The sequence below is a fragment of the Misgurnus anguillicaudatus genome, chromosome 14 (assembly GCF_027580225.2).
Source record: "Misgurnus anguillicaudatus chromosome 14, ASM2758022v2, whole genome shotgun sequence".
Taxonomy (NCBI): domain Eukaryota; kingdom Metazoa; phylum Chordata; class Actinopteri; order Cypriniformes; family Cobitidae; genus Misgurnus; species Misgurnus anguillicaudatus.
The window spans coordinates 22,033,512-22,136,658 of NC_073350.2; the positions used below are offsets into that span (position 1 = coordinate 22,033,512).

The 103,147-nt window shown below is 37.6% G+C and overlaps 9 protein-coding genes across 21 annotated transcripts; 7 read left to right on the forward strand and 2 right to left on the reverse strand.

The window, feature by feature from the left end:
• Nucleotides 1–696: 696 nt before the first annotated feature.
• On the reverse strand, nucleotides 697–16,155 carry hcfc1a (host cell factor C1a). Its single transcript, XM_073876086.1, has 28 exons — nucleotides 15,881–16,155; nucleotides 14,619–14,823; nucleotides 13,362–13,510; nucleotides 13,104–13,264; nucleotides 12,807–13,015; nucleotides 12,609–12,694; nucleotides 12,403–12,508; nucleotides 12,096–12,275; nucleotides 11,630–11,972; nucleotides 11,309–11,456; nucleotides 11,019–11,213; nucleotides 10,708–10,932; nucleotides 10,517–10,621; nucleotides 10,187–10,403; nucleotides 9,960–10,096; nucleotides 9,716–9,854; nucleotides 9,432–9,628; nucleotides 8,424–9,354; nucleotides 8,183–8,310; nucleotides 7,635–7,955; nucleotides 7,167–7,395; nucleotides 4,460–4,723; nucleotides 4,258–4,361; nucleotides 4,046–4,183; nucleotides 3,754–3,939; nucleotides 2,718–3,015; nucleotides 2,557–2,620; nucleotides 697–2,347 (listed from the first exon to the last, which is right to left on the reverse strand). The coding sequence occupies exons 2-28, from the start codon at nucleotides 14,812–14,814 to the stop codon at nucleotides 2,308–2,310; spliced, it is 5,496 nt and encodes a 1,831-aa protein (XP_073732187.1). The 5' UTR covers nucleotides 14,815–14,823; nucleotides 15,881–16,155; the 3' UTR covers nucleotides 697–2,307.
• A 3,860-nt stretch (nucleotides 16,156–20,015) lies between these two features.
• opn1sw2 (opsin 1 (cone pigments), short-wave-sensitive 2) lies at nucleotides 20,016–24,127 on the forward strand. The gene is made up of 5 exons (XM_055183284.2): nucleotides 20,016–20,421; nucleotides 20,568–20,736; nucleotides 20,904–21,069; nucleotides 23,382–23,621; nucleotides 23,921–24,127. The coding sequence occupies exons 1-5, from the start codon at nucleotides 20,046–20,048 to the stop codon at nucleotides 24,026–24,028; spliced, it is 1,059 nt and encodes a 352-aa protein (XP_055039259.1). The 5' UTR covers nucleotides 20,016–20,045; the 3' UTR covers nucleotides 24,029–24,127.
• Nucleotides 24,128–27,853: 3,726 nt separating this feature from the next.
• Nucleotides 27,854–32,166, forward strand: opn1lw2 (opsin 1 (cone pigments), long-wave-sensitive, 2). Its single transcript, XM_055184483.2, has 7 exons — nucleotides 27,854–28,004; nucleotides 28,098–28,202; nucleotides 28,293–28,589; nucleotides 28,722–28,890; nucleotides 31,066–31,231; nucleotides 31,324–31,563; nucleotides 31,661–32,166. Exons 2-7 carry the CDS (start codon nucleotides 28,106–28,108, stop codon nucleotides 31,757–31,759), a joined length of 1,068 nt encoding a protein of 355 aa, XP_055040458.1. The 5' UTR covers nucleotides 27,854–28,004; nucleotides 28,098–28,105; the 3' UTR covers nucleotides 31,760–32,166.
• A 1,951-nt stretch (nucleotides 32,167–34,117) lies between these two features.
• gnl3l (G protein nucleolar 3 like) lies at nucleotides 34,118–38,783 on the forward strand. The gene is made up of 15 exons (XM_073876087.1): nucleotides 34,118–34,221; nucleotides 34,325–34,365; nucleotides 34,539–34,646; nucleotides 34,851–34,967; nucleotides 35,088–35,171; nucleotides 35,275–35,410; nucleotides 35,492–35,595; nucleotides 35,707–35,851; nucleotides 37,120–37,207; nucleotides 37,301–37,478; nucleotides 37,570–37,712; nucleotides 37,862–37,998; nucleotides 38,088–38,248; nucleotides 38,369–38,539; nucleotides 38,635–38,783. Exons 1-15 carry the CDS (start codon nucleotides 34,209–34,211, stop codon nucleotides 38,701–38,703), a joined length of 1,695 nt encoding a protein of 564 aa, XP_073732188.1. The 5' UTR covers nucleotides 34,118–34,208; the 3' UTR covers nucleotides 38,704–38,783.
• Nucleotides 38,784–40,379: 1,596 nt separating this feature from the next.
• On the forward strand, nucleotides 40,380–54,217 carry LOC129428134 (uncharacterized). Its single transcript, XM_073876430.1, has 22 exons — nucleotides 40,380–40,899; nucleotides 41,358–41,600; nucleotides 41,815–41,922; nucleotides 42,127–42,243; nucleotides 42,376–42,459; nucleotides 42,564–42,699; nucleotides 42,789–42,892; nucleotides 43,002–43,146; nucleotides 44,027–44,114; nucleotides 44,208–44,385; nucleotides 44,479–44,621; nucleotides 44,772–44,908; nucleotides 44,998–45,158; nucleotides 45,279–45,464; nucleotides 47,220–47,447; nucleotides 47,912–48,136; nucleotides 49,099–49,194; nucleotides 49,889–50,000; nucleotides 50,640–50,696; nucleotides 50,792–50,867; nucleotides 50,969–51,134; nucleotides 51,917–54,217. Exons 1-22 carry the CDS (start codon nucleotides 40,708–40,710, stop codon nucleotides 52,364–52,366), a joined length of 3,432 nt encoding a protein of 1,143 aa, XP_073732531.1. The 5' UTR covers nucleotides 40,380–40,707; the 3' UTR covers nucleotides 52,367–54,217.
• Nucleotides 54,218–56,860: 2,643 nt separating this feature from the next.
• LOC129427978 (uncharacterized) lies at nucleotides 56,861–60,794 on the reverse strand. 3 transcript variants are annotated; one of them, XM_055184808.2, is made up of 5 exons: nucleotides 60,648–60,794; nucleotides 58,789–58,936; nucleotides 58,585–58,704; nucleotides 58,275–58,502; nucleotides 56,861–57,958 (listed from the first exon to the last, which is right to left on the reverse strand). In XM_055184808.2, exons 2-5 carry the CDS (start codon nucleotides 58,907–58,909, stop codon nucleotides 57,645–57,647), a joined length of 783 nt encoding a protein of 260 aa, XP_055040783.2. In that variant the 5' UTR covers nucleotides 58,910–58,936; nucleotides 60,648–60,794; the 3' UTR covers nucleotides 56,861–57,644. The 3 variants fall into 3 exon arrangements, with proteins under 3 accessions (XP_055040783.2, XP_055040782.2, XP_073732190.1); XM_055184807.2 differs by having other exon boundaries at nucleotides 58,585–58,722; XM_073876089.1 differs by having other exon boundaries at nucleotides 58,585–58,936.
• Nucleotides 60,795–61,027: 233 nt separating this feature from the next.
• Nucleotides 61,028–65,988, forward strand: cxxc1b (CXXC finger protein 1b). 3 transcript variants are annotated; one of them, XM_055184806.2, is made up of 15 exons: nucleotides 61,028–61,138; nucleotides 61,263–61,289; nucleotides 61,716–61,828; nucleotides 61,962–62,062; nucleotides 62,244–62,380; nucleotides 62,510–62,665; nucleotides 62,741–62,860; nucleotides 63,063–63,167; nucleotides 63,267–63,445; nucleotides 63,994–64,201; nucleotides 64,962–65,072; nucleotides 65,165–65,214; nucleotides 65,298–65,394; nucleotides 65,502–65,654; nucleotides 65,732–65,988. In XM_055184806.2, the coding sequence occupies exons 2-15, from the start codon at nucleotides 61,287–61,289 to the stop codon at nucleotides 65,876–65,878; spliced, it is 1,680 nt and encodes a 559-aa protein (XP_055040781.1). In that variant the 5' UTR covers nucleotides 61,028–61,138; nucleotides 61,263–61,286; the 3' UTR covers nucleotides 65,879–65,988. The 3 variants fall into 3 exon arrangements, with proteins under 3 accessions (XP_055040781.1, XP_055040780.1, XP_073732189.1); XM_073876088.1 differs by lacking the exon at nucleotides 61,028–61,138 and adding an exon at nucleotides 61,161–61,179; XM_055184805.2 differs by having other exon boundaries at nucleotides 61,089–61,289.
• Nucleotides 65,989–66,970: 982 nt separating this feature from the next.
• mbd1b (methyl-CpG binding domain protein 1b) lies at nucleotides 66,971–77,293 on the forward strand. Of its 5 annotated transcripts, none has more exons than XM_055184343.2 (17): nucleotides 66,971–67,126; nucleotides 68,201–68,830; nucleotides 68,939–69,073; nucleotides 69,183–69,309; nucleotides 69,848–70,080; nucleotides 70,632–70,714; nucleotides 70,818–70,849; nucleotides 70,935–71,093; nucleotides 72,274–72,345; nucleotides 72,430–72,459; nucleotides 72,544–72,621; nucleotides 72,746–72,910; nucleotides 73,750–73,959; nucleotides 74,051–74,125; nucleotides 75,416–75,508; nucleotides 75,845–76,000; nucleotides 76,111–77,293. In XM_055184343.2, the coding sequence occupies exons 2-17, from the start codon at nucleotides 68,223–68,225 to the stop codon at nucleotides 76,585–76,587; spliced, it is 2,733 nt and encodes a 910-aa protein (XP_055040318.2). In that variant the 5' UTR covers nucleotides 66,971–67,126; nucleotides 68,201–68,222; the 3' UTR covers nucleotides 76,588–77,293. The 5 variants fall into 5 exon arrangements, with proteins under 5 accessions (XP_055040318.2, XP_055040314.2, XP_055040313.2 ...); XM_055184339.2 differs by lacking the exon at nucleotides 66,971–67,126 and adding an exon at nucleotides 67,565–67,720; XM_055184338.2 differs by lacking the exon at nucleotides 66,971–67,126 and adding an exon at nucleotides 67,732–67,902.
• Nucleotides 77,294–77,665: 372 nt separating this feature from the next.
• ccdc120b (coiled-coil domain containing 120b) lies at nucleotides 77,666–100,578 on the forward strand. Of its 5 annotated transcripts, none has more exons than XM_055183791.2 (11): nucleotides 77,673–77,947; nucleotides 86,541–86,665; nucleotides 86,756–86,858; nucleotides 86,945–87,075; nucleotides 87,351–87,458; nucleotides 87,556–87,676; nucleotides 89,446–89,502; nucleotides 89,603–89,759; nucleotides 92,461–92,562; nucleotides 94,436–95,467; nucleotides 98,230–100,578. In XM_055183791.2, exons 3-11 carry the CDS (start codon nucleotides 86,810–86,812, stop codon nucleotides 98,327–98,329), a joined length of 1,857 nt encoding a protein of 618 aa, XP_055039766.2. In that variant the 5' UTR covers nucleotides 77,673–77,947; nucleotides 86,541–86,665; nucleotides 86,756–86,809; the 3' UTR covers nucleotides 98,330–100,578. The 5 variants fall into 5 exon arrangements, with proteins under 5 accessions (XP_055039771.2, XP_055039770.2, XP_055039766.2 ...); XM_055183794.2 differs by having other exon boundaries at nucleotides 86,544–86,665; XM_055183792.2 differs by lacking the exon at nucleotides 77,673–77,947 and adding an exon at nucleotides 84,464–84,975.
• Nucleotides 100,579–103,147: the final 2,569 nt, after the last annotated feature.

Consider the following 103,147-nt stretch of genomic DNA (forward strand, 5'->3'; position numbering starts at 1 on the left):
TGCAGCTATCAACACACCTGTCACACATATTTTTTATCATTTTTATTATAACAGGCATAGCTACCATAACCTGCCACAGTATTGAAAATATTTTTTCTTCTTCAAGAAAGTAAAGCATTTAAAGGGATAGTTCACCCAAAAATGAAACTTCTGTCATCATTTACCCTCATGTTGTTATAAACCTGTGTAAATTTCTTTGTTTTAATGAACACAAAGGAAGATATTTTGAGGAATGTTTGTAACTAAACCATTCATGAGCCTATGGAAGTGAATGATCGGTTTGGTTACAAACATACCTCAAAATACTTTACTTCATGTTCATCAGAAAAAAATAATTTATACAGGTTTCTAACAACATGACAAAGAAAATTATGACAAAATTTTTCCTTTTGGGTGAACTATCCCTTTAAGTGTTTTGGATTGAGGGTAAATTTATTTTAATTTTGGGTGAACTTTTCCTTTAATAGTGATTTTCACCACACAAGCAGTAGTATCAAGTTACTTCTTAACATTTCATTATGCTGCATTACCTACAACTCAGAAGTCATTCTGCTGAAAATGGACACAACATTCAGATTTTACGGTGTTGAAGTACAAATGACAAACACTAATGTGTGCACGGCTGTCTGTGCATGTGCATAAACTTACTTTAATGTAAAAATAAAACCTCACAAACTACTTCATATGACTACTACACTGGGTTATCATTCCTTTATTTCAAAAGAAATATCTCCATGTTAATGCAAATGAGCAGGCTTATCAGCTTTCAATGTTTGATTAAAAATAGCTACTCAAATTCAACCAAATTAATCAGGGACACAGCGCATATATATTTCTGTATCTTTTATAAGTCAAGACCAAAAAGGCAATCAGGAGATGACAACATGTAAAAACTTTTGTTACAGGTAAATATATAAAAAGGCCAAGATGTCATCTTTTACCTCTCGCGGTACGAATGAACTATATTACAGTCGAATTCATGCTTGGCTTTACCAAGAATGATAACCTCCATCCTCAACCACACACATGAGAGACAATAAAGGTATACATTTAACATTTAGCTTGCATACACCTCAGATAATCAAAAGAAAAAGGTCGAAATGATGTCATCTTCACATGGACAACTTCCTTCACAATCTAGGGCTGAAAAAATCTACATAGTTATGTTATGAAACATGAAAAAGTCAGGAAGGAAAGTCAGAGGAAGGGTTTACTAATCATGGCGATTTGGTGAACAGAAAAAAAACAGTGTTTTACGATTTTTACATCTCTAAGTTTGGCATACACAAAGTGGAAAACCAGTGTGGTTTACAATATGCAGTAAACACAGTAAGAAGCCCTTCAGATGGTTAAATCTGTTTCCGTTCTTTCGGCATATTAACACTTGGCTTCAGCACAAATACAATGTTTTTCCTCATTTACAACAAAGTCTTACTTTCCGCAAATCCTTGAAAACCAAATTGGGGATTGAACGTGAATTAAAAAAAGAGAAAAATAAAAAGTAGTGAGTTAAAAAAAAGCATACAGACATACACGCACACAGGAGAAAAACTTTTAAAATACAAAAATAAACTACACAAAAGATCTTCTCCGTCATCGCTCGCTAATTTTTTGGGAAGTTTTCCATTTTTGTGTTTTTTTTTTGTTTAGTTTTTTATTTTGTTTGTATGGAAAATCTCAGTTCTAGCAAAGTCTCTGCCCAGCCAGTAATAAACGTCCTTGTCCATTTCTTTATCCGCCGTTGTGACACAAAAAGTGCACAGTGATGACATCATCAGCAGACATGAGTCCAAAAAGCATCTTTGTGCAGCTCTTATTGTACTGGACCATGTACTTCCATCGAGTGAAAATCCTCTTGTCTGAGAACAAGTGCTTGGTTTGTTTTCCCATCTCTTCCCGAACATGACTCAATATGATCTAAAACTTTACCGCTTGCAAGTTCATCCCATAAACAAGAACAACTTCATATAAGCCCAGCTGATAGCAGAACAAATATCTTACAAAATAAAAGATAGATGCTTAGAAATAAATGGGGGGGGGGTCAGAAAGGAAGACTCTACAATGGAAAAAGCTAAATTTTCCACACACCATATAATGTTGCTTTAGTGGAAAATACTCAAAATGTAAATGTGCTTTTCTTTAATTGTTTATAAAAAAACAAAGAAAAAAGCTTTCCCTAAAAACAGTTCTGCCTAGTTTTTTTTTCAGACTGCGAGTTGTTTTAATGGATGGTTACACTTTAATCCGGTAATGATGGTGCACTGGGAGCCAGGATGAGTATTCCTTGTTTTGGATGATGAATGAGCATCACTGATCCATTCTTGCTTTCTTTAGACCAATCCCTTTCCTGTAATAAATTTCATATTTGGTCATTTAAAAAAAAAAAAATCAATCTCCTTGAGATTTTCCGGAATAAAGATCCGATTATGGTCTTGATTATGCTTTAATGTTAATATAATATTATACAATGTGGTATTATATTGCATGTTATGGTAATGACAAGTGTCATTTCAGGAAAAACTGCTAATTAACGTGATTTATGACAAGGACACTCACGCATCTGGTGAAGAAACGGCTCTTTTTGGGGCAGGTTTAGCAGAAATCCCGTCTTTGCTAGACTCTACGAAACAAAATAAAAATCGTAAAAACACTGATCATGTTGCTGCTTGTCCCAACTAGTCTGTATCAACCGAATTATGTTTTACATGGTACAGTACCCTGGAGCCATCGCACTTGCGTGGCAGGGCCGTAGCCTTTCTCGTTGCGTGCCGCGATGCGGAAGATGATGGCAGGTTTGGTGGTATAGTCTATGTGGGCATTGGATAGGCTGGAAGACTGGACCAGACACGAGGGGTTGGGCCCACAGTAAACGCGCATAAAAGCCAGCTGGGCTGGGGTAGAGGCTTTGGCCTCCGTGGTCTGGCTACTCTGGATGGCCAAATACACGGAGTACTCCGTGATCTTTCCTGATGTTACGGATGGAGGCTCCCATGTAAGGTGTGCACCATCTGTACTCTGATGGGTAAAAAGTAAAGAGAAGAGATTAATTTAGAGATTATTAATTGAAAGGGACAGTCCACTTTTTTTTAAAAATTACTAATTTTCCAGCTCCCCTAGAATTAAACATTTGATTTTTACTGTTTTGGAATTCAATCAGCTGATCTCCAGGTCTGGCGCTAGCACTTTTAGCATAGCTTAGCATAATCCATTAAATCTGATTAGACCCTAGCCATATCTGCCTAGAAAATCACAACTTTTAATTTTCTCTCAGTTTTTGTACACGATGCAACTACAAAAGGGTCCAGTTTTAAGTAGGAAAAATATCGAAACTCTTTGGTTATTTTTTAGCGCGATGCTAATGGTCTAATCAGATTCAATGGATTGTGCTAAGCTATTCTAAAAGTGGTACCGCCAGACCCGGAGATCAGCTGAATGGATTCCAAAACAGTAAAAATCAAATGTTTAACTCTAGGGGAGCTAGAAAATGAGCATATTTTCAAAAAAGTGAAATGTCCCCTTAAAATTAAAAAAAAAAAACTGTTCAAAAGTGCTACCTCATCCAAAACACTAGGTGCTAGTATAAGCCAACAACAATGCTGAATTAGTCAGAATTACTAAGTGCAAAAGATTTTATCAAGGATAATTATCTTTTTTTTTAAATAGCTTGACAAACTTGATCTTGGTTGTGAGATTTTTTTCCTTATAAAACACCATGTTTAGGTGTTAAACAAGTGCAATTCGAACCATACACACCTTGCTTATCTTTATGGCACATGGTGCCCCTGGGAATCCTGGTAAGCAGGTCTTGAAAGCCGATATTTCAGAAAAGGCTCCACGACCACAAGTGTTTATACCCGCCACACGAAATTTGTAGGCCGTCCCAGGCTGAAGCTCCACCTTTTTCATCTGACTGTAGTCTGGGATTGTTCCAGAATCATCCTAGAACACAAGCAGCTCTGTCAATGTACTTCCTTTTTCAAAACTGGGGCATGAAGCAGCCCCTTGTAATACTTTATAAAAAGTCAACGTTTTTCCAGTGACTTACATCAACATAACCGGTGTCATCTGTTGGCATGTAGAAATGGGTTGCAACCATGTTTGTCACTTTGACGATGCCGACGTCAAACCATTGGTTTTCTTTCTTTACTGGTGGTTTGATGGTAGCAGTGGGAGGATTTTGTTTCTATAAAACAGATATACGATTTAAAAAATGTATTTCTTAAATGTGTTTCACAAATCTTCATGTACATGACTTACCACAGCCTCAAGTCCATTGGCCACTTCAGTGAGAGCTGCAGCAGCTTGCATCCTTGCCGGACTGGCGACAACTGCAGGTGCTAAAGTGATGGATGGAGCTAAAGCTGCAAATCAAATAAAATAAAAATCAGAATATTCATTATAACTACAATAGTTCAAAACAAATAGTGGATAACATTACATAGTAAAGCTTGACACATACTCTCTGTGGAGGTACGTGGCAGCAATTCGGCAACTGCACTTGCTGCTGCCGCTGCCATCTCATTGTGTCCATTGCTCTCTGATGAAGGATCATTTAGGCTGTCAGCCGGAGCTAAGCCCTCTGTGGGTAAAGCAGCCTGGGCGGCGGCCTGTTGCTGGGCTGCCTGGAGCTGCTGCTGCTGTTGAACCAGAGCTGCCAGTTCCTGTGGAGTCAGAATTATCGGTATGGTGTGGGTCTGCTGTTCATCTCCAGCCTCACCAGAGTCTAAGAGAAGATTGAGGAAAAATAAATCCCTTAAAATGTCATAACATCGAAGCACAAGCCTGTAATTGTTTTGATGTTCAAAAACAAATGTGACAGAGTTAAAGGGATAGTTCACCCAAAAATGAAAATAATGTCATTGACGACTCACCCTCATGCCGTTCCAAACTCGTAAAACCATCTTCGGAACACAGTTTAAGATGTTTTATATTTAGTCCGAGAGCTTGTTGACCCTTCATTGAAAACCTATGCACGGTATACTGTCCATGTCCAGAAAGGTAATAAAAACATCATCAAAGTAGTCTATGTGACATCAGTGGGTCAGTTAAAATGTGTGGAAGCATCGAAAATAAATTTTGGTCCAAAAATTACGACTTTATTCAGCATTGTCTTCCCTTCCGCGTCTGTTGTAAAGCGCATGCGCGAGACTAAAGTCACGTGCCTGCAGTGACGCGGATGACGTGTTATCCCCACACGTTTGCAAAGTTTTTTTTTTCAAACTTACAGACTGTAAACGAAGCCCAGGCGCACAAAAAAACAAAAACAAAAAACAGCTGGGGCGCAGCAGATAACACGTCACCCGTGTCACTAGGGCTGGGCGGTATATCGGATTTAGGGGATATATCGATATGGGTTCCCGACGCGATGCGGAATTAGCCCATACCGTTCATATCGATATGGTTTAATACAACTCAAGCGCGCATACACGCGCTCTGCGCGAGCCCGCCCGTCCCAGCAAATACGCGACATGGAGAAGCACGCAAAAACTCTGTGACGCTTGGATGCGCATTAAGAATGTGGACATTCAAAAACTGCGGCTGCATGCACTCGGATGATTGTAATAACTGAGTTCAAGACTAAAATAAAATGTCTCCTCAACCCGCTTTTATAGAGAGAGCATTGGAATAAAGTTACCGCTGCATATGTGTGCTTTCATCCCAACAACATGTCTGACGCTCCATCACAACACCTATTTATCTAATACGCTAATAAAGTTATTCCTCATCACTATTATAGCAATAGCAGGTGAGTGATACTGCGTTTATATTTTAGTTCGACGGGACAAGTACGTAGATAAAACAGAAACTCCGAAGGAGTTTTATTTTGTGGTGAACTTTTTCCTCAGATTCAAAGCATAACAGCCACAAACAAGTCTCCGTTATTTCATTTTAAAACGTCACTTTAGAATTAGTAACGAATGATTGTGCTGCTTCAGTGAAGCTATTAGTGTGAATTAATGAGATTATTATTAAGAAATAATAAGGGAGGATGTGTGTGAATGAAACAAAGACACTTTAAATGTGCTGAATGTGTGCGCGTTATAGTTTCAGTTTGCACGTAGCCAATCAGATTCCAGAACCACATCTGTTCTATAAACTTAGTTATTTTGGATCTTATGTTTTTAAGTTTTGTCCATTTTTGTGACTGGAATACACTGTAAGGACAAAAGGACTGTGACACCCCCTTCTAATGAAGAGGACTGACTACTTTAGTAAATTCTGTGAACACAAATCTTAATGCTACAGACAGTTCAGTATATTAATGAGAATTGTGTGTTTCTAATTTTATGGATATAATTTCAATAGTATGGGCAGGACACTTTTCTTTAATTATATTATAGATTAAAGATCATATTACATGATAATGCCCATGTGCACAAAACAAAGTAAAAAAAAGAAATGATTAAGAACTTCCCTGGTTTGTATATAAAGTTAACTAAACCCAGCTAAACAACTTTGGTATGACAAACATTTACCACCCATCAAGGACATGAGCATACAATCATTTTGGGTAAGATAAAGGCTCTAACTAAGATGATTTTTTTATATGGTACTGCATGGTATATAATTTTTGTTTTGATTTGAAGTGGAATAGATAGTTTATTAGGGTGTATTTACAACTTTAAGGTACAACAACTTCAGCCACAAAGATTATAAAGGCTTTGACTTTCAAGTAACATTTTTATCCTTTTTGTAAAAAATACCGGATATATATCGGATACCGGCATTACTAAAAAAAATACTGGGATATGAATTTTTGCTCATACCGCCCAGCCCTACGTGTCACGTGACTTCAGTCTCGCGCATGCGCTTTACAACAGGCGTGGAAGAGAAGACAATGCTGAATAAAATCCTAATTTTTGGACCAAAATGTATCTTCAATGCTTCAACACATTCCAACCGACCCACTGATGTCACATGGACTACTTTGATGATGTTTTTATTACCTTTCTGCACATGGACAGTATACCGAATATATTTTCAATGAAGGGTCAACAAGATCTCGGACTAAATCTAAAACATCTTAAACTGTGTTCTGATGATGAACAGAGGTCTTACGAGTTTGGACATGAGAGTAAGTCATTAATTACATTTTTGGGTGAACTATCCCTTTAAGTTGACGAGGAGCCCCAATAACACAAAGTACACATAAAAGTAGCACTCACTCAAAACAGCCTGCTGTGCTGCTTGTAGCACGGCCTGTATGGCGAGGGCCTGGGCTTCCTCTGTGGCTGCAGCTTGGGCCGCTGCCTCTGCAGCTGCAGTGACAGCCAGCTCCTCTGGTGTCAGACCCGTCACCATCAGTGTAGTGGCCTGCCCCTCTGACATCAGCTCTGGGGGCAGGGCCAGCGCCTCCGCATCCTGGGACGCTGATGCCGCTTCTACGCCCTCCATCTACCACAGAACAGAACACAGACAAACTTCAGTTCATTACATTTATGCAATTGGTGCAATCAAGCTCCATATTTTTTTTCTGTATGCTTGCTCCCTGGGGTTTGAACCATTGACCTCATGATGCTAACAAAATGTCATGACCTCTGCTAACAAAAGCAACAGGAACTCCACTCACAACATTTTAAGACAGCTTGGTGAAAAAACAATAGCTTTGGCAGCATCAACGTTTTAAACTGTACCTCTGCTATTGGTAGCTGTTCTGCAGCTGCTTCTGCCTCTTCCATGCTAGCGGCATCCTGCTCCATTGGCACCGCTCCCATCTCCGCTTGGCTCTCTGCCTGCATGGCCTCTGGTTCTCCCTGCAAGTCACTCGCCAAAGTTGTAGCTTCAGCCTGGAAGTCACTCGGCATGGCCACTGCCACAGCCTGGAACTCTTCCTGCGTGGTGACCCCCTCTGCCTCAGCCTGGCCCTCCGCCTGCAAGGCTTCCGCCTCCGAGCTTTCCATAACAACTGGTTCAGCGCTCGCCTCCGAAGACGACTCTGTGATCGATGAGATAGACTGCATAACAAAAAACACAGAAGAAACGGATGAGTGCCATGACCTTGAACTTTAAAAGACTGCATGTGACCCTGTCTGCAAAATCCAAGTCTCATAGTCTATTATGAGATTCAGAGCATCAAAGTTTGATTTCAATCTTTGACATGGCATTACTAAACATATAGATATTACATTAGATATAAATACAAACACAAATTTATTGCCATATGCAGACTCAGGCCACTCACAGGAACAGCTGGTCCTGGTATAGGTGTTGCTTGTGTGACTGTGGTGATGGCTCGGCTCTGGGGCGCCGCAGTAGACGGCAAGCTCTCTGTGCTGGTGACGGTTTCTGATGCTTCTCCACTCTGTTGGGCTAAATAGGGAAAACAAACAGTCAAGTCAATAAGTACGGCCATTTTGACAATGTATCTTGTTGACCAAAAACTGCTTTTACACTCATAGCAGAATATGTATGTGTAAAAGTACCTGCTCCCTCATCCGTCTCCATACTGCAGGTGGCAGTGGTGGATGTGTTGGTGGTTCCCGTCTCGTGGGTTTCACAAGGTGGGTTGGAGCAGACCCTCTGGACCGTTTCTGTTTGATTGCCACCCATACTGGATGAAGCTGTGGTGGATGTGTTGGTGGTACCCGTCTCATGGGTTTCACAGGGTGGGTTTGAGCAGACCCTCTGGACCGCTTCAGTTTGGTTTGCACCCATATTAGATGAAGCTGTGGTGGATGTGTTGGTGGTACCCGTCTCGTGGGTCTCGCATGGTGGGTTGGAGCAGACCCTCTGAACTGTTCCACCCATATTAGAGGAAGCTGTGGTGGATGTGTTGGTGGTACCCGTCTCGTGGGTCTCGCATGGTGGGTTGGAGCAGACCCTCTGAACTGTTCCACCCATATTAGAGGAAGCTGTGGTGGATGTGTTGGTGGTACCAGTCTCGTGGGTCTCGCATGGTGGGTTGGAGCAGACCCTCTGAACTGTTCCACCCATACTAGATGAAGCTGTGGTGGATGTGTTGGTGGTACCAGTCTCATGGGTCTCACAAGGTGGGTTGGAGCAGACCCTCTGAACTGTTCCACCCATATTAGATGAAGCTGTGGTGGCCGTGTTTGTTGTACCCGTTTCGTGTGTTTCACAGGGTGGGTTTGAGCAAACCCTCTGCACTGTGCCAGTTGGAGCAGTTCCCATATTAGCAGTCGCTGTGGTGGCTGTGTTGGTGGTGCCCGTCTCGTGAGTCTCACACGGGGGGTTGGAGCATACTAAAGTAACAGTGCCAGAGGCGTCACCTGCCCCAGAATCACTTGAGGTGGGCTGCTCCGAGGTAGGAGAGGCCAGAAAAGAAACGGGCAGGTCTTGGCCAGGCTGAGCTTCCACACCACTGGGTGTGGTTATAAGAGTCACCTGGGTCGGCTAAAAAAAAAGAAGAGATTAGTGACAGGCCGTTAAAATGTTTGACATTTTCTAAAAAGTGAGAACATGGTTCTAACCTGCATGGAAGATGAGACCGTAGTAAGATTGCTCTGAGCAGCAGACACAGCGGTAGCATTGATGACCTGGCTGGAGAGGGTGGCAATCGTGCCCAGGGTGGTAACGGGGGTTGCCAATGTGGCATTGGCACTGGCTACGCTCCCTCCTGCTAAGCTGGAGGAAACTGTACCCGTGACTGTGCCAAGAGTTGTTACACCTTTGAACATGGTAAAGATGATGAGAATACATAATTTAATTATTTAATTTGAATCTTACCAATAACAAAGTTAACAGGTATACTTACCAGTTGTTCCTTTGACAACCAGTGTGGTTACAGTTGGCTTGACCCCAGACACAGATACTGGAGACACGAGACGCATTCCTCCCATTGGCACTGTGCGAAGAATGGTCCCAGGCTGACCTGGAGCACCCTTCAAAACAACCTACAAGTAAGAAAGAAATTGATAAAGTAAGATACTGGACATCCAAATGCTCTGCGAATCACGCAGACTGCAAGTGATTTTTGGACACTGATCATGCTGCAATACCTGTGTTAGGCCTTGCTGGCCTGCCGCTGTGCCTATCTTAGGCATCGCTGTAATGATTTTTCCAGGAGTTCCTGATGTCATCATCTTAGTGGTGATGAAATGGATGGGACTCTTCACCCCTGTGCTACTAGTTACACCTACAATGAAGAATGCACATCCTCATTGAGACTCAAAATGACTACACTCATTATTCAAAACAACATCTGCTTATCAAATGGATACTTTACCTGCCCCTCCCTGTTGTAAAGCAGACATGGGGATTGTTTTAATGATAGTGGTGGTCCCAGGCTTGTTTGTTGTACTAGGGGACATGCCACTGATGCCCAATATGGTGGGCTTATTTCCTGTGCCACCAGCTTGAGTGGTGGTAATTATGGTTGTTGGTTTTCCGTCAGCTGATGTTACCAGCTTTAAAATGGTGCCAGGAGGAAGAGGACCCTTTGTCTATAAAATAGAGAAAAAAAATAGTCTTAAACTGTCTTGAGTATGAGCATCAATAAGAAACAATTCAATACATGATGTCAAGATTGACATTTATGCACTCATGCTTAATTTACCTGTATAATCTGAGTCAATGGGTTGGAGGAGGCTTGCCCAGTCACAGCACCCGTCTGCACGGGTTTGGTCTGTACCACTGACATCACTTTTCCCAAGTTAGAGAACTAAACACCAAAAAAAAAACTATATCTTTAACATTTGCATGTTTTTTCCCCAATTGTGTTTATATCAAAATTTAAAATAACCATACCAAGGTGCCGGCTCCTCCCATTGAAAGTGGGCTCTTGACAAGAGTGATGGTCTTAGTGACTCCACCCACTACTGTGGTCATAACCTGAGCTTGCTGGGCTACGGTAACTGTGCCCGACTTGTGCACCGTGATGATGGGTCGAGCAGCTGTAGTGGGACTAGACACTGTTGGAGTGACCACCTGGGCAGCAGCGGTCTTCAGCATGCGAGTGGCAGGGTTGCTTACCTACGGCAATATAAGAAATTCCCTTTAAGAGACTGGGAAACTTAAAACAGGTACATCATCACATAGGGACAATCTAAAGAGTTTACCATGACAGGAGATGCCACTTTAACTGTGTTGGCTAGAGTGGTAGACCCAGGTGTCATAGCCATTGTTTTGACTATCGTGGCCCCAGCTGGCATATTAAGTACAGTAGCTCCAGCAGAAGGGGGGATTTTTTGTGTGGCTGCAGCAGCTGCCGCCAATGCTGCCATTCCACTCATTTGAGGGCTGCTGCCTATGGGCTAAAAAAAAAGAAGACAAAATGTTACAAAATCATGCAAATAAATAATATGAATCAATGCTTTACAACTCCCATCTTAATGTGTTAGCTTATTACCGTTCCTTGAGTTGTTTGTGATGGCACGACCATACGAACACCTGCAGGAAGTGATGTCACAGTGACTGGGGATTTTCCAGGCTGGGCTGCTTGTCGCACGGTGACGATTGATGTCCCGGTGCCTGACTGAGGGGCTGCAACTTTTAGTATAGCTTAAAAACAAAAAGAAAAAACATGCACATTTATGCAAGTCCAAATGACCACAGCCATGTTTTACCTACTGTACAACTAAGAAAAGGATTTTTTTTTAATCCTTATGCAAAAACACTTAATAGCTTGCATTATGTTTATTAGACACTAAAATGTAACAAAATAAAATCCATAGCTGGGCCACGAGCTACAGAGGCGGCCAGTGGACTTCCGGGTGTGTTGGGCAGGACTGAGGCTGTGGGAGAAGCAGCCTGGGGTACGAGAGTGATGCCACTCTGTGGCAGACTCTGAGCAGAGGGAGCAGCTGCTGCGGGCACTGGACTCTTTGGCGAGTTTCCAGGAACTGAGTTAGCTGCGCTGAGGGCTGGTGAGGTGGCAGCAGTGGCTGCTGGGATATCATATTTCTGAAGCTGAAGCAGGTACATATCCGCTGTGGACACTGCACCCCAGCTAACCTCTAAAGAATTTGTGTTGGCCCGGACAAGCTGTACCCTTGAAGGAGGATTAGGCCGTTCTGCAAAGAAAAACACAAAAGTAAAGTTTATCAAAAATGAATGCCACTACATTATTATAAATATTTGTGAGGCATTTAAACATTATTTGGGGCAAATGTATCCAACAAAGTTGTTGTTCTCACCTGTCTCCAGGTACCACAGGTCTTTGCAGCACACCTGATTGTTCCATGCTTTACGATACCCATCACGTCCACTCCACACATAAAGCCTGTTGTTGATGGCAACTGCACAATGTCCAGCTCGTGCACGGGGTATGTTGTCCTCCAAGGTATCCATCAAAACAGTCTCCCATGACATAGAGTCTATAAGAAAAGTTACATTTATTAGCTATAATCTGACTATGTGCACAGGAATCAATCAAAACATGCTTTTATATTGCAGATTACCTTTCAATAACACATTTACTTTGTATTCAGAGCAAAAACATACCTAAGTTCAGGCAGGCCAACGTGTTTGTACACTTCCATTCTTTCTCATGTGTGGCCACCTTTACATCATCCATTACCAAAGGAACCCAGCCACCAAATACATACATCTTATAGATCAAAGCATAAAAAAACATGATGTCATTATTCCTACAATGCAAGTATAAGGAACGCATGCATTAATGCAAATCTAGATTACGATATATCGTACTTATTTGTGATGGTGGTGGCCGAGTGGAGACTGCGAGGGAGAGGTGCAGCACCACAGATTGAAGGTTTATTCCAGGTCATTGTATCTGCAAAGCAAAGTGTGTCCCAATTATTGACTGCCCTAACTAATTGGTTCGATTATTGACCAACACGTGACTTACAACAGTTTGACTTATGAAAGCAGCAAAGATTTCATACCAATGTCTAATGTCCAAAGATCTCCCAAACGGCATCCGCTCATTCCTCCATATATGACAAGACGGGACTTCTTGGTAGTTTTTTCCGTATAAATTACAGCAGTGTGACTCTCTCGTGGAGGGGGCAGAACGCCATACGTGACTGGTATATCCCAGCCTGTAACGCTAGAGCCCGGACGCAGCTCGAGAGTATAAAGATCATTCAAATATCTGAAAACACAAATATGCAAGTCTATGAATCAAACTCTTTAAATATAAAATGCACGTTACCAACTGCATTAATATATGGCAGCTATACCTGGGAATGTTGTTCTTGGGGTCTTCACTGTCATTGGCAAGCCCTCCAAAAAGATAGCATTTGTTGCCCACAAGAGAAAAACTGTGGCCAAGACGAGGACATGGTGGCACCCCATTTTTAGGGGCCTTGGGTTTCAATTTTTTCCATTCCCACTTGCTTGCCTGTAACAACAACAACCAATGCAGAAAAATATAATTAGTTACTGACAAAACCAACAACAAAAAACTAAATCACACAAATGATAATAAAAACTGTTACCTGTAACTCAAAAAGATCATTGCTGTACTTTCCATATTCCACCATTCCACCGAACACCAACAGCCGCGTGCCATCGCATACGAAACCATACGCTGCACATCCTGGAGGAATATCTCCACGGACCGCTGGTATAAACCACTGGTTTGTTGCTAAGAAAGATAAATATTTGAGCATTGATCAGTGATATAGACAAACTGCATAAGTCTTTCACAGCTTTAAAAGCCGATTTGGAGATGCAACCCACGTCAATACAAAACACTTCATCCCTCACATTTACATGCATACATTTGGCTTATGCTTTAATCTTAACCGATTAACAGGACATTTATTTTATACATTTATTTTATCTGGGATCAAACCCATAACATAAGTTGCCGCTGCACTGCTTTACCAACTGAGCTACAGGAACAACTTGAATTTAAGACAAAAAATTGTTAATTTGTTAATAATTAATTATTTTAATATAATTGGTTAACATAATAAATATTTATACACATGCATACATACAAAAATGCAATAGGAGTTATTTCATAAAGCATTAATCTGATATCCTGTATCGAGTGCATGATCATTTTACGGGCTGTTCTTACTAAAAAATAAACTGCATTATTAAAATGTACATGTACAGCCGTTTTCACACCATTCTGTCTGATTCCTTAGATGTATATTTATTAAAATCCACATGGTGTAATTTCAAGACATAAAATGTCATTTTAATCTGTAAGTCTCAAATCTTAATTTGTAATAACTAGAATATTATTAATAGTATATTTACGTATTATTCTGTATTTTGTAAAATAATTGACACTGTTTAAGCAGCACCCTTACTTCCTTTTCTTCATTGTGCGCTAAAGTGTAACAAACAGTGTGACAGATAACAGGCGCAGTGGTGCACGTGCAGTAGGGGGGCGTGCGCATAGCACGGCAGCGCTCAACATCCTTCATTTTCTCGCGCCTTTTTTTCTTAAAACAGTCAACAGAGCAGATAAGAGCGCGGCTATAAAATATCACAAATGTTATTAAAAACGTCTAATATTGGTACGTTTTAAATATTTAATAACTTTATTTAGGTTCATGTTCAAAGCAAAACTGTACTGTGTGTTTCAACGTGTATCTAAACAAAAAATACGGACACGAACACATATAAAATACTCTCCAACGCAATAAACTACAAATTTGACCCTTTAACATATTTACAGACAGTTTATCACATACAAAGTTTTAGGCGGGAATGTTTTGAACATAAGATTTATTCACCAGTATTATAAACGTGCAACTCGTCGACGATTCCTTCGTTTCCTCCGCCAAAAACAACCATCAGCTCCTTGATGGCCACGGCCCTGTGTCCGTGTCTTGGCCGGGGTACCGGGCCGGACCAGCCCAGAACCCGCTTCCATCGTGGCTGCAGTGGAGCTCCGGTGGTTCCAGTCACAGTGGAACCTGGGGATGTCATGTCCTTTTACTGAAGAAAAGGGGAATGCATTTGAGAAACTCTTGCCCACAAAATATATGGTTACAGATTTTGCTTAAACAAAATGTACGACTGAAATCCTAATCAGTATGGATCGTCCAAAAATACCGCCATTTTGGCAAGGGGAATAAAAGCCGGTTAGCTGGGCTATTATCACGCGTACAAAATAAATGCTGCCAATTAAAAAGTCACAGTCATGTAATCTAAAAACTTGCTTCACCACAATCTAATTAAAGAAAAAAATAGCGTTGCATTATACATTTAAAAAGACCCTAACGCAGGAAAAGTATAAAACCATGGAAGTCGCCATCTTGAAACAAGCCTCCGCCAGCCTGAAAAAAAATGGCGGAACTGCAAATAAAAACAATTAATAGCACATAAGTGTCTAGCAGGAGTAATTACCAAACTTTCCACGCAGTACTATTCAAATGTTAAACTAAAATATCATCTCAGAAATCATTGAAAGGTAAACAAAAACAGAAATCTATCAAATAACACTCGAAACCTAGTACCCATTTACTGCAGAAGGCTATTTTCATGCCTCCCTGGGAGTCGCCATCTTGTCAGACGCTCAAAACAGTAACAATACTACATTTTAATCGTGCAATTTAACCCCAATGCAATGGAACCTAAAACTTTCGCTTACTCGCTGCAGTTTCCAAGCGGGCTGCAGATTCAATCGTTAGTTTTATGCATGCATAACATCTGTACAGCGAAATGCAGCTAACGTTAGCAACAGCGCAACTAAAACAGCTAACTAGCCTCCACAGCTAAATGATCCACAAATGATAATGCGAGCGACAAAAGGAACTCAAAACATACTATGAGCAGACACGTCTGTCCTCAGTTGTCTCACTCCAGCTAAACACAATAGATGAAATTTATATTTTTTAAATTTAATTCATGCCGCCCCGGTGTAAGCAGCCATCTTGTCGTCAAATCCGTCCACTAGCAGCTCCCACAAGAAAAATGGCGGCTACGTATACGATCACTATTCAAAATACGAATTTGAGCTCAATATATTTTGATCACAACGCGTCATACGTACGATATTCGTGTTGCAATATCCAGGGAGATGGTTTATGGTGTTGTTTTGAGAGGATAGCCCGGGTTCATCCAAATTTGTTAAGAAGTATCCACTCTCATGCCTGCCTGGAAGCCGCCATGTTCTTGACAATGTACAGCCGCTCCAACCACCCGTAACAAATATGGCTGCATTACCACGTCCCTCTCTAGAGCTCTTACCAAAATACACATTTACAGCCAAAAACTGCTCAACTACGATGTGTTTGGCTAGAATAATTTTATAATTATTATATCCTGTAAAGATACTTATCATATATTCCTCTAAACCATGCAGATAATTAAACAAATAAATTTGACTTCAATGTGTTATTGTCCCATACTAAACATGGCGACTCTTTGGTGTCAAAAATATGGTTAGATTTTCTTCTCCTTTTTTGACACATTTCCTGCCATGGGTGTATATACAATGTTGCTGAATTCATTATTACTTTATTAAAGAAAGAGAACATTTTAAGTTAAGTTAAACAGGGACGCATAGGGCTTCTTTTTTCTGAAACACGCCCCCTTTGTGGAACTCTAGCAGTGATGCAAATAGGATAAAAGTGGGACACTTTTTCAATTAAATTGTTATTAATTTTTTTTTACACTGCATTAGACTGACATAAGAAATAATAGCATGAAAGAAGAATATAAAATTGTTACTATAAATATTGTTAAGTAATTAAAGCATTATATTGTATATTGTAATTAATTGTTAAATAATTAAATAGTTATTTAACTATTTAGAAGTATGACTGGGATTTAAATCCTATAAGAAAATAAATTTGACTTTTTCTTTTTCATATACATTTAGTCTGTATTATGAGCTGTATTTTGTTGTTTCTAATGTTTTTTCTCATAATGTTGGTAGTTTAAGTAATTTGTATGATGTATGTTTCTATTTTTAGTTATGATGCCTTAGCAATTAAAAGTTTTAAAAAATTGTTCTTTGAATTGAAACAACCTTTTAATTATTATATTAATTTACAATATCACATTAATACTTTTCTGAGAATCAGGACACTTAAGCAATGGTACTATTTTGCACTCCATTTCTTCTTATATTTTTAGGCGAAGTACATAGATGTCATTTGTGATTTTTGTTTCCTGCAGATGGAATAATCAAGATAGACCTTTAGTTTCACCAATGGTTCAAGTCAACTATCAGCACATTGTGACAGTGCTTCTTGGAGAGATCATACTTGTTTGAAACAGCTATTTCCATTACATTACAATTAATGCATGGTGTCCCTATAGTGGAATGCATTGTCTAGTTTATAGTTATAGTACTTTTAGGGATAATAGCTGTTTAAAGCATACAGTACTTTCCAGGTTTTTTAATTGTATTGTTATATTTCAGTAATTAGGGTTAAAAATAGCACAAAAAAGAATCAAAGATTGTTTTTTTAATGCTCAGCAGACCTTGGCGTTTTGTTGACGTTACAGATTATCATTCAAACTTTTCTTGATATAGCATTTGAATTTTGAATGTCTTTTAGAGAGGATTGTGATTTATAATCTTGTGTTAAATCTCTTCCTTCCGGCCTCACTGTGACCCTTCAAACTTTGACCTGATCTATTTTACTAAAATCCATTAGGCCTACACAAGTGAATGAAAAATTTTGTTGGATATATTATCTAATATGGCATGCCAGTGATCATCCAGTCACTCATGTTGAAGAAAAGTACAAGTTTTCATATTTTAGTTTTTTACAGTGCATTATGTGTCAAATGCTGTAATGCTTTGAAAAATACCACAATACTAGAATACCACATCAAAGTCTTACAAATATTCTGGCTACACATTGAGTTTCATATACAAAAACAAATACTATGGAAGTCAAAATATCTACACAACTACACAGACATCAGTTGTTACTTGATGTGCAGAGTACAATAGTAAATCTTGGTTGCCACATTGCATTTTTTAGTTCTTTACGTGTTATACTATTCTTTTTTTTTCACTATGACAATACCCGATAAGACAATATCACACAACTGTCCAGGCAGTAGGCATACTGACACAAATTCCCTGGCACATACCTTACTCTGAAGCTATGTGACGCACTTAAGGTGCATCTTTACCCTAGGCACCCCTCTTAACTTATTTACAATGACTATGCTAGTTAAGAGCCTTAGCACAAGTCCAATAATTAGACCTGAGCCACTAAACAGATCATTGTATGGGTCATACGAGTAAAGATTAAAAGAGAATTGTAAGGAAGAACACTGAAAAAAAAGATTTATTCAATTTACTCAATTTTTATTTAAGCTACATTTAAACAAAAACAATTATTTTATTTTACTTTACTAATCTTTTTTGTTAAAATGTAGTTTAAATAAATTGATTGCAACCACTTACCTTAAAAAAATGGAGTAAATTGAATGAATCTTTTTTTTTCAGTGAAGGAAAAAGTCCTTGGACAAGAGATGGAATATACAGATTGATATGATTATCAATTTCTGCAAGGCATTTCTGTAAATGTGATCATAAAAATATGTTATATTTAAATGCAAATAGTAGTCAGAACTACCACAGACCTTCTATAACTTTCAGAACTTTTCATGTCGCTTTTGGGTGAAGTATCCAAAGTCCTATGGTCAAAATTAATGGAATTTTGAACTGTCAGGTTTATATAACAGTGAAAAAGAACAAAAAAGTACAATGAAAATTTAACATTTTCAACTTAAATTATTCACTTAAAGTCAATTTTTAATGTGATTTAACTTAATTTTTACAGTGTATAAGCCTCCTTATACAAGAATATTGCTATACTCTAGTCTAGACCAGTGGTTCCCAACCTTGGAGTTTACAGGATGGAGGGGATCTAATGCTTCAAGGCCCAATAAAGATGCATAAAATGTTTCACTAATAACTTATATAAAAAATACTTAAAAAAAAAATAATATGCTTACAATGCCAAGATCCATATTGCAGCAAATCTTTATTTAACCTTGTGAAAACCTTCTGAACAAGTGAGGTAGACAAATTTTCCTCCGAAAGTAATAAAACGGTAGTTCTGTTTTCCCATTTTATTTTTTAGAGAAATAGCATCAGCCTTCAACTCTGTTACCCAAGTCATTGTAAGAAAATTGTGTGATTTATGAGAACTAGTTTGTCAATAATTACAAACCCAGTAAAGTACTGTTGATATAAGCTACATGTGCAACCCATTCTGAATGTTTTTGAGTGATTTTAATTCATATTCAAAACTTTAACCATAAATAATATGTTACATAATAGGCTATATAGCCCATACATAAAAAATAAAAAAATAAACATGCATGGGTAGTTAACCAATATTTTTTTAATTCTGTCATAATTTGTTAACTCCCAAGTTGTTCAAAACCTGTATAAATTTCAATTTTTCTGTGAACACAACTGAAGATTTTTTTTAAAAAATTAACCAAACAGATCTGGGACACCATTGACTACCATAATATTATCTTCTTCTACTCTGGAAGGGAATAGTGCCCCAGATCTGCTTGGTTACAAACATTATTCTAAATATTTACATTTGTGTACAGCAGAACAAAGACATTCATACAGGGTATGATGGCAGAATGTTTAATAAACTGCTTTGACCCTTGAACTCTACATTTGAGTATCAAGGACAATCCAACTGGCATACTTCAGATTCTGCAAAGGCAATGATTCAAGGCACAAAGCTGGAGATAATACCATTTGACGCAGATTACAGAGGGGTTAAATGCGAGTGATTAGCTGCTTTATCTGCACTGGGCGGCAGATTAACTGGCACTGCTAACACAGAACCAATTGCAGGGTGAAAGGGATGATCCGAATTAGCCAGGTTTTGGTGTTGGAAATGAGATTAAGTGAAGTGTGTCTTGCACTTCACAGATGTAGTTTTACGTGTAGCATTCCATCATTGTGTATGAGCGCATAAAAAAAGAGTACTGTATGTTTTGGTAGATAACAAGAAAGCTCCAATCCTTCCATTAAGAGCATTTGGGAGGAGCAAAGTTATCCCTATAAAAGAGGGATCATTTGGCAATAGTTTGAGGGAGGCTTCATCTCATGTTTAACAAAGAGAATATTTGGACTGATACAATTTAGATATTTTTATAATCTGCAGTAGCACAATCGGTTTAAGTTCTCATTGGAGTGGTTTTCATAATTGAGCGAGATGAGAAAAGTACAGTACGAGTTTCAAGAAGACTTCTTCATCCCCATTCCTTTAGATACCAACAATATCACAGCTTTAAGCCCTTTTTTGGTCCCTCAGGACCACTTGGGACACCATGCTGTATTTATGGCCATGGCTGCCTTTACGTTCTTCCTTTTCGTTGCTGGGACAGCAATCAACCTGCTAACCATTTTATGCACAGTTCAATTCAAGAAACTTAGATCTCATCTTAACTATATTCTCGTGAACCTTGCCATTGCCAACCTGCTGGTATCCTTTTTTGGCTCTTCATTAGCATGCTACTCCTTCTGGAACAAGTACTTTATCTTTGGGTCAACAGGATGTAAAATTGAGGGTTTCACTTCGACACTTGGAGGTAATATGCATCAACATTATTTTGAATGTGTCAGCCTGTTAAACATTTCAGATGACTTTCCAAACAAAGCTTTTGAATTAAAATAATAAGGGATTATTGCTTGTGTTGTTTAACTTTTCATTTCTTTGTCATTACTGTTTTGACAGGTATGGTGAGCTTGTGGTCTCTTTCTGTTGTGGCATTTGAAAGGTGGCTGGTTATTTGCAAACCCCTTGGAAACTTTTCCTTCAAGACCACTCATGCTATAATTGGCTGTATCATTCCTTGGATTTTCGGAAATATAGCCGCACTCCCTCCACTGTTTGGCTGGAGCCGGTAAGTTAGAAAAGTAGAATATAAACACATTTGGCACTAAAAATGGTTTCCCTGTCTCTAGAGAAACCGAGGAAACTGATAAAGTACTCAACAACCTTTTTTTTACAGTTCTTGTAAGGAATAATGAGAAATTGTTGCCATCAGCTTTACTGAGATCTTTTTAACAGGTACATACCTGAAGGCTTCCAATGCTCTTGTGGTCCTGATTGGTACACAACCGAAAACAAATACAACAATGAATCCTATGTCGCATTTTTGTTCTGCTTCTGCTTCGCGGTTCCTTTCAGCACCATTGTGTTCTGTTATGGTCAGCTACTCATCACACTTAAATCAGTAAGTGGAATTTATGATGCTCATTAAAAACTTGCCTGAAAATTAGAATTAGAAAAAGACCATTTAAAAAAAAAGGTTTTAAAATTTTTTGACAATGAAGTGGTGTAATTTAAACTTTTTCTTTTATTATTTTTAGTGCTGGGCAAAGATTAATCGCATACAAAATAAAAGTGATTTTTTGCATAATATATGTGCGTGTACTGTGTCCGATTATATTTAACCACATACACATTCATATATTCATTTCAGAATTGATTTATTTTTATATCAATTCTTTTATTTATATTTAATATAGATTATATAAATATATATAAACATGTAAATGTTTCTTAAATACATACATGAATGTGTGTGTATATATTTATACATAATAATTAGACACAGCACACACTCATATATTATACAAATAATCACTTTTATTTTGTATGCGATTAATCGCGATTAATCTTAGCCAAGCACTTATAATTTTTTTAAAAATTAAAGAAATTTATTAAAGAAAATTAAACAAAACCCCTTAGCACAGTGGTTTTCAAACTGCGGGCCGCAAGAAGGTGCCAGGGGGGCCCAGTTTTATGACATTTTATGGAATACATTAAGTTATCATGAATTCTGTGTAATTAAACCTAAAAAAACAAGGCTACTAACCAAAAGTACTACTTTTTTGTATAATTTAATGTTTTTTTTTATTAAAATGTTGAGTTTTAGAACGTTTTTTGTCAAATTTTCTTTGGGGGGCCGCGAAGGAATGCACCGTACACAAGGGGGGCCACACGCTGAAAAAGTTTGGGAACCACTGGCTTAGATCATCCTCATACACTCTTTAAAATAAAGCGACTACAAAAGCTGCTTTACACTGAGGCCATAGGGTTCCCAAAGAACCATTCAGTCAAAGGTTCTTTAAAAACGTTTCTTTCTTACCTTAATGAACCTTTTTGCACTACACAGCAACAACATTGTAGAGTTAAAATGTCAATGTTAAACATTTCTGAGTTAAATTCAACAACTAAAGAGTAAATTGAACATATTTAGAGTAAATTGTTGTTCAGGGAGTTAATCATGCCAGTTTTAACCCAACTCCTTACCGTGGGTTCACACCAGCCGCGTTTGAGGTGTCAAATTCGCGTCTACCACGCCTAGTTTGCCGCTTGAACATTTTGAGTTTACTTGCTTCATTTGCGTGTGAAAGCCGCGCTTGAAATTCTAGTCATTGACACATTCACGCGGATATTTGCGTCATGGGAGGGGCCTCTGTGATCTCTGCTTGATTTCTGTAATCACGTCCTGCTAGAGCAAGCTCCTGATTGGTTAACGTTGGCACATTTTTCCACCAAATTTCAAATTATTCAACTCATCCGTTTTGCAGTGGCAATGCTCAATTTGAGCCATTCGCGCAACCTAGACGCACGAATGAGGAGGAATCGTGTCTACCACGCTGCGCTAAACGCCTCATTCGCGCTGCAAGACCTCCAGACATGCTTGAACGCATCTTCACATTGACTTGACATTGAAATCACTCGTGCTTGACGCCTCTACCACGGCTGGTGTAAACGCAGCATTAGAGATGCAATTACACTCCGCCCACACATTTCAGTCTTCCATTTCCAAGAGTCCTGCAGATTGAATGGTAACTAAAAAAAAAGCTCTTGTAATGCAATCTGTAACTTTATCTCTTTTTGAAACCTAAAATTGCATTTTACATCTTGTAGAGTTTGTTGGCTGTTTCATTTAAAGTCACCATCATTGCGATCAGTGTTTGCATATCATAAGCTCATTTGCATTTTAAGGGACACACCCAAAACTGGCACATTTTAAGTGTCAATTTTAACATGCTATAATAAATTATCTGTGGGGTATTTTAAGCTTAAACTTCAGGGAACATCAAAGACTTATTTTACATCTTTAAAAAAATCTCATAATATGACCCCTTTAACACTTTTGTAAGTCAAAGAAACTCTGGCCTAGTGTTAAAAATTTAACTCTTGAAAGTGTTCATTTAACTCTGATAAGTGTGGAGCTATAAACTCTGAAAATGTTTTAAAAATAAACTCTTGGAGAGTTCATTTAACACTGGACTTTTTGCTGTGTACAAAGATCAAAGGTTTTTCAGATCTTAAAGTTTTTTTTAAGAGTGTAACCCAAAATTAACTGATAAAATGCTAGTTATTTATTATATTGATCACTGATTTATTGGTCTTCAAATACTTTGTAATACACATTGCCAATGATACATCCAGCAGATGGAGATGTCAGACTATGCAGTCTTGGCCGGCGGACACATTGTCAGTTGTTTATATCCCCTTTGTGTCCACTAGGCGGCCAAAGCTCAAGCAGATTCAGCTTCGACCCAGAAGGCCGAGCGGGAGGTGACAAAGATGGTGGTGGTGATGGTGTTTGGCTTCTTGGTTTGCTGGGGACCGTATGCAAGCTTTGCTGTTTGGACAGTTTACCATCGGGGTGAACCATTTGACCTGAGATTGGCAACCATACCAAGCTGCTTATCAAAAGCCTCTACAGTGTACAATCCTGTCATCTATGTTTTAATGAACAAACAGGTATGGTGTTTAAAACTGGAATTTAAACTGAAGCTTGCCGCTACAGGTCTGAAACAAATGGTCCCAAGCTGTCACTGGGGCAGTACCATTAGGTATAGATATATGTACCTTTGAGGCACTATTATGAACTCTTTTGGTGCAAATGTGAACTTTTTGATAGGGTACCACCCCAGTGACAGCTAGGGACAATGTATCATGTCTTATTCACACTTATACCAAGTCTTATTCACACACATAAACTAAATTCATTTGAGTAATATGCACTTACTTTCTTTTTTTGTTTTTCTTTAAATAAACAGTTTCGTGCCTGTATGATAAAGATGGTCTTTGGCAAGAATATTGAAGAAGATGAGTCATCTACTTCATCTCAAGTCACCCAGGTCTCCTCTGTTGCACCAGAGAAATAAACCTATTCTACGTAACCTTATCATCTGGACATGACCACTCTGGCAATAAAAATATTTTTAAAATGATTGTAAATAATAAACATAGAGCCGGTTGTAATTTTTGATTTTAATGTCAATTTTTTTTTCATTGGCTTGCTTTACAAGTATAATGAGTAGGCAATCATAAAAATATCCTTAAAAATAATGTACAATAAATGCAAAGAAAGAATAAATTGTGTTGTTAATTTGATCAATAAAAGAGTAGCAAACATAACTATTTACATAACAAACATTTTCTTTTAATGTGTCAAGCAGATCATTGTGATGTAGTGAGCGCATCATAAAAATTGTGTTATATATTGCAATTAAGTCTGTAGACCTTCACAGCAATATGATGATGAAGATGTGTCCAGGAATCACTCTAAAAAATAAAGAAAAACAATGAGTATGCAAAACAGATGTGCATTAAACCGCTAGACATAATATTGAGCTTTTATGGAAAGTGGGTTTCAATTGCTTTTTAGAAATCTGACACTAATCTTGTTGGTCATGTAAATGATGCTCTTTGCTCACCTTTACTTCTTTTACACCCCCAAATAAATAATTCACTTTCAAACCAAGGAAAAGAGAGAAAATATTTAGCTTTTCTACTTTCCAAACCAACAAAACACAATACAGAAACACAAACCAGATATAATCTTAATAGAAATTAAACCACAAAATGATGTTAGAGTAACAAAGAGCATGAAGGCAAACTTTTGCTCATGTTAAATTGACATCAGTTTTATGGATTAATTCCATTCAGATCATAAATTAAACGCTTAGTACAAAATACCGTGAAAATACAGTTGTCCAAAGTCGTGTGAGACCAAACTGTGCTATTATCTTGAGCTTTCGTTGAAAATTCAGGTGTATATCCGAGTTCTGCTAGTAGTGAACTTTTTCCAAGCATGAATAGTTCAGAACTAGCGGAACTCCAGACATACGACTGACTGAGCACTTCCCAAAACACCTGCTGACTCTTTCTGATCCACCTGTTTCTGAAAAACATCCTTTACAGCTACATGTCTATATATGTTGGTGATCTACACTGTAACATGTAAAGAGCCTCTCAGTTCAACCAAAGCATAAATAATCATTCCAGCAATTTAATATTATTGAAATAAAAAATACTTTTTTACTTTAGAAAGCTCAAAATTAACAAATACCTGCTTTAAATAAACACAAACATGAATATAAGTATTTATAATTAGTTGAAATGTGAAATCTAAAGGAAACAACTGATAAAAAAGAATAGATAAAAAGTGCACAGACTTCCCTTTTTCTTGTTGGCTTCGTCTTCATCTCGGTTTGGTCTCTTCATAATGTTCACTTCTTGCTCCACTTTGCTACAATAGACGAGAGAAGCTCAAGTTCGACAAAGCGTCTATCGTCAGAAACAGAGAGAGATTAAAACTGACCTCATCAAGATTTTAAGATAAACCCTACTTTCCCTAAAGTGAACCATCAATCCATAGGGATTAAGAAGGTTTGGGCCACATCCTTGTCAATGCTAATTAGGATCTTGCGTTGGGGGCCCTGGGTACCCCGGTTGTCCCAATAAGCTGATTTGCTCTCAGACTTTAACCTACATGTCTGACATGCAGTCACCCCATACATAACATTTGTGACACACATACATACAGTATGTGACCCTGGACCACCAAACCAGTCGCACGGGTATATTTGTAGCAATAGCCAACAATACATCAAAATATTGATTTTTTTTATGCCAAAAATTATTAGGATATTAAGTAAAGCTCATGCTCCATAAAGATATTTAGTACAGAAATCATCCACAATTTCTTTCACCCTATAATCACCACAGGCTTCAATGTACCAAATGGGCATGGATGTTTTGGTTTGCCTGTGATGTCATCAACAATCCTAGGAAGCATCAGTAGCTTACGGTAGGTTTTCGGTAAGCTTAATAAGCCATTGCTGTTCATCATGCCAGTTTTGACCGCATCAATAATCTCCCTTATGCCAAGGCATCACCTTTTTTGGAGTACACTTTTTTTGTCAAAATGTGTGCCCCAGCTGTCACTGGGGTGATACTCTTTCAAAACGTACACATTTGTACCTAAAAAGTTATTAGTAGCACCTCAGAGGTACATATTGTTACCAATTAGTACGTCAAAGGTATATATTGGTACCACATGTATAGATATCTGTACCTAATGGTGCATATTAGGACCTTTTTTAAAGGGTACTGCCATAGTGACAGCTGGGGAACATATTTTTCTGATGATGAATAAAAGCATGTTGAACATATCATGAAAATCTGAGTTTTTCCATGTTTAAGTGCTATAAATGGTTTCTCAGTGCTTCTATCAACCTATAAAATGTGAGCTTCTGCAAGCTTCTGAAAAAATAGGTAATTAAAATGTGTGATGTCAGAGTGACATCATACACTCATTTAAGACCACAAAGTAAGTGATCTTAATTTCTCATTTCCAGATCCCTTTGAGGGACCCAACTATCACATAGCCCTTTAATGGGTGTACAATATCTCGACAGTCTGGATGTTCTCCGTAGTTGTTGCTTTAGTCTTCACCAATGGCCTGGTGCTGGTGGCCACAGCCAAATTTAAAAAGCTATGCCACCCTCTAAACTGGATCTTGGTCAACCTAGCTGATCTTGGAGAGACTCTTTTTGCCAGAACCATCCGTGTCATCAGCTAGATCTTTGGCTACTTTATCCTCGGACATCCCATGTGTGTTTTTGAAGGCTGTACTGTTTCTGTATGTGGTCAGTTAAAAGAAAACACCAGTTTTTTATATTTAACTATGTTCTTACCTCAACTTTCATTCATTCCTTAAGATCCAAACAGGGATGAATTTAGAATCCACCAAACACTTCCATGTTTCCCTATTTAAAGACTGTTACATGAGTAGTTACACTAGTAAGTATGGTGGCACAAAATAAAACACGGTTACTGCGCACTTTGACCTTGGTGCGCAGTAACATCATCCCTCCTGACTACTTCCCCTCTCGCTCAAACTTCCGTCAATATTACAGTCCTTTGAATTATTAAAAAAATTATGCACACCCGCGGTGTAACCGCATTACCACCTTGGCTGTGCATTTTTTTCAAATAATTAAATGGCCCGTCATCAATTATTCCTTACATAATTTAAAGGGCCGGAGTTAATTATTCCCCTTGTACCACGGTTACCACAGACATTGCTCTGGTGGTCATTTTAAGACATTTGACAGGTCCGGTGTGTGTTTATTGAAAGATAATGGAACATTTCTTAACCAATCAGAATAGACCATTCAGCAGCCCCATGGTATAACAGTAAATTATTCATAATTACATGCAATTTACCCTAAACCAAACCCTAACCTTTTCAAAAGTGTACCAACATTCACTTTTACACACTTTTCCCAAAATGCCAAATTTCCCTCAACAGAAAGAACATATAAGGACAGTGTGATTAAACCCCTTGGATCCACTTATTACATTTCAGTAAGTTTCATTGCACTAGACAGGATTTGAAGCTTAAAAGTCACTTGAAAGTCTACAAATTAGAAGAGCAAGTCAATTGCAATTTCTTCATTTAAGCCTGAGGTGGCTAAGCAATATCCACTAGAACATGACACTAAAAGAACTTCTTATCTAAGGAAGATTAACCTCAAATCGAGGTCTTACCTTTTGACACTGAGTGTCTATTTGACCCATGCGTCTGTGCACAAGCGTATGCTTTCATCCTGTATCTTTTTAGGAAGGTCTTTGCATCCTTTGTTGTTAGGGGGCGTCCGGCGTACCTCCCAGTTAACCTTAATTTGTTTCACGTCATTTAGTTACAGTGCTAATCTTTATGACGATGAGCTGGTATAAAATGCCTCTGACCCTGTCTGTCAGTTTGTTGGTTGCAATCTCAACCACAAACAGAAGATCAGAAGCAAAGTAGGGGCCAACCACCAACTTAGGGAGAACAGAATCCAGTGACAGGTATAAGCTGATTTTATACATTCATTTAATTTGATATGTGTTTTTGTGAATAGGTGATGACAGTTTTTTTTTCAAATTCATGTATCCGCTAAGGTTAAATAATGGAGTGGGGAAATGCAGTATTTGCTGCCAGGCGACGAGATGACGACACGACAAGGGACTCTATTTTCACCTACACCAACAGCAATAACACAAGGGGTTAGAAAAGATTTTTAAGAACTTTGCTAGATAAGGCCAATATTATTTAAACTATGAATTCTTCAGTAACATTTCTATAACTATTCACAGGTCCTTTTGAGGGGCCCAACTATCACATCGCCCCTCGATGGGTGTACAATATCTCGACATGCTGGATGTTTTTCGTAGTCGTTGCTTCTGTCTTCACCAATGGCCTGGTGCTGGTGGCCACAGCCAAATTCAAAAAGCTACGCCACCCTCTCAACTGGATCTTGGTCAACCTCGCTATAGCTGATCTTGGAGAGACGCTTTTTGCCAGCACCATCAGTGTCACCAACCAGATCTTCGGCTACTTTATTCTCGGACATCCCATGTGTGTTTTTGAAGGCTTTACTGTCGCTACATGTGGTAGGTTAAGCGTACTATCATCATTGACAAAGCATAGTCAATTAGATAACAACTAGAGATGAAATAATCGCAAAGTTCAATGCTTATATGCGTATATTTGGAAATGTCTATACATATACCAATAATCAACAGGTATTGCTGGTCTGTGGTCTTTGACTGTAATCTCATGGGAGAGATGGGTTGTTGTCTGCAAACCATTTGGAAATGTTAAGTTCGATGCAAAATGGGCATCTGCTGGAATTATTTTCTCCTGGGTTTGGTCCGCTTTCTGGTGTGCACCCCCCATCTTTGGGTGGAGCAGGTACAATCATTTCAACTCGCTGTCTCTTAATTTGAATAATAAAGACAAGCAATGATATTTTTTATTAATACAAGTACACATTTTTTTCTCATTTAAAATTAGTGTAAAGTCATTTCAGATTTTTTTTTCTGAACACATTATAAATGTTACAATTAGATTGCTGAAGCACATTACAAAGACCGTAAGATTTTATTTAAATTTGGCAGGGTGGTTAAGGGGACACTTCCCTTTTTTTGAAAATATACTCATTTTTCAGCTCCCCTAGAGTTAAACTTTTGATTTTTACCATTTTAGAATCCATTTAGCTGATCTCCGGGTCTGGCTCTAGGGTGGCCATTCGTGCCAGTTCCGGCGGACACGTCCCGAACATGTTTTCGGGTGCGTTCTCCGGAAGTCGCGTTGCTCGACCGCATACGTCATAGAGGTTTTCACATTTCAGTTAAAATACATTCGAAAATTAAGATTTATTTCTTTTAAGACATACAATCATTGTAGTTTCAAACTTACTTTGATATGTAACGGTTGCTTTTCTGAAATTAAACTCCGAAATATTAAACCTTGATGACGTATGCGGTCGACCAACGCGACTTCCGGAGAACGAACCCGAAAACCTGTTCGGGACGTGTCCGGCGGAACTGGCATGAATGGCCACCCTATCTGGCTCTGCCACTTTTAGCATAGCTTAGCACAATCCATTGAATCTGATTAGACCATTAGCATCGCGCTCAAAAATAGTGGAAGAGTTTCCATATTTTTCCAATTTAAAACTTGACTCTTCTGTTGTGAGATCGTGTACTAAGACGACAGAAAATTAAAAGTTGCGGTTTCTAGGGAGATATGGCTAGGAACTATACTTTCATTCTGGCGTAATAATCAAGGACTTTGCTATGGCTGCAGGAAAGGGGAAATTGGGTGAAACTTCTGGTGAGGCGGTGGAAGTAGTATATCAATGGTATTTTGTGCGAACAGGTTAGGTGTTTTTCTGACAATTTTTTACTATTTAGAGTCGCAAACCTTTATGAGAGATGGCATTACGGAGCTCAGGGACAAAAAGTGCTGTTCGTGGTTGTACATATAACCGGAATAAACTAAGTCAGTGGCTTAAACGTGAGTGTTTTGAACATAAGCCTAAAACTAAATTAGAGTGTTCCTGCCAATGACTGTACAGTTTCCAACAACTCACAAAAGACGATCGACGAATCAAAAAGAATATGGCTGAAGAACTTAAAGGAACAGTATGTAGGATTGTGGCCAAAACTGGTATTGCAATCACAAAACTTGTGGCTAAAACTGGTACTGCAATCACACAACTGGTGGCCAATACCTAAAATGACAACATAAACATCAGTTGACGGCTGCAACTCCATTTTAAATGACAATATCCTGGCCAGACCACTGTTGTGAGTGATATAAGTATTTGAAATAAAAATGATTTCTTAATGTCTAGTGACATATCAGGGCCATTTCATGATTAATTGATATAAATTTCGTACATACTGTTCCTTTAAGCTTAAAAACACCCCCAAACACTTGTTTGTGTGCTCATTTCACTTCGTGGATAAGAAGCCAAACACGTACCCAACTATCTACTGCCGAGGGTACTGTTATTTCACCCTTTTTTATTTCGTTGAGGTTGTGTTCCCACGTCGTTAGACTTAGCAAGTTTGGATCGCTATAAATTTAGACTATCAAATAATAAATTAATGAGTGTCACGTCCCGCTATGCGTCCCGCTTGTTTACTTCGAACCGGAAGACGCGCCCACTTTTGACGTTGGAAACTTGTGGATAGTCCTAGCAATATCTGCCTAGAAAATCGCAACTTTTAATTTTCTGTCGGTCTTAGTACACGATGTAACTACAATTAAAAAGTAAAATTTCTCTTTGGTTATTTTTGAGCGCAATGGTAAATGATCAGATTTAATGGATTATGCTAAGCTATGCTAAAAGTGGTAGCTCCAAACCTAGAGATCGGCTGAATGGATTCCAAAACGGTAAAATCAAATATTTAACTCTAGTGGAGCTGGAAAATGAGGATATTTTCAAAAAAGTGGAGTGTCCCTTTAATAACAATTTTTTCTGTGGTATAACAAACTACATCAGACTATACATGGGCTTTCGGCATAAATGTAGACAGAAGATAAACGTGCCTTCTAATATCCATTCTTGTCTCACAGATACTGGCCTCATGGTCTGAAGACCTCATGTGGTCCTGATGTCTTCAGTGGAAATGAGGACCCTGGTGTTAGGTCCTACATGATTACACTGATGATCACTTGCTGTATTATCCCACTGGGCATCATCATTCTCTGCTACATCGCTGTCTGGCTGGCCATTCGTAGTGTAAGTTAACACATGGGTTTTGCTAGCATATCAATTTCTAATAGTTCATAAAAAAGGCATTAAGAACAGGCATTGCATTTTTCTCCCAACAGGTCGCTCAGCAGCAGAAAGACTCAGAGTCTACACAGAAAGCTGAGAAGGAAGTGTCCAGAATGGTGGTTGTAATGATCGTGGCCTACTGTGTTTGCTGGGGACCTTACACGTTCTTTGTCTGCTTTGGAGCAGCAAACCCGGGCTATGCCTTCCACCCACTGGCAGCAGCTATGCCTGCTTACTTTGCCAAGAGCGCTACCATCTACAACCCCATCATTTATGTCTTCATGAACCGACAGGTGAAGTTGCTTTCTACACACATAATCAAACAGTTGCTGTATGTTCAAGGTTTTATATATATATAAAAATAACAAATGTTTTTGCTTTGTTTCGCAGTTCCGTGTATGCATCATGCAGCTCTTTGGAAAGAAAGTTGATGATGGATCTGAGGTGTCCACATCCAAAACAGAAGTGTCTTCTGTGGCTCCTGCATAAACCTTTTTTTGACATTTATGGCTTCAATTCAAGGAAAGGACAGAGAAAACTATTTCAGAGAACTGGACTTGCAATTGTGTCAAATCTACATACAGTATGTAGCTAAAATGCTTTAAAAAAAAATTCTGTCCTGGGAAATGTTGAACTCTGACTGAACACCATTTGGTAAAACTTGAAGAGTTTATTTTTTTCAATCTATTCATGAGAACGTTTAACTAAAGTTTTTCATGAAATATCGCAAAATATGCTGACACAATTCAAAAAGAGTTCAATGAACAATGTATAAAGTAGTATTTAACTCACAAAGCTTTGTTTTGTAGATGCATTTGCAAATGTAAAAAAATGAAAAAAATAAATTTTTATGTTATATTGTTTTATGATGTAAATTAAACCATGCAGCAAAATGATGTGTTTGGTCTTTTCTATTTACATTTTAAAACTCATTTACAAATTGTGAGTTTTACTATCTATTTTACATATCTTAATTCATTACTTTATGTAAATGACCGGCACTGTTTCTTCCTCTTTATGGAAAGTTCCAGACTTTTTTTTAAAACAACTGCACTTGTAGGGGTTTTAGTGCAAAGTTTTAAAGTGTGCTTGTTATTTTAACATGATTTTTACATTTTTTAAAATTGGGTATTAGTTGATGCAATTGTTTACTGGGTATATACAGTGTATTTAAATGGGATATATTTTTGTGCATGTAAGCTTACACAGGTGGGTAAAGTCGGGACTTTTGCTGGGAGGCTTAAACTGCAGAACTCATTAGGTTAAAACACTGTGCACCTGTGTGTGTAAGTGCATTTGCGGAGTGCAGAGGAAAGAAGGTATTATCATTAAATGCCATGGCATACACAAAGCCATCGGTACATGTTTTGAAAGGATTTCATGTGCCATGTGCCTCTAAAGCCCAGAATACACTGCAGGATTTTTGCCTCCTTTAAGATCATTACCTTATCACACTGTGGGACATAGATAGTTTAAACTCGGGTACGACAGGCATGTAGGCAAAACTTTGCAATTACACAGAATAAGAGTATTCATTGATGTATTTCATGTATTTTTATAGGATTTTTTATCCCACAATTTTACATGACATGGCTACTGCTAGTGATTTACTTCTCCTTTGAGTGGCAAAACATTCAACAAAATGTCTGGCTGTTCTAGCAGTGGCCACGAAAATATATATTATTAGCAAAAATCTAATTTAGTTGTACTTGATAGTGACCCTAGCAGCTTGTCAACCCACCTGTGGTCAGTGGACGTTGGCATGGACGATCCATTTACTTCTCCTTTCGGTGTTTCTTGGCAGTCTGTTGGTACAGTCTATCGCTTAACAGCCGTTTCCCATGTAGACCCGTTTCCCCCGTGTTTTCGCTGATTTCACACTGTACACAAGTGCTGCCGCTCTGTCTTTTGCCACTCAGTGGGCGTAACCGCAGTCACTTTCGTCGAAGGTGACGTCACGTGCATACCCTCTATACCAGTACGCAGGTCGTAGCAGCAAACACACTGTGTGGGTGTGTCCTTTTAAATGCAAATGAGCTGATCTCTGCACTAAATGGCTGTGCCGTGGTTGGATAGGGCAGATTAAAGGTGCAGTGTGTAATTTTTAGAAGGATCTCTTGACAAAAATGCAAAATAATATACAAAACTATATTATCAGGGGTGTATAAAGACCTTTTTATAATGAACCGTTATGTTTTATTACCTTAGAATGAGACGTTTTTATACACATACACAGAGGGTCCCCTTACATGGAGGTCGCCATTTTGAGCTGGCATTTTTCTACAGAAACCCTTAACGGAAATTTTTTTTTTACTAAGTGGTCTCCAACGATGACATGTTTTACGGGTGGCGGCTACTGTAGCTTCTCTATGCGTTTTAAAAGCGAGGGCTGAGCAGTGGACTGAGCCGTTGGTTGCAATTTGCAACCTCGCCGCTAGGTGCTGCTTAAATTTACACACTGCACCTTTAAGGGGCAGTATTATCCCCTTCTGACATCACAAGGGGAGCCAAATTTTAATGACCCATTTTTGACATGCTTGCAGAGAATTTACCAAAACTAAGTTGGTTGTTTTTTCACGTTTTCTTGGTTGATAGAAGCACTTTTGCCATGTTTAAGTGCTATAATTGCCCCCCCCCCCATTATAGCACTTAAACATGAAAAGACAGATTTTCATGATATGTTTTTCAGTTTTCGACATGGGATAAGTGTTCAGGGGACATGCATATTAATCCATTTTAATAAAAACTTAAAAAATCTGAAACAATTAAAATCTGTGTTTACTTTGTTGTCATGACTTTCCAGAATAAGAGTTATTTTAAAAGTTTCAATGCAAAACTCGCACAATGATTTTTCCAATGTAACGTGTTTACTTTTATTTTGAAAAATTGGGTGCTCCTTGCTGGCTTCACGCTACGTACATCCTTCACACGTGCAGTTATGTCTAAAGCAAGTGAGTGTTTATAACGCTTGACTCTGTTTCAATTTTACTGTATTATATACTTTTGTTAACAAAGTGTGTATTTTTTTTTATTATTTCTTTACCTCTGTTACAGAACAAAAGCGAGCGAAACGGCTGGGGTTCTCCGGTAAAAAGGTACATCATTTAGCTTTCAAGCTAACTTTGTGTCAAATCAGTGTCGCGTTGAACTTTTCATTATTAGTTCAGGGTGCAGATGACGTTTTGTTTAATGTTAAGATAAAATGTTAAACATAAAGGTAAGAGGAGTCATTTATGCTGGCTGTCATTTGTGCTTCTGTTATCTGAAGGGTAAAGATGGGCAGAAGTCTCAGACTGGAAGGAAAGATCCTGGCTTACCTAATGTGCGCATCTTCAAAGAACACAGTCAGAGACAAGCTGAACTCAGAAAGCAAAGAGTGAGACATCTATCTATCTATCTATCTACATCATACGTTTTACACTCTGTTTAAACTAATATTTACTTTAAACATTTTCTTGAAAACCCCAACACAATAGAAAGGCACTTTTTACGAAGACTTATTTATATCAATGACCGGAAGGTTGCATTTGTAAATGCTAATGTAAGATATGTCATCTTGACTCTTGTGAATGTTTTCTAGATGGAAGAGCAACAGCAGAGGCAGAAATTGTCGAGAGATAAGGAGATGATGAAGAGGAGAAGTCTAGATACTTTCCAGAAAGACATTCAGCTACGGCAGAAAGAGTTTGAACAGAAGGTCGGTACGCATGCAATTTATTAAGGATAAGAATGCAAGCATTCATTTAGAGAAAGCAATATTTGAATTTCATAATAAACATTTATTTGTATTTATAGTTTTTATATTGACTTTGTTCAGGAACTACAAATGCAAAACTTAGAGAAACATGTCAATTTTGAAACCGAGAACTCCAGAAAAGCGTACTGCAGAGAATTTAAAAAGGTACTGTTTTCCTACTTACCTATTTTCACACCACTTTACTTCTGAATGTGAACCTCTAGTGGTGGGTTTCTGAAAATGATAACTACTTTTCTTTTCATGGCAGGTAATAGAGGCAGCAGATGTTATTTTAGAGGTTCTGGATGCCAGAGACCCTTTAGGTTGTCGCTGTCCACAGGTTGAACAAGCGGTTGTCCAGAGTGGAACCAACAAGAAAATTGTGCTTGTTTTAAATAAAATTGGTAAGATCTTTTTTTCCCATGTTCTACATCATAAAAATGCACTTTGCTGCAGAAAGAACAACAAATATTTTCGGCTTCAAGATTTAGTGTCCAAGGACATTGTAGAAAAATGGATCAAGTATCTTCGCAACGAGTTTCCCACTGTGGCTTTCAAATCATCCACGCAACAGCAGAATAAAAATTTGGTAAGAGTTAATATAGTGTTACATTTTATTATTGGTCTCTGTAGATGCATTTTCTTTCATCTATTGACCAAAAATTTTTTTTTTAAAAAGCATTTTGTCTTATTTTTGCAGAAACGCAGCCGTGTGCCTGTAACTCAGGCTACAGAAGAACTCCTTGGAAGCAGCGCTTGTGTCGGAGCAGATTGTCTAATGAAACTGCTAGGAAACTACTGCCGTAATTTGGATATAAAAACTGCCATAACTGTAGGAGTGGTTGGTGAGTTTCTCTCAAAAGTGTAGCCAATAGCTGGGTTTCCATCACACTGGTTTTATGTATCTCATAAGAAACAAGTGATGAAAATGCCAAATTGAAAAAAAACTTAATTCGCAAAAAGTTTTTACGCTAGCTTAAGGTGGTTTTTTGACTTGTGTGACAAAGAGTAATTGCGAATAATGGGAGATGGAAACGCATTTGCCGAATAAATTCTGATGAAGCGAAACATTAAACCCACGTGACTGATTGTCTAGCTGTATCAGCTGATGTTGTCTTTTCCATCTATAGGGTTAGACGTCGTTGCTAGGGTTGTGACGATTAAAAAGACGCGTGTCCCATTAAAAAGACCTGTCTGAAATTGATTCTGAATCGCAAGGTTTCATGCGCAGCTTATGTGTGCATTTTGGTCAGTAAGAAGTCCTTATCAATCTAAAATCTTTGAGTCTGAGTCATTAATAACGTGCATTTAATAAAGCAACACTCATAAAAGGGCCATGACATTTTTTTTAAATATTGTCATTTTTCAGCTCCCCTATAGTTAAATATTTGATTTTTACCGTTTTGGAATCCATTCAGCCGATCTCTGGGTCTTGGCTGCACCACTTTTAGCATAGCTTAGCACAATTCATTGAATCTGATTACACCATTGAGCATCGCGCTCAAAAATAACCAAAGAATGGCTAGGAACTGTACTCTCATTCTGGCGTAATAATCAAGAACTTTGCTGTCGTAACATGGCTGCAGGAGGGCCAATGATATTACGCAGGAGCCGAAAATAGTCCCCCTAGTAATTTTCAATAGCAGGGGACTATTTTTGGCAACTGCTTAGGATTTCACCGTATTTCATAAAAATTCATTAATTGAGAAAACGCACATTTGCACGATTAATTGTTACAGCCCTAGTCGTTGCAATGCCCTTGCTGCTAGTGTCTGCATCAAAAATTTTCCATTTCTTTTTCTGTGAACAGCATTCAGTTTGGCAATTACAAGCTGCACTGCCAGTAAATTTATAACTAAATGAAGTAAATGCAGTGCTGTCTCCATTTTCTAAACGTGCCTTGTTTTATTTACTGTTGGTTTCTAGGTTAACGATACCACCGTCATTCGCTTGTAAATGATGGAAATGTACCTAATTTCGCATTTATTTTATTTTTATTGCAAATTTTGTAAAGATTCGCTTCTCGTTTCGATGGAAACCCAGCTAATGTTGTTTTGTAAATTAAATTGCATGTCACTATATTTCCATTTATATAAATAATTATACGTTTCAGGTTTTCCTAATGTGGGAAAGAGCAGTTTAATAAACAGTTTGAAGCGTGCTCGTGCATGTAATGTCGGTGCTACACCTGGAGTTACTAAGTACGTGAAAACCTTTCTTTGTATTATCTGTAAGTCCATTTGTTTTTAATCATTCAGTCTCCTTGGCTTCCCTTAAACCGAGCTGTTTCTTAGGTGTTTACAGGAGGTTCATCTAGACAAACATATAAAACTGTTAGATTGTCCTGGTATTGTCATGGCAACTTCAACCAGCGATGCTGCCATGATTCTTCGAAATTGTGTGAAGATTGAGCAACTAGTGGACGCGATTCCACCTGTTGAAGCCATCTTGAGGCGCTGCAATAAAAAACAGGTAGCAATGGTTAATACAGGAATTTTAGCCAATTTTAATAATACACAGTTTTGTTAAATGATTCACTCATCCGTTTTTTTATCTTGTATAGATTATAGATCACTATGGCATTGCAGACTTCCAGACAGTACATGAGTTCCTGGCATTACTTGCTCGTCGTCAAGGAAAACTCAGGAAGGGAGGACTGCCTGACACGGACAAGGCTGCTAAGAGTGTTCTTATGGATTGGACAGGGTACGTTTGGAGTTATATTGGTGACCTTAATTAAATATTTAATTAAAACAGAATAAATAATGGATTTTTGGGTAATAAGGACTTTTTTACTCATCCTTATATCTTTAAAAATTATAAACTATAACCGTTAATGTTTTTGTGTGTTAAAGGGGTCGCATCAGTTACTTCACACATCCTCCAGAAACACACATGCTGCCCACACATGTCAGTGCTGAGATTGTAGCTGAGATGGGCAAAGCATTTGATTGGGATGAACTGGAGAAGGGCAATCTGGAAGCATTGGCTGGTAAACCATATTTGTTTATATTAATATATACAATTTGATGGTATAATAACACATTTAAACCATGTTTGCCCTTTTTTTCACCAATTAAGAATGTGGCACATCGGACGCACAGATGGGGTTCTGCATGGCTACAACTGGAATGACACAAGGAGGTCAAGGAGAACCAGAGGAGCTACAAATGGAAGAACCTTCAGAGGACCCTGACCTCCAAGACCCAGCTGAATCAATGGATGCAGATGAGGATCCAGAGGTATTAATAACATCAATGAATACAAGAACATGGCAAGCTTTTTTTAATGCACCAATATGTTTTGGTGTCCTTTTGTAAAGACATCTCATTTCAATTTCACTTTCAAATATAATTTTCAAGTTTGGATCAATGACAATCGAGCTCAAAGTCCCAAAGGCAAAAACCGGTGGTGTTGAAGCAGTAGGCCCAAAGCCAGTGGACTTGAAAGATATCCTGGATGTTGACCCACTCATGCAAGGCCAGGCACTTCTGGCAGCCAACAAAAAAAGAAAGAAGCAGCAAAAAAGAGCTGATAAGACCCCCTATCTTTAAAAATATCCATATAATGGCATTTTGTTGATATGGCCTAAGCTGTGCTTTACAACCTCACTTTTTTCTCCCCTATAGATAAACTGGGCACCAAACTTTCAGATTCACTTACGTCAGCTTTAAATTTCTCCTTCACTGACAGTTAATGTGATCAGTAAACCAAGACCTTAAATGTGTATTTAAATGTACAATTTAAAATATACAAATAAATCATATTTTCTCTGGACTAATGTTTAACTGTGGGTGTTTCAGTTTACTTTAAATTACAATGTGATTCTGATTGTCCCTGTGGTAGAAAATGTGATTCATATCAATATCATTTCTGACTAAATGCCAAATCAATGCACTTGTTTTGGTTGTTTTATAAAAGCAAAACTGTCAACCAGTTTATCACATAAAGCATTATTATACTGACACAAACATCTATATAAAACACTGCCTGTTTTTAAGTGCACTAACAATACGACGAGCAGGCATGAAGAGTTGAAATAGTGTGGAAGGCAGTAATAAAAGAATTGGGGGCGTGTCTGAAGTTTTGACAGATGCTAAATTTGGCATAATAATTTGTAAAGATTACATTTGTGAGGTAATACATTGAAAAAAAGAAGAGATTAAACGTGGAAGATTATAAGAGAGTGATGTTGTTAAAGATGAGCTGACCGACTGCCTGACTGACACATCAAAAACAAGGAAATCCTCGCGCGAGTAATGGCGATTACATCATCACTCTCGCGTAAAGCCCGGAATACACTGCAAGATTTTTGCCCTCCTAAAAGATCATTACATTATCACACTGTGCGACATGTATCGTTTAAACTCTGGTACGAGAGGCATGTAGACTGTACGATGAGGACATGGAAGCTTCGGCAGCAGCGTCACATGTTGCGCAACGTCACCAGCATGCGCTCGTGGTAACAAATACCGGCGCGCAGGTCGTAGCAGCAAACACACAGTGCGGTGATCATGCCGAATTTCTGACACTGTCAGAAAACTATCGTAGGCTATCTTTGGACGCAAGACCGGGAAAACGGCCGTCTTTGAACCTCTCTCATTGTACGACATAGGACCACCGATGAAGAGCCACGATCACAGATATCGCGACGATTGTTTCACGATGGCAATCTTTTGTCTGGGACAGCCAATAATCGTGCAGTGTATCCCGGCCTTTACTCCTGCTAACACAAACCAGGTAACCTTAAAGCAACACTATAGTTTCCATGTAAAAATGACTTACAGCTCCCCCATATGGTTGAAAAGCGCAACAGTGCCTGGTATCAGACACTCTTCTGCAGGCAGGGGGAGGGGCGGGGCTGTGTGCTCTACCCTCCACCGCCACTTTCAGAGTGTGCTTGTAGCAGCTAGGAGGCTGCTCAGGTTGCAGCAACAGTTCAATTTGTCCAGTTAAAAGTTGTTCTATCACTGAAATAATTTTAGAGACATTATTTAAAGGTAAAAAACTACATAGTGTTGCTTTAAAGTTACTTACTTTGCTTCTGTCCTTATTCAAAATTGTCACCATGTATTACATAACAGCTTTGCTAGCATAGGTGCCTAGCAAAGTTTTTCGTATTTACATTATGATTAGCTTCAGAATAGTGTTTGGGTTTTGTTTCGTTGAAATAGAAAGACATGCCTGTTGTACAGGGGTGAATGTGGTGTACTATTTGGGTTAGCTGTCATCTGACAAATTCTGTACTTCCCCATGACTGAGTTTTATATTACAGTTAGATAATTTAATCGTTAATAAATGTGCTATATACGTATACGTTTAAACAATCTAGTGGTATGTATATATCTTTATTGTTTATTTGTAGTATTTTTTTAGCAAATTTATGCAATCATAGTTTAAATGGGTAATATCAGTTGTAGTGTACTTTCTTTTAAACTCCTTCCTGTAGTATATAAAAAAGTATGAAGTAAATCTGTTTGCTAATACTCTGTACATAGACCACATATTAAATTTCTCTATGAATGCAACTATTTCTGTATGTTTCCCCTTTCCTTAACCCCCCTTTATCCAAAAGGAGAACTTAATCTCCATCAGTTCTCTCTTGTACAGAGTTTGGAGTATTACAAACTTTCTCGTCCATGCTTTAAGCATTGCAGTTCGTTGATTCTTCTCATATTGGACCTGTGGAACCTGCGTAGCCATGTCATCCAGAGTGTTGCTACGGCAACAGCTGATGCGGGAGCAGGCACAGGAGCAGGAGAGGAGGGAAGCACAGCAGCAGGCATCTGTCGCTCAGCTCCGACCCACAGAATCCACTCCAGCCATCTCCGTCACGGTCCCACCCATGGCTGCCCGCCCTCCTCCAGCTCAAGTACCAGTGGAAGTTCTGAAGGTAAATATGTCTCAGGGCTAAGAAAGATCATGCCTGTGAAAACTAATTTAAACAATTTTTAGGTGATTTCCTGTTATTTACATAAGGTAAAGACCATTTTGTGAAAATATAATTTTGACTGAGTAAGGCCATGTCAAATATTGAAATCATTGCTTATATTCATACTCCTCATTTCATAATTAAAGCAATTTTTCCTTTATTGTTCCAATACATATGGATGGCACTGTATAGCCCGTATGCATTCCCAAATCTAGTTGTCTAGAATGCTCTATTACTCGAGCAATCTAGATTTGATGTACAGGTGTTACAAAATGCCACATGCATCCAGTGTAGACGTGGTGCAAGTTGAATTCCTCTTTGTTAAAGTTGCAAAATATCCTTTCGTTTATTACTAATGCAAAGACGACAATGTCAAAGATCCTTTTAAATAACCATCACTGATCCTTTATTGTTTGAAGGTGCAAACACATCTTGAAAACCCAACAAAGTACCACATCCAGCAGACTCAGAGGCAGCAAGTAAAACAGTACTTATCCATCACGTTAGGCAACAAAGTTGCCACACAAACTCTTGGTGTATCCCCTGTTCTACAGTCAAGCTCCGCCCCCGAGATGGGACCCTCGGCGAGCAGTGCCCCCAACAGTCCAATGGCACATCTAAACCTGGGCTCCAACAAAGAAGAGGTACAGCATCACCAACCAGTACGCAGCTTATCTCCTCATACGGCTGTTAAAGGACAAGTTCGGTATTTTACACTTAAAGCCAAGCTAACTTTGTGTCAAATCAGTGTCGCGTTGAACTTTTCATTATTAGTTCAGGGTGCAGATGACGTGTTGTTTAATGTTAAGGTATAATGTTAAACATAAAAGAGAAGTCATTTATGCTGGCTGTCATTTGTGCTTCTGTTTTCTGAAGGGTAAAGATGGGCAGAAGTCTCAGACTGGAAGGAAAGATCCTGGCTTACCTAATGTGCGCATCTTCAAAGAACACAGTCAGAGACAAGCTGAACTCAGAAAGCAAAGAGTGAGACATCTATCTATCTATCTATCTACATCATACGTTTTACACTCTGTTTAAACTTATATGTACTTTACATTTTCTTGGAAACCCCAACACAATAGAAAGGCACTTTTTTTATGAAGACTTATTTATATCAATGACCGGAAGGTTGCATTTGTAAATGCTAATGTAAGATATGTCATCTTGACTCTTGTGAATGTTTTCTAGATGGAAGAGCAACAGCAGAGGCAGAAATTGTCGAGAGATAAGGAGATGATGAAGAGGAGAAGTCTAGATACTTTCCAGAAAGACATTCAGCTACGGCAGAAAGAGTTTGAACAGAAGGTCGGTACGCATGCAATTTATTAAGGATAAGAATGCAAGCATTCATTTGGAGAAAGCAATATTTGAATTTTCTATGTGATTTCATAATAAACATTTATTTGTATTTATAGTTTTTATATTGACTTTGTACAGGAACTACAAATGCAAAACTTAGAGAAACATGTCAATTTTGAAACTGAGAACTCCAGAAAAGCGTACTGCAGAGAATTTAAAAAGGTACTGTTTTCCTACTTACCTATTTTCACACCACTTTACTTCTGAATGTGAACCTCTAGTGGTGGGTTTCTGAAAATGATAAATAACTTTTCTTTTCATGGCAGGTAATAGAGGCAGCAGATGTTATTTTAGAGGTTTTGGATGCCAGAGACCCTTTAGGTTGTCGCTGTCCACAGGTTGAACAAGCGGTTGTCCAGAGTGGAACCAACAAGAAAATTGTGCTTGTTTTAAATAAAATTGGTAAGAACTTTTTTCCCATCTTCTACATCATAAAAATGCACTTTGCTGCAGAAAGAACAACAAATATTTTCAACCTTTTCGGCTTCAAGATTTAGTGTCCAAGGACATTGTAGAAAAATGGATCAAGTATCTTCGTAACGAGTTTCCCACTGTGGCTTTCAAATCATCTACGCAACAGCAGAACAAAAATTTGGTGAGCGTTACTGTAGTGGTACATTTTATTACTGGTCTTTGTAAACACATTTTTTTCATTGATTGACCAAAAAAAAAATTTAAAGAAGCATTTTGTCTTATTTTTGTAGAAACGCAGCCGTGTGCCTGTAACTCAAGCTACAGAAGAACTCCTTGGAAGCAGCGCTTGTGTCGGAGCAGATTGTCTAATGAAACTGCTAGGAAACTACTGCCGTAATTTGGATATAAAAACTGCCATAACTGTAGGAGTGGTTGGTGAGTTTCTCTCAAAAGTTGAGCTAATAGCAGGGTTTCCATCACACTGGTTTTATGTAAATTTTGAAGTATTGCATAAGAAACGGGTGATGGAAACACCAAATTGAAAAAAAACAAAAACGTTTTTACGCTCGCTTGAGGTGGTTTTTTACTTATGCGAAAAAGAGTAAAGGCAACTAATGGGAGATGGAAACGCATTAGCCGAATAAATTCTGATGTGGCGAAAATTAAACCCACGTGACTGATTGTCTAGCTGTATCAGCTGACGTTGTCTTTCCCATGTATGGGGTTCGATGTTGTCGCAATGCCCTTGTGCCCCAAGTGGGGAAATATCGCATTCATAATCGCGGATGAATTGCCTGCGATTATGAATGCAATATTTCCCCTATTGTCAGTGAACTATCGCTCTGTGTAGTAAATGTCGCTCAATCTGAAAGCAGGTGATGGCGATTTATTACTAATCAAGGAACTGGCTTTACTGACGAGATGCGCGTGACGGTCAATGCGATTTATCGTGCAGCCCTAGTGCATGCATCAAAAATTCTACATTTATTTTTCTGTGCACAACATTCAGTTTTGCAATTACAAGCTGCTCTCCTAGTTAATTTATAACTTGCCAAATCGTAACTAAATGCAGTGCGGTCTCCATTTTCTAAACGTACCTTGTTTTATTTACTGTTGGTCTCTAGGTTACCAATAACACCGTCATTTGCGCAAACATGATGATGAAAATGTACCTGATTTCGATTTTTTTTTTTTTTGTGCAATTTTTGTAAAGATTCACTTAACATTTCGATTGAAACCCAGCTAATGTTATTTTGTAAATTAAATTGCATGTCACTCACTATATTCCCATTATATGAATTATTGTATGTTTTAGGTTTTCCTAACGTGGGAAAGAGCAGTTTAATAAACAGTTTGAAGCGTGCTCGTGCTTGCAATGTCGGTGCTACACCTGGAGTTACTAAGTACGTGAAAACCTTTCTTTGTATTTTCCGTAAATCCATTTGTTTTTAATCATTCAGTTTCCTTGGCTTCCCTTAAACCGAGCTGTTTCTTAGGTGTTTACAGGAGGTTCATCTAGACAAACATATTAAACTGTTAGATTGTCCTGGTATTGTCATGGCAACTTCAACCTGCAATGCTGCCATGATACTTCGAAATTGTGTGAAGATTGAGCAACTAGTAGACCCGATTCCACCTGTTGAAGCCATCTTGAGGCGCTGCAATAAAAAACAGGTAGCAATGGTTAATACAGGAATTTTAGCCAATTTTAATATTACACAGTTTTGTTAAATTATTCCCTCATAAGTTTTTTTTTTACTTGTGTAGATTATAGATCACTATGGCATTGCAGACTTCCAGACAGTACATGAGTTCCTGGCCTTACTTGCTCGTCGTCAAGGAAAACTCAGGAAGGGAGGACTGCCTGACACTGACAAAGCTGCTAAGAGTGTTCTTATGGATTGGACAGGGTACGTTTGGGGTTATATTGGTGACCTTCAAGGAATATTTAATTAAAAAAAAAATAATTATGGATTTTGGGGTACTAAGGACTTTTTTTACTCATCCTTTTATCTTTAAAAATAATAAACTATAACCGTTAATGTGTTTGTGTGTTTAAGGGGTCGCATCAGTTACTTCACACATCCTCCAGAAACACACATGCTGCCCACACATGTCAGTGCTGAGATTGTAGCTGAGATGGGCAAAGCATTTGATTGGGATGAACTGGAGAAGGGCAATCTGGAAGCATTGGCAGGTAAACCATATTTGTTTACATTAATATATACAATTTGATGGTATAATAACACATTTAAACCATGTTTGCCCTTTTTTTCACCAATTTAGAATGTGGCAACTCGGACGCACAGATGGGGTTCTGCATGGCTACAACTGGAATGACACAAGGAGGTCAAGGAGAACCAGAGGAGCTACAAATGGAAGAACCTTCAGAGGACCCTGACCTCCAAGACACAGCTGAATCAATGGATGCAGATGAGGATCCAGAGGTATTAATAACATCAATGAATACAAGAACATGGCAAGCTTTTTTCAATGCACCAATATGTTTTGGTGTCCTTTTGTAAAGACATCTCATTTCAATTTCACTTTCAAATATAATTTTCAAGTTTGGACCAATGACAATCGAGCTCAAAGTCCCAAAGGCAAAAACCGGTGGTGGTGTTGAAGCAGTAGGCCCAAAGCCAGTGGACTTAAAAGATATCCTGGATGTTGACCCACTCATGCAAGGCCAGGCACTTCTGGCAGCTAACAAAAAAAGAAAGAAGCAGCAAAAAAGAGCTGATAAGACCCCCTATCTTCTTTAAAAATATGCATATAATAGCATTTTGTTGTTATGGCCTAAGCTCTGCTTTACAACCTCACTTTTTTCTCCCCTATAGATAAACTGGGCACCAAACTTTCAGATTCACTTACGTCAGCTTTAAATTTCTCCTTCACTGACAGTTAATGTGATCAGTAAACCAAGACCTTAAATGTGTATTTAAATGTACAATTTAAAATATACAAATAAATCATATTTTCTCTGGACTAATGTTTAACTGTGGGTGTTTCAATTGACTTTAAATGACAATGTGATTCTATTTATCCCTGTGGTAGAAAATGTGATTTATATCCATATCATTTCTGACTATGCACTTGTTTTGGTTGTTTTATACAGGCAAAACTGTCAATCAGTTTATCACATAAAGCATTATTGATATTGACACAAACATCTATATAAAACACTGCCTGCCTGTTTTTAAGTGCCCTAACAATACGACGAGCAGGCATGAAGAGTGCAACAAAAAAAGAATTGGGGGCGTGTCTGAAGTTTTGACAGATGCTAAATTTGGCATAATAATAATTTGTAAAGATTACATTTGTGAGGTAATACATGGTCTTGCATTGAAAAAAGAAGAGATTAAACGTGGAAGATTATAAGAGAGTGATGTTGTTAGGATGAGCTGCCTGACTGACACATCAAAAACAAGGAAATCCTCGCGCGAGTAATGGCGATTACTTCATCACTCTCGCGTAACTCCTGCTAACACAAACCAGGTAACATTACTTACTTTCCTTCTGTACTTTGTCGAAATAAAAGTCTAGGAACGACGATTAAATTATGTTTGCTGAAATCCAGCGGTTACGAAGTTAAATTCAGGCAACGTGCCAAATGACGTTGGTTGACATGTCGGCTAGCAAGTTAGCATAGCGCTAATAGCTGGATGTTGTCAAAAATAAATGTTCCCTGCATGTGAAGTACGACATTTGGAAAGTTCGTGTGGTATTATGCGGGTGTTATACTACTGTAATAACTAATACAAACTTAAATTAAGTTTGTTTACGAACTTCCTCAACTTCAGCTAATGTCGCCAATGGAACGTTATTACATAACAACTTTGCTAGCATAGTTGCATAGTAAAGTTTTTCGTATTTACATTATGATTAGCTTCAGAATATTGTTTGAGTTTTGTTTCGTTGAAATAGAAAGACGTGCGTGTTGTAAAGTGGTGAATGTGGTGTACTATTTGGGTTAGCTGTCATCTGACAAATTCTGTACTTCCCCATGACTGAGTTTTATATTAAAGTGAGATAATACTTATTCAGTCGTTAATAAATGTCCTATTAACTCAGGTATACGTTTATACAGTCTTTAGTTTTATGTATATATCTTTGTTGTTTATATGTATTATTTTTAGCTAATTTATGCAATCATAGTTGAAATGGGTAATATCAGTTGTAGTGTACTTTCTATTCAACTCCTTCCTGTAGTTTGAATTTACAGTTTTCGAGTACTAAAATGTGTTTATGATTAAGTAGAAAAACATATATCATTATAAAAAAGTATGAGGTAAATCTGTTTGCTAATACTGTGTACAAAGACCACATATTAAATTTCTCTATGAATGCAACTATTTCTGTATGATGACTCAGCTCAGTTATGTTTCCCCTTTCCTTAACCCCCCTTTATCCAAAAGGAGAACTTAATCTCCATCAGTTCTCTCTTATACAGAGTTTGGAGTATTACAAACTTTCTCGTCCATGCTTTCAGCATTGCAGTTCGTTGATTCTTCTCATATTGGACCTGTGGAACCTGCGTAGCCATGTCATCCAGAGTGTTGCTACGGCAACAGCTGATGCGGGAGCAGGCACAGGAGCAGGAGAGGAGGGAGGCACAGCAGCAGGCATCTGTCGCTCAGCTCCGACCCACAGAATCCACTCCAGCCATCTCCGTCACGGTCCCACCCATGGCTGCCCGCCCTCCTCCAGCTCAAGTACCAGTGGAAGTTCTGAAGGTAAATATGTCTCGGGGTTGAGAAAGATCATGCCTGTGAAAACTAATTTAAACATTTTTTAGGTGGATTCCTGTTATTTACATAAGGTAAAGACCATTTTGTGAAAATATAATTTTGACTGAGTAAGGCCATGTCAAATATTGAAATCATTGCTTATATTCATACTCCTCTTTTCATAATTAAAGCAATTTTCCCTTTATTGTTCCAATATATATGGATGGCACTGTATAGCCCGTATGCATTCCCAATTCTAGACGTCTAGAACGCTCTTGATTATTACTCGCGCAATCTAGATTTGATGTGCAGGTATTACAAAATGCCACATGCATTCAGTGTAGACGTGGTGCAAGTTGAATTCCTCTTTGTTAAAGTTGCAAAATTTCCTTTCCTTTATTACTAATGCAAAGACGACAATGTCAAAGATCCTTTTAAATAACCATCACTGATCCTTTAATTTTTTTTAGGTGCAAACACATCTTGAAAACCCAACTAAGTACCACATCCAGCAGGCTCAGAGGCAGCAAGTAAAACAGTACTTATCCACCACGTTAGGCAACAAAGTTGCCACACAAACTCTTGGTGTATCCCCTGTTCTACAGTCAAGCTCCGCCCCCGAGATGGGACCCTCGGCGAGCAGTGCCCCCAACAGTCCAATGGCACATCTAAACCTGGGCTCCAACAAAGAAGAGGTACAGCATCTCCAACCAGTATGCAGCTTATCTCCTCATACGGCTGTTAAAGGACAAGTTCGGTATTTTACACTTAAAGCCCTGTTTTCAGATTGTTTATGATGAAATAGAACAGTTTTGACTGAAATTTCGACATATGCAGCTGCCCCGAGAGTTTTTCGGGTGTTTGTCGTTTCACCCACCTCTACAATGGGTGTATAGGTACACTGAAATAATCCTTCCTAAAATGCATTAAACTTTCGTTTACAAAGATGTGAAACTCACCGAGTGGTCAGGGGTGTTCACTGAGTTGCTCACACAACAATTGCTGCAAAAGATGCTTTCCAACAGGTGTTTTAGCATTTGTTTTAAACTTGTGGACCTATTTTTCCAAACGCCTCACACCCGTACATTCTTCCGCTGAGAGCTTGAATAATAGACACTCCAGCACAGTTGGTGGTGATAATCTGCCTTTGCCAATTGCAAGAATACAAACAACGTTCCCGGCGCGGAGTAATACCGTACCTCACAACACACCTAATACAAGTCAATGGAGTTGGACAAAAACTACGATAAAACCTGTTGGAATGCGTATTTTGCAGAGATTTTTGTGTAAGCATATCAGTGAAACAACAAACACCCGAAAATTCTCGGGGCAGCCGCATATGTCCAAATTTCAGTCAAAACCGTTCTATTTCATCATAAACAATCTGAAAACAGGGCTTTAAGTGTAAAATATCGAACTTGTCCTTTAATAGAAGTGTACAGCCATTGTCACCTTTCTTGACACGGGGCAGCTTCTCAATTTAGCTTGACCTCTCGATAGCTTTGTTGCATGAGCGTGTTAAATACTACACCAGCATCTTGAACATATTTTTAGCTTTTACCATACAGTACTTCTACCTTAAATTTTGTTGTTTTCAACATTAAAACTACGTTTTTACCTATGGTAATCATTCTAAACGTTTATGGTAATCCCTCAGATGGATGATGTGATTGATGACATCATCAGCCTCGAGTCCAGCTTAAATGATGACATCATGTCACTGCTAGATTCAAGGCTGCAACTTCCAAACACGGTAAGCCGAACGATCAACTTTATTATTCATGATTCGAGGCGATGTTCAGAATGAAAGCCTCTTTGAATGCCAACTGTAGTTGTGGTGAACCACCACACGTGATTCTGAAAGCTAAGGGGAGATAATGTCCTGATAGTAAATGCCCATACCTCTTAACATTGAGTGCTAACCGCGGCACTTATGAGACGGCAATAAATGGCTTCCACTTTAGCAATGGACATAAACATTCACTTCTGACGCACTACCAACACCTGCCATGCAGGAATTGTTTGGGTGGAATATAAAGTGCAGGGGTACAGGATTGAAACACACTGAGAAAGCTGTTGGGGGAAAATGTGACATTTGGGCTATTGTGGAGGAATATGTAATGGCGAGAGTTGTTTGACATACAATCATACGGATTTGAATTGCATTGCAAGAATATGAAAAGAAAAGGAAGTACAGACAGGTAAAATTAATTAAAAAATGTTGTAGTGTTGAGTGTGTGAATTGTGAATATGAGATCATATTTGTATCAGCAAAATAAAAGTTGCATATAATTCGCTTTTTGTTTTTTTAAAAGTGGCAAAAGGTTTTTGCGTAGCTGATTGAAGTTAAGTTATATTTGCAAGTTTTATGTAGTATGTAGATGATGAAATCATATTGCTATACCATAATAAAGTAGCAAACTTTTTTTTAATTATTATTTTTTTAGCTACCAGGCAACCTTCTGGATGTCTACAGCAGTCCTGGCATGGCGACCCCCACTATCACCGTCAGCAACTCCTGTCCTGCAGATCTGCCTAACATCAAAAGGGAACTAACTGGTAATAATTTGCTCAATTTTATTCTGTTCAAATGATATACAGTACTGTGCAAAAGTCTTAGGCCACCATCACCAGACTTGTTGTTTTAGAAGTTCTAATGTCCATCCATATTTATTTTTCAATCTATTTTATTAAGATACAAACAGAAAATACAGGAAATATGTACAAAAAATATACAAAATTACATTTTCAGGACTAATGTCTTCTTTAGGCATCGTTGGTGTTTAGTGTGACCTCTCTTGGCACTTAACACATCTTGAGCGTTTTTGAGCAGAATTAAGTAAAAAGACTAATTTCATTAAAATTAGAAATTAGGATTTAATTTTATTTAGGTTTAAGAGATCCTGCAGTTTCCTGCTATTGCTCAAGTGGAAGGGGAGTTTACCCTAAAAACTTGACACATCAGTTTACATTTTTATACAGTTTAATACTATATACACATTTCCTGTATTTTTTGGATTTATTATATTGATGAGACTGAGAAACAATTATATATGATCACTATAACATTACAGAAACAACAAATCTAATTGTGGCATGGTGATCTAAGAGTTTTGCACAGTTCTGTATATGTTTTTTTATGGTTATACGTAATATTAAATTTATGGCATAGTTGCAATAATTGCTTTTCATTTTTAGATTCAGAGGCGAGAGCCCTCATGAAAGACAGACAGAAGAAAGATAATCATAATCTCAGTAAGTTTTAAGGACACGGTCTCCACAAATGTATTGTTTTTGTATATTGTTATATTTGCACTGGACACACTGAATCTGTGTTATACTTTTCGCAGTTGAAAGAAGGAGAAGATTCAACATAAATGACAGAATTAAGGAGTTAGGAGCTCTTATACCCAAATCCAGTGATCCCGTAAGTTTAAAATTCTTGATGATTCATCCGTTTAAAAATTTGGTTGAAAAATAATTGTACATGCCAATCACTTGACTGATATATGTACTTTTATCTAAAGCGTATACTTAACTGATAGGGAGATGCGTTGGAACAAGGGAACCATTTTGAAGGCGTCTGTTGATTACATAAGAAAACTTCAAAAAGAGCAACAGAGAGCCAGAGACGTCGAGATGAAGCAGAAAAAGCTGGAACAAGCCAACCAGACCCTGCTGCTTCGCATACAGGTATATGATAAATGTTAAAAAGCTCTCTCATTCAGTGGCGGCCGGTGACTTATTTTTTCGAGGGCGCTCGATATTCGTCACGTGTATGTAGCCCGTCATGTGTGTGGTTCGTAATTTCAAAATATGTGTTCTCCGTGTCGAGAGATCCTGTGTGCATCAAGTGTCTTGTCAAAATAAGTGCCTGCTGCAGATGCGTAAAGGGGTTTATGATACTCGCATAATCTCATGTGTAATCAGAGTTTACTGTTAGGGGAGTGTCATGCGTGTATTTTGTGAACGTGAGTGTCTCTTTTTTCATAAACGGTTTTGACGCTTATGCAGCGGGCACTTGTTTTGACAAGGCAGGTGATGCACATGGTTCACATGACGCAGCAAACACATATTTTGAAAAAACAAGCACCACACATGACACTCCGAAAACATATTTTAATTTGCGCCCCTCAGATGAGCAGTCACGAGCCGCCACTGCTCTCATTTCTAACTCATTGGATGATCACCAATCATGATTGTGTATTACAGCACAGTCCAAATAGTCCTCACGCCTTACATTGTAGTCATAGTTGTAGGTTGATGTGGATAGCAGAGGCAAATTTTCAGTTTTAAAATATTTTGATATTTAATTTAAACTGATTTTATTAACTTAGAAAGCATTATTGTATCAAATTGTTTTGCAAGTTCTCGCAAATTTTTTTTTTCAATATCATGCAGCTGCTTTTTAACCAAGAAAAGCTTTAATTTCTTTATAAAGATGAATTCTTATACCATTTGTTGTTTGCGCACAGGAATTAGAGATGCAAGCCCGGGTCCATGGTCTTGCTACTCCTATGTCTCCTGGTCTGGGCTCAGACGCTTCATTTCTTCAGCAACACCAGCAGCAGCAGCAGATATCTCAGGCAAACCAGTCTTTGCAACCCAGTGCTGTGGAAAACCAAGCTCAGACGCTGCTGACTTTGGATGGGGCCATGGCACAGACTTCTCCCTTCCTCACAATACCTTCTGGTTCTCCGGCTGGGGCGGTTGTAAGCGGCCCTCTCAATTTGGATACATTCAGCTTTGCGGATCTGGATGACCCTTCGGCTTCCGATCTTTACTCTGACGTGGGTTTCAGTGACATTTTGATGGATGAGGGGTGCTCGATGCCTACCGTCAGATCTTCAGATCCATTCTTCTCCCCAGTGTCCCCCGGTGCCTCCAGCAGCAGGAGTAGCTTTAACATGGAAGAAGACTTGTGACCGAACTGACCACTATTTGTGTGTGTGTGTGTGTGTTTCTGCATGCTTATTCTTGTATGAGCAAGTGTGTGTCCATCACGTGTCTCTGGAGTTGCCCCTAATCTAAATTATACCCCTTTTTTTGGCTTTGTACTGACGTCTTGATGATCATAGTTATCATCCCAAACCAGGAATAAGTGTGGTCAGAAGCCAGGAGGCAGAATAATGTGCTCACCATTTTCTTTTTAAAATAACACCAGTAAAACAAATTAGCTGGAATTACATGACCCTTTCCATTAGTAACAATGTGTCTACACTTTAACTGCCCAAATATTTTGTTACATATTTAAATGCAGCATTTGATGTCATACTAATACAGATTCAATCACTTTACATGTTAGCGTAAGATTGTCTCGGGCACAATTGAATGTTACTGTCCTATTCCCCGTAATTTTGTGATGTTTCACATACAAATAGTTTCCCAGGCAGTCAATCCAAATTTTATCTAAACTTTTAATTGATACCTAAACTTTTAGCCTTTTTGTAGCTAAAATGTAGGTTTGTGCTTTTTGTAGATAATTGTTCTAGGCATAGCAGTGTTGCCATAAGGGTAATTCATGTCATGGTATTACGTTAGACTTTGCATTCAGAGCATGCAAGTGTAGATATTTAAAGTGTGGAGTGAGTAGTCACTTTATAGACATTTATTGTACCAAAGGGATGTTTCAGAATTGTGTTAATAGCATGGATTTAGTGGGGTCATTATTTGTTTTAAAATGTAAAAGTTTAAGCAATATTTACTTGCGTATTTTAGAAAAGTTTATTTTTAACACTCTATGTTTTCTTGACATACAGCTAAGTTGTTGCATTTACTACTAACCAACTGTTTTGAAATACATACACCAGTTTATTGCAGTTTACAACACATCCCTTTAAGCCTAACTCAGTTTTTTTAATGTTACTTTGCAAAACAGATATGTAATGGTGCAATTGCTCTTCAGTCAGGTTGAAGCAACATACAAATAGCTTTACAGGTGTAACGTTTCAAAAGCTACCTCTCCGTAAAGTGCTTTTTTTAACCAGCATTATTCGGCACATTTACCTGCAATTATGACATTTTCTGTACCATATGTGAAAGAGAGACTTTTAGACAAAAGATGCAATAGCTGTCACTGGGAAGGTACCTTTAAAACAGTCTATGTGATAGATATGTGCCTGCGAGGTATTAAATTGTACTCTTTAGGTACAAATGTGTACTTTTAAAAAAAAACATACTGCCTCGGTGACAGCTTTTGTACCTTTATTTTGGAGAGTGCACAATAATGTTTTAACACTGCCAAAACCAAATATAATTTATTTTGTGATTAAACAGTGTGATGACACTCTCATATGTGCCTTTAGCATTAAGGAACAAACGTTGTTTATGTAGAAATTATTAAAAATATAATAATAAAAATGAGTCTTGAAAGGTTTGAAAAGGTCCTCTGTATAGATTTAGTTGAATGTATTATGTGTGAAATTACATAAACAAAAACACTTTTTATATATATAATATTTTCCAAAACTTGAATGTTGTAAGTAAGAGATGCAATTGCCATATTTTTCTAGGCACACAATTGTGTTTAATTTAAATAAAATTATGAGAAATTATGTAAATGTACTGACAATACAGTTGGGTATCTAAGGACTTTTATTAAAATTAAATTGCCCCCCTCTGCTGCTGCAGTTTTGTTATTTTCATTATATCTGTACTTGAAGGCTGAAAAGGAAACATCATTTATAACAGAAAATTATAAATAATAAAAATTATTTTTAATTTGATTTTTTCCATTTCATGTGTGTTGCAAAAATAAACTAATGAGAAAATTTTGATCATGCCTGATCTCTTTAATCAATAAATCTTTAGCACTCTACATTATTATTAAAGCAAATCTCATGGGTTTCACCACGATGACGTTTATTTCACAATTCACAACCGCATGAAACGTACATTTGTGAAATATGCATGACCTTTTTAAGGAAAACAGATTCAAATGATTATACAAACGAATGTTTACACTTGTGACCTTTGCCTGTGAAAGTCCAGCTAAAGTAATTTAATGTTTTCTATATAAAATCCTCCTACATCAGTGTTGGGGGTAAACCATTACAAGTAACGTGCATTACGTAATAATATTACTTTTCTGAAGTAATGAGTAAAGTACAGCATTACTTTTTAAATGTACACATTAATATTTGAGTTACTTTTAAAAAAAGAAATGCAAGTTACTTTTTTAGTTTAATTAATTCGATAAAAAAAATGTATGTACTGAATTAAACTAAACGTACACTGTAAAAAATACTTTGCTGCCTTTTTTGTTGAATCAACTCGGATTTACAAGTCATTTCAACTTTCTATTATTTATCTTGACTAAAGATGAGTTGTTATAACTACAGGTGAGTTGTTATATTTTATAAGTTGTGACAATCTCTGTTGACATGACTTGTAAATCTGAGTTGATTTAACAAAACATTTTAAGGCAGCAAAGTATTTTTACAGTGTAGTCAAATTATGCAAACTGTGATGGCAGGCCAGAGCTTGACATTTTTGTGATTTCTGAATGCAGAACTTTTCAGTCATAAAAAACACCTGCAAAACCTGAAAGAGATCAAGCCTCAGCCAAGAAAAAGTAATGCAAAAGTAACTAAAAAGTAACGTAAGCATTACTTTCTATGGAAAGTAAATAAGTAACGCAATGACTTTTTGTGAGTAACTGGGCATAGATTAGGGGAGACCGGGGTTGGTTGTCACAATTTTTACTCATGCATGAATTGCTCATCTTCAAAAAATCTTTCAGCAGTAATTCCGTACATGAAATGAAACTTTGGAGTCGTGGCTTTAAATGTGTATACTTTTTACTTTTCAAATGTATTGTAACAGGAAGTAATTAACCATCAAAGACACTCTGACACGGGGTTGGTTGTCACAGGGTATGGGGTTGGTTGTCCCTAGTGATTCAATAAAATTTCAGTGATAAATTTGGATCTGAAAAGATAATGTGTAACTTTTTCGTTTTTTAAGCTAGAAACTGCAAATAAGCTTTTATATGAATCCACCCCTCTGATAGTTGTTATTAATGCCCCTTATGTTTAAACAATGGGATTAAAGTGGGTGATCAGTTACTTGAATAGGCTTTATGCGCAGCTGCACTATGAACTTCAGCCAGCTCATTGTTTCCTGTCTGCCATTATTGGACAAACTGATTAATCCAGGTGTGTCTGATTATTGTTGTTGTGACTACCGAGGTCAGGCACACCTGGATTAATCAGTTTGTCCAATAATGGCAGAAAGGAAACAAGAAGCTGGCTGAAGTTCAGGAAGTAGTGCAGCTGGGAATAAAGCCTATTGTCTACTTTGTTGAGAAATAAAATGAAATAATTTTTAGTGTTAAAACCTCTTTATTTCATGCTTTATTTTATTTTAACAGCAAACAAAAACAAACAAACAAACAAACAAACAGACAAACAATCTTAAAAGGTCTACATGTCCAATATTCTTATGTGACAACCAACACCACAAGCTATGTGACAAGCATCCCCAACTGACTTCTTGACAAACATGATAAGCTAGCTGCCACACGGCTTTAACTTGATTGCTAAAAGATGACTCAAAATAAAGCTACTACTTTTGGCTTTTTAATGAGTGTTTTGTTTTTGAATGACTAATATCCTACAAGATCTCAACACAAAAACACCACCAACATGAAAATTTACTCTGACCCATAAAAATAAAAAATTGTCTCCTAACCTCAATGTTTTGTGTCTGCTCAGCAAAATTTCAAGTGCAAATAAGTAAGCTATTAAAGGCTAACAAATTGATATCAAAATTGTACCACAGTGCCATGTAGTATGTCTGAAATAAGCAGTGTGACAACCAACCCGTGAGACAACCAGCCCCGGTCTCCCCTAATCTAGATTAATCTCACACAAAATAAAATAAATCTTTAGCACAATATATGAGCCTATGCTGTGTGTAAACACCATGTATATTCAAACACACACACACATACATATATAGACCGTTTCAGCAGTAACAACATAAACAAGCGGCTGTCCCGGTCCGCACGTAACTTCCGGTAAACTCCGCTAAGCATAAATAACAATAAAAGTTCTTCAAACTTATTTATATAACAAGCAAAAAAACAACACATAGATTACCTAGTAAACCAAAACATTTGTTATTTTCGACGAGGCATTTGTTCAAGATATCAGTTTAGCAACTAGTCAGACCATTAAAAAAACGAAACCGGAAGTAAGGTTCGGATCCAGACGTGTATCACGTGCGTCCGATGAAACCGTCTCATTTAAGAAATGTTGTATTTATATATTTGTTTTTTATTTAAATATAATATAAATAAATAAATATATATACACTTGTAAATGTTTCTTAAATACATACATGAATGTGTGTGTATTTATATATACATAATAATTACACACAGCACAAACACAAATATAGTATGCAAAAAAATTACTTTTATTTTGTTTGAGATTAATCTAGATTAATCTATGCCCAGCACTAATTCTAATGCAGTACTTTTAAAAGTAACTTTCCCCAACACTGTCCCACATAATGTAAAGAACATTCTCTGAAAATATAACCTTGATATCTTTAATATTGACTAAGGTCAAATTGAAATTAAGTAAGGAATAATTGACGACGGGCCCTTGACTTGTAAGTAAATAATGCACACCCAAGGTGCAATGCGCAGGTGCGCATTATTTTCAAATAATTCAATGGACCGGAGTCAATTATTCCTACCACGGTTACCACAGACATTGCTCTGGTGCCTATTTTTAAGACATTTGACAAGTTAGGTGTGTGGTTATCAAAAATGTATGCATACCCACGGAACATTTCTCAGCCAATCAGAATACAGCATTCAACAGACCCGTGGTATAATGTGAAAATAATGATTAAAATCAAACTTTGATCCTTCTAATCTCATTATAAGACTTTAGCCTGAATATCACAGACAGAGTCACATTTTCACAGTAGACATGAACAATGACTTAAGATTGAATAGTAGAAATTAAATACGTTTACTAAATTACTGGACAAATATCTTTCAATATGTGTATTATATACTGATGCAAGTGACAGCATACCTGTATGCTTAAGTTGTGTAAAAATGCAGTATAAAATGCAGCAGTGCAATATCACAGCCACAGTCAACCAGCAGACTTACATGCATGTGACATCATCCGTTAGCATTTGTTAGCATTCCCTAAATAAGTGAATGTGAGATTTCACGAGCAGTTAATGAAACAAAAGCTGAGAGAGTTCCATGCCTAGTTCCAAACACTCTGTCGTCTGCAAACAGAGATCACAGATGGAGCAGTCGAGGGCCGTATCTGCACAACTGCAACCGCACGCCTCCATGTATTCAGTGCAGCCACAACATGGGCAAAAATCCATGAAGGTCTCCAAAGCGGAGGGGTTGCAACAACATGCTTTATTGCAGATGGATGAACAGAGAGACGCCACGCAGTATTGACACCCGTCTCCAACGGCCAGCACGCAATCCCAAAACTTGCAGAACAAACAGGCCAAAAGAAAAGATGCACACAGATCTAGAAAACAAGAAAATGTTGTTTATTTTTATAAAAATAAGATTGTTGGCTGATATGCCAAGCATAGTAAATTTGGTTATATCGTAGAACTGCTGACCTGCATTGAGTAAGTTTAAGAGGCTACTACTTATCTGCACCTTTCCAAAACAGAGTTTGCATCCTCATAAATTGAACTAAATATCTAATGACAAGAGTGAAAGCTATTAGCAATGATTTTCAGGTGCATCTATAATGCATTAGACGTCATAAAAATTGAATCACTCACTTCATTGAGTCAACTGTAATTTGAGGTGTTGGCAGAAATGATGTTGCTTACCTTCCGCATGGGCTTTTAGGCTTTGCTGTGTTTTTGATGTGGATACGGAGGATTGGCTGAATCCACGATGGCGGTGTGTTGTTTTGGAATGCAAATTTTTAAGGTGGTCGGCAGATAGCTGTGTGCAGACTGGAAGACTATCAGAGGAACAGATGTCTTTGTCTGGAGGGACGTGCTGGAATGACCTTTTCAGTTCCCTTGGATTTTTTTTGATATGCACTTCTAAATCTAAAAAGGGGGGGTATCCATATTTAGTATTTATGTTACACACAGCCTTGAGAAGTGTTTTCTTACTTAAGGATTTTATTACCAAATGCAAGTGGATTTGATGTGCCAAGACTAGGAATAAGACAGGAGTTTTCCTTCCCGGAAAGATCATCGGTTGAAGACTGTTCACTATCCTTTAGACGTATTCTAGTACGTTCTAAGTCTGTCGCATCAGGGAACTCTTTGTAAAACCATAACCACATTATAACTTTTTTCTTTATATGTAAAAAGAACAGAAAAGTCTTACCAGGGTTCTGCAAAGTTGATGTGCTGGGAACTGAATTCATTTGAGGGTCATCTTCTTGGAAGCTGGATTTTGGTGTATGGAGTGAACAGCCACCATATTTCTTCTCACAGTCACAGTCCATCTTTTTAAATTCCTCTCGCTGTATTCGCTACAACAAGAATAAGAAAATGTAAAGATGCAGAGTAAGAAAGCAGGACCGTTTGAACTCTTAACCATGTCATTAAATATTCAAACACAGGAAGCAAAGTGAATATATGTGCCATAGTTTGTGGCATATATTAAAAACTAACTGTAAAATACTTGTAGAGGAAGAAAACACTTGACTTTGATGTTGATATAATAAAGAACCAGGCCTGCATTTTAATGTGAACACGGTTTCTGTTTTTTGACTGTTGATTTATCTTTATTGATCAATGTTTTCATTACAGAGTTATGTAAATCTATTATTTTATACTTAATAAATGTAATATGCAAAAAGAAAAAGACAGACCATCAGCAAAAAATACTAATAAAATAAGAAGTGGCAGAATCATTAATCTATTATTAATCTCATTCCATTTGGCAAACATATAGTGTTGGACAGAGATAAGTGGCATACGGTAGATATAAAGAGGGCAATAAATTTCAGCAACCCATCAGTCCAGCGTTTGCTTACACGCTAGGAAGTTCTTTCTATCAGTTATGGACATAGATCATGTGGGACACGGGGGACATATTATACATACATACATATATATACACACACACAAATCTAAATGTATTGATAAACATTACACATATTTTCACAGTTTATTTGCAGAACAAATTAATCTTGATTTAAAAAAAAAACACTTAAGCAAAACATGGTCAGGTCAAATAAGTGTCTATGTTTGGTCCCAATTTTTATTTTTTTTTACTGGTAGAACACTGTATGGAAAATTTGTTAATATGTCACAGTTTACTTTATTTTGCATTACTATATACATATACATATACATGTCCATGTCCCCCTCACTTTTAAGATACCGGCTACGTACACCCCCTGCTACCAGTGGTTCTCAAACTTTTTCAGTGGGAGCACCCCTTGTGTAGGTGCATCTCTTTGTGCCCCCAATCCAATGAAAATGCAAATAAAAATGTAAATATTATTTATTAAACAAAACAATAAATTACAAAGTGCTGATGAATCATGATACATTTTTATTAAATATAAAATTAAAATTCATCAAACTTTAGAAATATAAGCGCCAGGGGTGCGTGCCACAGTTTTATGACAATTAAATGTATTGTCATAAAACTGTGGCACGCACCACTGGCGCTATCTGGAGAGAACTATTCGTTCTAAACAGCATAACCTTGTTATTTGACAAAAAAATGTAGTAGTATTTAAAACTTTGCATTCATGGGATCCTTAATTAAAGATTGCGCAAACATAAATAATTTTGTAATAATAATTTTGTGATTAATTGTGTAATTATGCATTTGTAACTACACACGAATTCAATACAATATTGATCAGTCGTATAGAATTGCAATGTTAGGCAAACGCTCTTCTTGAGTTTTAAAATAATAATAAAATATAAAAAAATTGTTTATAAATAATAAAAATCGTTACAGCTTCATTTAACAGCGCATCTGATCGTCTCACGATTATGTTAAAAATATTAAGCTGTTTTATAACTAGATATAAACTCTTTACGTATCTGTGATGTATTTGGTGATATTGTAAAGTTGCTCCTTAAATCCAAAACCACATTCTTTTACTGTAATGTTATTTTCAAACTGTTTCTATTTATTAATTTTGCCCTATTGAAAATGTATGGCAAGTACAAAATAATATTGATTAAAAACTGTCAAATAGTCTATAAAAATGTACCAACCTTTAGTATCACGTTGATCCCATCGCCCGTCAGCTTCCAGATTGATTATCATTACGTGAACTGTAGGTGCTGTAGTCAGATCATCACACATTCGTTAGGACGCTCACAGTGTTGATAGGTTGCAGATGCACTGCACACCCACTAAACAAACAAACAAACAAATATTAAATAAATAACATGTTATAAAAAATTAAATAATAGTACGTGTAAAAATAATTGATATAATAATAATAATGATTATTATTATTGACATTATTCCTTATAAACAAACAATAAACGATGAGAAACATTCATTATTCATAAGCTCTCCCACGTTCACTAAATTACTATAAAAAGTTTATCGTTTATGTTTAAACGACCATAAATGGAAGATTTATCCACATGTATTTGTTTTGTAATGATGACTCTTATTATGAAAATCAACCACCCGCCCACAAAGAACTCAACGTTACGTTGTTAGCCATTGACCACAGTCACGATTTCGGTATAGTGTAAGTTTTTAGTTTTTATGTGAACATTTACAGTTAACAGGGTCGGTAAAATTAAAGAACTTGCGTTTTTTAAAACAGTGACAGTTTTTGCGTTATTAATGCTCGTTTTCATTGTTTGATCTAGGTTTTTACCGGGCGGTGAGCAGCAATGGTAAGTTAGCTATTATGATTTGTTAGCATATTAGCTCTTTCTTAATTATGAAAAAAAATCTAAAAGTGATCGGGGCAAATTTAAAGAGAATTGAATGACTTTGACCACGAATGATGTTGTAAACTAGGATTTTGTTAGTAGTATGACCACATTCCTGTTTCTGAGCGTGCTATCATGCTAATATGTAACTATGTATGACCCTCGATCTTCTTGCACTGTTGTCATAATGTGTATTTCTTATTTTTCTATAAAAATCGTTCTTAATTTCTTTAACAGTTTTTTTTAAATTATGGCAGCGGAATGATTTATAAACACTATCTTAGAGTCACGTTGTTGTTGTTTATGTTGTTGAAATATCTGTGTGATTCCACATTTTACTTGTTTAGCTCACTTTAATTTAATAATAACAGTGTTATGTCTTCACAGGACAGCGAAATGTCTGATTTGGATCAGACTCCTGGAAATAACAGCATTGCAGATGGAGAGAATGCCCCTCTGTACTGCATTTGTCGAAAACCAGACATAAACTGCTTCATGATGTAAGGCTCCTACGTGATTTTGTATTCACACATATTCTTCCAGTAGATATGAACCCATATGATCATTTGAAAAGTATGAGCAGTTTATGTGTCCAAAGGCAGATGTTAATTTGGATCCAATCCTTTCTTACAGTGGTTGTGATAAATGCAATGAGTGGTTCCATGGTCACTGCATAAATGTGACAGAGAAGATGGCCAAAGCCATCAGGGAGTGGTACTGCCATCAATGTCAAGGTGGGTGACAAATCGCTTTTTCTGTGTTAGCACCTGTAATGTTGTTGATCATTCAATCATGAAATGTATTTAAAGACAATTATTGATATACCAAAATTATTTCTGAAAACAGTTATTCACTATATTGTGTATTAGAATATCTACATTGTAATACACACTAATTCTAATCTTTCTTTTCTAGAAATCGACCCCTCTCTTGAGATAAGGTATCGAAAAAAGAGCCGTGATAAAGAGGTTGAGAGGTCAGAAAGATCAGACAGTTTTGACAAACGATCAACCACTCCGGAGTATAAGATCGATAGGCGCCGTGGGTCTAAAGTCAGTATTTCAAAATTATAAAAAAAAAAAAGAAAACTTCTATGTATCATAAAGGAGTTTATAATCATGTTACACTTGTATACAGACTAGTGATGTGGAATATGTGAATTGTTAAAATAAATTTCCCAGGTGAAGCGTTCTGCTCGTATGTGTGGAGAATGTGAACCCTGTACCAGGACAGAGGATTGTGGACATTGTGACTTTTGTAAAGACATGAAGAAATTTGGCGGCCCAAACAAGATTCGTCAAAAATGTCGTTTACGGCAATGTGTTGTCCGTGCTCGAGTAAGTATAGCTATTTATGTGCCGTATTGTTGTTTTTTGTCTCGATGTTGACGTTACCTCTTAATGTTTTTGCAGAAAATGCTGCGTGTTCGCGATGAGGAGTTTTCGCTCCGTGAGAGGAAGGACAACATAATGCACAGACGATACTCTGATGATTACGATGAGAATGATATGGAGCCATATGAGCACTACAAGGTCAGACGTGTGGTGGTACCTAATTGCTTTAGCTTGGCCACAACCACTTAGTCTATACATTTTAACTCTTGTCAGGTTGTACAAAGTACTTCCACATAGTTTGTTTGTTTGTAAGTATATGTTTGTGTTCTTTAGGCTGTCGTGGATGATACATTAGTTATTGGCATTCAAAATGTACCTGTTTTGTGACTTTTTATTTTAGTGGGGCAGCAATGATGAAGATGAGCCGATTTACAGTCCTGTCCGACGCAAAAAAGCTATAAAAGTCAAGCACGTCAAACGGAGAGACAAGAAATTTGACAAAAAGGTGCGGCAAAAACAGTGCTTAATAAATTATAGATCAATTGAATGCACTTAATGCATTATTAATAAAACGAATTGATTGTACTTTTTGATTGTATTACAGAAAGAGTCCCGTCGGCACAAGCAAAAACAGAAGCACAGAGATCGCTTGAGACACAGTGAGCGGGGAGATGGCAGAGACACAGGTGACTTTCGGCAATGCCTGGGGCCAAACTGCATAGAATCGGCACGTCCACACTCCAAATACTGTTCTGAGGACTGCGGCATGAAGCTGGCAGCCAAGTAGGTCATTTATGGAGGTGTTGCATGCACACAGGCACTGAAACAATCAGGGTTTTTATGGAATTTCTGGAATATCATGGAATTTTAAAAGGTCTTTGTCTGAAATTGTAAGTCAGGGATTTTTTTACCAAGTCATGGAATTTTGTTTGTTGCTTTAAATTTTATTGTTTTAAAAAGATCGAAACTCTTTGATCATTTTTGAGCGCGATGCTAATGGTCTAATCAGATTCAATTGATTGTGCTAAGCAATGCTAAAAGTGGTACCGCCAGACCCGAAGATCAGCTCAATGGATTTCAAAACGGTAAAAATCAAATGTTTAACTTTAGGTGAGCTGTAAAATGAGCATATTTTCAAAAAAAGTGGAGTGTCCCTTTAAGGTGTACACTACATGACCTAGGCTCACGGCATCCCGGACATAGGTGATGAAAATTAAGCTTTTTAGTCTGTGAAAGTCATGGAATTTGACTTTGAGTTTGAACCCTGAACACTTATGCGAATGTATGACCTTGAGTGCTGACAGATTCTATTGATTTATTGATCTGCGCAGCCGGATCTATGAGATCCTTCCCCAGCGTATCCAGCAGTGGCAGCAGAGCCCTTGTATAGCCGAAGAACAAGGCAAAAAACAGCTGGAGCGCATTCGCAGAGAGCAGGATGCTGCCCGCATGCGCCTAGAAGAAATGGAGCGAAGGTTCCATGAATTGGAGCGCATCATTGCCAAGGCCAAACAGCAGGTGGTGCAACAGGATGAGGATGTGAGTATTCACTTAAAGCGTAACTAAACCCCTGATCAGAGCCTGACTCCACCCACTGGCAATATTTGAAAAATGCATGAAAAGTGGGCAGATCCCAACGGAGATAGAGGGGACGAACTAAGCTCGTACCAAGTGTGTGGTGAGATCGTAACAAGGGCTTGGTGAGCTTGAACCTGCTTACGTCATGAGTTATTTTTTGGACCCAACATCCAATAGGAAAATTCAACTGCAGTAGCCACCGTTCAACCTGAAGAGGGCAGCACTCAGACGTTTTGACACCATATATTGTAGTATTGAAACACTTTATATCTAAATGTCAAAAAACTTACTAAAATCAATGAACAGAACTAATAAAGCATCATTCTTACAGATCATTAACTAAAAAAAGTTGGTTTAGGGTTTAGTTACTCTTTAAAGTTTCTCATTAGGAGTGTTTTTAAGATGAAGCGTCTCATTTCTGCAATGCTGGTGGTAGAACCCAGTGATCACAAAAGATAGTCCCACCTTAAAATGCCCCTATTGGTTTATTTTATTTATTTATTTATTTCAAACCTGCCTTCAAAATTTTCTCACAAAAGAACATAACAGGCAACATAACCCACATATTATAAAAGTGCATGGTTTGAAAAGGGAGTGGATGAAGCAAAACTATATTTAGCCAATATAGTTGGGTGATGCCCAGACTACAGTTTTGTTTGCCGTTGCTAGTGACCCAAAAATTAAATACTTCTTATTACCATAATTTGGGTTGGTTTTGCAGGTTAATGAAACAGACAATGAAGATACAGACCTTCAGATCTTCTGCGTGTCCTGCAGTCACCCCATCAACCCAAAGGTGGCACTAAGGCACATGGAAAGATGTTATACCAAGGTAAATACATGTTGTATTTGGATTTTATGAATATTGCATCTCGTGGCATATGAGGTCGTGTTATATAAACCCTTGATTTAATATTTTAACAGTATGAAAGCCAGACATCTTTTGGTTCCATTTTCCCAACAAGAATAGAAGGGTAAGTGGACAATATTTTAATCATAATTCCGTTTTTTGGGGGGGTTCTCTCTTTTTTTTCATTCTTTGTATTTCTATTATCAGAGCAACAAGGCTTTTCTGTGACGTATACAATGCACAGAGCAAAACATACTGCAAGAGACTTCAAGTCCTATGCCCGGAGCATTCTAGAGACCCTAAGGTAAATATTTACGGCCAGACAAACTGATTTCTGTCTAAAAATAAACCATAATGTTATATATAGGGATGCACCAAAATGAACATTTCTAATGGGTAAACTTGTCTAAGGTCCCTGCGGATGAGGTGTGTGGATGTCCACTAGTGCGTAACGTTTTTGACCCGACTGGAGAGTACTGCAGGGTCTCGAAACGCAAATGCAACAAACATTACAGCTGGGAGAAACTCAGGAGGGCCGAGGTGGATCTGGAGCGTGTCCGAGTGGTCAGTCATGCTCTAGTCTGTTTGTAAATTAAGTTATAATATATATACAAATGTATGTACTTGTTTCCTTTGAACAGTGGTACAAGCTGGATGAGTTGTTTGAGCAAGAGCGCAATGTGAGGACAGCTATGACCAACAGAGCAGGACTACTCGCCCTAATGCTTCATCAGACCATCCAGCACGATCCACTGACCACTGACCTGCGCAGCAATAAAGACAGATAGTCATCTGAACAATCTGAGCTCACATTTTGTCTATATTTGTATACTTTTCATAATGTATATTTGTCATTGTTTGGACTGCATCATTCATATTAAACATGTTTTTTCATGTATTTACGTGTTGTTTTAAGTCTGCACTGCTAAATTTGACATTTGTCCAAGCAGTTTTTAAAATGTTTTTAAAGGGATACTCACACCAAAAATTTACCCCATGATTTCATCGCCCTCAAGCAATCTGACCATTATTTTTCAGATGGGCACATTTGGAGTTATTTTAGTTAATGTCCTTGCTTTTTCAATTTTTATAATGGTAGAAAACGGGAATCAGGGAACAACTTCACTTTAAACACCAAAAAACTCCATTCTTCACAGAGGTATCCACACTTCCCCATGGGGTTAATAAAGGTCTTCTGTGGATAATTGCGATTTTGTAAGAAAAATATAAGTTTTTCAAACTTTATAAACTGTAATGACTAGCTCCCGGTTACGACTCACGATTCATGAGAGAGTGGCCGCCGGTAACTTCAATCAGAAGGCTGCAGCCTCCGGAGGTCGCATATGCAGGCTGCATTCGTTATCAACCTTGTTTTTTTTATTTATTTAATTGGGCATTACATCCGCAAGTCATGAGCATATTACATGCATTTACTATTAACTAAGAACAATAGTCAACTTTATAATTTTTAATATTCTGAAATAAGACCGTCTTGATGACGTATGCAGCCTAAAATACGATCTCCGGAGGCTGCAGCCTTCGGATTGAGAAACGGATTTAGCGTAGTGATGGTTGGTTGCCATAGCGTCAGTCCAAGATGGCGTCGTTACCGGAAGATATTTAAAATTAAGATTTTTCTTACAAAATTGGATCGATTATTGCTTCTTAAATCTTATTTATATAGGATCTCTTAAGAGATTTATTTCGTTAACCTGACAGCAAATACCTAAATGAGCACGAGGCTGAATCTAGCTAAATGAGCTTATAACGGTAAACATTATTAATGCGGAAATATCTGGTAACAGTATTTTTATTTCTTAAGCCAAGGGATACATTAAAAAAAAAACATTTATAGTACGACAGGAATCAAAAATTACATTATTTGCAAAACACTGGGTTTCAATATTCTTAATATTCAAAAAGTTTTGGGATTTAAAAAAGTTTTAAAATGAACAGAAATTTTATTAAGAATATACAGAACTAAAGAGCTAAAAGAGACCAAATCTGTGACTGACCATTTTAACACTGTACAAAAGGTGAGACCTGCTTGCTTCAATTGAAACACTCAAAATTCTGTTTACTACATTCTCAACTCAAGCTATGAAAAGTGTATGTACATTTGTAAAATTGATGTACATGTATGCATTTTGCAATGAAACCCTAAAAGAATACAAAGCAGAAGAGGTACACAGTTGGTAACAAACTTTGGGACCTCATTGTATACATTCCAATTGTACTTTATATGTATAGTATAAAAGTACTCTACGTAACAGTACAAAGAAAACCAGATACATTGTATGTACATGCAACAAAACTGAAAGTAATGCTAGTCATGCAATTCAAACCAGTAAGAGAACTGTGAGCTTTAAAGTACGTTCGATTTTATTACCAGTTGCGCAGATTGATCGGTGTATGACATCAAAGTACAGCGAGAGTGGTTCGATTCCAAATAACTCTCGCGGTATGCTGACGTCATACGCCGTCGGGTCTGCGCAGAGCCGCGTGAAGTCGAACAGACCTTTAATTTATTCAAGTGTGTTAAGTCACGTGTTTCCGGGTTAGGAAAGCACTTCCTAACCCTCTGCTGTGTCAGTTATTTAAATTTAACGAATGTGAGGCTCGTTTAGCAGGTAGGTCTTTAAATGGCGGCTTGTTGTTTATGTATTTTATTCTGATATAACCAGTAAAGGTATGTAGCAACGCTTATATACCACGATGGCATTGTTACTTACACCCAATTCCCGCTTGCTAACACTTTAGCCACCATGCTAACATTGACGCCAGTGAGTGTTAGGCTGTGTTTCAAAACCTGGTGAGCTCACTACCTGGATAGCATTTCTGGGTTATCGAATGTCGTGTTATAGTGAGCACAACGAGCTGGTCCCAGTACGGAGAACTTCAACAGGCATTTAGCTATTGCTACAGTCATAGGTGCCTGATCTGAGTGATGTCAGGAAATTGTATTCATCGCTATTTAGTTGTAAATTCTTCCAGACGAACAGAGGTTTGACGTTAAGCAGATGTTTAACCACTTTGCCTTTTAATAATGTTGCATTCTTGATACATTGAATCTGACTGTAGCTCTACTTATGCATACTTCCCTATTGCAGCTCAAAAACAGGCTTTACAAACATGGAAACAGAAGAAGCCGCAGCTGTAATACCTGCAGAGCCACCAACCGAAGAGAAAGATAGCAAAGAGCCCGCATCAGGTACAGACATTCAGGTCCCTGCAACAGACGAAAAGATTCAGGACCCTGCAACAGACGAAAAGATTCAGGACCCTGCAACAGACGAAAAGATTCAGGACCCTGCAACAGATGAAAAGATTCAGGACCCTGCAACAGACGAAAAGATTCAGGACCCTGCAACAGACGAAAAAATTCAGGACCCTGTAGCAGACAACAGCATTCAGGACCCGGCAACAGACAATAAAGAAGAGAAGGTTGCAACAGACAACAAAGAGGAGAAGACTGCAACAGACAACAAAGAGGAGAAGACTGCAACAGATAATAATGAAGAGAAGGCTGCAACTGAGGTGGAAGGTGAGACTTCCAAAGTCACGGATAATCCTGTTTGTGACTGGTTGGAGCCACTTGATGAAGACTGTGAAGATGTTGATAACCAGAGCTTCGACCGGGATGGAACTGGAGATGCGGAACTGGAAAGCCTTGCTGGAAGTGAATGGAGTGTGACGAGCAGTAGGAGAAACTTGGGGGAAAGAGGGGGCAGAGGTGGTGGGTATGTATAAAACCCTTGAAATTCTCATCTGACATTTGATTGTTATACATAACTTAATAATACATAGATACATAGTTAAAATGGGTATATATACATGTGTATTTTTAGAGTGAAAAGAAGGAGAAGAGCAGAGGACGATGAAGACTGGGAGGATTGCCCTCTTTTAGGTAAAGGATGGAAACGCAAGCAGGTTTTCCGTCGTTCGGGCACAAGTGAAGGGCGCAGTGACACATACTATAGGAGGTATTTTTAAAACTGCCTAAATAAATGCTGTTTGCATGCATCCCTTTTTTAAGAATGGTTTTGTCTTTAAACTTTTTGTATTCATTGATGTTCATCTGTGTCTTTCCAGCCCAGGCGGTCAAAAAGTGAGAAGTAAGGTTGAGCTTATGAAATACTTGGATGAATCCAAGGATCTCAGCAATTTTGATTTCAAAACAGGACAGCTGCTTGTTGGTGGGGCTCGAAAAAGAGTAAAGGTGAGATGAAAGTCTTCATCAGCATGCATCTTTCATTTTAGTCTTTTTAGTCCAGTTTTGACTTCCCACATAGTATTATTGCTGGCTCTTCCGAGACCAAAATGAACTGGATAGTCCAGAATCCACCTTCAGTTCTGATTTTAACAACATTGCTATTAAAATAAAAAATAAATAGAAGAAATTGGAGTCCCCAGTCATTTAACAAGTCTTCATTTTTACTCCATTACTCTTTTTTTATTATTTTATTTTTATTTTTAACGACAGCATCACTAAAACTACTATTAGAAGTAGAAAAAGGTGTTTATTATTTTTCCATTAGAAACAAAATGTATGTTGCACTCCATGTCTGATTTTATTGCTGATTTGAAATGTTACAAAAATGTGAATTTGGCAAGCAGGTTCGAGTTTTATAGGGTTTTGGATATTTTAGGATCTTTTAGGATATATGTTACAAAGATTGCTGCCAAGTGACTTGCTTAGATAGGGACTTTGTCAATAGCCAAGGATTTTAGTAACACTTAACTTCGGTGCTTTCTAGAGGTTGAATCCAAATTCAAGCCAACTGGATCCAAATACTAAAAGTGGAACCCCACCGAAAAGTATTCCCCATACAAATCCTGTGACGGACACCACTCTCCCAAGCCCCACCACTCATAAAGAGCCGACCGCAATTCCTGCGAATCCACCTGCTCCACCCTCAAGGGAGTCACTGTCTGGCACCTCAGATGGCCTTGTCAATGGCAATGGTGTAACCTCACAACCTTTGCTTGGGTATGCAAATAGTTCACAGCAATAACTAGTTTTTCTACATCATAGCCCTGAAAATAGTGCTCTGTAAAAAAATTCTGAAATGAAAAAAATCATGGCAAAATAAATTTAGCTTAGTTGCATAGCTTAAAATAGCTTAGTTGTCATAACAACTAAATAATTGACTACTTTGTTTTGTTAAAGTTGAATTTGTTTATTTTCTACAATACAAAATGTCTCTTTTTCAACCAATGGATTGTCAGAACAAAACAGACTTTGTTAACTTTTTTGTACAAAAATTCAATAAAGATTTCCACCAATATTTCCTTATGGTCTTTATATGCCTCTTTAATTAAAACACTTTTTTTGAGATGAAAACATTGTTTATTTATCTTACAGATAATATACATTAATACGTAATGTAAATATAATATAATATACATATATATAAATGTATATATAAAATAGTTTTTATATATAAACATAAGTAGGGCTGATACATAGACATTATTAAAAAATAAATTGCAATTGCTTTATAAAAGCATGTTTTTTTCTTATGTGTTCACTTTGTTTAGCTCCTGCCAGAGATGCAATAAAACCATTTCAGTTGACGAGGGACAAACAATATGCCAGAACTGCAGAAAAGAATTGAATGCATGTGAGTCAAAATGTTTCATATCTCTCATGTGATCCAACTGCCAATACTTTGGTCTGATGTGTGCTTTTAAGTGGTCTAATTAATGTTTTGCTTTTTGCTTCAGCTATCGATAGGCGCCGGAAACTCAACAAAAAGGTTGGTTACTTTCTTTTGCCCTGTGGTGTTTTGACTTGTCATTGTTAAAGACAAACAACATTATATATTTTTTTCTGTTACTTAGTGGCTTCCTTGTGGCCGATGCCGAGCTTGCCAGCTTACAGTGGACTGTGGAAAATGTGTTAATTGCAAAAATGGTCGGCTAAATGCCCGTTCCCGAAAAGTACTAAAATGTCGCAAACGGAAGTGTATGTGGCCAATCCGCAATGACAGATTTGCAAAGGCACATCTCTCTTTTTTGTTAATTTTTTTTAATTTATTTTCCAGTGGACAGATGATGCTTTTCTTATGTCAGGAAACTTATCTAAGAATAAAAATATAGAGGTGATGTTCTAAATATCCAGTTGTAGTTGTATACAACACTTTACCTCCATTGGTGTGGGCCTTAATATTGGCCATTAAAGGGTACTTTTTGGAAAATATGCTTATTTTCCAGCTCCCCTGGAGTTGAACATTTGATTCTTGCCGTTTTGGAGTCCAGTCGGCTGATCTCCGGGTCTGGCGCTACCACTTTTTAGCATAGCTTAGCATAATCCATAGAATCCGATTAGACCATTATCATCTCACAAAAAAATAACCAAAGAGTTTCGATATTTGTCCTATTTAAAACTTGACTCTTCTGTAGTTACATTGTGAACTAAACCGATGGAAAATTAAAAGTTGTGATTTTCTCGGCAGACATGGCTAGGAACTACTATACTCTCACTCTGGCGCAACAATCAAGGACTCCGCTGCTGCAACACGGCTGCAGGAGGCGCAATGACATTACACAGCACTGCAGCCTAAAACAGTTCCCTTGGTTAGTTTCAATAGCAGGGGACTATTTTTGGGCACTACGTAATATCATTGCGCCTCCTGCAGCCATGCTACAGCAGCAAAGTACTTAATTATTACTCCAGAATGAGAGTATAGTAGCTAGCCATATCTGCCTAGAAAATCACAACTTAGTACATGATGTAACTACAGAAGAGTCAAGTTTTAAGTAGGAAAAATATTAAAATTCTTTGGTTCTTTTTTAGCATGATGCTAATGGTCTAATCAGATTCAATGCATTGAGCTAAGCTATGCTAAAAGTGGTAGCGCCAGACCCGGAGATCAGCTGAATGGATTCCAAAATGGAAAGAAGCAAATGTTTAAATCTAGGGGAGCTGGAAAATGAGCATATTTTCAAAAAAAAAGTGGAGTGTCCCTTTAAAGTCAGGCTGTTATACTGAAAATGAATAAAATGTTACATATGGCTGAACTTCTCAAACCGCTTGTATTTTGTTAAACTGGCCACTATGTTTTGTGGTAATCAGCCACTTTTGTCACTTATTCTTTTTCAGTTATCTCCTCCATTTTATTTAGCATGCTTTGTATCTAATAACATCAAATCGTTCATCCTTATACTTTACCCATTTTAGGGTTTTCCACCGACATCCCATGAGCATCCTTCAAACTCTACTGCCTTTGACATAAAGCCAAGTTATTCTAAAGTGAGAAACCAATCTTTTTGCTTGTTTTATTTCTGTTGTGCCTGAGAAAAGATTTTAAGAATGACACTTTTATTTATTTTTCAGCCACCAATTTCAGATATTGAGGAATCGCAGGTAACAGAACACAAATAATCTGTCGGAATGCCCCAAGATCTTTCTGTATTTCTATGTTATAGCTATTTTCCCCCCTGTATTTAGACCTCATTTATGCAGTACAGTGATTCAGAAGATGTGTCTCTGTTTCTTGGTAATGATGGTGACAATGGCATGGATGAGGTAGAGTTCAACCCAGACAGTTTAAATATTTGTGTGAATACTCAAATCTAAGCATTTATGGTCTCCATAATGCTTTTTATCAAAATGATGTCTTTGTGTTCCATCTTGCTCAAACGATTTGTAGTTTGGCTCAGGAAAGGTGCGTCGCCGGTCCTGCGGGAGATGCAGAGGTTGCATTCGTAGAACAGACTGTGGGACATGTGACTTTTGCATGGACAAACCCAAGTTTGGAGGCAGAAATAAAAAAAGACAGAAATGTCGCCTACGACAGTGCCAAAGAGAGGCTATGGTAAGTTTTCAATATATGTGAACCTGTCTGTGAAAACCCAACCTGTTGTTTACAGTTTTCTACATAAAATCATCCTAGATAATGTAAAAAACATTCTGTGAAAATATAACCTTGATATCTTTAATATTGACTTAGTAAAACCATGCCAAAAATTGAAATCATTGCGAAATGAATTTTTGAAATCAAACAAAAATCTCAGATTAAGATTGAGACTTTTATAAATATTTTAATATAATAAATAAATAATATATATAAGATTAAATATTTTACAAATATTGTCACACATGGTATTGTTTGTATTAGTTTATATTGATCTTTAAAATTGTTTTTATGTGAATTAGTATTAAATTGATTGCTTCTAATCTTTGTTTTGTTCTACGTGTTATTTGTTTCTCATAGTGCTGCCTCACGATTAGTCGCGACTAATCCTTTGCAGAATAAAAGTTTTTGTTTACATAATATGTGTGTGTGTGCTGTGTATAATAATTATGTATATATAAATACACACACATTTATTTATTTATATAATAAATATTTATAAATAATTTAAATTATATGGAAATGTAAACATGTATATACACATGCAAATATTTCTTAATTATATACATGCGTGTGTCTGTGTGCATTTATACATAATTATTATACACAGTACACCCACATATATTATGTAAACAAAAACTTTTATTCTACAAATGATAAGTCGCGATTAATCGTGAGGCAGCACTAGTTTCTCAGTTTGCTTTTTGCCTCTGTTTTTATTGTACTGACTATATTTTATTGTATATTATAGTCATCACCACATTAAACAGCATTCTTTTCCCAATTCTTGCATTCAACAGAAACACTTGCTGCCCATGGATGAGAGTCAGGGGCAGATGCTCATACCTCAGGACTGGTTTAATCGAGGTAGACGGAGGACACGCGGCAGACCCAGAAGTAGAAAGTTGTGGGATTTTGAGGATAATGGCGCAGAACAGTTTGGGAGACCAAAGGCATCTGCATATATTGCCAATAGGAACAGACTCATTCCCCCCAATTACAGGAGAAAGGTAAATCTATGGAGTCCTCAGGAGCGTGACCTGAAGTATTGCTTTAGTTTGCCATTAACAACACTTTCTTTGGTTTTGACTTTTGTTTTAGGCTTTCAATTATCCGGGCTTTCCAAACAGTCATATTCTGAACAACATTCCACTTTACAGTTCGCAAAATGTTGAGGTATGTTCTCGCCCATCACTGGTACATAACCAAGGACTCTCCTATTTATATTATAAAAAATAAATAATTAAAAGTGCAACTGATCCAAATGCAGAAATAAACACAGGGTTCCCGCGGGGTCTTAAAAAGTCTTAAAAAGTCTGAAATTTAGAAAGTTAAATTTAAGGCCATAAAAAGTCTTAAAAATGGCCAGATTTTCACCCTAGGTCTTAAATTTAATTAACCCAAGTCTTAAATTTCTTACCTCCATTTATTCCCGAAAAGGTTGTCCGAAAAAAATTAAATGGTAATTGAAAATGCTGTAGAACTAATCAGTGACGGAGGAAGAATGTATTTGATGGGTGGGCCTCTAAAAAGAAAGGTTCTGCACTTTGCGTGTCACTGAATGTCTCTTCAATCCAGTTTTTAATCATTATTTTTTAAAGAGGATACAAATGTAGGCTATTATAATCCACGCAATTCATGCCATAAGCTATATTTCAGGTGTTGTGATCCGACTGTATACTGTAGGTTTGGCGAGAAACAAACCTTAAATGCAGTTTTTTATAAGCAAAAGTCTTTTCTGTGTTAATTTAACCAACTAGCCCGTGGCTTACCTGAGCATTTGCAAGGTAATGAAACAGAGGACCCAGAAGCAAAAAAATCAACACTGCTTTATTGAAAATCAACTTAAACAGTCAGGCCGTCAAGTCCCGCGGCATCGACAATGAGTCAACTTTAGTGTTACACAGTTTTCATATGCAGCCTACAAATGCGACCTCTGGAGGCTACAGCCTTCGGATTTAGAAACGGCCTTGTTTGCAACACACAACAAACCACGAACAGCCTTTTAATAGTAAATTTCCTTTTCATTTCATTATTGTGTAATTAGAGAGGGGAATAAATGCTATGGCGGTATAGCGCATATTTATGCATATAACGTATGGGTGAAGAAAGTGTAAAACATGTTAACAAGGCACATATCAGCAGCTGACCATACTGATCTTCCCATATTAGTGGATTTTATTTGTCAAAAAAAATAAAAACAATAAACAAAGATATAATAAAAATATAATGTTTTGAGAATTTCTGAGATCATTGTGCCGCTTTGGTCTTAAATTTCACTCATAATGGTCTTAAAAAGGACTTAAAAAGGCTTAAATTTGACTTGGTGAAACCTGCAGGAACCCTGAAACATTTGCCAGCATGTAGCTCTTAAATGTGGTTCAGTTTAATTTTTATTCTGATCAGATTTAAATAAATGTTTATATTTAATGTTTCTGTTACACCCCAACCCTATTTCTTGAGAAGATTAGCACGCAGCTGCACATAGGAAGTGTTGAAATGATGCAAGGAAGTGGGCTTCAGGACAGTGGCATCAGTAGCAGAGCCCTTCTGTCTGTTGTAAGCTTCTTATGGTTATTTTTTAATGCAGTAGGAACAATACATTTTTTATGTAAACAAGTAGGAAGTAAACAGCTTTTTAGGTTCATCTGAGGTCCTTTTGCTTTCGAAGGTGGTAAAAATGAGAATAATTAATTTTTAGTAGATTTTATTTCGCAAGAAAGAGAACAACACATGGATCTGTTGCATGGGGTATTTTTTATTTATTAATTAATTAATTTATTTATATTTCTGCTTGGGCATCTTGGTCTAGTAGAAATGCATAAGGATGTTTTTCAATGAGTTGCTTTCTGTATTAAATGAATCTGATTATTTTCATTTCCAATTTTTTTGTAGAGACCAGATTTTCAGCACAAAGTTTATCCTGCACCGAGATCCACAAGTTCGTCATATATACCAAGCTATGTTGAGGAAAGCTTTAGGCAGGAGAAACAAAGTTTTCCAAATCAGGAACCATATCAGGAAGAGCACCATGGCGATTCTTCCCCATCGGTAAGGAGCCGTTTTATGGATATTGTCAGAATTATACACTCGAGTAACAATGTTATTACTCCGCATCCAAGGGTGTTTAATGACAAGCTTTGTAATGCTATCTTTTCCAGATCACTCAGATATTTAGCATGGCCGACAGCACTACCAAAGGCATTGATCCTGACCATGAACTGATGCCGCTCCTGAAGTCTCTTCATAGCATGGTACTTCCTGTCCTTTGGTTTTGCATTGTGGCAGAGGGGCCACAATTACAGCTAGTGCAGTGCTCCAAGCGTTCCGCTATGGCGGACACCGTTGTTATTATTGAGCCTGGCTTTCAATACTACATTAGTGTCCAGGGACAGCCACTCCTGCCCACACACAAACTCTATGACATCCACCCAACTCGTCTCACCACAACAACCGAGATCGTTGCCCTCTTGGAGGACCTGGAAAGGCACATCGTCTGCCAGGGTTTCGAGAACAAACATTCGCCACCTGGACCAGAGCCTGTGCTTCCCGAGCGGGCCGCGACATGTGACTTCCTTATTTTACCGGAGTCAGAACGGTGCCCAAAATGCTCTGCAAAAATTCCACCGCAGACATAGAGTGAATGTTCAACTTGGTCTTCTAGTAATACTCTTCCTGTTTATTCAGTTTTGACTATTTCGGTCCCCTTGCAAGATTGAGTTTCTACTTTAATATTTATGTTGAATTATCTTTTATTTGTTTTCTGGAGGGATTCCACCATTGCATTAAATGCAAAGTCACAAGAATTGAATAATGTCTAAAATGGTACAACATGATCCATGTTATTTTTTCTAATTCTCACTATGTTACATGTGATTTAAAGTTAACTTGCCATTTCTGTATCATTTCAAATTGTTACTATGCTGACCACAATTTGAAAGGGACAAATTGACACGTTTTTTTTTTAGCATTTCTGTACGTTTAATTATCTTTATACATGTTTAAAGTTGTAATGATTATGTACTTCTCAGGGGGGATTTTTCAGAATGGATGAATCAGATGGAAGATCCGTATTTGTTAAAAGATTTAATATGTTTACTGTGTGATATGGTATGAGGCTGCTCTCTGTTTTGGATAGACAATTTTGTACATACTAAAAAAAATTATGGCTGGTAGACTAGATCAACTATAGTGATTTTTTTGTTTTTATTTCCAGAATTTGTTTTCTCTGTTACAAAAAACTTTGAATTATCTTAATTGTACTTTGAATTATCTTAATTATCTTTGTATGATTTTTCATAGGAAGAATCTGAATTTTATTTAATAAATCATAATCGGTTAAAACGCTGTTCTTTCTTATTTAAACCTCACTCAGAAAATGTTTTAAATAATACTAAAAAATTACTAAATTTAGTAATTCACGAAGTTGCCATAACATGCACATGTAAATGATCTCATGCGGTATCGGCTCATATGCAATACACGCATGCGCCAGTGAGCGCGCTAGCACTGCACCTTTGGATCATTTTCGTCCAAAGTTAAACTTCAAATGCGAACTACTACCACATTTTATTGATATCTTACTATTAAATTATGCACATTCTCAATTAAATATATTAATTGATTTATATTCGTGTTTGGAATGAGACGCCTCGTTTTTAAGAGATGCAATGCACAATAAATATCATTAAATGCACGGTTTTCAGGTCAGACAGTTTGTGTGGTCGTGTGTTGGCACACAATATCTGTCATGAAATAAAAAATGGGCGAGGCTGAAAGAGTTAATCAGATGCGTGTTGATCTTCCTCTGTTTGCCAGACCTGAGACCTTTCCCTAGGCTGTGACAGTGCTGTACTCTGCGTATATGGGATGAATGAATGCTGGCATGTTTAAGAATAAATTATAAAATGACCATGGTGATGTGCTTCGCAAGGGGAGGATGTGATCTGCAAGATGTGACTGAGGAAAGCCGCAGATGAATTTCAATAAGCATCTCAGGTCCGTGTTCATGTGTTTTCTCTCCATTTTTTCTCTCTAGCATCACGTTTTGTCAAAAGAATAACATTTGTGTGTGGGATACATGAAACCGAAATGTCACTTGATTTAAATGCAGCCTGCAGGAAACCATGCAACGCAGATACGCACGCAGGGAAGAAACGAGCCTCGTGTCCCCTGCTCATTTCTGGACGTTTGGTGGTTTCCACATTTTCGTGGTGAATTGTAAATGTGCATTCATTTAGCAATATCAAAATTTGTGGTGTATTGCATTTAAACCTTTTTCGCGTCTCATTCATTCATTTCAGCTTGTAGTTGCTGCTGATGAAAGCGTCGCGCGTGGCGTGCAATGGGATTTTCCGTGTCGTGTTGCTATGCGATGGATTACTGATGCAAAACAGTCACACCTGTTATCCGCAGGTTCAGATGTGACTAATTAACAGTAAATGTGTAATCTGTAAATGCATTTGATAATTTGGATAAGACACCCTGATCAATAAGGCTGGTGGTCACCCAGTATCCTGCGTATCACATGTTCTCGTGGTGTCATGATCGAGGCTTATTTTTTAGAAGTTATCATCCTTTTCTGAGATGTCATTCTCTCTGTCGAACAGGTTTATTGTGTGTATATGATCATTATAGCTGAACAGCCAATGTGCATTGTTGAATGTGGGTATGCAGTGAATTCAAATATGACATTTGTGTGCTTGTTTGCCACATATAAACAGTCTTGGGTGTGGAAAATGTGTTGGTGTTCAACTATCCTGATTTTATAGATTGCCAACCTGTTATGCACAACAAGGCATCCTCTAAGGAAAACAGCTGAAGCAAGCTTATGCACTAACATACATAGAGATCATGTTGACACTATATCTATATACAGTACACTGTTAAAAAAATCATGTATTACTGGCAGTTGGTTGCCTGTAACTTACTGTAGATTTAAATGTATGTTATTTACTTGCAACGATTAGTTCAAAGTTAATTTAACATTAAAGGCGGGGTGCATGATCTCTGAAAGCCAATGTTGACATTTGAAATCACCTTAACCAACACGCCCCAATAGAATCTAGATTTTCTTTTGATAGACCAGGCCCACACATACGCAATCCAGGCAACGATGTTGGTTAGTAGACACGCCCCTTACTGCTGATTGGCTACAAGTGTGTTTTGGTACTCGGCCTGACTCCCTTTCCAAAGTGTTTTTCAAAAATCATACACCCCTCCTTTAACAAGTCTTTATCTTTACAAAATAAAACTAAAATAACACCCTCATGCAAAGCATTCTAATGTTTAATGTTCATTCAACTTTACTGTTGCCGGTAAATAACATACATTTAAATCTACAGTAAGTTACTGGCAAACACCATAACTACAGCAAAAAATTTTTTTACAGTGTATCTATTGTGGGAAATAATTGCAAGCCATGTCAAATACTTGAAAATGTTGAAAATGTCTTAATGGCATAATGATATAACTAACAGTCGGTTTTGATTTTTTTCCCGTTTTTTATATATATATATATATATATATATATATCCGGTCCAAAATGCAATAGCTAAACAAATACTTTGTGTGCTTTTTTATTAAAGTCAAAAGTTTTTTTTTAATTTGCAACATAGTAGACAGTAGTACTTGTTACACTTGTTGACTCCAACCTTCCTTTTACAGTAAACATCAAAAATAACTTATTAGTAGTGAGTATATGAAATAGAAACATAAGGAAAATAATGGGGTGGTTTCCCAGACAGTGATTAGCGTAAGCCAGGACTAGACCTTAGTTTAAAACTAGTTTGAACAAACATGCCTAACTAAAAACATTATTTGTGTGCACTTTAAGGCAAAACGAAGGGCACTGATCTATCTTAAGATATGTCAGTGCAAGTTGTTTTCAGATTGGACAGCTCCATACATTTATTTTAGTCTAGGACTAGCCTCTATCCCTGTCTTGGAAACCACCCTAAAAAGCTTTAAAAGTGAAATAAATATGAAACAGTCATCATACCAAAATGCTTATTTGGACAAACTTGGTATTACTATGGTATTTTTGAAGTACCTTGCAATAACATTAGCAGCAGCTGTGCAATTCTGTTATAATGCATGCATGTATGAAGATCAGTTAATTAGTCTATTCATTTAAAAGAGATATTCACAATGCCATGGTACAAAATGAATTGCGCTTCTATAAAGGAAGCTCTTGAGTTTGGCACTCACTTATGTCACTTTATTCAGAGTCTGGTTTCAAGTGTCTAGACTTTGAGTCACTTCGCATTGCAAAGCACAGATTTCTTGCTCCAGCTAGCTCTGTTAAGAGGGTTTCAATGGAGTTCTCCTGTTGTGAACTCCTCCCCCTCAGGGCATAAGGCAGTAAAAGTTCAAATTGAGTCAATTGTTGCTTGATGTTGTAGCCATGTGTACACGAGCTGGGACTAAATATTCCTGCTGTGAATTTCAGAGTAACACATTGTTTTAATTTTTGCCTCTGTCATGGGCTTTGCAGTGTTTTATGGATTTTAGATGTTATTTGAATTTAATGATATAGCATTTACAGCTACAGACTTGCATAGAGGGCTGAGTCAACACCACAAATTACACTACAGGGTGTGAGTGGTAATGTCCAAACAAATGGCTTTTTGTTATGTGTCCACCTACCTTGCTTGCTGACCCCAGGATAGAGTTTGAGGGTTTGTCTCCACCCCAGCTTAACTGTGAAATGCTCATGTTTTCACAGAGATTTACCACAGTGTAGTCAAGCAGTTGTCAGCTTTGTCACTGACTGTCTGTTTTGTCATTGTTTATCTAGTAGTGAAAAAACATTCAGGGAAGGAATTCTGTCTTTGGAGGACAAGAAAGCAGGAGGCTTGTAGTTATGCTACTCATCTGATAACCAGACTGGTTGATTTTTCAAAAAGGCTGTTTTGACTTAAACAGGCGAACCAAAAGTAGTCAGGACAGACTTCAAAGCACACAATAAAGCTCCACTATGGTTTTAGCTAACGCTTGATCAGACATTTCAAAACATTCCTGAAAACTGGGATTGTTCTTTCCAGAGTGCACTTAACTTTTCTGGTACACAAAACCATACTGAATGTGTTCAGATTAAAAGGTTTTGTCTCTTTTAGTTAAGAATGAGGATTAACAAAAAGTAAACAAGATTTAGGTAAATATTTAAATTCTGCGAGAGTTAGTGTTTTATACAGGTCATATGTGAGCCTGTCTGGAAAAAAAATAGCTAAAGTCTTTTTTGTGTGTTTTAAAGGTGCAGTGTGTAAATTTTAGCAGCATCTAGTGGTGATGTTGCGAATTGCAACCAACAGCTCAGTCCACTGCTCACCCCTCGCATTTGAAACGCATAGAGAAGCTACAATAGCCACCACCGGAAAAACATGTCTTCAACGGAGACAACTTAGTAAAACAAGTTTGTCTGTTAAGGGCTTCTGTAGAAACATGGCGGCACAAAATGGCGACTTCATCGTAAGGGGACTCTCTGTGTATGTAGATAAAAATGTCTCATTCTAAGCTAATAAAAACATAACGGTTCATTATGAAAGGTCTTTATACACCCCTGATAATATAGTTTTGTATATTATTTTGCATTTCTGTCAAGAGATCCTTTTAAAAATTACACACTGCACCTTTAATGTTTTCTACATAAAAGCATCCTACACAATTTAAAGGACATGCTGTAAAAATATAACTGTTGTTTTGAATTAATGTGAAATTAAACTTTGATGCTCCTAATCTTATAATTAGATTATGAGTAGTACTGGCTTATTGTTTTTATAGTCCATGTCGATACCCAATGAGAATGCAATGAGGCCTGATATGAGGTCGATAAAACCAAAAAGGAATAACTCTAAATAAGGGACAAAGACAAAATTGGTAAAACTTAAACATTTACTGGGGCAGTTTCTCAGATAGGGTTTAGATTAATCCAGGACTACGCCTTAGTTGTATTACATTCAAGTAGTTTGTATAAACATACCTTACAACTGGTGTGCATCTTGAGACAAAATAATGGCACTGATGTATGTTAAGATATGTCAATACAAAACTTTGCAAATTAAGGCACCTCAACCGTTTAATTTTAGTCTGGTGATAGGATAAGCCCTGTCTGGGAAACCGCCCCATTGTGCATAATACTTATTAATACACCTTTTAAATAGGCCTACTTGAAAATTTTAACAGATGTACTGCGAATCTGACACCTCACAGTACTGTTTGAATAAGACTTTGCTGCATGCCAGAGTATTGGTTTGTGTAACACAACCTAACATCACACAAAAAAGTTAATATTGATTGGTCATTTTACTGTCTGTCAGACACTGGCCTTATATCAGAGTGTATTTTTTATAAGGAACAACTAATTTAAAGAGCACCTATTTCATTGCTATTTGGTATAATACGAGGTGTTTTGTGTGGTCAAACACCACATTATTTTCCATATACTGTACATTTTTGTAGCTCCAGATTTCACTCTCTTTCTGAAACCCACGGATTTTGTACAAAACTCATTGATTTGGAAAGCTCTGTGTCCCTGATTGGCCAGTTTATCTGTACGTTGTGATTGGCCTAAATACCTCTGACGTCAGCCGGAAATGCAACGCTCCTTACCATGTTTGAAAGATTTGGTCACAATGCAATGCTAACAGGAGTTAACTTACAGGCTGAGTCCAAAGCGTGAGGAATTATGATAATGTCGGTCTTGTCTACATCACCAATCCCAGGAAGTAAACTGTTGCCTACAATCTGTGTGTTTGTTGTGGTCCAAGCAAGGAGATGATAACTCGTATCATTGTTTACTTTGGGGTTTGTACCTCTTGCATATCATTAACATGAATTAATACACACTTACACACCAAAGGAAATGTAAAATCGTGAATCGGACCATATAGGTGCCCTTTAGAAACACGAACTCTATCCATTAGCCTGGATTTCGCCAGGTTCACATGATCTAAACTGTGAAAACACATTGCGTTTTTAAGTGCAAACACAATAACATTTTAGTTATTTTTGATTATTAATAGTTAGGTACATATTCATGATGGTATTAATATTCATTTATTTGTAGCTGTACACTAGTCATTATGTGACTGGCAGTGAAGCTATAAAGATAATATACTTGCATGCTGTCTGTTAAAATACTATATCATAAACCTCTTAATAGGGCAGGTGTTTGACTCTATAAGTGCAAAAACATCTGAACAAAGTAGTTGTTGTTTGACCTCTGTAACCTGATCTGCAGAGATCAAAGTAGAGTAGAGGTTGGCAGGACATCAGCTGGTTGTTCTTAAGAATCATCTGTAAGGAAGGAGGGACACTGCTGGTCACACATGCACTGAGCCTCAGAGCTGTATTACATTATAGAGGACAGTCATTTGTTATTTCTTGACTCCTTAACGGGATAGTTCACCTAAAAATAAAACTTCTGTCATAATTTATGTTACTAAACCTGTATGACTTTCTCTCTGGAACAAGTTAGAACAACCGTATAGGTTAAAAATCACTGTAATGCCCATCAGCGTGTAGTGACTTTATGCTTTAGTAACCTTATGTTGACCTACAATTGTTCATACTTAGAATGAATTTGCTTTGCACGGTCCATACATATCCATTTAAATGTGTCCTTGTATTTCTGGTTGTTTGCTTGCAAAGTGCATGATTACACCACAACACGACCCACTACATGACACTGTTTTGTTGAAACAATTTTTTTCAGTGACCCAGAAGCGCTCTGTTTTGTATTTTGAACTCAGAAGTGTTGGTAATGGTTTGAGATGGACAGAAAGAGAGAAAAATCAGGAGAGTTATCTCAAAGCAGTAATCCTCTGTTTGGTGTGTGGCAGAACACCATTGGTAAAACAGGGCAATGCAAATGAGAGACAGGTCATGACAAGTCTTTGGAATTGTCTTTGTCTGGTTTGAGAAACCACTTATCCCCCAAGCACTTATCTCAGTCCCTTCAATTTCTGCAATTTCAGCTTTAGATCAGTCTCACACACCAATTCACAATTTTTTCAGGTGCAAGAGAAGTGTGTCATAATTTTCTAGGCTGCATGTTCAGAAATAGTTCATAGCAGTCTTGCCCCTGTAATTGAATAGTGTCTAGTGAAATTTGGGAGTGGACACCTATAAGCAGACACTGATCATGCATTTTTTTCGTGCACTTTTAAAAAATAAAAAAGCAATTAGGGGAAAAACAGACAGATATTTTTCTAAAAAATATTTTCTGTTGTCTTTTTTAATAGAAATTAAAATTGTAATTTAAATTTTATAGTGAATATTATATTAATATTTTTAGTTATGCTCTGCTCTAAAATGTTAAATTGCTCTTTGTGATTGTCATCTATTTATTTAATACCTTATGAAAAGGCAATCAAAAACCACTGAATTCATTGAAGATATTTGGTCAAAAGTTGAAGGAAGTGAACCTCAACTTAGACTTTTGCACATAATTAAATATACAGATTTAAACTTTGCACAATCAAGTAAAACAATAATTGAAAATAGCCTATTAACAAATTAAATTAATTGTTTAAAATAAACGTTTGTGAAATAAAGTGCAATGAGACCCATTATTCATGTCTGCGAGACGGCGAGGTCAAACAACGTTACGGACGCCTCAACCTCACCTGTCTTTTACCCAGACAAAACCATTGAGATAACATGCAGCGATAATCTGAACGCACATGTTTTTATTTTGCACATAAATGCGATTTTACACAAAAGCCAAATTGTCAGGAAAGCTAACAGTATTTTATAACTTTGATGAAATTGTTAATATGAACTGTTTTACCTGTTTTCTGCGAGCGGCTCACCCCCGTAAGCGCTTGAAGATGGTCTCGTCCTTGTTGCCTTTAGGGCTTGGAGAAATTATTGCTTGAGAATGCGTTCCACAGAAGACAACCAGATAAACATTTGGCGTCCTGCACGATGTACAGCTTGAAAAGTGAAGTCCGAATGGAGTTTGACATGCAGTAAAATAAAAGTTTTATGTGCATATCTTTTTATCAACTAATTATTTTGTTCAGGTAAGTCCTCGGAAACAGACGAGCCACACGTAGCATTAACGTGTTTTATAGAAACTCAGCGGGTTAATGATATGGTAACTGTTAGTAATTGTTTTTATTAAGTTAACATGAAGTATAAAACTTTTTCTTTACTAACAAGTGTTTGTTCAGCTGGTGGTGATAACGATCTCTGAAATCAAAACCTTTCTGTTTCTTTCCTAAATATTAATTAGTAAGCGATGTATTCTGTGTTTAATGTACAGTATGTGGGTGTCGTGAAAGAAATAGGATGCTGCTGAAATGTTTTGGAGGCACAGCTGTGTATACACGCACGTGAAGCTGTAATCTCACCTGCCGCAGTTGTCATTAAAATATCAATTCACACATCTTGTATGACAGATGTGAAAATGGACATGCATACGAATGCCACGTCATAGACAAAGTGTGATTTAAGCGGGGTGTGTAAAATTAATGTAAGACAGTTGTAGTTATCCAAAGTTATTTGTTTATTGTGCAAAACTTCAAAAATCAAACTTGTATATGCAGTACAAGGGACTGCATATACCATGTATCCAAATGTTATATGATGGTGGCTAAAAAGGACAATGAATTACATTTAAACAGTAGCAAAACAAAATTCCAGCCTACACATCCACATCCCCTCTCTCTCTTTATCCTTTTCACATGTTTTGTCCCAGGACGTTGTGTCTTTCATTCTTGTTCTCTTTCTGTATCTTTCACATGTTTTGTCCCAGGATGTTGGGTGCTTTGTCATCAAATTCCCATAAACCCCTTGTTTATATCTCTCTAGGTCAGGTTTTGATCTCTAAGCATTTTTCCGCCTCTCTCTCTCTCTTTACTCCCATCCTGCTTTCTGCTAGGTCTCTGCTTGTGAGTCGAGGTGTGTGATATATCTGTTAGCATATGTCTACCAGATGTTCTCATAGTCTTTGGCAAAGTTCATTTGTTCAATTGCTTCCATGCAATTATTTGAATTATAAGGACTTTTACTTGAAAGTTTGTTGCACTGAAATTCTGAGTATATTTCTATATGCATGTTTATTCCCCTATTTGTTCAAAATATTTAGTTGTTGTCAGTTTATTCTGCGTATGCTACTAATATGTCTTAATTTTGTGTTGGGTACATTCCCAGCCAACCAGCCGACACATGACCCATGATGCCTCACAAACAAAAACACATCTGTTTGGCAAATTGTCAATTTTCTTATTTCCAACAGGCTTGGAACAAAACAAGTGACATTTGGTCATTCACAAACAATACAAAAATATTTTCACATTTGCCTGAAGAGGTGTAAATGTGAGTTTAATGTTTGAATAAGTTAATGCATTTGCATGAGCTTAATGAAATGATGGCTGATATTTCTAAATATTAAAATTAACACCAGATGCAAGACCACTCTGCTTTTGTTTTGTTTATTCACACCAGACTCTATAAACCAACACAGATTTTCATTATTCATTTTTATGCCATTACACAAGACATTAATCTCACTTAAGCTGAATTCAAATCTTAGCAACATGTTGCATTTACCAATATATAATCAAACTATCTTTAATTTCTGTAGTAGGTGCTCTGCAGTAAATTAAGAAGTTACACAGTGGCTCCCCCATCTGGCCACTGGTCACCACAGCAGTGTGGACATCAATCTGAGCCACAGCACTATAATGACATGTCTCACTTGACTACAAGGTGACACGATGGTGATTATTCTCAAATAAAGCCTTTTGAAAATGTAGTTTAAGTGTTAACGTATCCATTCTTATTGTTTTTGGTCGACAGGAGCTGAGGGTTAAGTGGGAGGCTGAATTCACAAGACTTCCTGAAATCAATTCTATGGAGGTCAGAGGTCACCTGATCACTGCCATGGGCTTAGGAGCTCCAGGTGAGCCTACTTAAGTAATTTCTTACAGACAATACGCCAGGACCTTGCTTGTTTAGACAATTTGACTTTTTGTCTCCCGCACACAGATGTCCAAGGCTGTCAGGACAGCAAGCTGCAAGCAGAGCGAATCTCAGAGCTGCAGGAGCGAAAACAGAGTCTGCAGAGTCTATTAAACAGCCGCCTCAATGAACTGCGACAAGTTTGTCTTCATGAAGCGGTATGACAGTTTATTACACTTTTATACCTTTTAAATTGCATTTTATGAAAAAGATAGAGCTGTAATGCTTTTTTGATTAACAGGACAGGAAAACAAAAAAGCCAAATTGCTTTGTCTCTTATTTAATGTACAACCTTTAAACCCTGGTCGGTTTCAGGATTTGCATGGATTTCAATTTTTTTGTATAATTATAAAATAATAATAATCTTTATTTGTTTACCATGTAAAAATCTGTTATTAGATAGCATGGCTGAAATGATGTGGTGTCTCCACAGGAGCTCACAGGGAAGCTGCCACGTGATTTTCCTCTAGAAGCAGGGGAAAGAGCTCCCTTCATTCAGCGTCGAGCAGGCCTGGCTCCATACGTGACTTCGAAAGGAGAGGTGAATCTGAAATATTACTTATGAATACAAACGAAAGGGTTCTTCAATAATAACTTTGTTAGTGTAATGCAATAATAACTGCTTCTTTTTATGACAGGATGACTCAGGCCAGCGAAGGCAGATGAAGACTCTGTTCAGTGGTGCCCTACGCAGGAGCATTGAATCTGACAAAAACATGTTGCACAGTAAGAGGACCGTTCACCGGGGATGCCACACAGGTGATATTACACACACGCACACAGACACGCACGCACCCACACACACACACACACACGCACACACACACACACACACACACACACACACACACACACACACACACACACACACACACACACACACACACATCAACACATGGGCATTATTGTGTTTCTGGTAAAGACTGGGTAATTTTCCCTCATTAAGTTGTACCGTATTTAACGGACTATAAGTCGCTCCAGATTATAAGTCGCATAAGTCAAAAATGCATTTTGAAGAGGAAAAACATGTATAAGTATACATCGCGTTTATTTAGAAAATGATTTCACAAAATCCAAGCCGAAGAACAGACATTTAATCTGGAAAAGCAAGTTATTCAACTAAACAATAGCACAGAACAGCAGGCTGAATAGATGTCCGTACATTTTAAAGTAACATAAACAGTTATTTACTCAATAGTTGATACAGAATAGCATATCGAACATACCTGAGATGCTGAATAGGCTAAATTAACACAAGCCAAATCAAGTTCAAAAAAGAAGTCATTCCACATCACTGAATCCATTGAATTACATAAATACACGAGCAGCATAGAGCGAACTCTTGACTGTAGACAGTAATGGTTTCTCTTGGTTCATATGAAATGATTTTGACATATAAGTCGCACCTGACTGTAAGTTCCAGGACACGCCAAACTATGAAAAGTGCGACTTATAGTTCAAGAATATGGAATTTTTTAGAAGGATGGGCATGTGTTCAGTTGGATATCTATAAATGTGCATTATGTGCTGATGTGCATTGTGTTTAACAATTGTGATCATCAACATTAATTTAACTGCAAAATCCGTCTATTAGGGATGTAACGATTCAATCACGATTCAATCGCGGTCCTCATTAAAAATGCCTGTCTGAAATCGATTCTGAATCGCAAGGCTGCGATTCTTTGTTTTATGCACAGCTTGTGCCTGTACTACGGCATTTGGTCAGTAGGAAGTCCTTATAAATCTAAAATCATTATGAGTCAGAGTCGTTTATAACGTGCATTTAAAAAAGCAACACTCGTTAAACAAAATCATTCAAAATATTCTTTATTATCATGAAAATACCTGAAACAATTTGAAGAACAGCGTATAAATATTCATGTCTAGACATTTCCTGCAATGGCGTTTGTAATGCTACTTCTTTTGTGGCACAAGGGCAGTTTCTGCACGGGAGCGCCCTCTGGCGTTCGGATGTGCCGGGATTCCACCGTAATTCATTCAAATTCATTCATTGAGAAAACGCGCATTTGCACGATGAATCGTTACACCCCTACCGTCTATGATTTTTGATGTTTTGCTATGCATTATTATCAAGATCCAATTGTAAAACTGTGTCACAGCAATTTGTTGACAGATGGTAAATCAGTTTTGTTTTGGTGGCTTAAGCCCTATTCGCACGGGATTAGTATTACCTGGTGACCTCTAGTCATTTGTAACAATTGTGGAGGTTGTCTGTGATCTCAATCCCATGCAAATCGTCCATGTCTGTAATTTGTAAAGTGCAAATTCCCCTGCAAATGACCTACCATATTTCGTTGAACACAGAGGTCTTGTGATAATATTAGTCCCGTGCGAATCGGCATATTTGTAATTTGGCCTTTTGTGTGAGAAATGTCATGTTTGTTGCCATGTGAATTTCTGTAAATAAAAGCTTTTACAAAAACTTAAAAAGAAAAGTGTGATGCAACAACTCCTTCACAGTTGTTACATCAGCAAGGACTTTAATGTGGCATTTTTAAAATTTTCAGAGGAAACTGTGAAGTCAGAGAGCAGTTCGATGTCAGACTCGACATCTCATGACAATGGTGAGACCGGTAAATGATATCTAACAATAAAAAATTCTCGCTGACCTGTCTATGACAGGCTATGTAATAGATAGCGTCAATTGTCAACTGTGTTTTACAGAGGACTCTTCTCCAAGTGTGGCACCTGAGCAACGCTCTTTGTCTCATCCCCGGCTGGCCCCAAACAGTCCTGACAGCCGGCTCTGTAGGAAGCTCTCCCCTGTGGAAATCTACTATGAGATGAGAACTCGTCGTAACTCTGCCTCAAGCTCTGTTAGGTGAGTATGGGGAAAAAAGAGAGGATTTCACAATATCTGTGGTCATTGATGGGATTTGCACAGCAGATATTTTCAAAATAGATTGGTCTGAATTGTTAGATAGACCAGAGCCTGGTATAGTTAAGCTGGTTATGGGATGCATTTTTGAGAGGACATTTACATAAGATGTTTTTTGTCTTCAAACAATCTCAAGAATGCAGAGCTTTTAAACATGGTTTAAAATTTAGATTTATTTTTAACTTCACACGCTGTCTTAGAGGTGCAGTGTGTAAATTTTAGGAGGACCTCTTGACAGAAATGCAATATAATATACATAACAATATTATCAGTTGTGTATAAAGACCTTACATAATAAAGTATATATTTTATACACCGCAGGTCCCCTTAAAGGATAATTCCGGTATTTAACACTTTGAGTCTCATTTCTGGTTTGTTTTGGATGAACTACAGTGATGGACACAGAAATTTTGACAATGGGTGGTGTCTTGAGTTTTTGACTCGTTTAGAAGCGTCTCTTGACTGCTTCAGAATGGAAGTCAATGGCCATGCACAAACATGTCATTAAAACAACACTTAACGTTCATTTTCAAAACTGTGCTACTCACCGAGAGGTTCGTGGTGTTCATTGATGATTAAAAACAAGTTGTGTAGCGAAATACAGTTTCTGTCGTGTTTTATTTGTCATTTTGTAAAATTCCATTGACTTCTCTTGGAAGACTCATTGCTCGCTGATATATCGCTCCGCCGCCGGGAAACAGAAAAGGGTCTGTTTACATGTGGTTGTAGTTTTTTCGCTCTGTTTCTCTCAGAATAAATTTTTCCCATATTTGTAGGGCTGGACCAGAATTTTCGAATATTCGTTCCGTGGGTTGACATTCGATTTTCAGTTTTGAGATTCGAATATATATGTATATAAATATTTTACAGCGTTAATGCAGAGCTTTTGCCAATCAGGAAGTGCGCTTCACGCTCCCGCTCTATAGGTGGCGCAGAGAGACCAACATCCATAGCCTACAGCCACCAAACGGCACCAGTGGAAGAGATCGCCTTGAACGTAAAGCGCGCTTCCTGCTTTGTCATTCACGCTAATAGTGTTGTAAATAACGTTCAGTTTCTTGCAAAAACTGATTAATTTGCTTCACAAGACGTCAATATGTCACACGGAGTTATGGGGGATTACTGTTATATTGGATATATATGCTTTAGCTCTTAAAGTGTGCGGATCTGTTGACTTGCATGACACAGCACTGGGGTTATTGCAAAATATCTTCTTTGTTGTTCTGCTGATGAAAAAAACATATTGGATGGTGTAAGTGTTATAAATAAACTTGATTTTGAACGTGTGCTACCGTTTTATTACAGTTTGTTGGACTACGTTCATTCATGCTTCAGACTCAAATATAGAGCGGAAGTATATACGCGGTTGTGAGGTATCTGAAAAAATAGTTCCACTATAGCAAATAACACGGATTGAAATCATACATTGCGCCAATATATTTGTTTTTAATCATCAACGAACACCACGAACCACTCGGTGAGTAGTACAGTTTTGAAAATGAACGTTAAGTGTTGTTTTAATGACATGTTTGTGCATGGTCATTGACTTCCATTCTGAAGCAGTCAAGAGACGCTTCTAAATGAGTCGAAAAGTCAAGACTCGACTCATTGTCAAAATTTCTGTGTCCATCACTGTAGTTCATCCAAAACAAACCAGAAATGAGACTCAAAGTGTTAAATACCGGAATTATCCTTTAAGTCGCCATTTTGCACCGCCATGTTTTTAAAGTAGCGCTAAATGGACAAACTGCTCTACAGAGTGTGTTTCGTCCCTATGTTGTCCCAGACAACAACATGTTTGTCCTGTGGGGGCTACTGTAGCTTCTCTATTTATTTCGAATGGGGGGGAGTGAGCGGTGGACTGAGCTGTTGGTTGCAATTCGCAATCTCACTACTAGATGCCGCTAAAATCTACACACAGCACCTTTAAACATGCTAGTAGCATAATGCTCAAAAAACAAATTGGAGAAAGTTAAAGTACCGCATAATAGTTAAAGGGGTCATGTGACATTGCTAAAAATAACAATTTGGTTTAATGCAATGTGTTATATAAAGTTTAAGGTTCAAAAGACACATTTTTTCCACATACTGTACATTATTGTTGCTCCTTTATACCCCACCTTTTGTCGACTTTTACTAAGCTCTTTGTTTTAAAGAGCGCGGTATGCTCTAATTGGTCAGCCAATCCAGTGGATTTCACTTCATGCGTGTGACGGAAATGTTACTCCCCTCACCACATTTTTATAATATCAGCTCCTCCACTGCAAGGCGGTGGTGGAAATATTACAGCGAGAATAAAAGTTATACATTTGGGCGGTGTTATGCAAGTCTATCCACACATTGACATAGATATGTGGGGGCGTGTTTGAATGAGGCGTTTTAGGGAGGTGTGGATGAGCCTTCACTTTTAGAAAGAATATATCTTTGCGTTTGAGACTTTAATTTTTGCAACTTGAATATGCTGCAAAGCTCCAAAGACAAAGGAAAAATTTTTTTTTATCATTCGACCCCTTTAAAGTACCGCCCCATAATAGAAAAACAAAAAACTAACAAATAAACTAGTCTACTTCACTACCCATTGTGACTTATCCCCATTGGTGTATTGGTTTACTATGGTAATTGTAACTTATAAATGTTCACCCAGCCCAAGTCACTCGCTCCCAAGAAGTGCATCCAATGTGGAGGGCAGAAGTGTTCCAGCAACGCCCCTACTGCCCCGCACAGCACCAGTCAGCGTCCACATGAGGTACTGACTCTTTTAACACTCTCCTTGTGCACTGTGAATCTGTACCTACATAGACAGCTACCTTAAAGTAGTGACTGACACATGGACAGCCACTGTAGTGACTCAGATCTGCCCTCCACTACCATTGTCCAGTCGGTGCTATGTTGTGATGTCAAAGGCAGCAGAGAAAAATATTTATTTTATTTAAAATGATTTAATTAGCAGACGCTTAAATTTAAAATGATTTACAAAAGACGTTAATATAAAATAAATATGTGCTTTATTAATGGCTGTCCAACTTAAATGTGACCCTGTCTGTAAAATCCAGGCTAAAGTCTCATGATCTAAATATTAATATCAAGTTTGATTTCACTCATTGATTTCACTCTTTGTCATCATGACCTTACTCGGTCAATATTAAGGGGTTTTTCACACCAAAACTTTTAAACGCAGCTAAAAACGCCTGGACAAGCTGAGCGCTTTGGTAGCTGTGAGACTTTGCCTGTGAGCCGGTTGGTTGCTGTGGTAATGTCCCGCCCCTCCTCCAATGTGATTGGACAGCTGTGTGAGAACTGACATTGACGAGCGGAGCTTTTCACCCAAAGTTGAATATTTTTTCAGCGCTGAGCGCGGAAAAAACGCAGAGCGCTGGTTTTCAGCGCAGAAGAAAACCGCTAGCTGGTGGCTTATTTGAAAAAGGCTGGCTGATGAGTTAAAGGATTAGTCCATTTTCTTTAAAAAAATCCAGATAATTTACTCACCACCATGTCATCCAAAATGTTGATGTCTTTTTTTGTTCAGGCGAGAAGAAATTACGTTTTTGATGGAAAACATTCCAGGATTTTTCTCATTTTAATGGACTTTAATGGACACCAACACGTAACGTGTTTAATGCAGTTTAAAATTGCAGTTTTAAGGGACCCTAAACAATCTCAAATGAGGCATAAGGGTCTTATCTTGCGAAACGATTGTCATTTCTGACAAGAAAAATAAAAAATATGCACTTTTAATAAACAACAACTTCTCGCCTATCTCCCGTCATGTGACGCGTCAGCGTGACCTCACGCAATACGTCATCACAACAAGAGCTCACGAAGGACGTATGTGAAACTACGCCCCAGTGTTTACAAGTGTGGAGAAAGAGGAATGTTCCGACGTTGTTGTATGTGGAATGATACTAATTAAATGTCTTTGTGTCAGTTTATTGTTCAAAATGGTCCACAAATGTGCGTTTCATATATGTAACACATGACCTTTCCACGGCATTATGCAATTACGTGAGGTCGTGCTGGCGCGTCACAGGACCGGAGATGGGCGAGAGGTTGTGGTCTAGAAGTGCTTATTTTTTTTCAAAAAATGACAATCGTTTCGCTAGATAAGACCCTTGTTTGGGATTGTTTGGAGTCCTTTGAAACTCCGTTGAAACTGCAATTTTAAACCGCATTAAAAGTGTTACGTGTTGGTGTCCATTAAAGTCCATTAAAATGAGAAAAATCCTAGAATGTTTTCCTCAAAAAACATAATTTCTTCTCGACTGAACAAAGAAAGACATCAACATTTTGGATGGCATGGTGGTGAGTAAATTATCTGGATTTTTTGAAGAAAATGGACTTATCCTTTAAAGATATCAAATATTTTTACATCATATAGGATGATTTTATGTAGAAAACAGTAAATCACAAAAAAATGACTTTAGTTGCGTTTTCACATGCAGGGTCATAAATAAGTCAAAACTTCATAACTGTGTTTCAGCACACTTATGCTCTGTTCAAAATCATCAATCCACAAGCATGTTAATATGTTAATCCACTTTCCCTATACATCTATACAAATCTATACATGCGTGTGATTCAAATCCTACTACTAAAAATGACTCTGTGTTATCTTCTGCTAGGCCGGAGATATCTGGTGGTATTGCGCTAAAGCAGTGGTGTGGCAGTCCAGATGTTCCTCAGTTTGTACCGCTAGCATCTTTAGAGGGCTCCTCTTCTGATCGTCGCAGCTGCCCCTACAGCTCCCGTGCTCGACGCAGCAACAGCTCCGAGGCGCTGCTCGACCGTTCAAGCCTCCCCGAACCTGGACCTCCCCGCAATGGTATGCCACCCCGAGCTGGCCCATACAAGAGCTCCGAGTCCCTCACAGATGGGAAACTCCGTCAGATCTATCAAACCAGTCCGGAGAGGCACATGATGGCATTTAAAGAGCAGGGTAAAATACGCTCCTCTCTTGGTGGCCAAAGCAGTGGCACAGGCTATAATGAAATTTTGATGGACTACATTTGGGGAAAGCAACAACAAAAGAGGCCAGTACAGCCTCAACAGAATCAGTCAGCTGGGCGAATCTGGCCAGATTTCTCCACTCCTCCATCGGGAACCCCTCCTCACTACAATGGTTTCTCCCACTCGCAGTTACACCTGGCTGGCGCGCCATCTACTTATAGCCCCATGCTGATGCGGGGCCAAGACGCCGAACCGCGTCGGGTCAAAGTGACACGGACAAAATCTTGCGGACCCTTTATCCCTTTACAGCAGCAACAGGACGGCGTGTTGTTCTCGGCTTACGATCTTTCACATCCCTTGTCTGGGTCCACCACCTCTTCCATTCCTAACCTGTTGCCCCACCACACAGAGCTGTCCCCTGCGGCGGCTTTCGGACGCAGACCCCCGCAGTTCTCCCAGCCCACCCCTGAGGACTCCACCCGCAGTCTACACAAAGCACTGGCTCTTGAGGGGCTTCGGGATTGGTATCTGAGAAATGCCCTGGGTTATTCCACTACGACTAAAGGTCATGATGGACTTTCCATGCGGCATTCACATACTCACCACCACCTGGTGCACCAGCCGCAGTCCGTTGCAGCCGACCCACTGTATTCACACCGTCAAATACCTCAGTCAGCGTCATTTCATGGGCATCCTTTGCATGCAAGGTAAGTTTTTTTTGTTTAACCCCACAAAACCGTTATCGGAAACTTGTAAAACACAATATCAAAATTCTCAAATTTCCATGTTATTCCAGGAATTTGAGGCCTTGCTTTAAAATGTTGCTTTTGAAGATGTTACTTGTTTTTGTTTTAAAAACAATCAAGGGATAAGTTAGTTATTTTGTTAATAAGCATTAAAGCAAATACTCCAAAAATTACTTCAAAATGACCCCGTGATTTACTCACCCTCAAGCCACCCGCCGGGATACATATGTCCATCATCTTTCAGACGAGCACATTTGGAGTTATTTTAGTCAATGTCCTTGCTCTTCCTAGCTTTGTAACGATAGAAAACTGAGATCAGGGAACAACTTCTGACTTTGAAGTCGAGGTCTTCACGGCTCCACTTAGATCCGAAAACCCGAGACCCTATCGGGTTCGGATCTAAAAGTGTCACATGTGCCTCGGACACGGTTCGGGTATAATATTAGCAGCATCGGGTCTTGGGTAATATAAAATTAATGTGTTTTTTGCCGAACGTACCCGAAAACCCGAACTCTCTTGCGTGTGTGCGTCAATGTCCTTTTCAAACCTCTCCTCTGTTTCCCAAGAGCACTTGCGACAGTAGGTTAATTTTTGTTGTGTCAGTCAATTTTAAATGTACATTTTAGTGGTTACCTGGGTGTCGTTTTCAGATAACAAAGTGAAACAAATAGAGCAGCTTTCCAAATTGGTTGCGAGACCAGCGGGTTTCTGTCTGACTGCTGCGTGCGGGGCTGCAGACTGCACACACGTCGGTCGGTGACGTTTACATTCAGGTCCAGTTGGGTTAAAAAAAATGCCACTGGTTCGGGTCGGACTCCCCAGGTGAAAAGGTATTATACTTCCATAGTGTACTTAAAGTGCTTTATTTTCGCACACAAATTTTGTACTTAATATACTATACAACAAACAATTCCCGCACACTATCTGCTTGCTGAAAATTTTAATTATAGTTGCGTTGCAACGTTTCGATCAACTGATCTTCATCAGGCAGTTGTTTGTTGTATGTTATGAGACTTTTTGTCGTCTTATCCTACGCACCTAACGTTATCCATTGACTTCATGTGTGCGACGCTTATTTGTTTGAGTACTTAATATACTAAAAATTCATTTTTAGTACTTCTTAAGATGTTCTTAAGATTATCTAAGTGTACTTATTTGTGCTATTTTGAGACACCATGAATATAAACTAAAATGCACTTATAACATACTATCTCTGTATTAAAAAAAAATATTTAGTTAACTCTTGTATTAAACTTGAACTCAACTTTCATACAAAGATTGGTTCAAGTTTACTACAAGTCGTACCCAAATACACTTTTTAAATACATTTTTAGCACACCTTAGTTCATATTCATGGTGTCCCAAATAGCACAGTGAATTACACTTAGATAATCTTAAGAACATCTTAAGAAGTACTAAAGATGAATTTATTGTTCAAAAATTAAGCACTTTAAGTACACTATGGAAGCGTACTACTTTTTCACCTGGGTCGGGTCTAATTTTCTCCTGTTTGTCTCGGGTTGGGTCTTTTAAAAAAAAAATTATATATGCACGTCGGGTTCGGGTATAAAGTGATTCGGGTCATTTCGGGTCGGGTACATTTGTTTGGACCCGAGAAGACCTCTATTTTGAAGCCCAAAAAGTGCATCCATTCTTCACAAAGTAATCCACATAGCTCTTAGGTCTTCTGCAGGTAATCGATGTGATTTTTATATGAAAAATATCCATATTTTAAAATTTATAAACTATAATTATTCGTTTTCGGTAATGGGGCCATCTTGGACTCAAGTCACAAGAGAGTTTTAGCATGAGTCCAAGATGGCGTTGTTACTGGAAGCTAGTTATCATAGTTTATGAAGTTTAAAATATGGATATTTTTCATACAAAATCACATTGATTACCTGCAAAAGACCTTTATTAACCCATTGGATTACTTATGTGAAGGATGAATGCACTTTTTGGGGTTTAAAGTCCTGATTTTCTGATCCCTGTTTTCTACCGTTATAAAGCGGGGAAGAGCAAAGACATTTACTAAAAGAACTCCAAATGTGTTTGTCTGAAAGATGATGGACATATGTATCTCGGATGGCCTGGGGGTGAGTAAATCTTTGATGTTTTGCTAGAATTTCCCTTTAATTTAAAGGTCCCGTTCTTTCTGTGTTTTTGAAGCTTTGATTGTTTTAACAGTGCGCAATATAACATGTGTTCATGTTTCACGTGTAAAAAAACGCGGTATTTTTCACACAATTTACTTATTTGTATATCTCTGTTTTTATTGTCCTCAAAACGGGCTGATGTCTTCCTTGTTCTATGAAGTCAGTCCTTCAGAAATACGTATCGAGTTCTGATTGTGTTTGTTTAGTGTGTTGTGATTCAATAGCAGCTTAGCTTGCCGTTAGCTTAGCTGGCGACTGATGTATTCCTGTGGGCGGAGTTTAGGTCAAAAACTGTTCTAGTGACGTCATTAAAGCAGGAAGTAGAGGGCTGTAGTCCAAACCCGCCGTTCACTGTAGGCTTTAAAAGGTGAATTCTGTTAAAGAAAATATATCACCTGGCAGTGAACTCTGAGCTTTATCATTCTACAGCTATTATTAATGCTATTATAGCAACATTACACACTACCTAGGGTTTAAAAAATGGGATCAGAAAGAATGTGACCTTTAAGATATAATACACTAGTTTATTGTGATGCTGTTAAGTTTGATCCTTTCTTTATATGGCAGGTCTGTGGAGCTCTCTCTCTATCCAGAACCTTTTCCCTCTGACGGGAACACTCAGAAGGAGTCGGGTTCTGAGCCTCCTTCACCCGGAACGCTCGTCTGACCGGCAGCCGGTTTACCCCAGCGCCTCTAATGCATATTGCAATATCATTTGCAACATGACACTTTGTTTTAGGGATGCACCGGTCCAATACTGTGCTCATATACCTGTACTTTAGGGATGCACCGATATGGAAATTTTGTCCGATAACGCTTTAAATTTGGGGGCCGATAACAGATATATATATATAGGCCGATAAATATTCATATTATTTTCACAATGAAAAACTCGCAGACCGCGGACATCTTGTCTTTGCACTAGACTAGCATACTCTTCTTAAGCCCGCAACACATGTCATCTTTGTGCTATGTCACAGAAAGCACCAATCAAAACTCCACATGGCCAGCAATGAGCAAGTGAAGTGGTTCAACAAACCAAAATAATCCATAATTTATCTGCTTTCATTTATCGGCCTAATTTTGCTATCAGACCGATAACCGATAATATTAAAAATAAGCAGTTATCGGCCGATAACGATATGTCGGCCGATATATCGTGCATCCCTACTGTACTTATTAAAATGCAAAAACCTATCCCATGCATCTTATGTGCATTATTTGTAGCATTATGTTAAACAAAGTTATCTCCTGGATTACACAATAACAAGATCTGTTACACCCAAAAATGCTCAGCACCAACTCTATGCATGTCAGAAAATCCAACAGAAGCTATTTGCCAACACATGATGATTTAATGGTAAGCAGCCTAAGAAGACAGATACAATTTTTGTGCAAAAAATTCCTTGCAAATTTTACTAAACTATATCAGTCAACTTATATAATTTATATTTGGTATAAAGTAAATTCAGAGAATTGTTTCTTAACACGCAAATGTTTCGAAATATTTTGCTGAAATGCATTACAACAAAGTACTAAATTGTGCAGTTTTTGCGACAACAGCAGACACGCCCCCAGCTTTTAAGAGCAAAGATTCCTGCTTATTTAATAATTTGGCATTCAAATTTGGTGTTTAATAACATGTTTGTGGTGTGACAAATCAGAACACATTACAAGGATTTAAGAAAGAGTAAATAATATTTAGATTTAATGATGCTTTGGTGATTAGCTGTAATAATTACAAATAACAGAATTACTAAACTTACAGGCTAAAACTGACTCGTACTCATTCTCAATGGTATCGGTGCATCCCTATCTAGTTCAGCGAATGAGGAGGCATCTTTAACCTTGTATAATCAATGTATTGGCTGTTATCAAGCTATAGCTGCATTTGATTGTAAACCTGTCTATCAGGAGAGTTTTTCATACTCCGTGTGTGTAATACTGACAATGTAATTGTATTGTAGAGGTACATTTTCAGAACAAAATATAAATTTCATCATCTCTGATTCATCATGAGATATATATTTTCAGAGAATAAAATAGATTATAAGATGTACGTATTCTAAATTCCTATTTTGTAACTAATATGGTTCAGGTTAACACTCATTTAATTCTATACAAATCTATTCAGTTTATGCATTTTGATGTACTATAACAGCAGTGAATGTGTCGCATACCTCTTTGTTTATATATATCTTTGTAGCTATGAAAAAATGTGATGAAAGCATTTCATATAGAAGACCTTGAAGCGAGGGTAAGATTTTACTTAAAGTGCTTATGATGTCAGAAGTTTGAATACACAACTAAGCTTATGCCTTGTTGTGAAAAACTCTAAAGTTGATTTTGGAACTAAAATATATCCCATGTCATTAAATCCACAGTTTACCTGAGACTGTTGCCGCAAATATTGTGAGACTTAATATTCTGAGCTGTGAATGACTTGAGGCCTGTTTACACCAAGTCGAAAATATGCATGGCAAGATTTTAAAATGAAACAATGCATTCTTATAAACTCCAAAGTTTTGCTGTAATGATTTGTACTCTGTTCATTCAGAGTTATATTTCACAATATAGAGAGAGACAAAAACTAGTGTCATTTAAAATGTTTTACATTTTCGCATCTTTTAGGCACATTTGCAACTTTATAATGTATAATGTAGCTGAACATCTACTGTTGAGTATATAGGTGGCATAAGCTGGCCTTATGTTTGCTCTCTGGAAGGTAAAATACCTTATGTCTCAACTATTCAGTATGTAACCATACTGTTTACTGAATGGTTTACTAACCACTACTTTGGTTGCATTTTTTAACTTGATTATTTTTTTCTGTTTATCCTATAAAAGCTTCTTGGTTTTGTGAGTGCTATATAACCCCACATTACTAAAAATAAATGTTATTTTTTTCTATTTCAAGTTTGTGATAAATCCCCTTAACAGGTGATATCTTTTTGTGTCCACTTTATTTCTGCTAGCTCAGTTAGATACAAGATTGTAGGTTGTTATTTGCATCCAAGCCTGCTGTTTCAAATTTTATTGCTAAAACAGCGAAAGGTACAGTTTGACTCTGATGGTTTAGGTTTGTAATGATGGTTTGTTTATTACTTGGTTAATAAGACTTAATGAAACGGTTAATACTAATTCATATTTGTAGTTTCTCTTCTTTAACTTGCAGGTTTGTGAGATGCCTCCAGCTGGTATCTGAACTCGTGACCAAACAGCTGTGCATTGTTAGTCTCTGTTAGTGTATTTCGGTAACATAAATGTCTGTACTGTAATTAATTATACATAACAAAAATTATATGTAGCAACTTGAAAAAGACAATATATATTGTATATTTATGAACTGATCAGATTTTTGTATACATATTTATTTCCATACACTGCTCTGTTTTGTTTACAATAGTGAAATGCAGTTCTTTGTTGGCATCTTGATGTTTTGACAACATCCTGTTTTGGCTTTAAATTGTAAATCATAACTGTTATTTTTTTAACAAACTTTTTCTCATTGTTAATTTTTGAAACATTTTTCATAACTATGTCTGCTGAGGAAAACATTCATAATAAAGTTCATAGTACAAATTCTCAACAGTATTTTTTATAAAGCTATATGATACAAAACACCTAAACTATTATGTCATTAGGAGAATTTACATTTACTTAAGGATATGTTTTGATGACATTACATTATAAAAAGTGAAAAATTGGAAATTTAAGTTTTTTCAACTTTTTTAAATTTCACTCTGCGCCTCTTTTATCATAAACCCTTTAGACGCATCTGTTGCAGGCACTTATTTTGACAGGACACATGATCCACGTAGGTTCACTTGATGTGCCGAACACATATTTTTAAATGACGAACCACACACATGATGGGCTACGTACATGTTATGACAAACTTTGCATAGTGCCCCTTGAAAAGATAAGTCACCAGCCGCCACTGCCTTTAACATCTGAAGAACCTTTCTGTTTCACTAAATGTTCTCTTCTGAGAAAAAAAGTTTTTTTCAGATTATAAAAATGTATAAGAAATGGTTCTTTAAAGAACCTTTTTTTTTCACACCTAGTTTGTTTGAGCCCTCCAAACGATCTCGGAGCAGTCATGTGTTATGTGAACAAAGCAAGTGATCTCAGACCCCCCTAAAAGGACAAAAAAAGCCAACCGTACTCAGACCACGTCTGGAGGTGCAGTACGGTTAGCTTTTGGGTTCTTTGTTGTTTGATCTCTTTTTGACATGTGACAGCAATGAGGTCCCAGTCCACTTCCCGTATTTTGACATTGTACCAAATCAACTGCTGCAAAGAAAGCTGGGGTCTGAGTTCTTATGAAGTTGTGATGTGAACAAGAAAGGGTCTGAGATCACTTCACATCAGAGGAGGGCCAAAAAAAGAACTGGGTACTCTTTTGAGTCCACTGTATTGTGAACACCAAAAGGACTGAGATCACATTCGACTATAGAACTGGGTTTGGTTCCTTGAAAATGAATTATATGTGAAAACACCCTAAATGGTTCTTTGAGGAACCAAAAAACGTTCTTCTGTGTCATCGCTGTGAAGCACGTCCGAAAATTCCTACAAATCCATTTCACACTCAAAAAGCTCAGAGAAACCCAGGCGAATGATATGCCTATAGGCAGTCTACAAATATGCACTTTACATTTCCAGAGGTTACTTTACTGTTGGGATTGTGATGTGATTTTACATTGTGTCATACTTTCTCAAATAAGTAAAAAAGGTTAAATTAATAGTTAAATGCCTTATTACAATGTCATATAGGTAGCTATAATTAAGATAATTAGTTTTGGATGATATATTGTTTCTTTAAACCTTCACTGTATGCTAAAAATATTTTGTTTTGTTTCACACTCACACTTTTATCCAATTTGATTCACTTACCTATTCACTGATGACTTCCAGTCACTTCACATCATTCTCCTAATTTAAGTTACTGGATTGTCTGCATTTCATGTGAAATCCAGAGAGTAGTGTTTTAGGAGGCTCTTAGGAGATTTGTAGATAGTCTGTATAGTTACATTATATTCCACGTGTATATTTGGTACTTGACTTGTAGATAAGCCTGATTTAACGCATGAGACAGGAATTAAAAGATATGATCTTGTTTTTCTTGTTTTAAATTTACTATCAACATTTACTGTGCTTTTGTATATAGTGTTGCCTTTTAAGGAAGGTCACCATTCTGCTTGCTGATAATGTGATCTGACCGGCAATCCCAGACTATCTTGAGTTTGTGCGCAAAAGCCTCCTATGAAAACTATTTTAAATCCCATTTAGAGTACACAAAAGCAGAGAATGGCTTGGAGAGGTCTATGGTTTTAAGGGGAATGTATGCAAAAACATTTTTTTCCTGAAATGAATTGCTTTGTTGAATGAAAGAGTTTGTGAGTCCCAACATGACATGAATGACTTTGTTTATTATCAAGTCCACAAAATTTACTGTATTTCAATTCTATGTATCAGAAAGACG

Coding starts and splice junctions, on each gene's coding strand:
- mbd1b (XM_055184338.2), top strand. CDS start 67,856: ATGCTAACATTGACGCCAGTGAGTGTTAGGCTGTGTTTCAAAACCTG. Junction 72,622..72,745: donor GTGACAATGGCATGGATGAG/GTAGAGTTCAAC, acceptor AACGATTTGTAG/TTTGGCTCAGGAAAGGTGCG. Junction 72,911..73,749: donor AGTGCCAAAGAGAGGCTATG/GTAAGTTTTCAA, acceptor TGCATTCAACAG/AAACACTTGCTGCCCATGGA.
- ccdc120b (XM_055183795.2), top strand. CDS start 86,810: ATGGAGGTCAGAGGTCACCTGATCACTGCCATGGGCTTAGGAGCTCCA. Junction 86,859..86,944: donor CATGGGCTTAGGAGCTCCAG/GTGAGCCTACTT, acceptor TCCCGCACACAG/ATGTCCAAGGCTGTCAGGAC. Junction 89,760..92,460: donor TCTGCCTCAAGCTCTGTTAG/GTGAGTATGGGG, acceptor ATGTTCACCCAG/CCCAAGTCACTCGCTCCCAA.
- cxxc1b (XM_055184806.2), top strand. Junction 62,381..62,509: donor ATAGGCGCCGTGGGTCTAAA/GTCAGTATTTCA, acceptor TAAATTTCCCAG/GTGAAGCGTTCTGCTCGTAT. Junction 63,446..63,993: donor GGCATGAAGCTGGCAGCCAA/GTAGGTCATTTA, acceptor TGATCTGCGCAG/CCGGATCTATGAGATCCTTC.
- gnl3l (XM_073876087.1), top strand. Junction 34,647..34,850: donor CTGAACTCAGAAAGCAAAGA/GTGAGACATCTA, acceptor AATGTTTTCTAG/ATGGAAGAGCAACAGCAGAG. Junction 37,999..38,087: donor CAATCTGGAAGCATTGGCTG/GTAAACCATATT, acceptor TCACCAATTAAG/AATGTGGCACATCGGACGCA.
- hcfc1a (XM_073876086.1), bottom strand. CDS start 14,814: ATGACATCCCCAGGTTCCACTGTGACTGGAACCACCGGAGCTCCACTG. Junction 13,016..13,103: donor CCCAAGAACAACATTCCCAG/GTATAGCTGCCA, acceptor TTGTGTTTTCAG/ATATTTGAATGATCTTTATA. Junction 2,621..2,717: donor GCAAGTGCGATGGCTCCAGG/GTACTGTACCAT, acceptor TTTGTTTCGTAG/AGTCTAGCAAAGACGGGATT.
- opn1lw2 (XM_055184483.2), top strand. CDS start 28,106: ATGGAGTGGGGAAATGCAGTATTTGCTGCCAGGCGACGAGATGACGAC. Junction 28,203..28,292: donor CAACAGCAATAACACAAGGG/GTTAGAAAAGAT, acceptor AACTATTCACAG/GTCCTTTTGAGGGGCCCAAC. Junction 28,891..31,065: donor CCCATCTTTGGGTGGAGCAG/GTACAATCATTT, acceptor CTTGTCTCACAG/ATACTGGCCTCATGGTCTGA.
- opn1sw2 (XM_055183284.2), top strand. CDS start 20,046: ATGAGAAAAGTACAGTACGAGTTTCAAGAAGACTTCTTCATCCCCATT. Junction 20,422..20,567: donor TTTCACTTCGACACTTGGAG/GTAATATGCATC, acceptor CTGTTTTGACAG/GTATGGTGAGCTTGTGGTCT. Junction 21,070..23,381: donor TACTCATCACACTTAAATCA/GTAAGTGGAATT, acceptor TGTGTCCACTAG/GCGGCCAAAGCTCAAGCAGA.
- LOC129427978 (XM_073876089.1), bottom strand. CDS start 58,909: ATGGACTGTGACTGTGAGAAGAAATATGGTGGCTGTTCACTCCATACA. Junction 58,503..58,584: donor ATCAAATCCACTTGCATTTG/GTAATAAAATCC, acceptor CCCCCTTTTTAG/ATTTAGAAGTGCATATCAAA. Junction 57,959..58,274: donor CCTAAAAGCCCATGCGGAAG/GTAAGCAACATC, acceptor CTTGTTTTCTAG/ATCTGTGTGCATCTTTTCTT.
- LOC129428134 (XM_073876430.1), top strand. CDS start 40,708: ATGTCATCCAGAGTGTTGCTACGGCAACAGCTGATGCGGGAGCAGGCA. Junction 40,900..41,357: donor TACCAGTGGAAGTTCTGAAG/GTAAATATGTCT, acceptor TATTGTTTGAAG/GTGCAAACACATCTTGAAAA. Junction 42,893..43,001: donor AACAGCAGAACAAAAATTTG/GTGAGCGTTACT, acceptor TTATTTTTGTAG/AAACGCAGCCGTGTGCCTGT.